Source organism: Callorhinus ursinus, unplaced genomic scaffold, assembly GCF_003265705.2.
Source record: "Callorhinus ursinus isolate GAN/ISIS: 27379988/994484 unplaced genomic scaffold, GSC_fseal_2.0 scaffold7, whole genome shotgun sequence".
In the NCBI taxonomy this organism is placed as follows: Eukaryota; Metazoa; Chordata; class Mammalia; order Carnivora; family Otariidae; genus Callorhinus; species Callorhinus ursinus.
The window spans coordinates 15,032,899-15,177,077 of NW_027397069.1; the positions used below are offsets into that span (position 1 = coordinate 15,032,899).

At 34.4% G+C, this 144,179-nt stretch overlaps 1 protein-coding gene and 1 long non-coding RNA gene across 2 annotated transcripts; both read left to right on the forward strand.

Annotated features, from left to right (window-relative positions):
• Positions 1-7,964: 7,964 nt before the first annotated feature.
• LOC112826605 (uncharacterized) lies at positions 7,965-73,695 on the forward strand. The gene is made up of 4 exons (XR_003208989.2): positions 7,965-8,008; positions 11,679-11,791; positions 60,323-60,443; positions 73,440-73,695. It is a non-coding gene; the product is annotated as an uncharacterized lncRNA (long non-coding RNA).
• On the forward strand, positions 46,794-49,263 carry LOC112826604 (52 kDa repressor of the inhibitor of the protein kinase-like). Its single transcript, XM_025874792.2, is given in 3 exon segments — positions 46,794-46,863; positions 46,866-47,011; positions 47,098-49,263. Coding segments are annotated over 3 exon segments (2,292 nt in total). The 3' UTR covers positions 49,174-49,263.
• Positions 73,696-144,179: the final 70,484 nt, after the last annotated feature.

Here is a 144,179-nt window from a genome sequence, read left to right on the forward strand (position 1 = left end):
AAACCTAAATCTTGACTCAGCATGAAATGAAGAATATTGCACAGTATTTCTGATACACAAAACCTAAATGTTGTATAATTATAGTACACCTAAGCAATAAATGGTGGTATCTGGGACTCAGATATAACTTGACTGAAAAAAATTCCCTCAATTTCTATTGCTATTCTTTTTCTCCTGGGATCTTAGACCTAATTACTGAACTTGACTGAAGGCTTTCTAGAAGCCCAGCAATTTTTTAAGAATTTCACATGTATTATTAACTACTTTAATCTTCACAAGAATGGGTATATGTGAGGAAACCGAGACAAGGGAAATCAAGGGCTGTGACAAAAATTAGAGATAATTATCAGAGTCGGGATTTGAGCAATGAATATGTAGATTCACAGGTTTGCTTAAATGCTATGCTTTACTGTTTTATAAGTGATATCTGGTAGTCTGGATGGGTTACCCAACTAACTTTTAAGGACCAGATTTTGATGTTCCTTTACAGAAATTCACTCTTTCCTCTCCTTTCCTTAAATTCATCATGCGATTTGAATTCATTTGAACCATGTTGGGAAAATCTTTTACAAACCAACCAGCAGTTACCGGCAATGAATAATATTTAAACTGTAGATTATTCTCAGATAAACTTTATATTTTTTTCAAATTCTCAGTGTCTTCCCACTCTTATTTGTCTGATCTGACATAGGTTGAAACATTTTGTTAAATTCTCCATCAAAATTACTTTTGTCAATTCCCATATAGTTTGGAAAATTTATGGTTATTAAGATTGCAAGTTATTCATTACTTAAAAGTTGAACTATTAAAGTCTTATTAAGAATTTTCCCTTTTACCTCTGCATAATGATCCTCTATTCCACAAAATGCATTTTGCTTAAATTCTTGACTGGCTGATATTAATAACACTCTTATTTGTTTGTATTTGCCTGACATGTTGTTAGCATCTTTGTAGAAGTTGTTTATTTATGAAATATTCCATACACCTCTGTGATAGTTTGATTACTGGCTCACCAAAGATGTGCACACCCTAAACCCTGATGCTACATCTGTGAATATCTTAACATCACATGGGAAAAGGGAATCAAAATTTCAGATCAAACTAAATTTGCTGACCAGCTAACCTAAAATAGAAAGATTATACTAGATTATCAAGTGGTCCCAGTGTAAACACATGGCCTCCTAAGAGTGGAAGATGAAGGCAGAGAGTGTCAGAGAGATTCAACCGAAGAAGGAGGAGAGATCACAGCATGAGAGGGGCTCAACCCACCTTTTCCAGTTTTGAAGATGAAAGAAGGGTGACAGAGACAAGAATACAGGCAGCGTAGTACTAGAAACCCTAGCCTCAGCAATCAGACAACCAAAAAAAGTAAAGGCATCCAAATCGGCAGAGAAGAAGTCCAACTTTCACTCTTTGCAGACGACATGATACTCTATATAGAAAACCTAAAAGACTCCAGCAAAAAAAAGTCCTTAGAACTGATATAGGAATTCAGCAGTCTCAGGGTATAAAATCAATGCACAGAAGTCAGTTGCATTTCTATATACTAACAAGAGAGAAGAAAAGAGAAATCAAGGAATCGATTCCATTTACTGTCACACCAAAAATCATAAAATACCTAGGAATAAAACTAATCGAAGAGGTAAAGGATCTGTACTCTGAAAACTAGAGAAAATTTATGGAAGAAATTGAGGAAGACACAAAGAAATGGGAAAACATTCCATACTCATGGATTGGAAGAACAAATATTGTTAAAATGTCTATACTACCTAAAGCAATGTACACATTCAGTGTAATCCCTATCAAAATACCATCAACATTTTTCACACAGCTGGAACATATAACCCTAAAATTTGTATGGAACCAGAAAAGACCCCCAATAGCCAAAGGAATGTTGAAAAAGAAAACCAAAGCTGGAGGCATCACAATTCCAGACTTCAAGCTGTATTAGAAAGCTGTAATCAAGACAGTATCGTTCTGACACAAAAACAGACTCATAGATCAGTGGAACAGAAAACCCAGAAATGGACCCTCGACTCTATGGTCAACTCACCTTCAACAAAGTAGGAAATAATATCCAATGGATAAAAGAGAATCTCTTCAGCAAATGGTATCGAGAAAATTGGACAGCCACATGCAAAAGAATGAAACTGGACCGTTTTCTTACACCATACACAAAAATAAACTCAAAATGGATGAAAAACCTAAATGTGAGATAAGAATCCATCAAAATCCTAGAGGAGAACACAGGCAGCAACCTCTTTGAACCTGGCTGTAGCAACTTCTTGCTAAACCTGTCTTCAAAGGCAAGGGAAACAAAAGCAAAATGAACTAGTAGGACTTCATCACAATAAAAAACTTTTGCACCTCAAAGGAAACAGTCAACAAAACTAAAAGGTAATCTACAGAATGAGAGAAGATATTTGCAAATGTCTTATCAGATAAAGGGCTAGAATCCAAATCTATGAAGAATTTATCAAAATCAATACCCCAAAAACCAAAAAATCCAGTCAAGAGATTGGCAGAAGACAGGAACAAACATTTTTCCAAAGAAGACATACAATAGACATGTGAAAAAAATGCTCAACATCACTTGTCATCAGGGAAATACAAATCAAAACCACAATGAGATACCACCTCACACACTGGGCAGAATGGCTAAAATTAGGGGTACCTGAGCAGCTCAGTTGGTTAAGCATCTGCCTTTGGCTCAGGTCATAATCCCAAGGTCCTAGGATCAAGCTCCATGTCAGTCTCCCTGCTCAGCTGGGAGTCTGCTTCTCCCTCTGCCCCTCCCCCAGCTCATGCTCTCTCTCTCTCTCTCTTTCTCTCTCTCAAATAAATAAATAAAATCTTTAAAAGGAATTGCAAAATTAACACTCAGGAAACAACAGATGTTGGCAAGGATGCAGAGAAAGGGGAACCCTCTTACACTGTTGGTGAGAATGCAAGCTATTACAGCCACTCTGGAAAACAGTATGGAGGTTTCTCAAAAAGTTAAACATAGAGCTACCCTACAACCCAACAATTGCATGTTTAGGTATTTATCCAAAGAATAAAAACATAGTGATTCAAAGGGGCACATGCACCCCGATGTTTACAGCAGCAATGTCCACAATAGCCAAACTAAGGAAAGAGCCCAGATGTCCATCGACAGATGAATGGATAAAGAAGAGGTGGTATATATATATATATAAATACAATGGAATATTACGCAGCCATCAAAAGGAATGAAGTCTTGCTATTTGTAACACCATAGCTGAAGCTAGAGTGTATTATGCTAAATGAAATAAGTCGGAGAAAGACTAATACAATATGATTTCACTTATATGTAGAATTTAAGAAACAAAACAGATGAGCATAGTGGAAGGGAAAGAAAAATAAAATAAGATGACAATAGAGAGGGAGGCAAACAATAAGAGATGCTGAACTCTAGGAAACAAACTGAGGGTTGTTGGAAGGGAGGTGGGTTGGGGGATGGGGTAACTGGGTGATGGGCATTAAGGAGGGCATGTGATGTAATGAGCACTGGGTGTTATATGCAACTGAGGAATCACTAAATTCTACCCCTGAAATTAATACAGTATATGTTAACTAAATTGAATTGAAAAAAAAAAAAAAAAGAAAAGAATGCAGGCATCATATGTAGGGAACTCAGTTTCACAGTCGGAAGGAACCAAATTCTTTCAACTATCTGAATGAGGAAGGAAATAGGTTTTCTTCTTGAGCTTCCAGAGAGGAACAGCCCTACCCACACCTTGATTTTAGTTCACTGAGATCCATGTTGCACTTTACCTTTAAGAACTATAAAATAGGGACGCCTGGGTGGCTGAGTTGGTTAAGCTTCAGCTCAGGTCATGATCCCAGGGTCCAGGGTTCGAGCCCTGCATTGAGCTCCCTGCTCAGCAGGGAGCCTGCTTCTCCCTCTGCCTGCCACTCCACCCTGCTTGTGTGCTCTCTCTCGCTCTCTCTGACAAATAAATTGCCGGGAATGACCAGCAATCCTTGTACTGACGGATGAAAGATTACCTCAAACTCTGTTGTGAAAGAGAGGAGAAGGCAAGGGGGTCAACACTCAGAGAAGAAGACCCTTTGCTCTTCTTTGCTCCCACTGTTATTGACCCTTCAGGATAATCACAAACCCTTATCACTGTTTCTCAAGCACCTGATGTGTGACAGGGGTCTTACTAAAACTGGCAGGATCTATTTACTGGAAAGATACAATATGCTAATCTGCGTGTTCTAAGAGTTCTGCTAAACATAGCCTAAGGGACAATGCGTACATCTCTTATATCACAGGGCAGCTGTTTGGGCTAAGAAAGCCTCGGGGAAGGCAACTCCAGAGTGGTCTCGCAGGCCTCGGCATTCCAAAGGCCTACGCCCTTCTCCGAAACCTTACCTCGCCCCCAGCAGCCTCCATGTTACATTTTAGCAAACCAGGTATTATGGCTGATTTCATGCTCTACATTAACCCCAATAGTAAATAAATAAAATCTTAAAAAAAAACTGTAAAATAATAGCCCTGTGTTATTAGTCACTAAATTTGTGATAATTTCTTACAATAAGAATATAACTAATATTATTTAAAAATATATTTTATAATATCGAAATATTATATGCAGTAGGATATTAAGGTGGTACCCATTTGCCTCACTTTTGAGTACAGCATGAATATAGATATAAATATCAATCACAAAAGTGGGTGTGAAAATTATCCTCATATGTAAAACTTATAGCTAAAACTGAGGAAAACTAATTTTATAATTCTTAGAGTTCTCAGAAAAGTCAAAAACATCAAAAGGAAGGCAGAGGATAGAGAATTAAATTCTGGAGTATTTCTTTGAAGAAAACCCTGCTGTGCTCCTAAATTCCTACTCCAAGGTGAGTGAGTTGTACTTAAAGTGAGAGATCCTTCAGAGACTTGCTAGAACACTTACTTAGTACATAACCCATGCATTTGGGGGGCACTAGGCTGATTTTGGACGTAAGCCAGGAAAAATCGTGGGCAAGGGGAAGAACTGGCCAGCTGCTTCCACAGGAGAAAAGGCAGATGGAGGGAAAGAGGAATAGAGATTGGAAGTATTCAGGCTTTTTCAAATAGATCTAAGAGAAATGAATCCCAAAACAGATGTAGAACTTGTAGAAGTATTTACTGAAGGTCATTTTTAAGGGAATCTTATGCTAGAGAAATTATGCTAGGGGGTGAGAGTCTCCAAAAGTTGTTCTTATAGGGTAGACATTGGTGAAAAAATAGCTGAGAGAATATTATAAAGGACAAATGCTTTGTCCACATTATGGCATTGCAGTCACCAGTGATAGGAATCTCCCCAAAAGCAAAAAAGAAAAAAAAAGAAGGAAAAAGAAAAAGTAAAAATAAAAACACAAAAAAGTTCTCTACACTCAGGAAAGTGCCACTTTATAATAAACTGTCTGGTTACCTAGAAATGATGAAATCACTCCTCCAGGTAAGGGGTAACCAGTCCCCTGAAATGAAACCTCTTTCATTTGACTGGAAAGAAACAAAATATTAAGTAGCAAATTGGGTTTGAGTCAAACTGTGAAAAAAGCCAAGCTGACCACAAACCTTTTCCAGATAAAAGGCTGTCATTAATAGACCTTAGCAGAAGAAAGAGCAGAGGAAGGCTTAACTACTCAACTACTTGTGAAGATTGAAGCATGCAGATTTTAATTTTTAATACTTAAATCATGTTGCCAACCTAAAGTTTCTTCAATGGTGTTATTATCTAAGAGCAAACAGAAAACTCCTGGAATTAGCCAAGTGTTCAACCAGAAATTTACTATTAGGGAAGAGAGGTGAAGGAGTAGAAATTTACCATGAATAAATTTAAAGGATGACAAGATAAAATAACCTTTATTATGATTAAATCAAAAGTTATGTTTGTCTGCATACTAGATACAATTCAGTAAAAAACATATTAATATATTTAAAAAAATAGAAAATGTCTTGGAGCATATTCCTCCCCAGTTGCCTGTGTCTCTCATTCCACAGGGCTAACTAGTCCTGTAGATTTTGGTGTTAGCTTTTTCTCCCCTTTGGTAGTAGTTCTGTGGATATGTATATTTCCCAATAGAGTACATTCTTACATTTTTTAGATTTTTAAAAGTTCTATGAATACCATTTTACTATCAGTTCCATAACTTTCTTTTCTTGACTCAACATTTTGTTTTTGAGAGTTACTCATCTTGGTATGTGAACTTATGATTCACTTATTTTAATATAAACAAAAATATTTTAAACATTTAGTATTTTATTGCTTAATTGCACCAGAATGTATTTAGCCAATCTGTTGTTAATGAACATTTGGGTGATTTTGTTTTTCCTGTTACAAACAAGGTTACCATGAATATTCAGATACACATTTCCTAGTGCACATATATATACTCAATTTTATCTAGAATACCTGACATAGGTTTATTCATTTTCTTTACTAAAATACTAACATATTTTAATTTAGGTTTATTTCTTCTAAGAAAGATGAGATTAGACTTTATGTTTTAGTCAATATTAATATTTTAAAGTTTTGTAAGTCTTGGAACATTTCTTTTTTCTCACATTGCTCATAATTTTTTTTGTTTATTTTCTTTGTCATTTATTCAATCCTATAAAAACAGTTTCTTGCCGTTGTGTTTTGTGTGTATGTGTGTTGAAATATACTTTTAGCCAGGTAAATTGTAGAATTTTTATATTTGGATGGCCTGCTCTATAGTAGGACAAAAATAATAAAGACAAGAAAATAAGACACTACTGACAGTTTTATTTTATTTTGTAGATTAGGAAAGCAAGGATTATCATTTGCTTATAGTCACACAGCTAATCAGGGCTAAAATTAGTAAAAAAAAATTCTCTGTGTTTTTGCCACAGATAGCAAGTTAATTATTGAACAACTACCATATAGAGAAGATGATCAATGTTAGACATATCTGGGTTCATTGCATTTATGTTTTCCTACTTAGACATGCAGATATTTTAACAAGCTCTTATTGTTGGAATAAGCATATTTAATGTTGTAATGTTATTATATGAATATTTTAGCTTACAATCAACTAGAATTTAGAGTTACAGAAAATTTGCACAACAATGAGCTCTCAATAGAAACTACAGATAGGCGGGTGCCTGGGTGGCTCAGTTGGTTAAACATCTGCCTTTGGCTCATGTCATGAGCCTGGAGTCCTGGGATCAAGTCCCACATCAGGCTCCCTGCTCAGCGGGGAGTCTGCTTCTCCCTCTCCCTCCCCCCTTGTGCTCTCTCTCTCTTTCTCTCATTCTCTCTCTCAAATAAATAAAAAATAAATAAATAAATCTTAAAAAAAAAAAGAAACTACACATAGGTGAGTCATGATCTTTTATTGCAAGTAACTGTTTGAATATATATATTTGAATTTTATTTATATTCTAATATATATGCTTATTTCATATATATGTGAACACATATGTGTATATGTATTATGAAATACAGAAAAACTGAAACCTAAACAAGAAGGCCATACAATATCAGAGTTAAAATTTTCAAAGTCTAGTTATATTTTAAAGTAAATCTTTACTGGGAAAATATCCTGGTAACACATCAGTCTGAATACATCTAAAAATTCAATGTAAATTGCTAAAGCCATATGTTATATCTAGATAAAATAGGCAGTCTATTTATCACTTGGTTTTATCAGGCTGAATTAAGATCTGTAACAATCTGTAGAAACAAATTTAAGGAAAAGGTTTTTTTCTTAAAAATTGAGGATCATTTTGCCTCTAAAAGAATGTATTATAACAGGCATTTTAATAATATAGTAGTTCCCCGCCCCCATCTGCCATTTCGCTTTGCATGGTTATGGTTACGTAGGGTCAGCTGTGTCCTGAAGCAGATGATCCTCCTCCTGACTCACTGTCAGAAGGTCAATAGTAGCCTGATGGCTATGTCACAATGCCCATGTCATTCTCCTCATTTCATCTCAGCATGTAGGCATTTTATCAACTCACATCATCACAAGAAGGGTAAGTACAGTAACAGTAAGATATTTTGAGAGAGAGAGACCACATTCACATAACTCTCATTACAATACATTGTTATGATTGTTCTATTTTATTGTTAGTTATTGTTGTTAATTTCTTACTGTGCTTAATTTATAAATTAAACTTTATTATAGGTAGGTATGTATAGAAAAAAATAATTTTATATATAGGATTCAGTACTAACCGTGGTTTCAGGCATCCACTTGGGGTGTATTCCCTGCAAATGAAGGAGATTAATGCTATCTGTTCAGAAATTTCATGAGACCATGAAGCACTTAATGACTACCTTGAGATACCAACATTGTTTCCACTCCCTTAAAAGAATTTCTACCAGTATGCAATTAGTATTTGTCAAATTATCAATCATTTTTTATTCAAATGCTTGTAAACATTTAAACATTATATCTAGTCTCACTTCATTCAATCATGAAAAACATGAAGACTGTGAAAAGACTTTATAGATATTACATTATATATGTTTGCCACCAAATACTAAAATGTTAACAACTTAATTTTTAATATGCAAAGTATGCTTTCTAAAATCACTTAACTGTTCCTTTATAAAAACTTATGTAGAAAATACCATCATTGGCTATTTCAATTTGTATTTATTTTCTTTTATTTTAAACTTAAATTACCATTAACTCTGTGAATATATTCATTCAGCAAATATTTTTAGCATCTCTCTAAGCACCAGAAAATATGGCAAACATAAAAAAGAGTGAAACATAAAATATAGGCTATACTCTTATTAAAACTTAGATAATTAGCAAAGATCAGTGCACAAAAGCCTGATTACTTTACATTCAATTTGAATAATTTTTATTTATCAGGATTGTTTATTCATTCAGCAAAATGAATGAATGAATTTGAGCATGTAAGTCCCAGGATAAAATTGTGTATTATGAAACCAATTCATTTCATTTCTCTTCAGTCTCTAACCAAAAGAATGGATTGTTCTAGTTCCAGGATGGTTCCACTAATTAAAAAATTATGCTGGAGGCCAGAAAGAATACGTATATCATTTGCAGAGAAATAGTTAACATAGTGATTCTCAATTCCCTATGACACAAACTTAATTTTACTAACATACAAAGACTATGTATTTTGCAAGGGAGAGTGAATTTATCTGAAGAATCTTCAGCGTGCTTGCAACTGCCTATACAAATTCAGTGAAAAGGTAGAGAGGGCTTCCAGCATGATCCTTCAGAGAGATACAGTAAATGGTATCCCAACAGACTGGGATATTTTTTCAAAATGATGGTAGTTTATTATGTAATCCATATTTATGGATATTCCCATTTTATTTTATTTTTTTAAAGATTTATTTATTTGCGAGAAAGTGAGCACGAGTGGGGGAGGGGCAGAGGGAAAGAATCTGCAAGGAGACTCCCCACTGAGTGCAGAGGCTGACACAGGGCTTGATCTCAAGACCCATGAGATCATGACCCATGAGATCATGACCTGAGCCAAAACCAAGAGTTGGACGCCTAACTTACTGAGCCACCCTGGCACCCCTGGATGTTCCCATTTTAAACTATGGATTCAAGCTAAAAGGAATAGTCTTTAAAATATAATTTTTAAATACAAAATTATGAGTTTTCCTGATAAATATTATTTTCCATTTAAGTGGAGCTAATGTATATAATTCTCAGAAAAATAATCACATATTTGGTTTTATTTCTAGTATATATGGTTGAAAAATTGTGATTGTAATGCATAATGAAAAATAAAAGTCACATTCTAATTTTTGAATACAAAATGGAATTCAGATTTTAAAATGCAAATTTTAATATTCAAAGCCATATTTATTTTTATTTTTATGCTTATTTTTTCAATGTGATGTGTGTCTGTGTATATGTGTATATGTGTATAGATGTGTGTATATATATATATATATAAAAATATATATACACATCTTCAATATTTTTTACCTAATTCTTCCACTGTCTTTCCTTAAATCTCGAACATATGAAAATCCAAAGTACCTATTACACAAATAAAAGTGCCTACATAGCTCTTTGGATTTTGCAAGTCACCCAAACCTATTTCAAAAATAGGTTTATATCAAGGCAAATGAAATATGGATAGACAAGTGTCTAGATAAATTATAACTCTGCCATAAACATGAAATTATTGACCAAATGTCTAAATAATTCTAGTTGGTAAATTTAGGTTCATAAAATCTATAATTTATATATGTAAAATATTCATCAGCTGATATTAGTAAATAATTGTTATTAGCAATGTTATTATGCTAGTTAATAATGACTCATGAATCCTATCTACCACAAGGAGGAACAAACAAAATGTGTTGATTCTAACTACATTTAGGGCTGTTTCATTGCATGACTTCAGTACATACCTCTCATGTCTTGGTCCATGTACACATAGTGTCTAGAGCTATAAGATACAAAGTGTGCATCTGTGCACCGTGGTTTTGTGTTTAATTCTATCCTCAAGGCTTTGTGTAGAATTCACTGGTTATATTTGCAAGTGGAAGCCACATCCACAATTTGTAAACCCCATGTTTCTATACTTAGTCCTGGTTTAATGTTCAACAATACATTTATTATCTACAGCTCAGTTTATTCATTTTCAAAATGGGAATAAAATTAGCGTAATATTAGAAAGGTATTTTTTGTAAAAGTTGCATATGCACAAACTACTGGATTCAACTCATATAAGTAATCAAAAGTGTAGCTTAATGTTACTATTGAATTGATTAAATTCTTATCAATTTAATATAGTTATTATTTAATAACACTAGCAAAACAATTTCATGGCAAAAATGAATGACTACATGGAGTCATTTTTTAGAGTGATGTCAATTTTAAAACATACTTAAAAATACTACCTATTGGGTGCTTATGAACAAGAGAAGTTTTAACTTTCAAGGGCTCAACTGATGTGCAAGCCAAAGAGAAACACATTGATTCATAAATATTATTTTCTCTACTTAGATATTAAAGATTATGCCTCCTTTGTTTGGCACAGAGAACATAAACAAATTTATGAAGAAGCATCCACAGTCATGTCAACATGATGAGAAATCAGTCTAGAGTACTTCTGAGCAGACCCATGTCTGAAGTAAAGACAGTTATTCTCTGCAGCGCTCACAGTTTACTCCAGGGAAAGCTCAATTCTTTTTTATCACAAGGGAAGATAGAATTGTGAAAAAATTAATTGTCAGAGCCAGTAAGATTACCTGAAGCTATAATAGAAGAGAGGTTAGCAAGCGGAGAAGTGGGGAGAAAAAGAAAAACACTGGTGAGAACACATTATTTATGAAATATTGCAAATGACCTACTATAAAAAGGATATAAATATCCCTAAGCTTTATTTATTTTCACTGATGAAACTGAATTTTTTATATTGAAATTTCTTTTGGTCAATTACTGTTGCAATCCAACTAATGAAAAATTCAAGGTACAAGAACAGGCATGGACGTTTTAAATTCTGAAATAATTTCATTGGTAATGCTATATGAGTCTACCTTTGGACCTACTAAATGGGATTTCTCAGTCTCAGATTTATCTATCAGGAACTCAACGTATTTCCTCCTTACTCCTGCATAGCCTAATATCCAGGCAATTAAAAATAAAATTTGTCTAATGTAGAAAATCTTCATTTTTATTCATTAATCCAACAGGTATTTACTGAGTACTCATTGGACCAGACACAAGAATATAGTGATGAAGAGAATATTTTTTTTATGACCCTTACTTTCTACTGAAGGATGTTGAAAATAATAAAGATAAACAGGTAGGATGTCCAACCCACATTGTCTAGTCATAAGAACAAATGAGAAAAATAAAGCAGGGAAAAGAGAATAGGAGATGTTGGGGAGGTGTTGCAATAGCTCCAGATTTGGAAGCTGAGCTACTAGAGGTCAGGTTTACCATTTACAAAACCATGGAAGACAGATGTGTGGAGAATATCAGGAGATCAACTCTGGGTGCATTAAGTTTTTGATGTATATTTGATTTTCATTGGGGTTCATGAGTCTGTTGTTCAAAGGAGAGAGTTAGGCTAGAAATAGAAATTTGTAAATAATTAGTATATGTATGTATATGGTATTTAAAACCAGGAAAACATATTACCAAAGGAGTAAATATAGGTAGAGACTCAGTTCAAGGGCAGAACAGACTCTAGTGTTATGATGTTGGGATATTTAGATGAGGGGGAATCCAGCAGAGTTTTCTGAGGAATATTAACTAGAGAAAGAAGGAAAATAAGTTTCACGTGGCAAACTAGAAACCAAGTGAAGAAATGAGTTCCAATGAGAATAAAAATTAAAATGACAGGAGAAATGTGATTTTATATATATATGTGTGTGTGTGTGTGTGTATAATGTGAAGTCTGATTACATGTGTATATATGATTATATGTATATATATACATATATACAGATACATGTACACACACATATAGTCAGTGTGTTAAATGCTGTTGTTAAATAAAGAAAGATGAATATACAGCAACATGGATATTGTAAGTGGAGTGGTTTCAAGGGAGCCTGGAAAGAGAAATTTGACACAATTTATACAGAAATTTTTTCAAAGACTCTTGTGTAAGGAAAAGGATAGGGCTATAAATAGATAGAAGGTGCAGTCAATGGCAAATTGTTTTTTTTTTTAATTTTTTGGTTGAGTGAGAGAAATTATAGCACATTTGTATGTTTATGGAAACAATCCAGTAAATAAAAATATTTGATGGTACTGAAGAAAGGAAGGAATGGTATTGTAAGGGTAAATACAAATTTAAAGAAAAAGTAATACTTTTCCCATGCAAAGAGGAAGATACCCAGTCTCTTGCCTTTTCTTAGAACATTTTCTTCAGACAGCATTTTCTTTAGGTATTTGTAAATTATTTCTCTACCCCTTTGATATATGTATGCAAATCATTTAAAAGCTAAATAAATCTCTTGCTGGTCTTAGAGCCCAGGAATGTTTTTCTAAAAGACCTGGGAAGCTTCCCTTTGAAAGGAATTTAGAGCTTTATTTCACCGTTTCTGAGAGAAGGTAGGGGCCTCACTTCAGTAGGTACCTCACTCCAAATTGCAAAACTACCTTCTGTCATGAAGATAGACGTTTAGTTTACCTTTGGATAAAGCCAGTTAGCTAACACAGATGATCAGAATTCCAGGTAAATTTAGGGTGAACTGTGTGTGACCAATGGTGCTGTCAAGTCCTCTTAGTTAAGAACAGTTTGTCTTAAGAACATGTATGTAATGGGTTGTATCTGCTTGATTTAAGTAAATGGGTGATTTTTTCCTGTCTTTAGTGGACTCCCTTAGATGTACATCACATTCTGGTTTAATGCTTATTCAATAATAAAACTGTTTTCTTTCTCCTCCTTTGTGAAGAGGTGTTCTGGGTTGGCAGGAAATTTTATTTTTAATTATATTTCCCCTACACCATACAGTGACTAAGTAGAGAGGTTGGCCTTAGCTAGGAGCTGAGGTGGTTCATCTTTATGGAAAGACACAAATAAGACAGGTGTTTCATATTAAAATAAGACAGCAGGCCCCAAAAGGAAATTGCCTATGCTATGCCCATATCGCCAAACTGTGACTTAGGGTAATTACAGTTTTTACTTCCCTAGAAATGGAATCTTAAACCAGTCAGTCAGGAATCACCTGATCAGCACTAGTTAGTCAATCTGCCTGATAGACCCCTGCCATTTCACAGAGGAAGGTATCCTTGCAATAACAAACCTGCTTTTTTGCCTAGTGTAAATTCCTTGTCCTGTTCCCTTCAGCCTATAAAGTCTTCCATTTTGTACAGCACCTTTGGAGCTTCTTTCTATCTGCTAGATTAGATGCTGCCTGATGTGAATCAATTTTTGCTCAAACTCTCAAAATTTTCCATATGCGTCAGTTTTCTTTTAAAAGTAAAGATGGTGTTGAGAACTTATGGAAATGCTCTTTTGATTATTTTTTCTTGGTGATAAAAGGAAGTGAGGCCAACAATGAGAGATAGGATGTGATTTTTGAAGTGCCGAAGTCTAAGATCACAAGTGATCACCTAGGAGAGTGGAGAGATAAAGGTCAAGAAATGCAGCACTTTTTTCTAGGCTTTGCTAAGGTCCATGCGAGCTAGTGTTGATTAATTTAAACTGAGTCAAGTCAGCATGGAGGTGTTTTTCTCCAAGTATCTTAAAGCACAATAATTCTTGTATGAACTTGGTGGAGAGTTATAGGATTATGTTTCAGACAAGTAAGTACGAAGAACAATGAATGGAAAGAGGGTAAAATCATTGAAGGTTTAAGCAAGAGAATGATTACAGTGATTGACTGTGGAATTCAAGCTGACCCAAACATATCAGTTACTTAAAACATATTAATTAACTATTAGAGACCAGAAACTAGAATAAAATATGAACAGAAGAGTGTCCTTTGTATTTTCTTAGAGAGAGCGTTGTAAATTCATGTAAACACATAGACATAAGTTAATTACTATCAGAATTGTTAAGTGCATGGAAGGATATCAAATAGGAAAATAGACATAGAGCATGGGAGTGGTTTTTGAGCCTGTAAATCAGGGTAGGCCTGACTGCAGAAGGTCTGAATTGAGACCTGAACCCAAAGCCAACCTGCAAAGATTTGAGGGACTCACATTAAAAAAAAAAAAAAAAAAAAAGTGGCAGCGAAGACAAAGGTAGAGAGAGCTTGACACATTTGAAAGGTCAGATATTGACAGCATAATCAATGAGGGTTAGCTGGCTGAAGGGTAGATTTGGAGGGGTAGGTAGGAGCCAAATCAGGAAAGGGACCGCAGCGTTTTATTCTGATTACAGTGGGAAGATACTGGAGGAATTTAAGCAGGAGAGAAGTCTTTTAAAAATGTACCCCTTGAAAATATAACTATGGTCATTCTGTGGAGAATGGGTGTAGAATCTAGAGGTGGAGCCTGGGAGATCTGAGCAGGATTGTTATGGGGGTGCAAGTGAGAACTGATGCTAACTTAGAATAGGACTTCGGAAGTATAGATGACTAAATGACCAGATTCTGGTATGTTCTGCAGAGTGGGCCCACAAGCATTAGTGAATGGAAATGGAGGTAAAGTAAAAAAGGGGACCCATCCCCTTTTTTATACCGATAAGTATTGCCCTCAGCAGGTGGGTATTTGTTAGTGCTGTTTTCCTGAGCCCAGCAACTCTTGAGATATGAGAGTCAATTAGGTCTCAGTAACAGTTTCATGTTACCCTTTCAGCTTAACTATATACTTTTTTGTTTTCTTTGTCAAAGCCTCACCTAGGATTTCAGTTGGAGTTTTGGGTATGCTGACCAAGTCCTACCTCAAGAATGCACATCTCTTCTCTTTTCCTCTCTGTCTCAGTATTTCTTGGAAGTTCTAGGAGCCCTTGTCCTCCATATAAGAGAATCTTGGAAATTTGGGGGAATTAAAACACTTAGAGACAGTCCTCAATCAGTAGAGGGTGGAAGCTGTGGGGAGATATCCCAAACTCCTCCCCTGCAGATAAACAGTTGTAAGAGGCAGTCTGTTCCTCTCAGAGGTCCTGATGGAATTGACTACCTAATGGCTACATCAGCATTCTCAGTAATGTACCCTACGTTGCCTTTCCCCCTTTCTGTCTCATGTTCTCTGCTTCCTTACTCCTGCTTTTTGGTCCCTGTCTTACGTTCTACATTTAGGGTAAGCCAAACTAAATCATATGTTTTTATTAAGGATAAAAATAGAGATAAAAGAAAAATTGCATTCATTAAGGATAACAATGAAACTCTAAAAGAATTTCAGAGCTTAAGAACAAAAGTAAAGAAACTCAAACTTGCCTTAATAAAGTGATAAGGTAAAAGGATTTTGAACCTAAAGTTCTATACTTAGCCTGAATGAACAACTAGTATGGAAAAATATATATATATTTTTAGACATGCAGTGCCTCAGAAAATGTATTTCTGAAAAATTAACCCATGGATTCACTCAGCAAAATAGTAACAAAAACATGAATTAAAAAGGAAAAAAAAATATTATGAATGAAAGAATCACCATGATAATTAGGGTCTGCTTGTAATTGCTCATCACTGTAGAGTAAACAAGATATCTTGGTAGCAGTTCAGTGTATGTATTTGAAGATCTACTTACAGGAAATTATCTGTATGAGTGCCTAATAGTAGTAATGCTCAATTTGTAGTCTTTGTGTTCCGTACTCTTGAGATCTGGGATAAAATGTGGTGAAAAAATAAGGTTTTAGGCTCTTGAAGATTCGTCTTTATCTTTTTAGTATTTTCTAGTAGTAAGAATAAAAAAATTGATCATGTTTCCTCAGAATACCATTCCCTCATATAATGTATATTATCATACAGGTCTTTAAAAAGACAATAAAAATGACAAGATGAAAACTAAATAGAGCGGTTTTTCTTATTAAGTGCAACATACCAATATATTATCATAATAACCCCACTTTGGATACCACTGCTACACAGTTTTAAGTTCAAAAACTAATTTCTAATGTAGGTTGGGTTCCATTGAGTTTTATAATGAACGTTGAAATATGAATTAAGATTTTTTTCCTTAATATCTTTTTTACCTGTTGGTAAACCTACTGGCAAGTTTGTGGGCACATGCAATGCAAAAAGGTACTTTAGGATACTTTCTCATCTGCCTTTTAATTCCTAATTATAAGCAGTTTATAGCAGAAAGAAGCTGAAATGAGATGGAATACAGTGATGGAATCAAGGACTATGGGAGATGGGAGGCAAAGGAAGCTAGGTGGAGGATGAAGATGAAGAGGAGGAGGAAAGGAAGGAAGAGGAAATTGAATGAGTCTGAGAGACAGTTTGAGATTTCCTCAGACCAAAAGGAAATTTCCCAGAAACCCCCCAAAACTCCACAGGACTCCCCCCTGGTGTTCAGCTGTTCTCTGAATATCTGGCAGGACCTCCGAGTGTCTTTGTGGTATGTGGGAGGGTTCTAGAGCTCTGAGCTTTGCCACACAGGTCGGTAACCCAAACATGCATAGCAGTTGACCTGAAGAGAGCACAGGGACTGCGATAAAAAGGGTATCATCAGTAACTATTAAACTGACAACTGAAGGGGACCATTAGGCACTTTGGCCCCAAGAAACCAGTTTCTACCCTCAGGGCAAAAGGAGATTATTAATAATGGTGTAGATTAAATATCCCATTCCCCTGTTAAAATAAATGCTTAAAATCAAGATTAATTTGATTTCTCAAAAATACACAGAGGAAATATATCTTGTTTTTAGGGTTTATAAACTAAAATTCAAAGCAGTTTCATGAATTGCCTCATTCCTAGGCATTCAGTCATAGAAGTGTAAAAAAAAAGTAGAATTGGGGCTATACTAGCATAAAAATGACTCCAGTTTGAATCGTATTTGGGCTGATTTGCTTCAACCTCTTCTGTGACCACGGTTAAGCATGGAATTAAAGACCTAACTGAGGGAACCACATGTGTAGGTCCTGATAGAAGGGTTTCAGTAAGGACACAGAAAGTGTTGTATGATTATGATAAAGAGGTATGTGTGTCTTATCCTGCCTTTTATAGGTTTGTGTTTATTTATTTTAATTCGAACACATTGAGACAGGTATTTTGGGTTTTCAGCTCCCCTAGAAGCATATCCTGAGGCAAATATTCGAATACAAGTAGTTTATTTGAGTGGTGATCCAAGAAACTCTGGCAAGGGATGTGGAAGTGAGGCAGAAAGCGGAAAAGAGCCCACGTCGGGTGCACTATCAAGGAAGCTCGTTCTGTGGGTAGCTGGAGCTTAATCTTGCCGGCAAATTCAGAGAGCAAGTATGCAACAAGCACCTCAGAGTTATTCCTCCCTCTGGGCAAGGGAGCCCGAATATTGGAAAACAAATTTCCATCCTTCATTGGTTGAGGGCTTTCTGGCCGTGAGTATATAAATGCAGCAAAAGAAAGCCTCAGGCAAAAGGAATCCCACTGCTGGGGGTGTGGGCAGGACTTAAGAAGAGCATACACAATACTTTGATCACAGAACTCATCTTTCTGTTTCCTAATAATCTGACTGCTTGATTTACTGATAATCATGACTGCCTAGCCTCAACAGGCTCTTGAGTTCACAATTTCTAACATCACCAACTCCTTGATACTCATGATGTCAAATTTCTTACTTACTGTCTTAAACCATGCTAGCCGTGAGTTTTTAGGAGAGTTTTGAAGGGAAAATCACACCCAAATGAACTTGTGTTAAATTAGCGTTCTGTAAAAATGTTCATGCAATCCAAAATCCACTTGGGGGCGGGGGGAGCCACAGAAATGTTCTCTGAAAGATGAATAAATGATAATTTAGAAATATATATATATTTCTTTTTCATATTCTGACATTATGAAGTTTTTGTTTAAGTAATAGAGAGCACTTATTTCTTGTTTTCCATATTCAAGCTTTCATTCCACTTACAAATTGAACTGAACTTATAGGTCATTTAGAAGGTTAATAAGAGAGATGAAGGCATAATTCAAATTTGCTAGTCTTTGCTTTGGTAGTGAATTGATTTAGAACATTGCAGAGCAATGGAAGAAGATATGGTCCTGAAGTCTTATGCTCATTTTAGTTCCACCTGATTAATTTAATATTTATATAAGCAAAGAAGTTTGGGGTCAAATCCTTTGACTTTTTTAAACTCTTGAGAAATGAACAAAAATGAATCAAACCATCAAGTTGCAATATATGGGTCAATGCTAGATCTATGGATTGTTGTGTTTTAAATATCTCTTATTTACCTTCCTTTCAAAACTCACATGCATCTACATCATAGATCTTAAGAATATTGTACACATTTGTTGTATCAATAGTGGCAAAGCCTGGTACTTTCTTTGGTCAGGCCATCTAAGTGGGAACACAGGCATTCATATTAAAAATCTCTACGATGTGACAAATGCTTTCTATAATTTAAAAGATAATAACCCTGGTTGTCTGCTTACTAATTTTTGCTAGTGCGTATATAAGTGAATACTAAAAATTTTGATGCATAAGTGATAATGAATGACCACAACGGTGGTATTTTCAGCCTTACTGCTTCCAAAAACAGCTGGAGAAGAAAGGTTTGGTTGTAATTCCTGATCTTAAACTTGATCAAAGAAGATAAAATAAATTATATTTTTAATTTCGTTATATAGTGTTCTATAACATTTACTAAAGTACGTTGAACATTGAAAGGAAGGATAACTAGAAACAAGTAACTCATTTTATAATATTAAATTTAAAGATAAAAGAAGTTACTGCATTTTAGAATTTCCATGGATTTTAGAAGTAATCTTGTTGGAATCATTCTTTTTCAATGTGAGAAAAATGACACTCAGCTTATTGGCATGCCTAAGCTGAAATAGTCAGTGGCAGCACCAACATTTGAGCACAGACATCTTTTCTCCAAAGCTTATGTACAATGTATCATTGCTTCATTAAGAGTGACAAGGGATCCAGTCTTCTGCAAACACCCGTAATTATGGTTTTCACCTGTCGTCCAGTCAGTATCTCTGTATTCCCCTAACTATGCAGCACTGGTGATCCAGCATCTACGGCCTTGATTATAGTCCTATAGTAAATGGAGCAGAATATGTTAAATGTTTATTGGGAGCACAGCAGGGATTTAAGCTGTTTGTGGATGTGTATGCTCTAGATTATAAATAAATCCTTGCCCAGCACTGCACGGCAATGTAACAATACGCGGCTCTGCCAGTGACCTTAAATAAAAAACCCCAGGCATCTTTACCCAGCCACCTACTCATTTCATTTGATAAGATTTTGGCTGATAGAAAGAAAAAAGCTCTAACTGAATGATTTTGCTGAAATGGTGTAAATGAAATGTAGGGAAAACATGGCTGTACTGAGGGAGAAATAATGGTGGATGATCCTTCCACTGAAAATAATGAAAGAATAGTTGCTTCACTGAAAGAATTATCTATTAGACTAAATTTTCAAAGATCTTAATATATTATCATATGGAGTTACATATTTCCTAAATTTAACCTACTCTCTGAATTTGTTAATCATCTCTTAAACTTAGATTAATCAATTTAGGGTTCAATTTGTTAAATCAAGACTTTGTTCTTTGAAATTTAAGTTTTTAAAGTGCTAAGCAGCAACATTTGTACTATACAATCATCATATCCATAAGGGATATAATGGTTATAAGAACCTTATCGATATAATGGTTATAAGATTTCTATACTCTTAAGTGTATTAGTATAACATTCATAAACATAAGACTTAAAAATGTAGTTACTATAAAAGCATTACATATTAACTATAGAAGTGTTCCATTTGGGTAGATTTTTAACTTTCCCCACAAAGCCATTACCTTATTTGATTTGTAAAAGTACATTGTTAGTCATAATAATCAAATACTGAGACATTGCTCAAGAAAAAATCATGTTGCATTTTTTTGTGTGTGAGAGGAGTTTCTAGTAGTTGTAAGACACACTTTTTACATAACCATCTTATTTTTTTTTGAAGATTTTATTCATTTATTTGACAGACAGTGAGAGAGCATAAGTAGAGGGAACAGCAGAGAGAGAGGGAGAAACAGGCTCCCCACTGAACAGGGGACCCTGACGTGGGGCTCGATCCCAAGACCCTGAGATCATGACCTGAGCTGAAGGCAGACGCTTAACTGACTGAGCCACCCAGGCGCCCCTACATAACCATCTTTCTCTAAACAGCCATGAATATTTTGCACAGATTCTTCTTCAGCATATCAAATTCAGCACCTGCAAAATGGAGTTAAACCTTGCTCAGTTTAACTCAGAGTATTATAATAGAATGAAATTAGATAAAATATGTGAGAACATTTTGAAAATGGAAACCAGTCTATAAATATTACCTCTAGGAAAGTGTTTGAGTCACAGATATTAAAAAGTAATTCTAACTATAGAAAACCCAATAAGCAAACCCTCATTAAGAAAGATGCTTTTTGGGTTGCCTGGGTGGCTCAGTTGGTTAAGCATCTAACTCTTAATCTCACCTCAGGTCTTGTTCTCAAGGTCATGAGTTCAAGCCCCATGTTGGGCTCCATGCTAGGTGTGGAGCCTGCTTGAAAAAAAAAAAAAAATCCTTTTCAGCAAAGTACAAGCATTGCTTTTTTCGGGGGTGGGGTGCGGCATTGATCACTTATTCTCAATGCTAGTAACACAATTGTACACCCCAGCACTAAAAATTTTTTGTCTTGTGCTTCTAAGTTCTTTTACTTCTATTAGACTCTATTTCACTGATCTTGTTAGAATTATTTGCCCGATAAATGAACATAACATACAGTTATTACTCATTTGTCAAAACTTTGATTTTAATATGATTTTGTTCAGAGCTGTAAATAAAGAAATACAAATAAATCAGTTGTCATATTAGTATTCTTCCAGAGTTTGAGAGAACTCTAGAGATCATCAACACAACTTTTTCTTTTTCATATGTGCAGGAACAATTTTAAATGATTTTCCCTCTATTACATAAATAGGTAATACAATAGCAAAAGCAGATTAACGAAGAATGATCTGAGAAATATAATGGATGCTAGAGTCAGAAAATAAGCTTGATTCAAGGATCTGCCATTTACTGGGTTTATAATAAGGAGTCTTGGTGATGTTTTGCCCTCCTCCTCAGATTCTACATGTGAGAAACTATATAAATAAAAATAGCATCAAACTTAAAGAATGGTGTTACTGATTCTGTGCTTCTAAAAAACAATCAAAATTTCCAAATTCATTTGTAAAATTACTTGAATATTTACTGGTAAATTTTTTTTTATATTTTCCAACTCAATGAAATACTTTATGAAACATATGAACATCTTATGTTTGCTTATTTAAACTAAAAACAAACAAAAAATAATACCCAAAGTTGTTTTTCTAGACACTTCACTTTCTGGAAATAAAGGTTGGTTTTGGTTGATGCCAAGACATCTCAGAAGTCTAAAATATAAAAATTCATATGAACAATGAAGAATCCCTTCACTGAGAAACCCTAGAGAATTACTAAACAGTTGATTCACCAGATGACTAGAGAGTTCTCAAAACAACTTACAAAAAATATTGCAAGGCAGATAATTTTGTTGTATGAATAAAGAGCACAGATGTTTAAACATATGCTATCCTTATTTTTAAATTACATTCAGTTTTTGAAGAATCTTAAGGGCTAAAATATTTTTCATCATTTTAATTTTTGTTTGAGTGTCAAATTTTATTGCTTGGCATACCTTAGTCCAAAGTAGGTAACATAAAATTTTAACTCTTCTAATATCTATGTGGTAGATATTAGATGGTTCAACTCTATCAGTGAAAATTACCCATTAATTCTACAACTTATGTTTTCTCAAATACGAGGGAAATGGATTACAGTAACTGTAAAGAGAGAGACAGAAAAAAAAAGGGGGGCCAGCTCTCTCAACTCTCACCAACTCTCTCTTATAGAATTCTCAGCTTCCTCCAAATTTCTCTCTACATAGTTCTGTCGGTTTCCAGAACATTCTTTCTGATATGATTTGATCCTCTCAGTCATTCTTTGAAATTTGCCATCGTAAATCTCATGCAGTTATAGTTGAGAGAGGATGTCTGTCTCAAGAGCACCTGTAACTGTGAACTTCTGTTAAATTACTCATCATGAAATAAGGCTGTGAATGTCTTTCCTCATCACAACTGAAGTCATTGTTACATAAGTATTGAATCTGCTGATAGAACTGATAAAATTTAGTCAAAAGTTCTCTTAGCCTTTATGTTTTCATTTCAGCATTCTTTCTTTTGGACATGGGTATGATCCCATGATGGCCATGTGATAAAATCAGTGACCAGTATTCTACCCAAATGGCACCCTTTCCCAGCAAGATTTACTAAGTTCCTTAAACAGATGGAGCTCTTCTATCACATACATCATTACCTACGTCATGTTATATAAAGAAAAATACTTAACTCCTTCATTTATAATTAATTCACCTCATATTTATTATGCACCCACTACAGATATTCAAGATTATATTGGACAATACATTCACAAAAGAATTAGAATATATTAAAAAAAAAAGAATTAGAATATAAAGTGATAAATGCAAAAGAGAAACCTGATTAACATTATAGAATTAGAACCAAGTGCTTGAGTTACTATCTGTATAACCATGAATAAGTTATTTAACTTTACTAAATCTCAGTTTATTAATCTGTACTAATAAGGGTAAAAATGATATTTATTTTATATGATTGAGGTAAGGACTCAATAAAATTTTGCATATATGCACCTAACACATATAATCACATAATAAATGCTATTATTGCTATTATTTTGTGCTTATTATTTCCATTAATGTTTGAATTGAGATGGTGCCATTTTATTTGAGTTTAGAAAAATATTTGTGTTTAGAAAAAAATAGATAATAAAGTGTGAGTGAAGATATATAGAGTCAGTGAAGGTAGAAAGAATAGCATTAATAAAATAGTATATAGCTAATAGAAAAAAAAATTAGAAGGGAAATTAATTTTCTGCTCTAATTTTTCCAAGTCCCTCCAGAGGTTCTTAAAGAAAAAAGAGGGGTACCTGCATGGCTTAGTCAGTTAGGCATCTGACTCTTGATTTCAGCTCAGGTCATGATCTCAATGTGGTGAGATAGAACCCTAGTCCAGCTCCATGCTCAGTGTGGAGTCTGCTTGAGATTCTCTCTCTCCCTCTCCCTCTCCTGTCTCTCAAAATAAATAAAATCTTAAAAAAAAGAGAAAGAGAGAGAGAGAAAAGTTGCAGAGCGGAAATATTGAGAATAAAAATTTAAAAAGCTATACATGATTAGAAGAAAATTATAAAACTTTAACGAAGTACTTCATCTTATAATTATGGTTTAAAATATTACCTCTAAACAATGTTCTAGAAAACAATAAAGCACACCTTTCATATTTATACAATACCACTTGGAAAAATTGGAGTATTAAATGAGATCACAGCAATTATATATGGAAAGATTATTAATAGGACAATATGGCTGTTGCCACTGATGTATCATAATTATATTCTAGGAAGCATGCCTGGCAAAATGAATGTGCCTTTCACAGAATTGGGAAATTGGGATTTTCTTGGGTTGCATAAACATCATTAGGGTTGTCAGGACAATACAAAATGAATGTGCATATGCCATGACATAAAGTTTAACATTTGGGTCAAAACTGCTTTTGGACCACCATAAGAAAATGCTGCTTTTAGTAGCAAATCAAAGGTTTTATGTGGAATTTTTTCCATGTAAAAATGCTTGATACAATATTCCTATGCTTCTGAAATCTGAGTAAATTATGGCATATTTCTATCTAGGGAATTGCACACTTAAACAATATTATATAGCTATCAGTTTAGTTTACAAAGAGCCACGGGATGGAATTTGCACTATGTTTCCCAAGCCATCCTTGTCAATTAATTCTGGCAAGCAAGTAAACAGGAAACAAGGATGGACGGTTAAGTCAAAGAAGAGAGAAATGATTTTACTTCCTCCCATGGCTTGATCCTCATCTTGGGGACTGACATAAGTAGAAAATTTTATATCAGAATGATCATAGTGTTAATGATTTCCCCACATTTAACCCACTTTCAAATTTTTTAATTGATTTTTTTATTGTTATGTTAATCACCATATATTACATAATTTGTTTTGGTGTACTGTTCCATGATTCATTGTTTGTTCATAACACCCAGTGCTCCATGCAGAATGTGCCCTCCTCAATACCCATCACCAGGCTAACCCATCCCCCCACCCTCCTCCCCTCCAGAAACCTCAGTTTGTTTTTTAGAGTCCATCATCTCTCCTCAAATTTTTAAAAACGCGGTTTGTAATATTATTTAACATAAATTACAAAAACCATAACGTTTCAAATGTATTTAAAAATACCATGATTATTGGGCACCTGGGTGGCTCAGTCAGTTAAGCATCTGCCTTGGGCTCAGGTCATGATCCTAGGGTTCTGGGATCCAGCCCCGCATTGGGCTTCCTGCTAAGTGGGGAGTCTGCTTCTCTCTCTCCCTCTGCCCCTCCCCCTGCTCATGCTCTCTCTCTCTCAAATAAATATAATCTTTAAAAAATACCTTTAATATTAATTTAAAATTTAAAATAATTTTCATCCTTTAATAAATTTATATAAATGAATAAAATTGAAAAAAAAAGTAGAGACAGTATGAAAGGTTTTCCTTTTCTACAGTTTATCCAACTAATATAAATGTATGCATAGTTTTATAGATGTTAATATACAGCTGTTTAATAAAGCATAGAAAATTGAATACTTTCCGAAGGGGTATATATTCTGGTGGGAAAAGAGAAGTGTGCCACTGTGTAGCACAAATGCGTGTATGTGTATATATATATATGTATATGCATATATATACATATATATATATACCTGCAACTTACTTTAGCCAAATCTACCTGATAAACCCCTAGTTATGGTAGAATTCCCAAAATGAATTTTTTTTTCAATTTAAATTACTTCATGAAACCTTGAATAACATATAATAACCTTTTCAAATTGTTATTAGTTCTTGGCATTCAACCTCTCAAATGAGCATTTTTAGCAATACAAAGAAATAAGGGTAATGATCCCTTATTACACATAGTATGGAAAATTCGAATCCAGTGGATTAAATTCTTGTCTTCAGAATATACATCTACATGCCTTTATTCATAATTCCACTGACATGCATCTTATTTCTAGACCAGAGTTTTTTGCTGCACAATCAGAACCTGCAGTGTATGTGAAACCTATTATATTAAAAACACATTTACATAAAAGATAGTTCCATGAAATTTAAAAATACCATGAGGAGAAAGATGAGTAAAAGATTAAGTTTAAATTCTCTTACTGAGTTTGATAGAGCTCGTATTCTTCCCTTGATTTTAATTACATATCTCTTTTTATAAATTATTTAATGAAAGAGAGATTGCTCATTGTCTTCAGCATATCATGGATTTCCAATAGAATTATTTCCTTTTTTTATGTTAGATTTGAATGATTCATACTCCCTCTGAATTTTGATTTCTGTATCCCTTAAATAAAAAACAAAACAGCAGACTTACATGATTAGGCCTCATATTTACATTAGGCATTATCATTTGCAGCATTTGAGCTCTATCTGTACTGACTGGTTTCCTTTATTTTTTTAATTCTTTTTATTTTTTCATTTATTATTTTTATTATTGTGTTTTTTATTATTATGTATTTATTATTATAACTAGCATATAGTACATCATTAATTTTTGATGTAGAATTCAGTGGTTCATTAGTTGCATGTAACACCCAGTGCTCATCACCACACGAGCCCTCCTTAATACCCATCACCCAGTTAACCCATCCCCCCAGCCCCCTCCCTTCTGTAACCCTCAGTTTGGTTCCCGGAATCCAGAGTCTTTCATGGTTTGTCACCCTCTCCGATTTCTTCCCGTTCAGTTTTCCCTCCCTTCCCCTGTGGTCCTCCACACTATTCCTTATGTTCCACACATAAGTAAAACCATATAATAATTGTCTTTCTCTGTTTGACTTATTTCACTTAGCATAATCTCCTCCAGTCCCATCCATGTTGATGTAAAAGTTGGGTATTCATCCTTTCTGATGACTGAGTAGTATTCCATTGTATAGATGGACCACATCTTCTTTTTCTATTCATCTGTTGAAGGACATCTCTGCTCCTTGCGAATATTGCCGCTATGAATATTGGGGTGCATGTGCACAGATGACATGATACTTTATGTGGAAAACCCAAAAAACCCCACCCCCAAATTACTAGAACTCATACAGCAATTCAGCAATGTGGCAGGATACAAAATCAATGCACAGAAATCAGTTGCATTTCTATACACTAACAATGTCACTGAAGAAAGAGAAATTAAGGAATCAATTCCATTTACAAAAGCACCAAAAACTGTAAGATACCTAGGAATAAACCTAACCAAAGACATAAAGGATCTATACTCTAGAAACTACAGAACACTTATGAAAGAAATTGACAAAGACAAAGAGATGGAAAAACATTCCATGCTCATGGATTGGAAGAACAAATATTGTGAAGATGTCTGTGCTGCTCAGAGCAATCTACACTTTCAATGCAATCCCGATCAAAATACCATCTACATTTTTCACAGAGCTGGAACAAAAAAATCCTAAAACTTGTATGGAACCAGAAAAGACCCCGAATAGCCAGAGGAATGTTGAAAAAGAAAACCAAAGCTGGTGGCATCACAATTCTGGACTTCAAGCTCTATTACAAAGGTGTAATCATCAAGACAGTATGGTACTGGCACAAAAACAGACACATAGATCAATGGAACAGAATAGAGAGCCCAGAAATGGACCCTCAACTCTATGGTCAACTAATTTTCAACAAAGCAGGAAAGAATATCCAATGGAAAAAAGACAGTCTCTTCAACAGATGGTGCTGGGAAAATTGGACAGCCACATGCAGAAAATTGACTGGTTTTCTTTAAAACGACCTCTGTTTTGTAAAGAACACCTAAATGTAACTGGAAGGCATCATATCACGGTGGTTAAGAGAATAGTAATTAAAGTCATACACATGCTTGACAGTTTATCCTGACACTTAAATAGAATTTTTCTTTTTTTTTTAAAGATTTATTTATTTATTTGAAAGAGAGAGAGAGAATGAGAGGGAGAGAGCGCACATGAGAGGGAGGAGAGTCAGAGGGAGAAGCAGACTCCCCGCTGAGCAGGGAGCCCGATGTGGGACTCGATCCCGGGACTCCAGGATCATGACCTGAGCCGAAGGCAGTCGCTCAACCAACGGAGCCACCCAGGCGCCCCTTAAATAGAATTTTTCAAAGTAATTGAATATGCCAAGTTTTAAGTTTCATAATCTGTCAAATGGGGATAGTAATAGCTCCTCCAGTTTGCATGAATTAAAATCATTTTTGGTCTAGCAAGTAATTAAAGAGTAACTATTAATAATTGGTATTGGAAAATATTGGTGAGAAGTATTTGTGATGGCCTATAATAGGAAGGTTTACTTAAGAAGGAAAATGGTTTCCTATCTCTACAAGACTTTTTCAGTGGGGTTTTAACAATTCACATTTAGTTTTTCCTTATCTGGCAGTTTTAAGAACTTTCATGTCATGTTAATAAAATTACTACCAGTTTTTAAAATAATTTGCAAATCTGTAATACTAACAACCTATACATTATGGCTTTTTCCACTTTTTATAATAGTTTATTATCTTTCATTTGTAATTGTCTTCATGTATTTATAGAATTGCAAGCTTCTCTATAACATAAACAGTCCCCTCATAGTTATCAAATTAAGGAATGTATAAGGAGCCAAATACCTTGGATACAGGGTTAGTATGTAACAATGGAAAAAGATACAATAATGTTAGTCACACAGGAAAGAGAATAACATAACAGAAAGTAAGACATAAGATGAAGCACCAAAACGTGTGTTTAAATTAATATGAGTTGTGGCGCCTGGGTGGCTCGGTCGTTAAGTGTCTGCCTTCAGCTCCCAGAGTCCTGGGATTGAGCCCTGTGTCGGGCTCCCTGCTCCGCGGGAGGCCTGCTTCTCCCTCTGCCACTCCCCCTGCTTGTGTTCCTGCTCTCGCTCTCTCTCTGTGGAAGAAAGAAGGAAAATCTTTAAAAAAATAAATAAATAAAAATAAATTAATATGAGCATGAAGGAAATCATTCTTCCCATGCATGTAAGTGAGAGAAAGGTATATTCAAAATTTAGTGGTGAGAGAGAAGACATGGCTCAAGTTGCGGGAAATAAACCAGAGTCAGGTATTAAATGAATATATAGGACCAGATCACTAAGAGCAAGAGAGTATATGAGGCAGAGGAAATGCCAGGGTTAAAAAATGGAAACCCAAAACAACAGAAAACAATCAGGTATTCATGTTTATTAGATACAACAGAGTATAGTGAAAATACAGTTCAGACTTTTGAGTTAGATAGATACGGACTGCATTCAAAACCCAATTCAATTATTATCTGTGGATATGTGGTTATGACTCAGTCCAATCAACTGTAACAATAGAAAAGATAATATTCTCTCTGGGTCTTAAGAAATGCTAATCATTGCAATTGATGTTTTGTAGGGATATAGGGAAAGGATGATCAAGGTTTTGAGGTACCTGAAGCTGATACAATTTGTGGAGCCCTCTTAGAAAAAGAATGTAAATTGCAATTACTAATTTACATAAGAATACGAATTTAGAATGAGAAAGTAAATCACAAATTTCAAATACCACAAACTTCAAATAACAAAACAATTTTATTAATGAACAGCTCAACACAGCTAAAGAGTATCTTTTTTCCCCCTAAAATATCACTAGCATATTTTATGATGACTTTTTCATAGTACAGTGACTTTGTAATACAATCTTGTGGAAATTATAGTTTGCTCTCTCCTCTAGCTTAATTAAAATTTATCTTAAATTATTATTATTAAAGAGAAGCAGGTTTAGAAAATAGTTCACTCAGGTTCACAACTCAATACTGGAAATATCATGCAAATATTCAGAATTATTGTTAAATTTGGATAAACCATTAACAAGATTCTTTCACTTAGACTACAAAAATACAGGGCATTGCAAGTTTTCATTTGCTATGGTGTCTTAAATATTGGCTGAACTGACGCTACAAATTAGCTAGTTTATCATGGATGATTTTACGGCATTACTTATATAATGGATTTTGTGTGTTACCCTTGTCAGTGTCAGTATTTTGTATCAAACCAACAGCAACTAGATCATGGCCAATGAGTTCATACAATGCGATGATAAGTTGTAGTATATAACATTCATCCAGTGCACACACTTAAGTACTCAATATTTGTTTTAATGCTGGAAGCACACGCCCTACAAATACAGGATTTCTGATAAATTCTACTTCACGCAATTCCAATACAAGTGAAAAATTGTTATTTTCTTACATTGTATATGCTGCAGTACTGAGCATATTCCTGGACGAACACTACTTTTTTAAATAGACATCAATGAGAACCAGTCTTCTTCATATAATTTTATATTCCTCATGATAGCATAGTTTCCCACAGAGTAGCTTCTGGCTCCAGACATTTGGAATCTTGTTATTCCTCTACTCACATCGGATGCCGGGCAGTTTGTCGTATCGCGATGATGTCATAATATCATTTCAAGTTTTACTCCTCTGGCACAATATGAAGTGAACAAGCATGGTAGGCAGTACAATTACTTCTGGAACCTAGTTCTATTCCGAGACGGATAGCAAAAAGTTTACTGTCATTGGAGGGGGCCAGTGATACACAAAAACATTTATTCCACAAAGTTCAAACTCTACTATTCAACCTTTTCTGGGCCAGATCCTAAAAATGACTGTAAGCACTCCAGTACCACACAACAGCAGAGGAGGTCAGATGAAGAACAAATAAGGGTAGAAAGAAACTGTTTTTAAGCAAATGCAGATAAAATATCCTTAAAAACAAAACAAAACAAAAAAAAACATAGGACCATATGCATTGACTAGCTCAGACTACTATAAAATTCCTCAGACTTTATTTTTTCATAGCTTTGGAATCATAAAGTCCATAATGAAAGTGCCAGCAAATTTTGTGTCTGGTGAGATCTTTTCTGCTGGCTTGGGAAACGGCCCGCTATTGGTGCATGTGCGAGTATGCAGCTAAAGTTATATGTACAGGGAAATTTATAAGGCTAAAAGCTTATATTAGAAAGGAAGAAAGATTAAATGACCAGAGGCCCTCACAGGAAGTTAAGAAAAATAGGAACAAAGCATGTCTAAAGTAAGTAGAAAGAAGAAAATAGATAAAAGCCAAAACAAACAAAAAACTGAAATATAACAGAGTAACAAAGCTAAAACCTGCTTCATTGAAAAGTTCAACAAAAATGATAAGCCTTTATGGGATACCTGGGTGGCTCAGGTGGTAAGCATTTGGCTTCAGCTCCGGTCATGATCCCAGGGTCCTGGGATCTAGTCCCATATCAGGCTCCTCTCTCAGCAGGGAGCCTGCTTCTCCTTTGCCTGCCACTCCCTGTGCTTGTGCTCTCTCTCTGATAAATCAATCAATCAATCAATCAATCTATCTTTTAAAAAATGGTCTAAAAAATGATAAGCCTTTAATTGAAGAGAGAAAACACCAATCAGTAATATAAGAAACTACATATCCTACAGACCTTAATCAGTATTAAACATACGAGAATACTAAGTCAACAAAATTAGAACCTTGGATGAAATGGGAAAATTACCTTAAGACATAAACTAAGTTCACTGAAGAAGAGATAGCCTGATTAATTCTGTATTTATCAATTAATGATAAGTAAACTAACACAAAAATGATACTTAATCTGATAATGGATATTTACAAAAATTGTATGGTGAACATCTTATTAAAATGTTAAACACTTAATTCTTTGATCCTAAAGGATCAAATTAGGAAAAAAGTGGTTTACTATCATCTTTTTCTGTTCAACATTATACTAGGGTATACAAATATTAAGGCATAAATACCAGAAAGGAGGAAATAAGGCTTTCAGTGCCAGAATATTTTTTTCCAGATAGGTAACACTTCCCTAACTCTTTATTTATTTATTTATTTATTTATTTATTTATTTATTTATTTATTTGATTAGGAGAGAGAATACTAGCGGAGAGAGATATATTGTCAGATGGGATATAAATACAACACCTAATTACATGCTTCTTATAAGAAATTACTTTAAATACTTTAAATTACTTCAAATATAAAGGCATGAAAATATTAATAATTAAAGGATGTAAAAAATATATCATGTCAATAGTTAAAAGAATTCTGGAGTGTCTCTTTTAATATCATCTAAAATAAATTTCAGAGTAAAGAATATCACCAGAGATCAAGAAGTTAATTTCATGATTTAAAAAAAAAAAAGTGGTTGATTGATCAAGAGAATTTAGCACCATAAATTTGGTAGCTTAAAACAATAAAAATTTATTCTCTCACAGTTCTGGAGGTGAGAAGTCCAAAACCAGTTTTACTGAGCTGAGATTTAGGTGTCAGCAAAGAAATGCTCCATCTGCAGTCTTTAAGGGAGAATCCATTCCTTGCTTCATTTAGATTAAGGTGGCTGCTCACAGTCCTTGACTTGTATGTAGCCTCTCTCTGTGGTCCTATTGCCTTCTCCTTCTGTGTTCTGTCTATTCTCCCTCTGTTTTTTTCTTATTAAGATAATGGTAATGGCATTTAGAGTCCACCCAAATAATACAAAATGATCTCCTCATCTCAAGATCCTTAACTTAATCATCCTTGCAAAGAGCCTTTTTCCAAATGAAGTAAAATTTACAGGTTTCAGATACTAAGATGTGGATTCATTCTGTGGATTTATTCATTTACTCATTTTTCAGGCTATTAGAATACCTTTATAGTTAGTTTTGAAAAACAGGTAATAATAGGTTTGATAGACCAAATAGATTTGATCTTTTCAAAATTGTTTTGCTCTTATAGATCTTTGTATTTTAAAGTTAATTTTAGAGTCAGTTCTTAATTTCTCCACAATAATTCACTGGAGATTTGATGGGATTATTTTATATCTATAGATTACTTAAGGACATATTGTCATCTTAAAAATGTTGAGCCTTCAAATCCATTATTTATTTAGAACTTTAATCTTTCTCAGCAATGTTTTATATTTGTCACTGAACAAGTATTACACATATAATCACGGTCTTCATCCTCAGGTATTTTATGATTCTTGCTGATATTGTAAATTATTATTAATTCTTTTTAAAGATTTGATTTTTTTTAAGTAACTTTGTTGGAGATTCCTTAGGATTTTCTTTGTATACAATCATTAATTATAAATAAGCACAAGTTGATTTTTAGTTTATTTTGTTACCTTGTTACGCTGGTTAGGAATTCCAATATAATTTTTATGAAAATTATTAAAGAGGATATCCTTACTTTATTCCTGTTCTTTATATTGTCTAGTTTTACAGTTGTTTTTAAAGATTTATTTTAGAGAGAGAAAGGGAGAGAACACAAATGAGCATGTGAGTTGGGGAAGGGGGCAGAAAGAGAGAATCTCTAGCAGAGTCTGTGCTGAGTGTGAAGCCTGACATAGGGCTTGATCCCAGGACCCATGAGATCAGGCCTCAAGCTGAAATCACAAGTCAGTCGTTTAACTGACTGAGCCACCTAGGCGCCCCTAGTTTTATAGTTTGTATTGCAGAAAGGCACAATCCAGGACCAGTTACTTCATCATGACTATTCTGATTACCATAGCTGTGTCAAAACTTATTTTGAAACTTAGTGATCTAACTCATGATGGCATTTGTCTTGCTCATGAGCCTTTAATTTGGGCAGCACTGAGTATATCTTATCTCTACTCAACTTGGATTCAGCGGGAGTAGCTCGAAGGCTAGGGCTAACATTATCTACAGGCTCTCTCACATTTTGGCAATTGATAGTGGCTTTAGGCTGATAAGGGCTATAAGTGATAAATAGGGACCTTAGCTGGACTATCTACATGTGGCTCTCTATGTTGCAGAATTTGTTATAACATGGTGAGTGCATTCTATGAGCAAATGTCCCAGGAGACATAGCCAGACTAAAGCTTCATCACATTTTATGTCCTAGTCACATAAACTACATTATTACTTTAATCAAATTCTATTTTTTGAAACATTCACAAAGTTACAGCCAATTGAAAGCTGAAGGAAAGTAGGCTTCACTTTTTGATGGGCATGGTACATTTCTGGAAGGGCAGGTAAGATCATAAATACTCCTACAAACACTTGTTTCAAAATACAACATATAGTAATGACTCAATAATTTATTTTAAGGCTTTATTCTATTTGTGTATTGCACAAAAAATGAAAAATGCTAAATGTTCATCCTAATGAATTTACAATCAAGTATTATGCAGATATTAAAAGGAGAAAGCTCTACATTTCTTCTAAAGTATAATTTCCAGGTAAATAAAACAAGTCCCCAAAAGTGTATGTGGTAGCATAAGTGATACAAAAATGAATATAAATAAATAGGTATGTGTATATATGTAGATAGCTCTGGAAGAATACATAAGAAATTAACGACATAATTGCCACAGGATAATGAACCTGGGTGATAGGAAGAGAGAGGTGGAAGGGATAAATTAGCTTTCTTAATTTTTTGTGGATTTTAAGTATTAGAATACATGTAATTTTTATATAACATGTACATAACTAGATAAATAGTATTAAGCTGAAATTATATCTCTTTTTGTATCTTATAATGTGGTAAATATTATCAAAGAGATGTTACGAAGGAACTCCTGAATAACCCAGTACCTCTGGAGAAGTTGGAGATGACTTTTCCAAGGAAATGACATTTGACTTGGATATAATTTTTTCCTAATGTTGGCTCATTTCAGTACTCATTTATTTATTTTATCATTTTATAATTAACATTTATTTTACTTTTTGTTCAAATCTTCTCACTCGCGGAATATAAATCACCTTCTTCATTTTATTTTCTAATCATTGGTGGTCAGAACTGAGTCCTGGATTCAGATGTACTGTAACTGAACCATGAACATTAGATCAACACAGGGCATCCAATCTCAAAATGGGAAAGGCGGAGTTTGATTTATACCTGTTGGCTCTCTCTAAAGAAGTATATTGAAGGCTGTGTTTATTTATTTACTCCCTCCAAAATGTTTCAACCAAAATGAAAAAAAAAAATTAAATAACTGGATAATTCTGGGGCTCCTTGGTGGCTCAGTTGGATGAGTGCCCAACTCCTGATCTCAGCTCAGGTCATGACCTCAGGGTAGTGGGATTGAGCCTGTGTGAGGCTCTGTGCTCAGCTGGGAGTCTGCTGGAGCCTCCCTCTCACCCTCTCTCTCTGCCCTCCCACATCTCAAATAAAGAAATAAATCTAAAAAAAACCCAACAAACAAACAAAACAGATAATTCAGCCAAATGCCTTGATATAGGTTCTTATCACTGAAACATGGCTGATCGGTACATTCTTTCCTTTACTTTGCCCTTCTAGATAAAGTCTACTAAGAGCATATAAATTTTTTTTCAAAATATATTTTCACCATAAAGAACATAAAATATAGACTGAAATTAGTTCATATTGATAAATAAAATACTTCTGGGGGAAAATTATGGCTACAGTGTCAAGTGGAAGTAGATCTAATACAAACTTACTAATCTATCATAACTTGATCACATCAAGAGATTGTAAGTATGCATTTTGGTAAATAAAGAAATCCTAAATCTAAAGGCCCAATATTGTAATGACAAATAACAGACCTTATATGTCTAAGCTCCACTGAGAATTCAATTGCTTTATCTTCATTACTGAAGAGTGATACTATTTTTAAAGTATTTTATTTAAACATACAATTGAGTTGTGAATTCTATAACATGGTGGTTTTGTGCAGGCTCAATTTTCAGTGGCACAATTTTAAAAACCACCCTATAATTATTCATTTCCTGTTAGTCACTATTTAGAGAATCATGACAGCCACTCTAGGAGTATGTTTGAGAAATTGTTGCTGAATTTAGCACTTAGTAATTAGATTATGTTATTAGAGGAGTGCTAAGTTTCAGGCATTGAAATTTAACAGACTCCTGAAACCTCTTGTTGAGGGTACTTGATTCTATTCCCATGGAAACTGTTCATGCCTTGACAAATAACCTGTAAGTAGTTTTTGAAAAAATGAGTGTTAGAATTTTAAGACTTTGCTGTGGTGAAAATTTTAAGCATAACTATATACTCTAGCTGATATTTCCCTTTCCTTAACTTTTTTGTATTACAACCAGAAAAACTGGGCTTCACATAAAAAATAATTCCAAAATTAATTTTTATAAATACTTGGTATTTTATACCATATGTAAAATGGCATAATACCATTTGTAGGTATGCTGTAATAAACAACTATATTATTTTTCAAAACTTAGGGAAATGAAGTAAGGATATAAAAATGAGTTTTTAAATAATAAGCCAAGAGTGTAGATAAAATGGAGTAATAATATTACAATAAGACAAAAGCGAGAAGAAAGAAAGGGAGAAGGAGAAAAAGGAAGAGATGGATTAAATAAAAAAACTGGCAAATGACAAAGTAAAACATATCAATATTCACATTAAATTAAAAATATTCTAAACACCCTAATTGTAAGATATATCGTCAGATGGGATATAAATACACCTAATTGTATGCTGCTTATAAGATATCACTTTAAATATAAAGACATGAAAATATTAATAATTAAAAGATGTAAAAAATATACCATGCGAATAGTCAAAAGAAATCTGGAGTATATTAATATCATCCAGAAAAAATTCCAGAGCCAAGAATATCACCAGGGACAAAGAAGGTAATTTCATAATTAAAAAAAAAAAGTGGTTGATTGATCAAGAGAATTTGGCACATAATAATAGAGCTTCCAATACATGAAACAAAACCTCATTAAATTATATGGAGAAATAGATAAACCCACAATCCCAGTCAAAGGTTTCAGTATCCCTCACTAAATAATTGATAGAGGAAATAGAAAATCTGCAAGAATATAGAGAATTTGAACGGTCTGAACCAACTTGACATTTTTAGTAGACTTTCCAACACCAAAAATATTTTCTGTTCCATAAAACAAATTTTATTGCATTTTAACAGAATCAAGTCATATTGAATATGTTCTCTGACCATATTGATATTGAGTTAGAAATCAGCAACAGAAAGATATCTGGAAAATTCAAAGATATGCAAAAAGTAAATAAAACACTTCTAAATTACCCATAAGTCAAAGAAGAAATTAAAAAAAAAGAAAACAGAAAGTATTTTTTTTAAGATTTTATTTATTTATTCATGAAAGAAAAAGAGAGAGAGAGAGAGGCAGAGGGAGGAGCAGGCTCCCAAGGGGCAGGGAGCCCTATACAGGACCCAAACCCAGGACGCTGGGATCATGACCTGAGCTGAAGGCAGACGCTTAACCATCTGAGGCACCCAGGCGCCCTAGAAATATTTTGAACTAATGAAAATGAAAACACAACATATCAAAATCTATGAGATTCCCCTAAAGTAGAGCTTAGAGACATATTGATAACAGTAAAATCATTGTTAGATAGCAAGAATTCTCTCAACTCAATAAATTCAGTTTTCATGTTTAAGAAACAAAAAAAAAAAAGGAAGAAACTCAAATTAAGCAGAAGAAAGAAACTGGGAGAGATTAGAGAAAAAAATCAATGAACAGAAAATGGAAAAATAATAAAGAAAATCAATAAAACCAAAAACTTTTTACTTGAAAACATAAGGAAACTGATCAGTGTCTAGCTGGAATGAACCAGAAATCAAGATAGAAAGTACAAATTGCCAATATCTGTAATACAGAATACAGATGTGAAAGAGTAATGAAGAAATATTATAAAATGGTATGCCAAAACTCTGACAAATTAGAGGAGATGGTTCCTTGAGGCAAAAATCTATCAAGAATCACTAAAAAAAATAATAATAATAACTTAAATAGCCCTATTTCTTTTAATGAAGTAGAATTGTAGTTAAATTCTCCCATTAATGGAAACTTCAGGCCCAGAAAACTTTACTGGTGAATTTTATGAAAATTCTTGCTTAGTAGTAAGGACTAACACTATCTTACACAAACTTGTTTTTTTCAGAAAAAGTAAGAGGAAAGAATATTTTTCAACTCATTTTTGAAGCTATCTTTACACTGATACCAAACGAGACCAAAAAAAATTACAAAAAAGTCAATTGTTAGATCAATATCCCTCATGAACATAGATGCAAAAATAATTTTTGAAAATCAAATAAAGTCTAACAATTTTTAAAAATGATATTATATCATGATTCAGAAAGTTTATTTCAGGAATGCAAGTTTGATTTAGTATTCAAAAATTAATGTAATTTACCATATTTAAAAAAACTAAACAACAAAATTCATATAATTATCTCACAGGATGTAGGAAAACTCACTGGATGAAATCCAACATTATTTTTTGATAACCACTGTCAAAAACTAAGAATAGAAAAGCACAATTTTACATGGTAGAAACATAAAAAAATCTATATTTAATAACAACTTAATGGTGAAACACTGAATAATTTTCTTATAAGATCAGAATGAAAGGATGTCCACTGGCACTGTTCTATCCAACATTGTACTGAGGGTTCTAGGCAGCATCATAAATTAAAAAAATGAAAAATAATAGATATCCAAAGACAAGAAAGAAATGTAGAAATCTAACGGAATCTACAAAAAAAGCTACTAAAACTAATGAGTTCAGTTAGTTTCTGAGATATAAGATGGATGTACAAGCATCATCTATGTATTCATATTCTTTGAATAAAGAATTAGAAATTGAAATTAAGAAAGCAATGCTATTTATTAGCATTAAAATTATACAGAAAAACCTGACAAAATATGTACCAAACTGTTACTCTGAAAATTACACTATTACTGATAGAAATTAAAGAAGGTCTAGATAAATGGAGAGATACATCTTATTCATAACTCAGAAGATATAAAATGTTATGGTGTCAAAGCCTTTCAAATTGTTGTAGAGATACAATGAAATCTTAAAATCCAGCAGGCTTTCTGTACATAGTGACAACAGATTCTAAAATTCATATAAAAACATAAAGATCCTAACTTGCTAAAGTAACTTTTAAAAAGAACAAAATTTGAAATTTAGCATTAATTTGAGTAGTAGTATCAAAAAAGACACACATATCAGTTGAATGGAAATAGCATCAAGAAAAAGATTCACACATTTTTGGACATCTAATTTTCGGACAGATATACTAAGGTAATTCAGGGGAGAAAGGATAGTCTTTAACAAATGGTGCTGGAGCAATTATATATCCATACAAACACACACACACACACACACAATGGACAATAGACCTAGTTCTTCATAGATTTAATTGAAGGCCATCTCAAAGCAACATGGAGACACCTATAAAGTTTTTCCTCCCAGAAGGATCCTGAATTTAAGAAACACCTTAAAAAGCCAATTGAGACTTGCTATAGTTAGAGAGGATTACACATTTCCTATAACTTTGGAATGAATTAGTGACTCAGAATTAATTATAATTTGGTTGTCATATTATGTTTCAAATTCTATCAGAGGGTGGAGTAAGCCAAGAGAGGAAAGACAGACAGTCTCTTGTTTGAAGAGCTTTTTGGAAATTATTACCTCATTAGGAAACTTGGTAAGAGAAGAAAATGTTGGAATATTTCATGAGAAGATCATCTGTTTTAAGTTCTATCCTGATGATTGACAAAGTTTGAGCCATGTAAAAATTATATGTTAATTTATTCTCCTTTATGTTTCTCCCCCAAAAAAGTTTCAAAAAAGGTATTTAACATCACATATTTATTCTCTAATATAATAGAGTGTGAATTATTCACATATATGGGCTTCTCAAATAACTACTTCTATCAACTTGGAATGGACTAGTAAGATAAAGGCAAAATTTAGGCCACTAGAATCTAAGTTATTTTTAATTATAAATCTTTAGGAGTATAAATATAGATGAAAAACAATAATGTGATGACACAAAGAATCTCATTAAAATAGATTTTCATATATAATAATAAATATCTATATTATATATATGTAACGGGCTTACTTTAGCAGCTAAAATATTTAATTCAGTCTCTTGTATTTGGTAATAATGTAACTCAGATGTAGCCCATTTCCCACAGTTATATAAACAATAATATAATTTTGGTAATTTGAAGTTGGTTGGGGGAAATTAAAAGGGGCAGAGGGAGAGAATCTTAAGCAGGCTCCACAGTGAGCTTGGAGCCCATCACTGGGTTCGATCTCACGACCCTGAGATCACAACCTGAGCCAAAACCAAGAGTCAGCTGCTTAAATGACTGAGCCATCCAGGTGCCCCTTGACTTCATAATTTAATACAATTGTTGCTTATGCCGTATGTGGAATAGTTTGGCAAAAATGAATGTAGTTTATTTATATCGTTAGTTCAATCCCTTATGTATTCAAAGTTAGAGGGCCTCTTCTGAGAAATGATACTGTTGGTTTCACACAGTCTCTAGAGCTTTATTTGTTTCTCATAAAAACACACCTGAAATTTGGTGGCTTCAGCAGCCAAAAGAAATTTAGAGGAACCTAAAATCATGGCAGTTAAAGGAGTTTAGAATCATGGTATGCAGCTTTTTATCACATTTTCTGGTATGTGTTTGTAGAGGGAAAGTGTTACTGGAGGAATTCAGTGTACAAAGATCTATATGTTTTTCAAAAATGTGATCAACTTTATTCCTTTTATGCCACCCCATCTGGACACAACTTCTAGGATTCAGGTTCACATTTCCTTGTTGTACCAGAGTTACATGATCTAGTCATATAAAGGCTAATGGATCATGCTATATAACTTAGCTTCTATTGCATTTTATTCTTTGCTGAACCACAGGTATATTTAAGGTGTCAACACAGCTATCTTTTCCATGGCCAGACAAATCATCATTTGGTTGGGGATGTTAATAGCAATAACTTAATCACAACTATTTTTTGTTATGTGAAGGTATACTGCTACCTCTGTAATCTGGACAAAAATATACAGCTGTATTCCATATTCTAAAATTTTATTAAAATTTATGAAAGAAAACTATGTTAAAAAGTCTTGCCCCAGTCTCAGTGATGGGTTTAGGTGTTCGTCTTTGCCTCTAAAGATAAATCCAGGTAGAATAATTTAGGTGAAAGCAAGGTGCAAATTGAATTCTTTTTCCCCTCCCACCTTCCCTCCATCCTTTCTACTCTCTCTGTCTTTTCTTTTTTCTTTTTATAAACAATAATTAGAAGGTATCCATTTTATTTTTATTTCTTTAACCCTGTACTTTTAACAACCAAGTCTAAAATTCTTTGTGTTTTTGGCTGTTTCAAGCTGATACGGTTTAGCATTCATTTCTTCAGCTACAATTAATAACTATTATTTTGGGAGAAGACTTGGTTCACAATTTCCAAATGATGTGTTTTTCCATAATAAATTAAATTGGTCCATGATATCATAAAAAATGCTTGGTGTTTACAAAAATAAACATAGGTAGGCATCACCAAGGTATAAGATAATCCTGGAAAATGGCACTGATCTCTTCCACAGCTACATCACTAGCTTGCTGATTGGATGAAGTATCAAGTTCTACAAAACAAATTACTTGTTTTGTTTTTTCAGTTTACCTGCATTGGTCTACTTATTGATGAAATATTTAGAGAAATCACATTTGAAAGGTGCATGCTTCCCAAAAAGACCTTGTACCTAGTAACAGAATGCTGGAGTTGTTCCTGCATTTTTTTAGTTGCAACAATACCAAAGTGATTTTAAAGCAGTAGAGTTTTGAATTAGGAAATAAACTTCTGAATTTTTCCCTGAAAATATTAAATTGTCTGCTTCCACCAAAATTCATTCCTAGTAGAGTTTGGCTCAGGTTTTTGCCTTTATCGATCTGAATTTTTGTCTATATTTTTGCTAGGTAATTGTGGGTCTTCTCTTTGTCTACCTACAGCTTCCTCTGAAGCCCATGTGGTCAGAGGCATATTGGGTTTCAGAAGCATCAGGCCATCAACAGAGTGTTGCCAGCTAAGTACCAGTGAATGGGTCTGCACAGGAGGGCTATAGTCCCACCATTTGCATTTCCTTTCACCATATTCACTCTTGGATCACCTCATGGAGGAGCTACTATCTCCTTCTTTCTCCTTCTTGAAATTTTTTCATGCACCACACCCCAGACCATGTGCCTTGGTGCCTTCAGGTCTAGCCTAGTCATAAAAATGGTCACTGAAAGAGCATGAAGTCAATGAGCGGAACATTTCCCTTTACCCAATATATGTCTTTTCTGCTTGAATAGCCTACTCCTTGCCCTGGAACTAAGAAATAATGAGCCTCCTCTGCTCTTTTCTTCTTTAAGGAGAAGCCAGGAAATGGGACTCCCAAGTTGTGGCTTGATCTTCCCTTTGCCTTTCTTATTTTAATCCCCTGGCCAAATCTCTCTAGGTTGTTTGGACTTCCTAATTGTTCCAATTTATACATTTGTCCCAGAAAAAATGCCACTGAGCTTCAGTATCATATGCACCATTAAAATAATAATGTCGTGAGTAATAAACATGCTGTCAGTTTTTAAAACCTCAGTATTCAATAAAATATAAATCATGCTTACTTCAAAAAAATATGGTCAATGCAAGCCACTATATTTTTGGTAAAGACAGAAACTACAGGGTAAATGCAAACCCTAAGGGTGAAAGAAAGCTGCATTTCATTTCAAATACTATAATATATTGTCTATCAATATGAAAGGTTTTTTCTGACATTTAAAGTCAGTTAAGCATTGACATTTTAGAAATGAACGTCAATAATGTATATAATTTATAATACAATTTGGGTATGTATATATACACTGAGATAAAATATATTCATAATGATGATCAAATTGGCATATATTAATTTTATCTGCATTAAAAATACTAGGAATCAAAAGCTTAAAAGCTGTGTTGTCAACAGTTACCCTCATAATCCTCTGGTAGAAAATCATTTTTCTTACCATGTTATACAGGTGAAGAAACTTACAGATTTAATGCCTCAGCTAATGATATACAGAAAGACAGTTAACAGCAAGGGTCAACAATCAGAATTTATTTTGGGATGTCACTTTCAAACTGCTGTTTCACATTGACCTCTGAAAGAAAATCAATTACATAGAGCTTACTGGTTTAGAGAATGTCAGTGCAATGCAGTTTAATTCATCATTAAACCCGTACTATTTTACCAGTCTGTTGTTTACCGTGAATAGTAATGTTGAATAAAAACCACATCTGGAGAATAAGGAAAGGTTTATTTATTGGGACGTCTACTAGACATTAGTCACATTCCTACTAAAGTGCTTTCCTATCACACTGAAGACATTTTTTAAAGGTTTAAATTCACTGAATGATACTGAAGCAGAAAGTAGAAGAGATCATCATTCTATCATACCAGATGTGGAGTGCTATTTCTATAATTTCTGGAATTGCATTAAAGTATGTGGGGAAATGAGTTTTCTCAATTAAAAAAAATGGATTTAAAGGATAGCTGGAGTGACACAAAGAGGTAACTCATTTTCCCAATTCCAGACAGTTTACTGTCTGAAGAAAGAAACATATATCTATTTAGGGGTGGGTGGGAAGCATTGTTATCTTCTGGAACTGCATACAGAGAAGAAGAGGGATTCATTCAAGGAATCTTCTTATAAAGAAGAAAATATGACAACAAATACAATGCATTCGACTGAAAGTATTGGCTGAAGACATACAAATTATTCTCAAATGAATACTTCTTGAATTCAGTATCAGTGAAGTAGAAAGCTTAATGCAAACTTGTAATTTAATGAAATAATTTTAATGTGAAATAACACATCTAAAAGAATGGCTAAAAATTTCTGTACATAGTTCTAAGATAAAATTCTTAATCAGGTATTTTGTAGGAGCTGGATTGAAATCTTTTCTTTCTTTTTTTAAAAGATCTTATTTGTTTATTTGAGAGAGTGTGTGAGAGAGAAAGACAGAGCATGAGAGGGGGTAGGGTCAGAGGGAGAAGCAGGCTTCCCGCTGAGCAGGGAGCCCGATGCGGGGCTCGATCCCAGGACCCCCAGGATCACGACCTGAGCCGAAGGCAGACGCGTAACCAACTGAGCCACCCAGGTGCCCCTGAAATCTTTTCCTAATTTAATCTGATAAAAGTAGTTGTGCAAATAAAATATCCTATGGATTAAAACTAGGTGATATATGTTAGAAATAATATATGAGGGAGGAAGTGGAAGAGGAGTCCTCTGCATAAGATCATTCATGTTACAGATGGCACAACTCCAGCCGGCACCATCTCTATATGCTGTAATATGAAATGTAGCCCTGGAATTGTTCATGTCATGAGCTTGGAAAGGAAGGTTACTATATTTTCCCTAGTTTATTATAAAATTGTCCTTTTAGAGGTAAGAGCTCTAGTGTTCAACTACTCTTAATTCAATTCTACAGAACCTTTTGTCCATCTTTGTGTGCTTTGTTTTAGCCACTTGCTTTAGATCTACCTTCCAGTACCTTTGGAATCTCTCCTCTGTTCTAAAGTTTGCTTAAGTTCTCCACTGAATTTTTTTTTCAAAAATTACATTAAAATATTCTAGATGTTCTATTTATATCTTTTAAAAATTTTGCCACTTAACATTTTTCCTTTGCTTTAATTATGATTGGGTTATCTGTTTATGTATTTTATGCAAATATTGTTGTAGACTTTCTGAGATTGTTTTATCATCATAAATTGTTTTGTTGTTAATGGTTCAATTTTGTTAATTCTGGTGTATCCCATCATGGATGATTACTATCTGTGTCTTTTATAATTTTAGGTAATGCAGTCATCCTCAACAGATTCAGGTGTGTTTGTTTTATTATTTTTTGCTCTTGGAATCCCTGGGTTCCCTCTAGAGCAGAGAGTGCTGCTGGGGACTTTTATTGTGGGGGGAGGGAACGACAGTGACTTTACTGTTAATAGACCAGCTTTTGCTTTATTTTCTTCCTCCCTGACTTCCTACGACATACAGACACTATGAGCTTGGCTTCCTCAATTGTACATGGAAAAAAATGGGGGATTAAATTTTTCAGAGCGGACATTTCTCCCACCTCCAGCGTTAAGGCCCAGGACAAACTTCTGATGCTTTCCTAGGTCGATATGCAGTTTTTCTCTAGTGTCATTCTTATGAGTCTTGGATTATGTTTGGTAGCACTGAATTTGGTTCTAGTTTCCGATCTCATTTAGGCCCAAGGTCACACCTCTTCCTCTCTTACAGGTATTTTATTAAACCCCATGTCTAGCAATTAGATCGTACAGCTTTTCTATCCTCTCTTCTAGTGAATTCTTGGGTTTTCTTCTCCTGCTCTGCATTTCCATACATTTTTTCTAGCATTTTCTAGGATTTATATTTAGCTTGGTAGTATATAATAAAATAAGGTTGGGTATATATCTGCATATGCTAGATTCAACATGTTTCCAATATGTAAATAACTTCATAAGTGTCTTTTGTGTCTTTAGTCTCTCTAAGTTAGTGTGCATTACTTCCTCTCTGAATCACACGTTCCTGTTCAGTCATCTGCATTTTCCTTTCCCTCTGTCATGGTCACCTGATTATGAATTTACATATACACTGGTAATTCATATTGGATATTTGGTAGAACTAAAACACTGTTATTGTAAAGGATATTAAAGATCATGTCTTTTAATTTCTTTCCGTTGCTTGGAAGTAACGGAAAGTAAAGAAACTCAGACCGAGAAAAGTCAACGCCATTCAGTATGATACCCCGGCACAATCGCACTAAAACAGCTTCTGATTCTGCAAATAAAAAACTTGTGGATCATATATTCATAGAATTTGAGAAATTTTATATTGCTCTATTGAAGTTCCAGAATTACTGTGTTCTCCAAATACAGATCTTCATTAAATCGGACTAGAGATAGTAATATGAGGCATGAAAGTGCTTTAAGTTACTAGAACAGGAACCTTGATTTCTGTACCCATTGTGGCTTTTATTAAACACTGTGAATGTTGGAAAATGGTTGTATTAATTTTTACTTTTCTGTTTCCTAAATGATTCTGGTCATATTTCCTTATAATTAACTATTTTTATTTAGGTTTTAAAATGTAAATATTATAAAGGTCTTTATAACTAAATCTTAGTTTTATCATATGGATATTCACCTCAAATCACATATCATATTATATTCATATATCAAATATGTTTTTCAACTTACAAACGTTGTTCAAAGAGTAAATTTCTAGTTTCTATCCTAGGCCAATGAATTAGAAACTTTGAAAATGTCCACTACCCATTTTCTACACATTAATCTTTTTAGTACTAGTACCCCTCAGAATGAAGCACAGAAATTCTTAGCATGTCATACATAGCTGGTTGATTACCTTTTGGCCCATGTTTGCTTATCATCTGCATCTCCTGAAATTCCAAGCTAATCCCATTTCCCCACTTCAGGGAATTTTGTGCATTTATGTATTCATAAAATTCCATTTCATCTCAAACATTCTGCCATCAGTAAAAGTTGCTTTCTTTTCTTGGAAGTACTTACAGTTCCTCTGGTGAAGTTTGACTTATGCCTGAAACATCATTTCAGATATCACCTGGTTTATAAAATTTTGTAGACACCTCTAGGTGGTGAGAAGAAGATAAAACATGTGTTGAGGCAGTAAGTTATGTAAGAATCTCCATTTAATAATCGTGAAACCGTGGGAATGTGCATGGTCAATCTTGAATGTTAGTGATAAACACTTTTTTTTTAAATTATGTAAAGGATAGGGGGCGATGCTCCCTTGTGTCTGCGTGCATCTCATCGTATGAAGTCTGCTTGGTGTGACTTGACCACTGAAGTTTAGTAGCTCGTTCACAAGACCTGAGGAGTTACACACTTCTGTAGACTATTTCTTAATCCTTCTTTTGGGAGTGTTGTGAGGCAAGGAATGTTTTACAAGTGAAGACAAGTAAATTTAAGTATAAAAAAGCCTTTTTTTTTTGCCTACTTAAGAATAAAGCAAAACATAAAATTAAAAAACAAAACATGTATCTCCTACCTTAAGGCAACTTGCTCTTAGTTTCTCACTGTTATGGGGACCAGAACCTTATGATTTCTTTAAAGATTGAATCCTGTAGTTTTCTTGCACAAAAATAAAATAAAGAGAGCTGAGCTGGCCGGCCGGCCTGGCTCCCCTCCTTGGCCCCAATGGCGGGCGGGCTGCCCTGAGGAGGTGGGGAGGGGAGGGCTGGGCCGGCGGGCGGGTGGGCGACGATGCCAAACATCTGCGCTGCCCCCAACTGCACGAGGAAGAGCACACAGTCAGACCTGGCCTTTTTCAGGTTACTGTGGATCCGGCCAGATGCCAGAAGTGGGTGGAGAATCGCAGGAGAGTGGACTTAGAAGATAAAACACCTGATCAACTAAATAAACATTATTGATTATGTGCCAAACACTTTGAGACCTCTGTGATCTGTAGAACTATACATTTTGCAGAGGCATCAGAAAACTAAAGAATGATTGGGTTATTTTATTTCTCAAAATTAATTGAAGCAGATACTTGTGAAGTCACTGGGAGAGTCCTTATAGGACAGTTCTTCGAGATAATGCAACACCAACAATATTTGATCTTATCAGTCATTTGAACAATCCACATAGTAGATACAGAAAAGGAATAAAAGAATTGAGTGAAGATGAAATCAGGACACTGAAACAGAAAAAACTTGATGAAACTTCTAAACAGGAACCAAAACATAAAGAAATAAACAACAGCAACGCTCAGAATCCCAGTGCAGGAGAAGGGGTTGGAGAACAGGATGAAGACATTTTACCTTTAACCCTTGAAGAGAAAGAAAACAAAGAATACTTAAAATCTTTATTTGAAATTTTGATTCTTATGTGAAAACAAAAACCTCTGAATGGGCATGAAACTGATGAAATCCTAGAGGGTCTCTCTACCCCGGATAACTTCCAAGCACTGCTGGAGTGCCGGATAAATTCTGGTGAAGAGGTTCTGAGAAAGCGCTTTGAGACAACAGCAGTTAACACATTGTTCTGCTCAAAAACACAGCAAAAACAGATGCTAGACATCTGTGAGAGCTGCATTCGGGAGGAGACCCTCAGGGAAGTGAGAGACTCCCACTTCTTTTCCATCATCACTGATGACGTAGTGGACATAGCGGGGGAAGAACACTTGCCTGTGTTGGTGAGGTTTGCTGATGAATCTCATAACCTGAGAGAGGAATTTGTGGGCTTCTTGCCTTATGAAGCTGATGCAGAAATTTTGGCTGTAAAATTTCACACTACGATAACTGAGAAGTGGGGGTTAAACACGGAGTATTGTCGTGGCCAGGCTTACATTGTGTCCAGTGGATTTTCTTCCAAAATGAAAGTCATTGCTTCTAGACTTTTAGAGAAATATCCCCAAGCTGTCTACACACTTTGCTCTTCCTGTGCCTTAAATATGTGATTGGCAAAATCAATGCCTGTTGTGGGAGTATCTGTTGCGTTAGAAACAATTGAGGAAGTTTGTTCTTTCTTCCATCGATCTCCACAATTGCTTTTGGAGCTTGACAGTGTAATTTCTGTCCTCTTTCAGAACAATGAGGAAAAGGGTAAAGAACTGAAGGAAATCTGCCATTCTCAGTGGACAGGCAGGCACGATGCTTTTGAAATTTTAGTAGACCTCCTACAAGTACTTGTTTTATGTTTAGATGGTATAAATAGTGACACAAATATTAGATGGAATAACTATATAGCTGGTCGAGCTTTTGTTCTCTGTAGTGCAGTAACAGATTTTGATTTCATCGTTACCATTGTTGTTCTTAAAAATGTTCTATCTTTTACAAGAGCCTTTGGGAAAAACCTTCAAGGGCAAACCTCTGATGTCTTCTTTGCAGCCAGTAGCTTGACTGCAGTGCTGCATTCACGAAATGAAGTGATGGAAAATATTGAAGTTTATCATGAATTTTGGTTCGAAGAAGCTACAAATTTGGCAACTAAGCTTGATATTCAGATGAAACTCCCTGGGAAATTCCACAGAGCCCAGCAAGGTAACCTGGAATCTCAGCTCACTTCTGAGAGTTACTATAAAGAAACTCTAAGTGTTCCAACAGTGGAACACATCATTCAGGACTTGAAAGATATATTCTCAGAACAGCACCTCAAAGCTCTTAAATGCTTATCTCTTGTACCCTCTGTCATGGGACAGTTCAAATTTAATACATCGGAGGAGCACCATGCTGACATGTACAGAAGCGACTTGCCCAATCCCGACACACTCTCAGCTGAGCTGCATTACTGGAGAATCAAGTGGAAACACAGAGGGAAAGATATAGAGCTTCAATCCACCATTTATGAAGCCCTGCATCTACCAGACATCAAGTTTTTTCCTAATGTTTATGCACTGCTGAAAGTCCTATGTATTCTTCCTGTGATGAAGATTGAGAATGAACACAATGAAAATGGGCAAAAGCGTCTCAAAGCATACCTGAGGAACACTTTGACAGACCAAAGGTCAAGTAACTTGGCTTTGCTTAACATAAATTTTGATATAAAACATGATCTGGATTTAATGATGGACACATACATCAAATTCTATACAACTAAGTCAGAGCTTCCTACAGATAACTCAGAAACCATTGAAAATACCTAAAAGAGTTAAAGTAGGCTTTCTCTTATGTTTGATATTTGGAAAAATCTGTAAGAAATTTGAAAATATCTTACAGGAAAGCTGTCAGATGTATGTAGGCCACTTAATCACTGAATATCTTGACCTGTCAACTTCTCATTGAGTACATTAGCCATTGATAATCTGCCTGTTTAAATGGCCCCTGTTTAAACTTTCATGCTTTGGAGACATACCTGTTCCAGAAGATAGCACTGAAAGTGCCACATTACACTTCTGTGGGATCTCTGCTAATGGCACTTGGGAATTGTTTTAGTTAAGTCATTTTAGATAAAACATTTATTATCACTGGATCCAATTGTCTGGTACTGAGTTACCAGTTCTTAGAAGATAAAGATTTTGAAGAGGTATGGGAGGAAGGAGTACATTTTATAAAATGTTACAATGAAGCTCAGAGTGACCTTTGAATAGTAGGAGTGTTAGTATGTTTAAAAATCTGTAATGGACAGTAAAGGGAGTTATCAGACAGAGAGAGAGAGAGAGACAAACAGGTGAGCTTGCCAGGCAAGGTTTGCAGTAGAGATTTTGTCTTTATCAAATAAACTTAAAGGAACAAGTTACAGTTCAAGTTTGAATGGGAGAGCCTGCCATTTTTGTTCCACATTGGATTGTTGCTGTTTACATTCCTTTGTTGAGCCAACATCTTCATAAGCTCTTTAGCAAGTGTATGTAGAACACCTAAGTCTTCGTAAGCATTTTAGCAGGTATATGTTGAACACCTCTGTTCATGGTCAAGACAGGATCAGAGGCCATGGATACTGACAAATGATTTGTCTGTTTTCCTCTGTCTTTTTCCATGACTATATCTACTGCCTCAATTTATAAACAAAACCTGGAAAACCTACAAAAATAAGTGTTTTGTGGTTTATCTAGGAATAATACAGAAAATATTGCTGTTATTTTTGGTGAAGAAAATCAATTTTGTATAGTTTATTTCAACCTAAATAAAATGTGAATTTTGTTTAAAAAAATAAATAAATAAAATAAAATAAATATAAATTACATTCATTTTTAAATTAAATTTTATTTTTATTGAGTTATAATTGGCACATTTCATTGTGTAAGCTTACAGTGTACATGGTATTGATTTGATACATTTATATAGTGCAATATGATTCCCACAGTAGCATTAGCTAACAACTCTATCAAGTCACATAGTTATAATTTCTTTTTATGGTGAGAACATTTAAAATCTGGTCTCTTAGGAATTGTAAAGAGTATAATACCATATTATTGACTATAATCACTAGGTTGTGCCTTAACTATTAATTATTAATCACAAAATATATGCATGTTTTAAATACAATTCAACAATACAATATTTTAAAAAGTCCTCTACAGAGTACACATTGAAATTAAAGTTTACTAAAGTACTTCTACAATTTATGATCCAGGCAATATTATCTATGAATTCATCTTTTAGAAGTACTTGCACAATTGCTCACTGATACATTATATGTAAGAGAAAAGAAATAAAGAAAAGAAAATTCAACCATCTAAAAGACCATCAATCAAGGCATTCCGAGAAAAAAAAAAGCTCTTAATCTTATTCTAATCCTACCTCCTGAAGCTAACTATTTTTAATAGTTTCACATATATTCATCCAAGATATATGTCTATGCAAATACCATCAAAAGATATTTTAACAAAAAGGAATCACGTTATAAATACTACTCTTTAACTTACTTTTTTACTTAATAATACAATAATGTGGACTATATTTTTTGCTATTCAAATGCAATTGTATTATTTTAATACCCACATAATGTTATTTAATACATTACACACTTTCAAAAGCATAATTCCATTTGTTATGGTGAATTTAAGTGATATTTTATGATACCTTACTTATTTTGTGATATTTTATGATGCCTCAAGCATATAGAAATGTTGAGTACAAAAGCAACTTTAATATATAGATAAGCTTAAAAACAAAATAGGGGATATCCAAGAGCTAACTAAAAAGAGAACTCAGGGGCGCCTGGGTGGCTCAGTCGTTAAGCATCTGCCTTCGGCTCAGGACATCGTCCCAGGGTTGGGCTCCCTGCTCAGCGGGAAGCCTGCTTCTCCCTCTCCCACTGCCCCTGCTTGTGTTCCCTCTCTCGCTGTGTCTCTCTCTGTCAAATACATAAAATAAAATCTTTGAAAAAAAAAATAAAAAGAGAACTCAAAGCCATAGTGGTAAGCTGAAATTAAAGTTGCATTAGTGATTCAGTATATTTTAACTGGATATATGTTTAGTGGCTTGGATTTTAAAATTAATATTGAGATCAAACACATGCATGGTTATAACTAAAACTGATAAAACTTCATAAAGCTGGGAGCTGGGCAAAAGCATCATATCTATGAAGAGAGAACCATTGCTAATGAGTTCACATGCTGCAATCACAAAGCATACATAGAAACTTATTACCAAAGGTCAATTAAAAAACAAATCCAGACAGGTAAGGAGAGACTTTATTTGAAAATATTATTTAAATAAAGAGAACAGTCTGACCTCAGTGTCTGCAAGTGTCTCAAAATCAAAAAGAAAAAAAGTTTTTCTTTTATAGGGAAGGATAATTGAGGTAAGCAGGAACTTTGTAGGGAAATGCAGAGCAAGCAGATGGGAGTGAATTTTCAGTATCAGTGGACCTGTTTAACAGAAAATGTACTCTCAATGGTTGGCCAATTCTGAGAATGAGTTTTTAAGGGGGATGTTCTGTACTATACTGATTCTTGAAGCTTGGAGTCAAGCCAAAAATCAGGGGTCTGTGGGGAGGAAACTTCTGAAGATTTACTAAAGTTCGGTCAAGCCAAGTTACTAAGTCAGTTATCAATTATGAGCATCTGGTTACAACTGAGATCATTCATCAATGAGTTGGCAAGTCCATACCCCAGGAACTAAAGATAATAGAGCAATCTGAAAGAGATTTAATTCATTTAAGCTTAAATGCCTTCAGAGATATTAAAAAGAAGAGAAAGAGAGAGAGAAATGAAAATATGGTGATACAAAATATCATGGCTAAAAACTAATAGATCCTAAAGTGCAAAAATTCACAATATTATAAATAAAAGCTACATTTGATAAAGTACCAAACAGAATTACTATCAAATAAAACCTACAGTCACTATAATAAAAGAACAACTTGAAGTAATTTAAACAGTAACTAAAGAAAGGATTAATGAAATGTTTTCAGAATAATAAACTGAGAAATATAATTGGAATATACATAATAGGCAAAGGAATACTATCTATATTTTACAAATTTAAAAAAGAAACAGTAAAGGAAATGGTACAAAATAAAAATGACAACTCAAAAAAGAACGTGTAAAAAGCCAACAAATATATGAAAATTATAAGAAAAATTGAAACAAAATACCTTTCTCAGTGACTATATTGGAAAAAATTTAAGACATTTTAAAGCCATTCATTAAATTTGGAGAATAGATGATGTTGTATACAATCTTTGATTTAAGGTGATTGTTGCCACACAAGGAATAATTTGGCATTATCTGTTGAAATTTTATATGTGTATCTTTGCCCTGGAATATGTGCTTCTATGAATTTATTTAATATGATTCTCTTTAAGTCTGTATAAATATACGCAAGTGTTTATGATAACAAAAACATCCAAACAATCTAAATTCCTACTCTCAGAAAAAATTTAAGAAAATATCTTTTAGGATATACTTGAACAATAAAGTTCAAAAATCTGAGGATTTTCAAGATGTGCTTTTTTTTGGCCTATAATTTGTCATCTTTTTTCTCTCTATACTTTATCAAGAAAAAAATCAGTGAGTGCGCCTGGGTGGCTCAGTCGTTAAGCGCCTGCCTTCGGCTCAGGTCATGATCCCAGGGTCCTGGGATGGAGCCCCGCACTGGGCTCCCTGCTCGGCAGGAAGCCTGGTTCTCTCTCTCCCACTCCCCCTACTTGTGTTCCCTCTCTTGCTGTGTCTCTCTCTGTCAAATAAATAAATAAAATTAAAAAAAAAGAAAAAAATCAGTGAGTTGTACTGCTATGATCCATTTTGATCCTAGAATGCATCTTAATTAGATAGCATTAATAATTGTAGTAATAAGATAGTTTATTTATTAAAGTTATCAAATAATTTTTGAGGACATTAAATATTAATGTAGTAGAAATGTTTTCTCTCCTATGGCCAATAAACTGAAACACTGTTTTTAAGATGTTTCTGTACAGTCATAGGACCTAGAGAAGACAACTCCAAACCTAAGCAGCCTTGAGAGCCCTGAAAACTGAGTTATTTGTCAACGTAACATGAAAGGTATATTTTAATAACCCACGAGTCAAACTGAAAGACTCAAAGTGATGTGAAGTCTAATAGAATGATATTTTGGAATATTATGTGAATTTTTTTTCTTGCTGGTTATGGCATTGAGAGAACTATATTATATAGAAAGAATCTTTTGCCTCAGGCAATAGATGGTAAAAACATTAAGAACAATGCTTTTGTATTGTGGGCGTTAGCAACGCTGAGGAAACTCAGCACATTGCCTGATGGATACAGTGCCACCTAAACTTTCCAAATCTGTTAATTCTTCTCCAGGTAAGTAGAGCTAGAGAATCAGAAGAGAAAAATAAAATGTCCTATGTTGGTAGGTCCCGAGATGGGACCATTCAATCTGTTAGTTTAGGGAGCGTGACAGTAGAGAATCTTTGTGCAAACTCCTCATGTTAACACATGATACATGAAAAAAAATCTCGTAAGAAAAAAAAAAGTCTACATGGCAATACAAAGTGGATGTGTCTTAAGTGCCTCAGACAGTCTCAGCAAATTTCCTGTAGACACAATGAGACCCTGGGGCAACCTGATTATCCTGGGTACCAAAATGCCCACTGAAGTATAAAGAAAAACTGACATATTTAAATAGGCAAAAATTATAAAGAGGACTTGTTTCATAGAATAAGGAATTAAATGTCAATAACCTGCCTGCAGCTATAATTTAGGACTCTGATAAAAGGTGGCCACAGCTGGTGATGGTACCACATGGATAGACAACAAGCCATATCAGTCAGTCTTCTCCCCGTACCGCCATATGCCTCAATACTACATGATATTTAAGGTAGAGTATTTGGAAAGAGAGCACCCATTCAACTATCTAACTTGTTTTTTAACTTGAACTGGGTAAGAAAAAGAGTGCACTTGTATGGGAAGGTTACTTCTTTTTTCCCCCAGAAAACATAGATAGATCAGTTTATCTATTGATCAATCTATATAAGTAAATAGATTTATAATTTATCTATCTAGGATTTAATAGATATAAAGTTTTCTCTCTATAGATGATATAGATATAGAGACAGATACAGATGCAAAGGCAGACAGAGAACAGACAACAACCAAGATCTTCCTTTTCTGAATTCAGTATATTTTCTTATTATATCACATTGCTACCAATCCAGCTACATTCCCCACAAGAAATTTGCTTTGATTGCTTTGTAAGGTAAGTGAACTAGTTTTTCACCTGCAGGCTTTGCTTATTCTTCTTAACACAATTCAGAGTTAATGATCCCAAATAATTGTTCAAGCTTGTTCAGGGACCATCTGCCAAATCAGAAGAGACATTTTTGTCTGGGAATGAAAATGCGTCTGCATATGTGTTGCTATATTTTTTGCCTTGTGAGGAAATAAATGTTGCATGGGGTCTGATAAAATTGAACTTTAGTCATATTTTATAAAAAAGGGGTCCATTTTTCTAATGATAATAATTATTGCCACCATTTTCAGAGCACATTTTATTAGGTCCTTTGCTAATGACTTTATGGGAAAGTATTAATAGCTTTCTCTTCCAGAAGAACAAATTCTATTTAAAGAGATTATGTCACTTGCCAAAGATCACCCAAATAATAGATGCCTTGGACAGAATAAAAATTGAGATGGTGTTCTTAGCCTTTATACAATATCATTTTGATTTACTCAAAGTGATATGATCCTATGTCTATATTTCTATTTAGAAAGATATATACCACTCGAAAGAGTTAATTTGTTGATGACTTCTATATTAGTTGAACAAACCTTGATCTTCTAACTGCTTTGTTGAGAATAAACTGCAGGGGAATAAGAGCAGAAGAAAAACCATTTAAGAGACTATGACAGTAATCAGAATAGAGACTATTTTTAATAGTTCAAAGTGGTGGCAGTAAAAAGGTGGTGAAAGTGGTAAGATTCTGTTGTATTTTTCAGTAGGATTTCATAATGAATTGGGAATGGAGTGTGTGGGAAAGACAGTAATCAAGGACAGTTTCAGGATTTGCGGCCTGATTGCCTGGACAGATAACGTTTCCATTGACTGAATTGGGAAACAGCTTAGAAGGAGTAGGTTTTGGAGTCAGGGGATGGGGCAGTGAAGGGCAGGAGTTAGTTATGGACATGTGAAAGTTGAGATGTTTATTTTGCTCCTGAATGGTTTTGGGCTCATTGAGGAAAACAGAAATTTGATACTGAAGTTAAAATTTATAACGTTGGATGAGATGAGAGTTAGGGTTACAATATTTAAGGAAATCACTACTGAAGATTTGGGAAGTTATCGCTAAAAGGTCAGGCAAACAAACACTAAAGCACGTAGCCCGTAATTTTCAAGGATCACTGGGAAATTTTCATGACTTACTGATAAAGCTCCTATTATCTCAGTCTGTAGCAATAAAGCAGATGAATCTCAGGTGATCACTTCTCTGGCTGTAATTCTCATGTCTGTCCATAAATTTGGATGCCACGCCCATAATTATGCTCCTTTTCTTCTACCATACAAATATTCTATGAGTTCTCAGTGGTAATCCTACCCCAGAATCATAGAGGGAAATAGATGCCAAAAAATGTAGTTCTTATCTGTTCCTCATCATGCAGAGAGGAACATAAAGGAGATATTGGTGATGCTAAGTTGGAAAAATAAATAATCTAGTACAATTCCTAACTAAAATATTTAGTAAACACTTAGAAGAGTTGATTTTTCAGAGAATGAGTTAGTATTAGAATTACAAATTTGATAGTTGTCTTTGTTTCCTAGGGCTGCCCATAACAAAGTACTACAAGTTGAGTGGCTTAAAAAAATTGTCTCACAGTTTTGGAGGATTTCCAAAATCAAGGTGTCATCAGAGCCAGGCTGCTTCTCAGACTCTGGTTAGAATCCTTCCTTGCCTCTTGCAGCTTCTGGTGGTGGCCATCAGTCCGTGGTGTTCTGTCTCTGTCATCACATGAATTCTTCCTCTGGGTCTCTGTTTTCACATGGTATTTTCTTCTCCTTATAAGGATAAGGTGTTGGGTCTACCCTAACAGTCCATCTTACGTTGATCGCGTCTGCCAAGATCTTGTTTCTAAATAAGGTAACATTCACACATTCGCTGGTACTGGGGGTTAGGACTTCAACATATTTGGGGGTGGGGAACAATTTAATCCATGACAGTAATCTTCAAAGTGCTGAGGGTATTCAAAGCCATAGGTCTGGACAAAAACACATAGGAAGCAGATTTGGGTAAGGAAAATTTATGACCCAAAGATTCTCATCTGGCACAGAGAAGAGACAAGGAATCAGCAAAGGAGATTGAGAGAGTAGTTATTAACGAGGAGGCTATATTTGTTTTCTATTGCTGTTGCTGTAACAAATGGCCACAATTTAGTGGCTAAAACAATATCATGTTATTATCTCTTGGTTCTTGAGGTCAGATGTCGAAGGTGGGTCTTACGGACTAAAATCAGTTTGTCTGCAGGACTGCATTCTTTTCTGGCAGTTTGAGGGCAGATTTTGTTTCCTTGTCTCTTACAGTTTTTAGAGGTTGAATTACTTGGCTCATAGTTTTCTTCTATTTTTAAAGCTAGTTCATTGCCCCTTACCCCCCTATCTGCAGTTTTGCTTTTCGTGGTTTCAGTTACCCACAGTCAACTGCAGTCTGGAAGGGGATGATCCTCCTGACACATCACGCATCCTAAGGTCAACAGTAGTAACTTAATGCTATGTCACAGTGCCTGCATCATTCACCTGCTTCGTCTCATCACCTACGCATTTATCATCTCACATCATCAAGAGAAGAGGAGTGAGTACAGTGCAGTAAGATATTTTGAGACAGAGAAAGAGAGAAACTACATTCCCATATATTTTACTACAGTATATTGTTGTATTTTATTATTGCTTAATCGTTGCTAATATCTTACTCTGCCTAATGTTTAAAGTATATTGTATTATGGGTATGTAAATATAGGAAAAAGCATAGCATATATAGGATTTGGAACTGTCTGTACCTGCATCCACTGGGGGTCCTAGCATATGTCTCCCACTTATAAGTGGGGACTATTGCAATAGCCAGTTAAGTTTTGACCATATATTATCACTGACTCTGACTCTTCTGTCTAACTCTTCCATATTAAAATGACCCTTGTGCTTACATTGGGCCTATCTGGGCAATGTAGGAAAATCTCTCTATTTTAAGGTTCACTTATTAGCAAACATAATTCTACTTTGCCACATGGCAAATATGTTACATAACATAACATATTTATAGATTCTGGGGATCAAGACTTGGGTGTCCTTGGGAGGCCATTATTTTGCTTACCACAGAGGAAAGCTGGAAATGTAGTATTCTTAGGTCCAAATGTTATAGAGCAGAAAATATGATTGAGCATTGCTGAATCTTGCTGATGGCCTAATTAAGGTAACTAGGTTACTTGCTGATGGTTCCATGAGGTTAAGAGATGAAAAATGAGCACGGTTTTAGCATCTGGGAAAACACTGGTAGTATGAGAAGAGCAGTTGATGTGTACTGATTAGGATGAAAGTCTGGTGTAAGTAATTCTGGCAACGATGGTAAGAGAAAATATAGATATAGCAAGTACTGACAACTCCCATGTTTACTGGGATTTATGATGTATCAGTTGTCACAGAGTATTCATGTAATCCTCACCAAAACTATATTTAATAAAGTGGACACTTGTTATTTGTATCTCTGCAACACATTATAGAATTATTCAACATGTTATGATTGATTTCCATTATTAATGTAATTTAAAAATATGTCAAAATAATGCTATAAGGAGTGTTGTATGGTGTTAAACTGTTTACAATTGTATGCTGATGGATCTAATATTATAATTCTGCATAAATCTTTGTCTACTTTATTTTAGAAATGAAAACAAGTATTAAACTCCCCTTTTATTGTGGGGGGGGGAGAAGTCCTTAAACAGAGATTATATTTCTTCTTTAGTAGCAAATTAGGAAATGACTAAAAATATGGTCATTTGTTAAAGATTACTTATTTTTAAAAGAGATTACCAACTAATGATATAGGTAGAAATAAAAGGTTTCTGAAAGCTCTATTAAACTATAACATTGTTTTAACATTTTCTGAAATTCATTATGTTGAATATCCATCTTTTTAAAATCATACTTTCTGAAAACTGTAGATTCTAAGTTCCTTTCTAACAACTGGATGCTATTTTCCTTTTATAATGTACTTAAGTAGCTTGATGCTTCAGTTTCCTGATCAGTAAAAGAACTGTAAGCCTATCAGTTTGTCATACTCTGTTGTAGTCATGTAAAACTGAACATAACTTGTATAAATTATGAAAAAGATATAAAATTGAAAACAGAAAATTAGATGACATTGACTCATACTAACTTAAAAAAAGTATTTTTTTTTTTTTGGAGGGAAGAAGCAAAATCAAATATTGCAATGTACCTGCAGAACCTCGTGATGTTTCCTACTAGGGAACTGCTAAAGGGAACATAGAGATAAATTTGTATATAGGTTTATTGTTTTCTTTTTGATATAAATAAAAATTTGGGAAAGCCAATTAATGACAGATAAAAAATAATCAGGTCTTTTAAACAAAAGTTATTTGTGAATGGTGATGATATATTTTGATAGTTATACATTATTGCTATTATGAGTACACACTTTTTCATATGGGTTGATGAATATTTAGTTATACTTGACTGTCCAACTTGGCTTAAACAGATTGAAAAGATTTAGTCCTTTAAAATAACAGAGTTAAAATTTTTTTCTGTATCAAAAATATTTACAGTGTACTCAGTATGTGCCAAGCACTATTCTAGGAGCTGTGGATATAGCAATTAAAACACGCAAGTGTGCGTGCACCACCTGCCCCACCCCCACAACCCTGCTGCTTACATTCTATGAGAGGACAGATTTTTAAGTAAAATTAAAATATGTATTTATTAATATAATAATATCTATTTAACCCATGTGGATTTTTAAATCTATATTTAATATTGAAGCTAAAAATCTGATATTTTAAGGACCTACATTATAAAACCATATTAATGCCACTTTTTAATGAACTTTTATTTTTATGCTTGACTGTCATGATTGAGCCAATTGAAAACTTGCCAAAAAAATTGTAACACAATTGTAACTATGCACACTGAGGCAGCAAGGAAATTTGAAGGAATGTTTAATTTTTATATGCATTTTCATAAAATTATTATAAAGTTGTAATCACAATACATAAATTTGTCCTGCCTTAAAGTTTATAAATAAAATAAGTATTGATTTTTAAGTGAAAGTTAATACATATGACTTTTTTATTCAAATGTCCTATACAAATTATATTCTAAGGAATTACCTGTTTGTTTAGTTTTTTCTTAGAAATATAATCACCATGTTTTCAAGATACTGTTTTCCTATGAACATGTATAAAGAGTTTTTAAAGTATTATCTAAAATGTATAGTTTTTATTTTCCCTATATTGAGTTCCTTTGAATATCAAATGAATGTTTGCTTATTATTATTTCCTAATCTTTTAATATAATGTAGAAGCAATATTATCATGAACTTTTAAACTACATCACATCATTTTATGTTCACAAATTTGTATGCTTACAGTTGTCATGAAACTAGCCAGAACTTTTCACAGAATATGCAATTAACCAATGTTCAAAATTGCTTTTTCTATCTGGACATACTAATAGGATGCAATACATTTTGCTAGAAAAATTGCATAAAGATTATTCCGCCATATTTTAGCACTAAGTAATTGGACGCATTAGGAGTCTAGTAATTTCAGGAAGAATCTGCATTAATCCCCACCAAGCTTGAGTTAGGCATAGTAGAAACCCTAAAGAATTCTGTGCTCTTAATTACTGCTCCTTTCTTTTTCGATATAGAACTCCCCTGGTGATGAAAACTGAAGAAAAATCCATCACTGAGGCACTCAAAGTTTATAATCCTTACCAGTGACCTCTCCATGAACCCAAATTTAAGGACGTTTTTAAAAGGAAAGAGTGTGTAAGTATAACATTTAAGAAACTAACTTAATTAAAACAGTAAGCATTAAGTTGGCATGAAAGCAATTTCTACTAGATCACCTGTCAACATACCAAACAATTTTTGGTTTTGTTTTTAAATTGAACCTCCTCAACAGAGACTGATTTTTTTTTCAGAGATAATTGTATTTTAGAGACATATTTTTAAAGGTCACAATAGGCTTAAATTTTCTATAGTTATAAATAAACTTTTAAAAATGTTTAAGGGGCGCCTGGGTGGCTCAGTTGGTTGGGCGACTGCCTTCTGCTGGAGTCATGATCCTGGAATCACGGGATCAAGTCCGGCGTTGGGCTTCCTGCTCAGCAGGGAGTCTGCTTCTCCCTCTGACCCTTCCCCCTCTCATGTGCTCTTTCTCTCTCACTCTCTCATTCTCGCTCTCAAATAAATAAATAAATAAATAAAATCTTTAAAAAAATAAAATAAAAATGTTTAAGAGTTTAATATGAATATTTTATTTTTAAATTCTGATATTCTTTTATAAATATTCCTATTTAAGCAATCTTCAATATGGCTGCCTTCTCTTCACTGTAGCTCCTCTTGATTTATTTCATTTCTAGAATGATTTTGAGAATTGACAATGCAGTTGTCTCAAAGAAACTCAGAAACAGGAGACTGTAACATACTTGATATTTCTCAGCCTAAAGCATCATTTAAGTAAAAAAAAAAATTTCACTGTCATTCGTTTGACCCATTTGTACATTTGTACTATTGCCTGTATTGTGCACAATGATGTTTCAGTCTTTTCTTTAAAAGATTTTATTTATCTGCAAGAGAGAGCAAGCACGCACACACAAGCAGGGGGGAGGGTCAGAGGGAGGAGCAGACTCCACTCCCCACTGAGCAGGGAGCCATTATGGGACTTAATCCCAGGACCCTGGGATCATGACATGAGTCGAAGGCAGACGCTTAAGTGACTGAGCCACCGAGGCGCCTCTATTTCAGTCTTTTGTAAACTGCTTCTAAACAGGTGTTTTCAGCTGCTATGAACACCAAATCTAACCATTTAGTGGACATTAGTTATTTCAATGTTTGTCACAGTTTCTGATATCTAAAGTGTATTTAAATTTTGTTGAGTTTGTTTGTGATCACAACTAACCTTACAGTATTGAGGAGAGTAAATAAGGGGTGGGGGAGAGGATGGTTCCTTTCCTTCCCAGTGAAAATAGAAACTTTATTTCTTCTTCTTGATTCTCAAGAGTGTCACTGAAACCCTGTTGCAAATGCCATGATTTCACCTTCCCATTCATTTTCACTGCTTTCAGCTTTCTGCTTTGGTGTCCCACACTTGCTATGTTAAACCTTGTTCAATTTGTATAATTTTCATGTGACTTTCTTTTCTGCGAGTCAGGATAATTCTTTATCAAACAGCAGAAAGTTAAATCAAGCACACGTTGATAAAACAAAAAGGAATTGGAGATGGGGTGACTGTCAGGGAACCTCAGGACCACCAGAAGTGAAGTTGTCTCTCAGGGAAACTTGCACTCAGGGATTTGAACATTGTTACACCCCATCTTTCTACAATGTTTTCAGACCTCTCAAATCCTCAGATTTGTTTTCCCAGAATAGCTTCTCTACAAAGCAACCTCTTGCTGATTATCTGATACACCTTAAGGTTGCTATTTTAAAACAGAACTTCAGAGGACCACCAAAAAGTCTATGTTTACTGTGGGCTCCCAGCTTTAATTTTGTCACTCACATAGTTGCTACAAACACTGAAACATAAAGTTCAAATTATTTATTTTGGTAAAAAGCATAATTGTAGTAACAAGTTATTGTAGTAATTGGCATGAGTGTGCTTATAAAACCACTTGAATGAGAGTTAAGTCTCTGAATTTACCTGCTTTTACCTTAGAGCAAGGTAAAATAAAACTGTGGCATGTACTCATGCCTAAATTCTTTGAAAAAAAAATGTTCTAGCTATTATTTTTTTCTTAAGACAAACACCCATATTATGACATCTTCTCTTCAACATAGCCTCTAGGGTTACACTACTTTAGATCCTTGAAGCAGCCTTGTATGGTTATGGCAAGAAACTGGATCAGGTGTGATTACTAACCGTAACTGTAGATATCAGACCTCCGAGCAGACAAGGTAAAATTCTTATCCATTATGGAACCTAGGAAAGGATATATCTTGTGACTAGATTATTTATTTTAATGGGTATCTAATTTACATATATGTTTAAAGTCATTTTTGCCTCTTACATGTTATAATTATCAATGGAAATATAATTGTGTTGTTGAAACTTAATTACTACTGTATTTCAAATAATATATTGTGATTATTAATATTTTCAGATAATTTGCAAATGCATAATTAATATTGCCCAAAAATCCCATAATATAAAAGCTATAGAGTTAATACTTTCCTGATTTTTTCAGATAAATTACAAAAGCAGAACTAATATTACAAACAAAATTCTAATATAAAAGTTATATAATTAACATTTTTCTACTCACTGTAGATACAAAAGTTAAAAAACTAGTTGAAATAAATTAAAAAATAAGTAAGTATAATCTCCAAAGATAACTTATCTAAAAGCATTGATATAAAAAATGATTTATAATGCTAAAATTTTTTATGGATAGGTTACAGATAATGTCCATCATCTTATGAAATTCTTTAACCTTCCAATATTTCTGTCAATGTAATCACTATTATTACCATAACTGGATAATATTTATATACTATATATACTCCATTATCCAAACCAACTATAATTTCCCTGAGTATAAGACCATATTTTAAAAGTGTCTGTATCTCCAATAGTATCTAGCACAAACTATATTATTGTATCAGAATCTATCAATCATTCCTCTTTCTCATTATATTTTAATATGGCACAGAATGGTTTCTTGAAATATATTTCAAATTAGCATTATTATCTAATACTCGTCATTTAAAAAACTCAAACAAATTTCTTAGTGAAAGTGTTAGAAGTGAGGTGTCATCTAAAAATATTATATTTTTAGAGGCAATAGTAATCCTTAGACTACATTTATAATTAGATGAGTCTACAAAGAACTATATTAATGCTCAAGGCTGAGAGTAGAACTGGCAGTGAGTCAGAGATTTTGAGTAATGTTTCGCAGAATACATGTGAAATAATTTTTTATCACAAAGTGTTTTAAAACCCTATTTCTGCACTGTGATTTATTCATTGACTTGTTCTTCTAAGGTGAATAATAGAGCCACTGGACAGTGCATAGCTCTTGAAGTGATCTTAGAGGTACTTCTCCTGACAGCTGAAGTGTTTGTTGTGACATTTAGTATAATTTTTCAAGTTTTGACTGTCTTTCAGAAATACTAACTTCCCCATATTTTTCCCCTTAATTTAACTTAACAGTGTGTTTCCATTTAACCTTAAGATTCTTATGGCCTGCATGACCATTCTCTTGTGATAATTTTGAAAATTCCCTTAAGTCCAGATGGAAGACACACTAAAAAAGTATCCTGTCAACAACAGGAAATGTTGAGGAATAAAGACCTAGTTTATTTTTACTCAGCTTGATCTTTTCATTCATCTAACAAACATATAAAAGTACTTGTTATGGCTAAGGTACTTGGTTGGATAGGCCTTGATGATATAAAGAAATATTAAAGCATAGACACAAAGATTTTAAGATGCCTATGTTTTAAAAGAATCGATAGCTAAGCAAATCAGTGATAAAACAATGCTTGAAGTGCAATGGGGGCTATTGCTGATCATTGAAAGAGAGAACAATCCGATATTTGAAGATTAGCTGAAGTTAGGAACATGAAATAAGGGGTTGAGACGTTTCAGGCGAAGGAAACAGCACTTAAAGAGCCTGAGACATAAAACAATGGCGTATTATGTTCTTGGAAAAACGAATAGACCAGACTTAAACTCTTCATGAGTGAGATGGGACCTGACTGATTCTTTGCAGAAAACTCCTATAAAACTTGGACATAAAACACACAACAACATTGGCGAACAAAGAAAAGTAAGCAGATTTTGGTGGAGGTACATATTCATAGGAGGGGAATTTTACAAAGTACATTCCCAGTTTTTGTGGATTTTACCCTAAGGACATGCCATCATCAGTGTCACAAATGAGGGGGCAGTGGTAGAGGGAAGTCCATAGTTTTGTGGCCCGGCAATTTGAGACCTGAATATAGAGAGACACTAATTTACAAAGAGAGGAAAAAATTGTGAAAGGAAAAGAGCCAAATAAGTCTCAAATTCTGTGCACCATATCACTGTTTGATCCCTCAATCATGCATGTCTAGACAAAAAACATAAAACACCCCAAAAAACCCTCAACTAAAAACAAAGGATCTGAAATGAGACCAGAGATATGGCCCATAAAACAGTTTTTGATTTAAGGCCAATTAAAATAATTGAAAGATAAAGCAGAAGAAACAACTCTTTTTTTTTTTAAAGGTTTTATTTATTTTTTGAGAGAGAGAGAATGAGAGAGAGAGCACGAGAGGGAAGAGGGTCAGAGGGAGAAGCAGACTCCCTGCCTAGCAGGGAGCCCGATGTGGGACTCGATCCCGGGACTCCAGGATCATGACCTGAGCCGAAGGCAGTCGCTCAACCAACTGAGCCACCCAGGTGCCCCGAGAAGAAACAACTCTTAACAGAGAAAAATAAAATGATCTCCTGTCTCCCCCAAGGTGATAGTCATAATTTCCAGGACTCAGTCTAGAATTACCTGATATATGAAAAACCAGATGAATGGAAATCCCTCTCAAAAGAAAAGGAAATGAACTGAAACCAATAACACAATGATCCTAATATTATAAGCATCAGAAAACATGGTAAAGTAGGTATTATACTCTCCCAAAGATAAGTTTAACACAATATACTCCTAATGAAGGGAAAAAGGAATTCTCAACAGACATATAGGTATGATAAGAAGGAAGCAAATGGAAATTCTAGACCTGAAAAATATGATACCACAGTAAAAGAAAAAAAAAAAGAAAAGTTCATTGGAAAAAATTAACAGCTTAAAGGAGATGGTAGGGGAAGATAAAGCAACTTTGAAAGTACTGCAATAGAAATGACCCAGTGTGAAGAACAAAAAGAAAGCATGTTGTAAACAATGAACAGAGCTATAGGACTAGTTAGATAATATCAAATAGTCAAAAGTCTGTACAATTAAAAACCCAGAGAGAAAGGAGAAAGATTGGAGCAGAAAAATATACACATGTAAATATATAAACATATGCAAAAATACATACATATGCACACAAATGTGTATGCAAGTATAAATGTGTATCATATAATTTGAAGATATAAGTCCTTTAACTTCCCCACATTTGATTAGATAAATTTTCAGATTCAGCTCATAGAATTTGATCAATTTTTTTTTAAAGATTTATTTATTTATTTTTGAGAGAGAGAGAGTACATGAAAGGGGGGGAGGGTTAGAGGGAGAAGCAGGCCCCTCGCTGAGCAGGGAGCCCGATGCGGGACTCGATCCCGGGACTCCAAGATCATGACCTGAGCCGAAGGCAGTTGCTTAACCGACTGAGCCACCCAGGCGCCCGAATTTGATCAATTTTTTATTTTGCTTTCCATTTTGTGATTTTGAAAAAAGTCTATGTGTGTGTACACTATATTTATACTTTTATAAACAAATACACATGTATATACATATATGTGTATATGTGTGTGCAGATATTTTAGTAAATATATTTCATGTGTGCATGTATACATACACACATATACATATGAGATTTAGTAGTGTTATGCGATTTAATTCTGTTATTAAACTCAACAGTATACCTTGCAACACAAATAGAGGTATAAAAGTGTGGACCAACTTCATAATTTTATGTCCAGTTTGCTATTGCTTCACCTTGAACTGCCCTCTCCTTGCTATTGATGCTTAACAGCTGAGGTTGAGTGTCTGTACCCTCCGATATTAAAGCCATAAAAGGCGATACAGAAGCTGATGCTCTGAGAGATGTTATGTGGTGGTAAAATTTCCTGCATAAGAGTATCCATTATTTAGTATGTTTGCTTATTTGAAAAAATATTATAATTTTTTCAAAATTAGAAGACTGACAGAATGGTCCCTTATTAATTGAGCAATCGTCTTTATTATTTATAGCCATTGATGATGCTAACTTTGAACCCTTGGTTGAAGTATGTCATAACTATTCATTGTATAAGTTTGTTTTTCCCTTCTGAATATAGTATTACCAATAAATTTACACTCAAATGTTTTTATATCCATTTACCATATGAACCTTAGTCAACTTTTACATTGGGATTGCAAAGTTTAGTTTTTTCTAGTTCCAGTTCTACCTTGCTTCTACATTTATTGCCTGCTTTTTTTCTACAAAGAAGCAGTTTCCATAAAGGTCAAATTTTAACTTATAAGAGATCTTGGAGAAGTGCTGAGGACATAGAAATTCAGCAGAGAGAGAATGAGACAGGAAGAAGTTGTGAACCAATGAAAAAGACTTTCTCAGAAATAGACCAGACAAAAATCATACAGCACTTTTTAAAGCTTCAGTGGCAGAATCAATATTAAGAAAACCACTCAGTACTGATATGTCTAGATTTGAGAGGATCAGCACAGACTACTTCATGCTTTATTAAGGGATTGAAAATGTATACAATTATTCTAGTTTGGGAAGAATAAATGGCAGTTTCCTTAATCCACATGCCTGGGATATTTATGGAGTTAGGATGCTTGAGGAAGGAATATGGAAGATGAGACTTACTAAAGGTGTCAGGCAGGAACAAAACACATCAGTGACTGAGTTGTATTTGGATTGATAAACCACCTTTTTATTGGGACCATACTGATGCATAAGAAGTTGTAAATGATTTAACAACTGACAATTGGGTAGATCTGGAATTTAAGTTATATTATTTATAATGAAGGGACCCCCAAGAGAGTATAAAGAAGAGCACGTTATAAAAGTAAATGATATAATTTAAAATGTAAATCCCAATTCCACTTATACCTAAGAAGTAGGAAGCCAGAAAGATTGTCACTTCTACCACTGTCAGCACAACAAAAACAAGATAATCTAAAAAAAAAAAAAAAAAACACACAAAAAACTTAAACCCACCCATCAAATATCTGAGGATATAAAGCAATGGGATAGCCTAGCATCTAAAGAAAGAGATGAATGTAAGAAGAGACAGAGCCTAAGGACTCCCTCACTTATGGCAGAGGGTAAGGAAGAGGAAGATAGTAGTGCCTCATACATGAGTAAGAAGGATTTAGTTACAATTCTTAATTCATTGCTAAAGACTGATGTGGCTTAGCATGAGAGCTGCAGAGATTTTGTAGCCACAGTTGTGTTTTTTGTCACAAAACTCAACAAGGCACACCCAAGAGAGTTTGAGGTATGAAAGGAAGGCTGGATAAAGTCACCCCTATTGTATGAGCCTAGACGGTAGAGGCAGCCATAAGGAAAAAGGCAAAAAGCCTTGCCCAAACTCTTCTCTGCTAAGGACAACAGCCTGAAATTGAAAGAGAGTAACAATCCTTGTGGACCATAAAATAAATTTTAAATGTATTGGAGATGGAAAAGGAAGAGTATTTCTTTCTTAAGGGTGTGGTCATTTGCAGGCATACCTATAATTTCCTTAGGCATGACAGTGGGTAATGAGGGTATTCTCAACCTCAGGGCATCCTTAGCTTTTAGAATACTTTTTTTTCCTGGTCCCAGAAGCCAACATTTCTCATCGATTCTGCATTTTCTCCAACAGGCTAGCATGCACTGAGTAAAGGCAAAAGCCATCTACCTCAGGGGAAGAACAGTAACACAGAAAAATTAGAAATTTTGTAGCCACAGTTTTCTTTGAGAAAAAGGTGCATGAAAAAATTGAGGGTAAATAGGAATGATGAGGGAAAACTCCAGCAAACTAGCCCCTACTCTCTAATCATAGGTAACACTAGAGGTCTTTGAGGTTGGTACTAAACTCATGCTAACTGTAACAGAAACAAAACCAAAACACAGTTCTATTGCTGACTAGAATAATTCAACGCCCTACATTAGTGGCTTAGCAGCAAGAAGAGTATTGATATTCAAAGTCATAAATATAATTTAATTTAGAATCAAGTGTTCCTCACAATGTTTAGTGTTCAGAAAACATATGACACACACAAAAATACAAGTTAAAAATCCATTATAAATGTAATGAGCAGTAAAATAAAACAGAGTAAGATGAGGTAGGGAATTTTATTTATTTATTTTAAAGGTTTTATTTATTTATTTGGCAGAAAGAGAGAGAGAACAAGCAGGAAAATGGGTAGTGGGAGAGGGAGAAGCAAGCTCCCTGCTGAGCAAGCAAGAAGCCCAATGCAGGGCTTGACCCCAGGACCCCAATATCATGATCTGGACCAAAGGCAGATGCTTAACCAAATGAGGAGGTGGAGAATTTTAAAGAACAAAAACTAATATGTTAAAACAAAAATAAAAACTATTGGAGGGGACTTCCTGTTTCTAGTTTTCAAGATAAGGAGCTTGAAAGTTGTCCCTCCATCCTAACAACAAATAAAAAGCTGAAGAGACTGAAAAATCAACAACTCTTCAAGTGAGGACACAAGACAAAGTACTACCCCCATGATTGGACAGGCAAATACAGAGAATAACAACTTAAAGGAGTGTAAACTGTTGCAGTAGTGAGGAGTAGAAAAGCCTAAATTATATTTGATGAATTACTGGAGGCTCAGTTTAGACAACTCTGAGAGGTAAAGACTCCAGGGGAACCCTATAATTTTCTAAGACTTAACTCATAGTATAAATATGGGAGAAAAATGCTCTCCTGCTTCCAGCAGGGGAAGAGGAAAAGGAACCATTTTGAAATATGCCAGAACACTCTTTTCTTACTAACAAGGCCCAATCTCAGGAGAAAAAACTTAGTTAGAGCCTAACCTTCTGGGGTATTATCAGAGCCCAACTGACTCGAAGGGAAAGAAACCAACCCCATCCATTTCTAGTCTTCCATGTGAAAGAAGAAAAATATCCAACATCAGCTCAGTCTAGCTATCCTCTTCCAATCGAAGAGTAAAACAAAACAAAACAAAACAAAAAAACAAAAAAAAACCACCCTGAAAACACTTGTCAGACATGTCACAATCTTGAGGCATAGGATCACTAAAGACTGATACATACTTATAGAACTATAGAATGCTTTCTCTCCTTGTACGTCTTAGCAGCACATTACTTAAAGTCTATTTATTTTACGTGGTACATCATGACCAACTATAAAAAGCAAAAATTGCAAACTGTACCATAAAGCAAACAACATGATTTAAAGAGACAATATAAGCATCAGAACCAGGTGTGGTAGGGATGTTGGAATTATCAGATTGGGAATTTAAAACACCTATGATTAATATGCAAAGAGTTCTAATGAATAAAGTAGGCAGCATGCAAGAACAGATGGGTATTGTAAGCAGAGAGATGGAAGCCTAAGAAAGAACCAGAAAGACCAGCTAGAGAAAAAACATACTGTAATAGAAATAAAGAGTAACTTTGATGGGCTTATTAGTAGATGACATGGCTGAGGAAATAATCTCCAAGTTTAATAGAAATTTCCAAAACTGAAAGCAAAGAGATCAAAGACTGAAAAAAAAAATCAGAATATCCAAGGGCTATGGGACAACTATGAAAGGCATAATATGAGTAATGTGAATACCAGAAGGAAAAGAGAAAGATAAAGGAACAGAAGAAATATTTGAAAATATAATCACTGAGAATTTCCCAAAATTAATGTTAGACAACAAACAGCAGATTCAGAAAACTGAGAGAATGTTAAGCAGGATAAATGCCAAAAGATTTAGTCCCACATATAATTTGCAAATATAGAAAAATCAAGTATAAAGAAAAAAATCCTGAAAGAAACCAGAGAATCAAAGATACCTTACTAATACAAGAACAAAGAATTACATTTGACTTTTCAGAAGCCATATAAACAAGAAGAAAGTGGAGAGAAGTATTCAGTGCTGAGAGAAGACAAAAAAAAACAAACTACCAACCTAGAATTATATACCTGGTAAAATATTCTTCAAAAGTGAAGGCAAAATAAATACTTTCTCAGACAAATAAAACTTGAGGGAATATGTTATCAGTAGACTGGCCTTGCAAGAAATGTTAAGAGAAGTTTTTTTAGACAGAAGGAAAATAATGTACATTAGAAACTAGGATCTAAATAAAGAAAGGAAGAGCACTAAATAAGTGAAAGTAAAATAAAAAAACTTTTGTTTTTCTTATTTTTAAAGATTTATTTATTTATTTTAGAGAGAGAAAAAGAGAGGAAGAGCACAATTGGGAGGAGGAGAGGGAGAGGAATAGAGAATCTCAGGCAGACTCCATGTTGACCGAGGAGCTTGATGCGGGTCTCAATCTCACAACCCTGAGATCCCAAACTGAGCTGAAACCAAGAGTCAGACACTTAACCAACACGCCACCCAGGCACTGCTTATTTTTCTTATTCTTAATTGATGTAACAGATAATAGTTCTTTCAAAATAGTATGAACAATATGAATTATTTATGGTTACGTATATATCTTAAAATATAAAATATTATATAATATAACATTATATATATTCTTTTTATGCTAAATATAAGTAAATAATATATAATATATAAGTAAATAATAGATATAATAATGTATAAGTAAATACATAATGTATTTACTTACATATAAATATATCTAAAATAAATATATATAATATATAAAATAAATATAATAAATATATTATATATAATTATATATAATGCATGTATGTAAATAATATATAATAATGTATAAGTAAATATATATGATATATAAGTAATATATGTCTAATAATATATAAGTATAAAATAATATATGAGTAAATAAATGACATCAATGATATAAGGGATGAAAGGGAGGAATTTGGATTATTTTGTTATTAAAATGTACTCACAGTACCTGTGAAGTAGTATAGTGTTATCTGAAAATAGACTCTGATTAACTATAAATGTATATTGCAAACTCTACAACAACACTAAAAAAGTTAAAAAAAAACGGAAAGAAAAAGGAAAAAAATGTCATACAGTATTCTCAGTTAAAAGCACATACACAAAAAGAGAAAGACTGGAAGACAAAAATAGAAATGAAGAATAAGGGCAGAAGACAGTAACAATTGTGGTAAATATTAATCCAACTATATTAATAAGTTTGAATGCTGATGGCTAAATGTACCAATGAAAAGACACAGATTGTCAGAATGGAACAAAAATCACAAACAACTATCTGTTTTTTACAAGAAACCTATTTTAAATATAAAGACATATAAATTAAGGGTAAATGGGTGGAGGAAATATACTATACTAATGCTAATTTAAAAAGAAATAAAAATAGCTATATTAATTTTAAACAAAGTAGACTTCAAAGCAAGGAAAGCTATCAGGGATAGAGAAAAGCATTACATAATGATATAGGGGTCAACTTTCTAAGAGCATAACAATCTTTACTTTGTAAGTGCCTGACAATAGAGTGTTAAACTACATGAGGTAAAAACTAATAAGACTGCAAGGAGAAAGAGATTAATTCACTATCATAGTTTAAAACTTTACTAGCCCTCAGTTAGAAATGGACAAACTCAGCAAGTAGAAAATCAGTAAGGGCATAGTTGAGCTTAACAACACCATCAATCAACTGGATATAACTGATGTTTGTAGATCACTTCATTCAACAGTAGCAGAATACATACTCTTCTCACACTTACATGGAACATTTGTCAAGGTAAGCCACATTCTGAGCCATAAAATACACATAAAAAAATTTAAAAGAGGGAGACTTGGGTGGTGCAGTCGGTTAAGCAGCCAACTCTTGAATTCAGCTCAGGTCGTGATCTCAGGGTCGTGAGACTGAGCCCCACGTTGGGCTCCACGCTGAGCATGAAGTCTGCTTGAGTTTTTCTCCTTCTCCCTCTGCTCCTCCTGCTTGTGAGTGCTCTCTCTCTCAAATAAATAAATAAATTTTATTAAAAAAAAGAAATTTAAAAGAATAGAAATCATAATTTTATTTGTCTCTTCTTAGACCACAAAGAAATCAAACAGAAAGATAACTGGAAAATTCCAAAATTGTGGAGATTAAACAACATACTTCTAAATAACATATGAATCAGAGAAGAAATCTCAAGAGAAATTTAAAAATATTTTGAACCAAATCAAAATGAAAATACAACTTATCAAAATTTGTAGGATGCCGTGAAATGTAATGCTTAGAGGGTAATTAATAGCATTGAATGTATATATTAGACAAGAAGTAAGATCCAAAAATAATATTCTGTTTCTACCTTGGGGAACTAGAAAAAGACAAAAGAACAAGTATTTGATAAAAGCCAACACCCATTGATTTTAAAAAACTTTCAGTAAGAAATTGAGGAGAATTTCCTCAACTGACAAAGCATAGCTAAAAACCCCCTACAGGTAACATTATACTTAATAGTGAGAAACCTGTAGTTTTCCAACCGAGATCAGCTACAAGTCAAGGATGTTCCCTCTTTTCACTCCTTTTCAATATACTAGAATTTCTAGCTAATGAAATGAGATAAGAAAAGGAAATAAAAGTAGATAGATAGGGATGGAAGAAATAAAACTGTCCAGGAATGACATGATCATCTATTTGGAAAATTCAAAAAAACTGAAAAAGAAGCAGAAAATGGAATGTCATCATTAAAATTCTGAGAACACAAAACAAAATCCTTAAATCCAGTGCACTATACTCAGTGAAAAAACATTCAATTATAAAGGTAAAATTATTTTTTAGAGAAATAAATGTTTTTCTTTCCATCAGACTTTCACTATGGGAAATGTTAGAAAGATTCCCCATGCAGAAAGATGATAATTCCAATAAATAAATGATTTTCTCCATAAATAAATTAATTCTATGGAAATTGGGAAAGGATAAACATAAAAGATATACTTACGTTTTATTTATTTAAATGATAGTTGACTTTCTAAAGCTTTTAAACATTTTCAGCAAAATCTGCCCAGAGCGCTGTCCAGCCCTGGGACAACTCCTGGTGAGGCAGAAGAAAGGGAAACCCTCCTGCTGGTCTTTGAAGAAGCCGCTGGACAGACTGAGCCACAACCACAGTCCTTTGAGAAGAGTCCACTTCCTCTGGCACCAGCGAATGAACCAGGACTTCAGGCTGCCATACACACCGTCCTCACTGTTCCTGCCGATCTTGTGTTTGGGGGATGACCAGCCATTTAAAACACACAGTGCATTCTTATCACGGAGCATCAGCTTCTTTCTTCAAGTCTTCCCCTGCCCGTTGCAAGTTTTGAATAGATTCCAGTGTTCTCAAATTCAATTCTAACACTTTTTGCCAGCCCATTAATTATTGTTGGGGAGGAACAGAGCTCTAGAATTACTCTTCTTCTCTACCTGCAAATATACTAATTATGTATTGATCTGTTTATTTATTGCATACCTTATCCATCCAAAAATGCAACACAAGTGTACTGATCTTATTTTGCTCATCATCTGGCCGTGGTAGTATAATCATGAAGATCCAGAATAGAACAAAGCAAGAAAGTAAACAACAGAAGATGACCATTAAAAATCTAGCACTAAACTTGGAGTAGTAGTCCAGGGGGAATATTCTTGTTAGGATATCGCTCTCCTCTATGTTGCAACCAGGTTTTCAAGCAGTTTTAAAATTCTTTGGTGACTTACTATTACATAAGTTCTGGGAGAGGGAAAAAAAAAGAGAGAGAGAGAGAGAGAGAGAGCTGTAGGAGGTAGACTACTTCTTATTTTTTTAAAAAAGATTTTATTTATTTATTCATAAGAGACAGAGAGAGAGAGAGAGGCAGAGGGAGAAGCAGGCTGCCTGCTGAGCAGGGAGCCCGATGCGGGACTCGATCCCAGGACTCTGGGATCACGACCTGAGCCGAAGGCAGATGCTTAACGACGAGCCACCCAGGCGCCCTAGACTACTTCTTGAAGTCTTGTTCCCACAGTGGCTCACATCACTTCTGCCCCCACCTCACTTGCTTACATGTCTGAGTAATGCAGTTCAGAAGCAGAGTGAATGGATTTTGGTGAGCTGCAAGCAATTTCTTCTGTGAAATAGAATCGTTTTCCTTCCAGGTCATTACTAAAGAATGGTGGCTAGTTTTCTTAAGGGAGAGTAGGTTGAATTGAAACCCAGGAAGAGAAGTTGCATATGGTAAGTCTGGAGGCAGGTAAGAGTTTGGAATGTTTCATGTCTGAAATATGGCGTGCCCAAAAGGAAGAGTAGTGAAAACAGACGTGGAAAAGTATGCAAGGAGCAGACCAAATAGGACATATGTGTAATATTTATATTACATATTTATATAATATATTTTATGTACAAAATGTTTAAAATTGTATTTGTGTTGCAATGAGAAGCTGCTTAATAGATATTAAACAAACAGAAAATGAATTGATTTTGTATATTTTAGGCATCACTAACCCTGTACATTCAGAATTAGCATGAAGCTTAATATATGCATAGTCAATTAGGAAGCTTTGGCTAACAGAATGGCAGTGAAGATAAAAATAAATATATAATGTTTATGAGGTAAAGCCAATAGAAAATGGTTGACACAGACTTGCAATTTTAGCCTGAAAAAAAGGCATATGTTTCCAAATACTTGAAAAGATGTCATGTAGTACTGTTCTGTGTTACTATTTGGAGTTGTTCTTTATAGAGTACCTTGCAGAGAGTACATCCTTGATACATACATTTTAAAATAATGAGTGCTTTTAAATACAGAAAAAGTACAACACTAGGGGCAGAAAAGAGAAGAATAGCTCCTGTGTATGGAAGACATTTAGCTCAATATAAAAAAGGAATGATCTGAAAATAAGAAAGCATCTTAATATGAAACCAGATGTCTTAGAAGCCAGTGGCCTTTTCATAAAAGAGGTTGGATTATCTGAGGTTAGACACTGAATCACAGAGAAAGAACTACCCACTTAGCAGAAGACTGAAAAGCTGTGTTCAAATTTAATGGATAAGGAAATTTTGTGCCAAAATAAAAGATTTGAAAACAATGTAGACAAAACCAAAGTCCAACAGGGAGGCACATGTTGGCAGGTGGTCTTCCCCTCACCTAGCTGTTCACAGTGGCAGTGAATTAGTTATTAGCCAAAAAGATCGCATGTGTCCTAGCAGGTGATGTGCCCATGGCAAAGATAAAGAACCTTCAAACCTACATTCTATACATGTCATTCATAATTTTCCCTAAAGCTATAATAAATATGTAAATATTTTTATTTAAAAGAGGCAGTGTTTAGACTCCTCTAATATGACTTACCTGATGAACAATACATTTTATACTTTAAAATCAGACATTTTTGTGGCTAAATCAACCTGAAAATTGATACTTGGTATAAAAACATATTTGTATTTTAATATTTTTGAAAGAATTATTAGAGTCTTGATTGAACCTATTATCTACTGTGAAAATGAGATTTTTAATTAGCTTTACTGAAGCTGTGCAGATAGTGATAAATGATGAAAATCTTTTTTTAATTTTTGCTTGTTTTTGTTATTAATATTTGTATAATGGAATTCAGTATATAACCAGTTCACCTCAGTTGTTTAATTTTCAAAGTACATTTTAATGAAATACCTTTCATTAGAAAAATTCAACTTTCAAAATGGAAAATCCCTTCAACTCCAAATGGCAGTTAAATAAAATAGTTCAGGTTGATCCTCTCCTCAAGAGAAACAAAGAGTGGGTCTGAGTCAAAATACAATGGGAAAAGAAAGAATGTGACATAAAATGAGGCAGAATAATGTGACATGTGTTCATAGAGGTTTCATTAAAAACTCAAAAGTCAGTTTCTTTAAATTGGCACTCAGATATGAGCATTTGTTCAAACAGCAGAATTCACACTGTAATAGTTGCATAATCAGCAAAAATGCCAAACATTTTCTACGTTAATCCTTTTCCCCTCTCTGTTGCAATGACAGAAGTAAATTCTCTGTGGAGATCAATAGTGTGTGTATGTGTGACAACTACCAAATCATAGAGTCCAGGGGTCTAATGTTTTATGAAAGAGAAGGATTGGCCAGCAAACTGAGACAGGGACCCTCAGAAGTAGTGTTTTTGTACCTGCTGATAATGGATTTTAAGGAAAACTATTTTATTCTAAATCTGTAACTCTAGTCAGCCACCACCATCATCTTCCTCCCAGTACACTTTCCCTTAGGTACAAGAAATCATAGATTTGTAAGGATTCTTCTCTCCCTAGAACATTTAGAGAAAAGGGATTTTGACTCACAGTGGTTTTTTAAGTCAGAACATTGTAACAGTTAGTTCTTTATTGTCTGATTCTGGTCAATCTGTTTGGTCCACTTTTGACTTAGTTGCCTAATGTGATCTGTATGTTATAGTTACTTTTCTCCATAGTTCTGATGCTGCCACCCATCTATTAGCCACACTGAGAGAGCCACATGTTCTAGCTTCCCTAGAACACCACCACCTTTGGTCCACTCTAGGTAGTAGGCTTCTAGAGAAAGGTTGAGCACAGCAGATGATAATTTCAGCATCATCCAGAATGTGGTGCTCTCCTCTTCTTTCCTAATTTTTTGAGCATGCCTAGCTCTGCCATCCCTAGACTGTTGGCCTGCAATTGCATATCTTCAAAATGCTCCGTTAACTTACTGAAACCTAAACAAGAAAATATGGAAATTTTGAATTACAACTTTTCTGAACTGCCAATGTCATCAACCTATGTGGTATACCCACTTTAACTCATAGCCAGAGAAATTATATATTTTTATGTAATTAACAGTTCAAGCTTTGAGAATAATAGCTGTGGATTTTCCTGTAACTAGGATTACTATGCTTGGCCTTCCTTCACATTAATTCATTGAAATGTATACCTTTTTCCTTCCTTTCAGCCTTTGGGTTCCATTTTACTTTTAGGTGCATTTCTTGTAAATACTAAAAATATAAATTTAGCTTTGTTCAATTTGATTCTCCAGCAAGGGTAATGAAGGCATTCATGTTTAAGGTGTTGACTAATATTTACATTTTTGTTACTACTATCTCAAAAAATGGTTTATTCCTGCTAGTCTTTCTTCCTTCCTTTCTTTCTTCTTTCTTTCTTTCTTTCTTTCTTTCTTTCTTTCTTTCTTTCTTTCTTTCTTTCTTTCTTTCTTTTTCTTTCTTTCTTTCTTTCCTTCTTTCTTTCTTTAATTTTTTATAGTAATTATATCATATTATAATTATATTATATTTTTAGATACCCATAAAATTGTATATGGACATATTTAAAATATATTCTTATCAACATCAAGACACAGCTTTTTGATAGACCAGTGTCAGAACAGGAATCCATCAAAATCTTAGAGGAGAACACAGGCAGCAACCTATGTTGCTGCAACAACTTCTTTTTTTTTTTTAAAGATTTTATTTATTTATTTGAGAGAGAGAGAATGAGAGATAGAGAGCATGAGAGGGAAGAAGGTCAGAGGGAGAAGCAGACTCCCTGCTGAGCAGGGAGCCCAATGTGGGACTCGATCCCAGGACTCCAGGATCATGACCTGAGCCGAAGGCAGTCGCTTAACCAACTGAGCCACCCAGGTGCCCGCTGCAGCAACTTCTTGTTAGACACGTCTCCAAAAGCAAGGAAAGCAAGGGCAAAAATGAACTATTGGGACTTCATCAAGATAAAAAGCTTTTGCACAGCAAAGGAAATAGTCTACAAAACCAAAAGGCAACTGACAGAATGGGAAAAGATATTTGCAAAGGTCTTATCAGATAGAGGGCTGGTATCCAAAATCTATAAAAAACATATCAAACTCAACACCCAAAGAATGAATAATCCAGTTAAAACATGGGCAGAAGGCATGAACAGACATTTCTCCAAAGAAAACATACAAATGGTCAATAGATACATAGGCATATAAAAAAATGCTCAACATCACTTGGCATCAGGGAAATAGAAATCAAAACCACAATGAGATTCCACCTAACACCAGTCAGAATGGCTAAAATTAACAAGTCAAGAAACAACAAATGTTGGCAAGGATGCAGAGAAAAGGGAACCCTCCTACACTGTTGGTGGGAATGCAAGCTGGTGCAGCCACTCTGGAAAACAGTATGGAGGTTCCTGAAAAAGTTGAAAATAGAGCTACCCTATGACCCAGCAATTGCACGACTGGGTATTTACCCCAAAGATACAAATGTAGTGAAAAGAAGGGGCATCTGCACCCTGATGTTTATAGCAACAATGTCCACAATAGCCAAACTTTGGAAAAAGCCCAGATGTCCACTGACAGATGAATGGATAAAGAAGAGGTGGTGTGTGTGTGTGTGTGTGTATGGAATACTACTCAGTCATCAAAAAATGAAATCTTTCCAATTGCAATGACATGGATGGAACTAGAGAGTATTATGCTAAGCAAAATAACTCAATCAGAGAAAGACAAGTATATGATCTCACTCATATGTGGAATTTAAGAAACAAAACAGAATCATAGGGGAAGCAAGGGAAAAATAAAACAAGACAAAATCAGAGAGGAAGACAAACTGTAAGAGACTCCTAATTATAGGAAACAAATGGAGGGTTGCTGGAGGGCAGGGGGTGGGGGATGGGTTAACTGGGTGATGGACATTAAGGAGGACACTTGATGTAATGAGCCCTGGTTATTATATAAGACTGATGAATCACTGAACTCTACCTCTGAAACTAATAATACACTATATGTTAATTAATTAAATTTTAAAAAAATAAAGTACTTATGGACAAAATGCAAAAAAAAAAAAAAGAACAGTTAATGCCATAGAGACTGAACTCAAGGGAATAAGAGTAAATAGATTATCCCCAGATCCTATTGCAATGATCTTCAACTCTTCTTCTTTTTTTAAAAGTTTGTTTATTTATTTATTTATTTATTTATTTATTTATTTATTTATTTATCTTCAACTCTTCTTAAGGGTTATATCTGCTTCAGTACCCATCTTTTGCTCAGCAATGCAAGCCTTTCCATTTTAGTGGATCATGCTACGAAATAAATCTACACAATTGTTCATTTCTTTCCCAAGTAGTCTTCATTGTTTCTATAATATTTCCCTATTCCTGCATATATTTGAATTACACTCTGCCTTTCATTTAGTTTGTAGCTGGGCTGTGTTTACCCATGGTCTAAGGACTCCCTTCCTTTTTCGAATCTCTCTCAATCCACATCTCTTCAGAATTTAATTAATGGTTAACTTTTCATTCCCAATCATATGTGTATGTAAACGTGGACATTTCAAAACTGCATTCAGGAATTATCAAGTACTTGTTACTAAGTAATAAGAATAGAGGATTTGAACAATAGTTTTATTTGCATTCAAAGTTTAGAATTACCCATAATGAAACTAAACATATGCTTGGGCTATTACAAAAATGCATTTTCACATTGAACAAAATTAATTAAAATATCATGTCCATTCCAAGGATATAAGGTCTCACCTGACCCAGGATTAAATTCTACAGCTTGAGTTGTGTGTTTATTTATGGGGGCTGAATCCTAGATGATCATTGATAAAACCAAGGAACTAGAGGCATGTGTTTTCAGAATTAATTGAAGAAACTGGTAATGTTTAATCTGGAAAAGAGAACTACTGTCAGGCCTGTAATAATTATACTCAAGTGTATGAATAAGTTTCCTTGAAAAATTAAACCACTTGCTTCAATGAGAGGAACTCATAATCATTTTTATTTTATTATTTTTTAAAAGATTTTATTTATTTGAGAGAGAGAATGAGATAGAGAGAGAGAGAGCATGAGAGTGGAGAGGATCAGAGGGAGAAGCAGGCTGCCCGCTGAGCAGGGAGCCTGATGTGGGACTCGATCCCAGGACTCCAGGATCTTGACCCGAGCCGAAGGCAGTCGCTCAACCAACTGAGCCACCCAGGCGCCCCGGAACTCATAATCATAATCATAATTGAAGGAAATAGAAATTAATTCATTATATGAAAGGACTGTTAGATGTCCATAAATGAAATTGGACAGTTTGGAAATTTTTAGATCTTCTGTCAGTGGAAACATTGAGAGGCTGGATAGCCATTTACTGAGATAATTCAGGAAAAAAGGGGTAGTGAGGGACTGTGTGATTGATCCTCTCATATCTGTTCCAATCCTAAATTATTAAGTCTGTGAAATATCTTTTGTCTTCTCTTATTCCTAGTATTCTCATTTTACTTTTGAAATGTTTATAGATTTATAATAGAATTATTGCAGCCTAATAGGATTATTTCCTCAGAAAACAAATGAGTAAACTGAAGGCAGCAATACACAGTGATTTCTATAAAGACCCATACGGAGTTCCAATAATGGAAAATATGGTGGGTTGGAAATTTAAACCTACTCTAGAATGATTAAATTCATTAGAGGTATAGACATAAATATAAATCTGATACAGTTACTTGTCTTACTGAATTAGTAGAAATTTCAATATATGGAAAAGAAGATAATTACTGCAGGAGAAAATATTTGCTATTATTTAAGGAGCTAGCTAAGGGACCACCATGCCTTGGCACCTAGTGAGATTCTTTTTGTAGATTAGTTTGTTGCTGTTTTTTAAAAAAAGTAGGGTTACGGTTAGGTTTGGAGTTATTTTAAATTGACAAATCAAATAATTGAGTGGATAAACACTTTTTGATATCCTACTCAAAGTATGACATTGATAACATGGTACATTGTTTATTTTAATAATGCACTGAGGAAAGAATTATCATCCTTCTGAAAATAGGTAAAACTTTTATCTGTCAGAAATGGTCCATGAATATTTTTATAAGGAAAGCAATATATGCAAGAACATATGATATAAGAAAACAGGATGATAGGAGAAAAATTGCCTTTGGGTCACTTAGATCAGACAGCATGTAGGAAAGAACTTAATCCCAGTATCTGGACAGTCATGTGAAATGGGAAGCTAAAGGAAGTGGTAAAGGGGAGAGAGGTATAAATGAAAGAAGCATGTGGGTAGGAGAGATCAGAGCATGATAAATACTTTCAAAATTGTAGGATTTAAGAAGGAGACAAGGATGTCTGGAGAGGAATTCTAAGAAGCTTTCTGAGTAATGAGCTCAAAAAACCCATGAAGGTCCTCTTAGGGAAGACTTAATTTAAAAAAAAATATATTCTTTGGGGTGCCTGGGTGCTCAGTTGGTTGAGCATCTGACTCTTGGTTTCAGCTCAGGTCATGATCTCAGGGTCATGAGATCCAGACCTGCGTCTGGCTCCACACTCAGTGGGGTCCGCTTGAGATTCTCTCTCTGCCCCTCCCTGACTCATGCTGTCGCTCTTTCTCTCTCACTTGCTCAAATAAATCTTCAAAAAATAAAGAAAAATATATCACTCTTTATTGTTTCTGGAGTCAGATTTGTGTTTGTATTAAATTATATTAAATGTATATAAATTTGTATAATATAACAACATGCAGAGGCTGAACCAAGAAGAATCTAATATTTTATAAATGATTTTCTTCATATATAATTCTAATTTCAAAATCCAAGTTATTTCCAAAGACTTTATTTTATAATTTATTTTCACCTGGATGTTTCCACACAAAATTGTTCCAAATAATTATCTTCTGAAAATAATTGGGAATTTTGTACCTTTGTGCCAGCATAAACATAGGTTATACTCTACAACACACAAAAATGCATAATGATTTTATACTTGGTCACCAGATAAAATGATTAAAAATCTATTATAATAAGCACTAAAATGTAACTGAGAATCATGACCTATTATTTAAACTTAAAAAGCAACATAACTTGAAGCAATTGCAGATTATCAACCTCTATTTGAGAATTGTCCCCTTCCTCACACAAAAATAAATGTGCAGAATTTAAAATAGCATCTTTGTTTTTTGGTAGTTCACTGACTCCCCGCTGTATATCTTCACCTAAAGTAGCATTTTAGAACAATTAGTGACTGTAGAGATGATTATAATGTCACAAATGTGGGATTATGACTTTAGCTAAAGAATAAACAGCAGGATGTAATACCCTCTTTCCAGAGAAGTATGGTTTGCAATTAGAAAGAAATGGGAGCAAGAGAGAACAAAAAGACTCAGTTATAAACACTTATGAATTTTTATATTGTTGTTAGTTTTTACCAGAAAAATATTCCGATTAAGTAAAGAATCCACTGATAATAAAAAAAATTAGAACACTGTAATTTTGAGATGTTATTTTTTCTCTAGGGAAAGAGAATCAAATGTTTTTAGAATGGCAAAAATGATGAAGACCAAAGGAGTAAAACATTACTAAAAAAGTTTGAAACATGCTAAGTATATATGTAACTATTAACTTTAAATGGCTAAACATAATAATTTGAATGAAAAGCTCAGCTAAACTACATGGAAAGCAAGTAGACAGCAAGAATCTTGAAATATTCACCTCACCCATATATCATATATATGATACCATATATTATATATATACCATATATCATATGTATGATACCATATATTATATATATACCATATATCGTATGTATGATACCATATATTATATATATGATATAAACCAGATTAAACAAAAAATTAGTAGATTCAAGACCCAGACCATGCAAATATTTATTTAACTTATATCATTATTATTTTTCAAATAATGTTAAAAAAAAGAGAGAAGATAGAATGATGATAGATAGATAGATGCTAGATAATAGACACAAAAAGATGGTGGGAGTCAATTGAGGTCACAGATCAAGTTTTTGAGGAAATTTCTTCCAAACGAAATTTCCTTCTAAAATCTTTTATCTTCAATTCCCTAACTAAAATATATATTTACAGCAACTGAAAGGAAAGTATTAATATATCTGAAGGACAGGTAGAATTTTTTAATTAAAAAAAAAGAAAATCTTAGACTCCTAACTCCATGTCATAATAATAAGTAAGTTCCACATGAAATAAGATTTTTGGCTGACAGTTTTCAGGAAAAAATAGTTGGAATTCTAATGACCGAATTAGGAACCTGAACACCAGAGGGGGAAAAAAAACAAAAGTTCTAATTCAAGAATGTTAAGTCCAAGTTAGTTGTCCCTGTAGTAGACTAGGTAATGGAGAGAGTGGGAAATGAATTTGGAGAGAGGACCCAGCTAGATCATTGTATTAGTCAGTGTTCTCCAGAGAAACAGAACCAACAGAATAGCATGTGTGTGTGTGTATGCACATACACATACATACAGGTACACATACATATGCACACATAGACACATGGCTGATTTTAAGGAATTGGCTCATGCAGTTGTGGAAACTGGCAGGGTTAAATCTGTAGGGCTGGTCAGCAGGCTAGAAATTCAGGTAGTTGATGCTATAACTGTGAGGCAGAATCTCTTCTCCAGGAAATCTCAGTTTTTGCTTCAGTGGATTTTTAACTAATTAGATGAAGTCCATCCACATAAATGAGGGTAATTACCTTTGCTTAATGCTAACTTATTGTAAATGTTAACCATCTAAGTTAACCGCAACACCTACATTAGTGTTTGGTTAAATAACTAGGTACTATATATCCTAATAGAGTCTTCTGGACTATGTCAAAAGATTGGCGTTTAGTTTAAATGCAGTGAGAGCCTTTGATGGGTAGTGGACAGATGGAAGGGAATGCCCAGACTGTAAACCTGGGGCCTAACAGCCAGACGTTTATATTGTCTGCTTATTTATGATGGTGGTTTGGAACACTAATAGACATATTTTGAGGATGATGATCAAGTGGAATATGAACTCATTTACTTAAGAAAACTTCCCAAGCATCCCAAGAAAATTCTCAGTAACAATAGCAACGCTCCCAAGAAGGATAAAGAGTTCATTTCTATAAGTGTTTATAGAGATAATTTACCAAAATATTCAAGGAAAATTACAAAGATATTTCCTTAGACTGATTTTTGCTTTGTTTGCTTTTCAAATTTCCAAATGTTCCCTTAAAAAAAAAGAAATCCAGATAAATATAGCATATTCCAATTAAAAAGGATAAATTTGTATTGATTTTTTTTGTAAAAACAGATTTATTATAGCATTTAATCAGTGAGAAGATGCTGCATATATATTTTTAATAGCTGAAACATATATTGAAGTTTACTGATATAAGGAGAATATCAATTATATTCTAAGTCAATTTACATGATGGATCATCAACACTGGGAAATTAGACTTAACAATTATGGAACACAGAGATAAAATAACAGTGTAGGTGTATTAAAATATATTATGCTTTTATGACTTTTCTATCCTATATTGTTTTTCTTAGCCTAAAAATATTATTTCCAACTCTTTTCTAATAAGCACAATTAATTTTTTCTCCATTTCCTAGTTATGCTAAAATTATGTACTAGTACCACCACTATAATTTTAAAACTCATAAAATATGGTTTAATTCACAGAAGTTGTTTTCTTAATATGAGTTATCTAGCTTATAAAAATTATAACTCTCTGCATTCATGCTGAACTCTTTCTTTAAGAACTCAAATAAATTTAGTCATTAGCTAATTGAACCACCATAAGTACATCCTTGTAATTTATAAAGCACTTAATGTTTTCCTTCCTTCCCTTCTAGGATATTAATTTTTTTTTAAGATTTTATTTATTTATTTGACAGAGAGAGACACAGCGAGAGAGGGAACAGAAGCAGCGGGAGCAGGAGAGGGAGAAGCAGGCTTCCCGCGGAGCAGGGAGCCCGATGCGGGGCTCGATCCTGGGACCCTGGGATCACGACCTGAGCCGGAGGCAGACGCTTAACGACTGAGCCACCCAGGCACCCCAGATATTAATCTTTATTTGGATTGGAAATATGATACTTTGAAAGCATCTGTTTTTATTATTTGGAATGGCTTAGGTAAAAGTAACTCATTTCATAACAATTGTAAAAATAGCAAAAAAAATTATAAAGAAAATATAAGGCTTGTTTCTATATTCAGGCAGTTCATTCAATAGTAGAATTTCATTTTTTATTCACAATCATGATTCTTTGGTAGGCAATTTCATAGACTGGAAAGATGTATGGAAATATGAAATACAGAGTATATAGAAGTTGGAGTGTGATCCCTTGTAAAGTTATGTTGTAATTTCATCATAACTAATATACTTTCTTTTGGAATAGATTTTAATTATAGAAATGGACTCAATCATTTTGAGGAACGCATACTTGACTACTTTAATGAGAACATGCATCACTGCTGAAGTTGCAGGGAACTTGGTTTGTATGGATAGTTCTTTGACATTAACACTGTACTCCAACCTGACCCAGAGACTGTATCTTCAAACACAGCTCCTGTGGTACATTTCACTCATCCTGTGTGGTTGGTTCCCTATTGAGTTCATCTATAGCTTCTATCTTTGCTTTCGGAGACCTTTGACTTCAGAAGTTACTCTGAAGAAAAAATCACAAAGGTTCTAAGAGTTATAGATGCCTCATAACCTCTACTTAAAAAAAAGTAAAGTTCTTGTGATAGTATTACTAAGATAGGACTCATTAGTAATATAGACTAAAGTAAGAAAAATCTACCCAGAATGTCATAATAAATAATAATCAATAAAATTCTGTTATTTTTATATTTTATATAAATTTTATATTCATATTCTGCTATATTCTGTTTTTTATTTATATTCCACTATATTTTATATTTTTTGAAACATAATTGTAGATCAAGTTGTAAAAATGTGTAAGAGTAACTTAACTTGCTAATTATTTTTGTACTTAGTATAATATTTCAGGATAATTTAGAAGCCATAATATTCGAAAAATGCTCACAAAATCCATAGTAAACTATTTTAATCTTTTTATTTTCATTTCTTTTGATTTGGACAATGCAATTATCTCAATTTTATAGAAATGATACCTTCCTAATTCATCCAGAGATTTGCAATAAGAAGTTAAGGAAACTTTGCAGATGTTTTAAATTGTTTTCATAAACAATTTAAGCGGAGGCAGACTTATCTATTCACTCATGCATTTAACAAATACTATGAGATTTCCTACTATGTGTGAGGAATACTGCTAGATACTGGGAATGAAACAGTGAGCCAAAAGAAATACAGTCCCTGCTACTATGGAAATTTTGGTCTAATGGATATACCAGCATTGGGGAAAAACAAATAATGAATACACTGCTACAGATTGAGGTATGTTCTAAAGGGAGGCAAAGGGGTTCTGTGAAAAATAAGTCAGAAAAATATCCTGATTTTGAGTGGGGTGTTGGGGCTGAGGAAAAGCATCTGAGGGAAATTTATAGCTGCCTTAAATTCTGATGTTTGAGTGAAGTTAACGTAATGTTATCAAAAATTTGGCTTAAAGGAAGAACTAGTACAGAAAAGAGGGAAACAATGTTAAAGAACCTGTGGTTCAAGAAAACATGGAACCTTGGTGGAACTGAAGCAGGGTCAGTGTGATCTGTGCAGACGGAACCCAGAGCAGATTCGTAATCAATCAGGATAGAGAGGTAGGCGGTGATCACATTTGCACCTTTAAACCTTTTGAAGAAATGATTTCTTTATCCAAATAGCAATGGGAAGCTGATAGAAATGCTAAAAAAAGTGAGTAAAATCACTAGTTTAAAAATGTTTTCGGCTTTTATGTGTAAAATGGATCAGAGAAGACCAGAGTATATGTACAGAGACCAGCATGAGGAGCACAATAGGTCGGCAGTTGAGATGGCAAAGAAAGTCTGACTTTGGACTTGATACGTTGACTATGTGAGTAAGGGGAATGGAGGAAGGACTTCACATTGTCTGGCTTGTACTTCAGCACTTATTTCCAATATTTTTGGGGAGGTGGTACTTTCATAGGATAATTGGATTTTAGTTTTAGAAATCATTTGAGATGTCGAGACATTCAAATGGATATGCTGGTAGCTAGTTAGGTATATGAGCTGGTAGCCCAGGAAGAGGTGTTGGCAAGTATACAAATGTGGATGTCATCCAATGATAAGGACCACTGGAGCTCTAGGGATAAGTGAGTTTCCTAAAATGAAAGTAGAAGACAATTTGATAAGAGAGCCTGGGATGATACCATTAAATATCAGGGCTTCAGTAATAAAAAGGCAGCCTTGGGGAAACAAGGTTTTCAAATTTGGGAACAGTTTGCAGGGAGGAACAAAGGTTTCAGTTTATGTTGCCGAAAAGAAGCAGCGTTTTCAAAGTGAAGTCTCTGCTCTGGAAGGGATAGGCTCATTAATTCCCCTTTAGGGTTAAATGTTTATAGAAAAATGTTTTTCTCAACATGCTCATTCTTGGAACTCCTCACATGATCTTACTAGTTTTATTTTACTCTTACTATTTGTCACCCTTTAATATACAGTACAATTTGCTTATTTATAATAATCAACTTTCTATTTTCTCTGACAGCAGTGCAAGCTGCAAAAACGAAATTTTATCTTTACTCTTTTTTCTTTGACGGTACCTTGCACATAGTTGATTCTCCATGAATATCTATTGAGTGAATGAATAAGTAAATGAATGAGTGAATTGTAGAACAGTGATATGTTTGAAATCATTGAGGGTACAAGATACTGGGATTTTTTTTTGGAAAAGAGGCTGGAAATGGTATCTGCGTTCAGGTTATCATAGGACCTTGAAGACTCTTATATTTCGGAGCTTTATTGTTTAGGTTATGGGAAGCTATTAAAATTTTTTATAAAAGAAATGACACAATAAAAGTAATATTCTAGAATGGTATTTCTTGTGACAGTAGCAAAACTTTATTGGATTATAGTAAAACATTTATAAATATGACTTAGAGATCTGTCCAATTCCACAGAAACTTGGAAATGTTAATAGCAGTTTTGGAAAGAATGTAAGTTTTATCATTGCAATCTTGGTAAAGCAAGTGATAAATGAATAGCAAACCTAGAATTAGGAAGTAACTTAGTACAATGGACACCCTAGGGGGGTGGTGTGTGTGTGTGTAGTATGTGTGTGTGTGTGTGTGTGTGTGTGTGTGTGTTAAAATGTGTCACAGAGACGAGACTTAGGAATTAGAATCTGTTGTTCAATTTTTTTTTTTTTGGCATGGATTTCTTGTGCAAAATTCTAGCTGTTCCTAACTAGCCTAGCTCTTTTCTGTCTCTCTTAGCTGGTGAGTGCGGGACATCTTTGTGTCATGCCCTTATATATTATATGGGTATATAAGAAATTATTGTCAACTTTTGTCCCCTGGTCAGTCTTTGGGTATTTCTATCCTGTAAGCTGATGCTCAAAACATCTGGATCCTTGTGTTATGTTGAGTCCACTTTCCATTTTCATATTAAAATGACAAGAAAGAGAGGAAGAAAATTGTGCTCCCTTTCTTTAACCACTAATAGTGATTTTGGCATTCACCTGATTTCATAGGAAAACATAACCTCATTCACTGGGGGAATAGTTCTTATAATCATTTAAAACTTTCTTCCTGAGTTCTGAATTAAAATGTGCCCCCACCCACTACCCCGAAAGAGATAGTATGACTGATTCATCAGTATAGTGAGCCCTGAGTATGTAATGGGAAAAGGGAAAGAGCAATATAAATTTCCATCCATAGTTAACTAGTGGCTTAGTGATAAAATAATGCTAATAAAACCAGGCACTGAAAACTGGAAAACAGCTATTGTATGAATAATACTCTTTCTTATGCCAAGGACAGATAAAACCTCTGAGATACCCTAAGTAAAACTGAGTGGGATGATGCTTCCAACCTACCACTCTGGTCCCCTCCCCCACCCCTTCAACAACTCTGGAATCCAAGTTAGCAAGGAGCACACAAAATAAATTTGATTGCTGTAATTTGGCATATCTTATGTTCGTGTGTCTCATCATATATTTATTTGATAATTTCTAGTGAGCACTAAACAAATTCCAATGATTGTGTAGGATTTTTTTTTTAAGTTAGCAAAACCATTCCCCTCTGTCACAATCCCCATGCACATTTTCCATATGTTGCACTGCACCTTACCTTAGGGCAATGTTGCAGACCTATATGTAGATACACAGTGAGGGTTTGGAGTCACAATGAATATATTTTAACCCTATCCCGGTCACTTTTTATATACCCTCAGTTTTCTCACTCAAAATAAAGATATCATCTATTGAGTAGAGTGCTTTTGAGGAGTCAGCGACATAATCCGTGTAAGGCACATAAACACGATGCCTAATTTGTAGAAAGCCCTCAAAATGGCGTGTTACTATGACCATTAGCATAGCCAGTGATTATTTTCAAGAATACTGCATCACAAATGTATCACTAAATAGGAGTAAATGTGTAATCACCAACTGTGATTCAGTCAGAGAAGGGTTCAGATTACATATTTTATTGTTGTTTATTCACTAATTTTAGAAAATCTGCTGCTGTCACATGTGGTATATATCTATGTATATTTATGTCTTGCCATAATATATATTCTGTATTTGCTTTTCCGTATTTTCTGACACTCCTACCTCTTTAGATGTATACATTCTCTCCAGGACCCTCTGAAAATACAATTGCAACACATTCTATGTATTAGATACAAGATCTTAAAAATAATTTTGTTAATTGATTTCCGAGCAAAAATCAGAGAACTAAGGGAGTGAGGGACAGGAACAGTCAGCTTTACCATAAGGAAGGGAGCAATAAGAAGAAGATGACCTTGAGCAGTGACTTGTGAGAAAATACCTTAATTGACACCCTAATCATAGAGCACAAAGACTCTACAAATAAAGGTATGAAGAACAAGCTCAGAGCCCCACAGGTTATACCCAGACCAGAACATCCACCTGTCTGTCTACAGTGCCACATTCAATGACAGTGAATAAAAACAAACAAATAGCATTTAGAGTAGAAATATAGATTATATCTTTATTAATATTTCATAACTCAGTTTTACTCTATCAATGAGGATCTTAATAATTTTTGAATGATTGCTAAATGGTCTCTGTTATGAAATATTGGTGGATTATTATTCATGCAACAAAGATTTATTTTGAAAATTTTTATATTATTACATGTAGAATTATTAACAAAACAATCTGTTTGAATCACTTCATTTAAAGAAGTGTTTATAAGTAAGGAATACATAGTTTTATCTGTAGGAAGGACAAAATTTAATGAAGAGTAAATTCATTGTATATCCAAGTATGGGAATTGTAACATTTTTCTCTATTTACCTGGATAGAAGAAAGCACAGACTCTATAACATACATATTACTAATCTGTTTCCAGTCAAAAATAGTTTATTATAAACAAAACAACATTAAGAAGACAGAGAATCTGAAGATCACTGAATGCAAACTTTTGTTTTACATATAAACAACTTGAAGTGCAAATATGTGTGTCATTTGGTTGAAATCATCTAGAAATAAATATTTTTATATTTGCATTTTAATTTATGTTTATATCTGTATTTGTATTAATATTATTAGTCCTATTAATATTAATTTATGATATTAACTTTTAAACATTGCTTCACCCATTTTAATGCACAGTAGTCAGTATAATACTGTTTTATTTTCAAAATATCCTTTTTTTTAAGATTTGTTCATTTGAGAGAGAGAGAGAGAGAGAGAGAGCAAACACAAGTTGGGGGCGGAAGGAGAGGAAGAAGCAGGCTCCCTGCTGAGCAGGGAACCCTACAAAGGGCTCAATCCCAGGACCCTAACTAAGATCACGACCAGAGCTGAAGGCAGTTGCTTAACCAACTGAGCCACACAGGCGCCCTTCATAATATCCTTTAAAACATTCCACGTTCTTTTGCTTTCTTTTTATTCCATGTTATCACTTTTTTTCTCAACAGCTTTTATATCATATTGCTTCCTTCTATATTTATTTTCTTCACTTTTCCTAAGAAAATGTTTTACTCTCTGCCTCATGATTCATTTCTTCATTTATAGATTAAAAGAGGAATGTAACACTAATATTAAAGGTGCAGAACTATTCATCCATGTGACTGTAGCGTCAGTTCTTCTGGAAAAATTTCCACTAACCCCATCTAAAGTGGCATCTCTCATCATTCTTTATCCTTACGTGATTAAATATTCCTCTTAATTCTTATCATGTTTTAACATTTATACACACAATACATATATATTTTGGGTTAGTTCATTAATTTACATAATACTAATACTTACAAACTAGATAAATTGCTTTAGTCTCTTTTTTTACTACAAGATATTTATATTTTGTTTATCAGCTTGAAAAGCTATCAGCTGCAAGTAACAAAAATCTAATTAAGAGGGGCTTAAACTATACAGAGATTTATTATCCCACTTAATAAGAAGGCTAGATGGAGGTGGTTGCTGGCATCAATTTGTCTGCTCAACAAAATCGTACAGAATCCGTTCTTTTCCTTTTATTCCTCTCTATAATCTCCTAGCCTTTGGGTTTTTTTTCCCTCCTTTTATCACCTCATGGTTACAGTAGGACTGCCTCAATCTTTAGCATCAAATCTATACTTCGAGTCGATGACATAAAGGATAAAGTTAGCAACATAAAGCTCCTGTCTTGCACTTTTGTAAGAAAGTAAAAGTTTTGCCAAAAGTTTCCCAGCCAACTTGCCTTTACGTTTTACTAGCTGAAGTTGGGCATATTGTTGTTTTGAACCAATTGGAGAAAGGGGAGTTGTAAACCTGTTTTGGCCAAATAATGGACTGTGCCTGCTATGGTATCTTCTATGTATACTTTACAATTTCTAGCTCCTGGACACTGTGAGGACATTAGCACTGTAACGAACCTACCTTTATGTGATTGTGCCTAGTACTATTGAATTGTTTAGGGCGCCTGGGTGGCTCAGTTGGTTAAGCGACTGCCTTCGGCTCAGGTCATGATCCTGGAGTCCCGGGATCGAGTCCCGCATCGGGCTCCCCGCTCAGTGGGGAGTCTGCTTCTCCCTCTGACCCTCTTCCCTCTCATGCTCTCTATCTCTCATTCTCTCTCTTTCTCTCTCTCTCAAATAAATAAATAAATTTAAAAAACAAAAAAAGAATTGTTTATAAACTGGATCACTTTTTCTGTTCTTTATCTTAAAAATCGCCCTCCTGTTCTGGTCTTAGGCATAAACAATGATTGATTTAAAACAAAGGAACAGGGAGGGAGACAATGTCATCAGTCCTTCTTAGCAGTGGTTCTGAATCGTTTGTTGAGTTAAACGATATCTAACAATCTGCTATCTACTTGTCAGGTTTCTCTTCCAAATGTAGACACTGATAGCAAAGTTCTTTTTTTTTTTTCATTTTTACCAGTGAATTCATATAGGTTTTTAATATTGCCAAAGACCCTAAATAAATTTTTTGCCATATTTTTAAAAAAGTGTTAAAAGTGATGAAGTGCATTAAACCAAATTCTTTTGCAAACACAATGATTATAGCACATCTGGCCTCATTTCTGCTGGCCCTGCCCTGCTGTTTTTCCTCAGTGGGCACGTGGGCTGCAGATGTTGCCGATGCAGCTGGATAGTCACCCACATTCTATCACCCTAAGGCGCAAGAGCCAGAGCCAAAACCAACTCAAAATTCCTGCTGCCAAAAACCTTCAGAACAGCAGAAGTGCCTTGAAAATAAATAGGTCTTGAATCATCAAAAGTCAGCTTCATAGAAATTGTTTTATTTATCAAAATAGGCAAAGAAGTATAAATTGTTTTATTTTTCCTATAAAATATATATAAAGTTTTGTTATGAAATTCTTTAATCATTATAAACTACATCACAAATATCATCTATTTTGTCCTTTGGATCAAACAGAAAATTATTTTATTTAGAAAAGAACTAGTGTCTATTCTCCTGATACATGTGTATATCTAGAAAGTAAGATTGCTTAGGATGCTGTGAAAAATATGTTTTTCCTCTGAATTGAGAGTTACATTTTAAGAAATAAAATATATGTAAAATATTTATATATATTATATATTAATATATGTGATGTGAATGAAGCTACTTTCACTGTATTGTGCTCCCTCTTCTCTCACAGCTAAAGAAAATTTAATAAATAATTTCTTCTAGAAAAGCCAAAGTTTAGGTTTGCTAGTAGTCTTTTCTTTGCCTCACCAAAATATCATTATATTCCCCATTTTCTTTTCTTGAAATCAGATCCTTAAGTACCGTATTTCCCTTTCACTCACTTTCTTCTAGATTTTTAAACTTCCTGCTAATTACTTTCCATGGTATTAGTGATAAAAATGAATTAATGCAATGATTAATTCAATTACTTACTTGCCATAATGAAAGGGTATGATTAAAAGTGAAATAATTTTCTAACACATTTATGTATAATGATTAATTTCATATTTAACCTACTCACAACTTCTGTATTATTTTCCCTTTGCTGCTGTGACAAATTACCACAAATTTAGAGACTTAAACTAACACAAGTTTATTATTTCGCTTTTCTGCAGGTCAGAAGACTTAAAATCAATTAGTCAACATAGCTGTGTTTCTTCTGGAGGCTCTAGGGGAGAAACCATTTCCTCGCCTTTTCCAGTTTCTGGATGTTTCCTCCTTTCCTTGGCTCATGGCCCTTCCTTCATCTTTAAAGCCAGCAACATCTTCAGACCTCTCTCTTTCTCTCTCTCTTATACTTCCATCATCATATGTTCTCTGACTCTAACCTTCTTGTCTGTTTCCCTTTTATAAGGACCCTTGTGACTAGATTGGACTCACCGGATAATCTCCCCATTTCAAGATTATTAACTCAATTACATTTGGATTCCTTTACTAAGAAAAGTTACATATTTACAGATTTGGGAGATTAGCATGTGGACATCTTTCCATTATTCTACCTACTCAACCTTCCCTTTCAATTATTACATAAAATTTTACATAAAAAGGACTGCCTCACTTAACTAGCTATCACTCATTCACTATCTAGATGGGAACTGTCTAGAAGTGAGCTGAAAACATACCTAGAGGAAAAAAAGTATGTGTTGTTAATTCTACATTCTTTATTCATGGAAGAAGTATTGATCCTTCTTTATTAATAATTTGTCATGGTTTGATTTCCTTAACCACGGAAATTTAGATGGAGAAGATTATCTGGAGAAGAGTGCTGATGTAGAAGCAGTTATAAGTAGAGACCAAGAGCCTGATAGTCTTCCTTGGGCCATGGATCAAATTCCAAAGAGTCAGTAAACTCAGGTTGTATTTAAATTTGAGTACATATGTAGAAACCTTAAAGTATGTTACCATATTCATAAAGTTATGGGTTTCCAAAACAAACAGTACTTACGTGAAACAAAGAAAGATAAAGTTATTATAACAGTTCAAATTTATCCCATCTAAGAAACTCAGCAGGATGATTTACATTTGGGAAATATTTCTAAAGAAGATTCTTCAAGTAATTATTTTTGTTTGAAACAGGAAGCACTTGCTCTCTGAAATATTTACTTACAGAAAATATGGTACTAGTGATACCAGATGCTTGCAGATTTTGTTACTAAACAGAACATCTTTCAGAGTCACTGATCATTTTGCTAACAATCTTATAATTTTATTCCTAAAAGAACAATTATATAGACTGTAGGCATTATGGAAAAATATATTCAAAATATGTTGATATGTTGAATCTTCAACTTTGAAGCCTGAATGGGGTTTCTAGTTATACATTAGGCTGAAGTGAATCCTTTGTTTGGGCACACATTTGACTAATGCACACATTTGACTAAGACAATACAGAAATTCTGTTGTACTAATCAACTAGTTATCTTTCTTGTCTCAAAATATGTAAGTATACTTTAATTAAGCTTCTAATTGCGTGCTGATTTTAATGTAGAAATAAATTAAGAATATGGAAGTATTAAATAAAATGGTAAGTTTTCAGCAGCTCTAGAATTTATAGAACTTCCTTCTCTTGCCAAATAGAGATAGAGATAGTCAGTTGTGAACATTACCTTAACTCTTGACCATTTTATGTTTATACAGCACAAGGTATAATTTTTCTATTGGCTCTTTCATGGATCTCTAGTTATTTTTATTTACTTTTGTTATGAAAAATTTAATTTGACCATATATTTTTCTTTCTTAGAAATTTGGGATATATGCAATCAATCTTTACACTCCATCGTGTTGCTGTCAATTAAATTAGTTGTCAAGTGAGAGGACTATCAGTTCAAATGCTTCATTGTGCAATATGCACATTATAATAGAAGAATTACCTTACTTGCTACTCATCTATCATTTTCAAACAGTCTTTTAAAAAGACATAAGCAGATGTCAGACATCTGGAAGTTTTAGGTGACAGATCATTTTGAAAGAAATAATTTAAACTTTGAAGGTAAAAATGGAAATGTATAGTTACCTTATGGTATCATGGAATTCTAAAAAAAATAAGAATCTCCCTTCTTAAGGTTTTTATATGTTTTTAATATACAGCTCTATGTCTTATAGGCTTTATATATATGACAAGGAGAGGGAATGAATGAGAGAGAAAAGAAGGGTGAACGATATGAGTTTTACCATGTATAATATCCTCAATGATTTTTAAACATTTTTTAAAGTGTTTATTTTAAATTCTAGTTAGTTAACATACAGTGTACTATTAATTTCAGGTGTATAATACAGTGATTCAATACTTCCATTAACACTTGGTGCTCGTCACAATAAGTGCACTCCTTAATCCTCATTTTAAATTCCCCAAGACTAGATTAATAGATCAGAATGCACTGATTTTGGAAGAAAAAATTACACATAAGAAACTGGAATATTCTCTTTTTAATGCTAAGTAAAGATAACATTAAGCATGTTTGGAGTAGGAGGTAGGAGTCCAGAAAGATAGGATAAAGCTAGCATTTATTAACTAAACCAAATGCTTTATATTAACTGAGCTGAGTGGTTTATCTTATCTTATATATATTATCTTATATAATCCTTTTTCCAATCCTCTGATATTAAGCTTTATTACTATCTAAATTTCAGACATAATAATGACTAGGGCTATACATGTTAAGTAACATGTAAACAATAATATAGCTAGTAAGTTCTTAAGATTTGGGATTTGAATATATTCATTTACTCAACAAATGAGTTAAACAGGTGCCAGAACACTGAGGATGCCAAGTCTTACCCTCATCGATTATACATTCTACCTTCTACAGGAAGAATCATACAGTAAACTGGTAAATAGTTAATAGAGCAAGTGATGACAGGTAATAAGAAGAAAAAAGTAGAGGAGATAAGAAATTAAGTGAACAAACCTTACAAATATGAGGGGAAAGAACATTCCCTGCAGAGAAGCTAACAAGTATAAAGCATGTGGGTCAAGAAAATGAAAATGCAAGAAGCCAGTATTAAGACTCTGATGGTGATTGATTAGATGGTACACCAGATAATGTGTGGCCTGGTCTTACAGATCATAGTAGGGACTTGAAGTGTAGTCTGATATAGGAAGACATTACATAGTTTTGATCAGAGAAAGGATGTGCCACACCTTACATTTTAAAACTTTTTTTTTTTTAAAGATTTTATTTATTTTATTTGAGAGAGAGAGAATGAGAGATAGCACGAGAGGGAAGAGGGTCAGAGGGAGAAGCAGACTCCCTGCCGAGCAGGGAGCCCGATGCGGGACTCGATCCCGGGGACTCCAGGATCACGACCTGAGCCAAAGGCAGTTGCTTAACCAACTGAGCCACCCAGGCGCCCCCACACCTTACATTTTAAAAGGATCCCTACTGGCTACTGGTGGAATTGGGATGGATGAAGGGGTGAGATAAGTAGAGAGGCCAGAAAGAGGATAACTAATGGTCTGGGAGACAAAATACATTTGCATGTACAAAAATAGTAGTGATGGAAGTATTTAAAACTTTGCAACCATTTTGAAAATAATCTCTCGAAATTTTGGACATTGATGAGAGATGCCAAATAAGTTTATGTTGAAGTCTGGAGGACTACCACATAAAAATCTTGATAAGGATAGAGATTTTAATTGGAAAGACCTCAGCCCTGGGTTTGGATGATATTGCCTGGGGAAAGATTGTAGTTATAGAATAGAACCAATGACAAAACATTATAGAATGATTATAGAATGATTTAGGATCAAGCAGAAAAGGAAAGAATTGGAAAAGGAAGTTAAGGTTAAGTGGGCAGTGAATTCAAATGAAAGCAAGTAGAAAGTGCTATCGTAAAATGAAAGAAATCCGATTTCTTCCTGATTGGCTAAGAGTAGGAAGTAGTAGGAAGTGCTATCTTAAAAATCAAAGAAAACTGATTTCCTCTTCATTGGCTAAGTAAGATGACATGTTAGTTTATGTTAGTTGAATATCATGAAATAAATGGTGACTACATTAAGAGTATCAGCAGAAAAGGGGGGACATAAGCCAGTTTGAGGTGAGTTAAAGAGTGGAAATTTTTAAAAACCATCTTTAAATAAAAATAACATAAACAAGACTGATGCAACAGTAGACTAACTACAGGTTTTCACTCCAAATGTCTGGCACCAAACCTACAGGAAGACCAAATGACTAGGTTTAAAAAAAAAAAAAAAAGGATTGAATGCAAATATATTATAGAGGCAGTAGCTGATGTGGGGTATGTGAGTGAGTTTGTTTGTTGGTGTTGGCTTACTGTGGGGCGATGGTTATTTTTATACCCAATATTGTGAGTAGTGAACTAATTCTCAGTAGAACAGTGATTGGTGTTATAAAGAAAGCAAGAGTAAATTAAGGAGTAATGCTCTTCTGAAACGTAAAGGAAATGAAAATTCAAAGGACAGAACATAAGTGGAGCGATTTTTTTTTTTGATAAATGAAGGGACTTATTTTTCTATTATAATAGAAGAGAAGAAGGAGAATGGATGAACATGTAGGTAGGATCATAGGTATGGTAGGATGAGTAATGTCCCCACTAAATTCCTATGAGCCAATCTCTGACACCTGTGAATATGTTACCTGCCGTAACAAAAGGAATTTTGAAGGTCTGATTAAGTTCAAATTCTTGAGATGAGGTGATTAACCTGGATTGTCCTGGTGAGCCAAAATGTCACCACAGCGTCCTTGGAGGCAGGAGGGTCAGAATAAAGAGGGAAATACGAAGATGGAAGCAGAGACCAGAGGAATGTATTGTTGGAAGAAGCCCATGAACCGGGCAATGCAAGCCATCTCTAGAAGCTTAAAACCAATTCTCTTCCAGTGCCTTCAGCAAGAATGTAGTACTGCTGACACTCTAATTTTAGTCCCTTAAGACACACTTTTGGAATGCTGACCTCAAGAACCATAGGAGAGTAAATGTGTGTTCTTTCAAGCCACCTAGCAGTGAGTTGTTAACAATAGGAAATTAATGCATTAGGTTTGATCGTGGAAAGATAAGGAGATTGCAACTAAGCACTTCTTTCTTACAGAAGAAAGTATCTCCTGAGGTGTACATAGAGCATTCAAGAGTGGGAGGTAATGGGACAGAAAAGCATGTCTAAAATTTCATACAAAAGATGGAAAATTTAGCCAAAAATGAGAAGCAATGGACTTTCTCATGAAATAGAAGAGAAAACCGTCTCATCATGTGTATAGGTTTTACTAACCAATATGCATGATCTTGGATGCAGAATAGAGAGCCATTTATCATGACTAATCCAGAAATGTTTTCAATGTAGTAAAATGAACTGAGAGATGCACAGTGATTTGAGAACATTGGCTGGAGAGTGAGCTTTATGATGAGCCATGAATCATGACAAGAAGTTCTGAAGCCAGAAAAGGGCTGATGAATAGTGCTCCAAAAGGTGCAGTCAGAGGGTTTAGAACTGAATAGGTTGATGGCTTTTACGAGGTTGGCGGGGAGTGGGGGGGCAACTGGATGCACAATTATAGAATACAGTAATCAGAGTGGGTAGCAGTGAGAGACAGAGCCCAGGATTTTGGCTGATTTATCATGTTCGTTTTACTTAGTGTAAAATCACTAATAATGGTACAGAAGAGTAATTAAAAAAAAAAGAAACAAATTTAAGTCAGGAACAAAAGTCTTCATTCAGGGAGAGTAAATCACCAAGAGGTCGACAAGAAAGAGGTGGAGAAGATGCTGTAAATGGCATTTTCTAGATGGAGCTGACATTTTTCTACAGCAGTAAATTTTTCAGAAAGGAGGAATCGATGCTTGGAAATTCAGTGAGAAACAAGGATGATATTATTGCGACCTATTTAGTTGAGAATACACATGTAGATTTGAGAAATGTGTACAAACCAGCTGTTAAAAATAATCATTAGTGAGGTAATGAACGATTTTAAAAACCTCTTTTCATAAACAGTACATACCACAACAATAAAGCACAACAAGGTAACATCACGCAGATTTCCTTAATGTACCAAACACTTATTTTTACTAGAAGTTTCTAAGGAGAGATATGAGAAAATTATCGTTCCTAATAACCTGACAAGGATCTGCTTTAATCTATTATAAATATGTAAAAATTTCTTAAGGTATGACTGCAAATAGATGCCATAGGTTTGATCATCTGTTTTGATTTATATAATATCTCATAAAGGACCTCTGATTACGTCTACAAATTGCAACACAGAAATTGATACTAGGGTAATAAAACACACTCTGGGAAACCAATCCAAGCCTGCAGTAGAGTTATTTTTTGTTTGTTTGTTTGTTTGTTTTGTTTTGTTTTGTTTTTTTAATCACACTTTTAGGTACAACAGCTTTGGACAGATACAGACCCCAAAGAACTAAAGGAATCTTCAGATAGGGCCTCCAACAACAAAAATAATTCATTTCTATTAAATTTTGGCAGACCATGATTTGAAACTTGGGGATTTTTAGTAGACCATAAAACTCCCAATTAATTACATTAATTAAAGCATTTTAATTAAAGCAATCCTTGATTAAACATAAATCAATATCTCATTTCTAAATTCAGGTTATTTACAATAAGAAAGGGGATAAAATTCATCAAATAAAAATGAGACAAATTTTAACATTAGCTCTGATTTTGTTCTACAACTAAAATGCAGCTACTGTAAGTGCTGCAACTTCTGTAATCATGTCAGTAGGCATTCTTTTATGATTCATATAACTACGCATTTTTTTCCTATCATGTTGTTGCTTTAGTCTACACTGGAAATTAGTTATGTTATAATCATTCTGTTTAAATTGCATGTTTATTTCTGAGGATACATAGTGGATTACATTGATGCTATGTCAGGAAAGACAATTTCCAAAGTAATTTTCAGAATGACATATTAAAATGGATTCCTTTCAATTTAAGAGATATTTGTTAAAATGGTTACAAATTTTATTTAGTGATTTTAAGGAAAAAAATGGCTCAAGGCTATTTATGCTTCTGAGGGGCATATGTTTATTTAGCAAAAATACTACTGTCTTTATTTGGAGTTTGGTTAAGCAGAGACATTATCATGAAATTCTAAATAAGAAATGCAAAAGCTATAAGAAATTCAAAACAAAATGAACTAGATAATAGATTTGCAAGATTAGTTGAAGAGAACAAAATGGCAGCAAGACTCAAGTGTATCCATGTGTTACTTTATTCACTTCCCCTAATCAGACTAGTCTCTCTCTAGTTTCCCTGAGCCTTTTTTTTAATGATTTTATTTATTTGACAGAGAGAGAGAGAGAGACACAGCAAGAGGGGGAACACAAGCAGGGGGAGTGGGAGAGAGAGAGGGAGAAGCAGGCTTCCTGCTGAGCGGGGAGCCTGATGCGGGGCTCAATCCCAGGACCCTGGGATCATCTCCTGAGCCAAAGGCAGACGCCTAACTGACTGAGCCACCCAGGTGCCCTCCCTGAAGCCTTTTAACATCACTCTACATATGAGTTTATTCCATAGCTGTATAAGGATAAAATGAAGGTCAATGTGAGGCTGTATGTGACATATCACCTTATCTCTCTGAACTTTATGTATAAAATTCTAAGTTTAAAAAGCTATATTTTTCTTAGTTTGGGTACTGGCATTACACACATCTATGAAGAATCCTTCTTACAGAATATTGACAGAGGAACAGAGGGTTGGGTTTGTTTGTTTGTTTTTTACAGTGGCTGCCTCTCAACAATCAAGATGACCACATACCCTAACAACTGGCAGAATGAGAAAAAAGGAGGGATTTATTCATGACATTTCTATGCATTTGGGAACAGGATTCCATGGGTTGCTTTTTACCTGAGTTTTGATTTTGAAATTTTTACTTGTTTAACTGAAGAACTGTGATTTTTGGTTGGTATGACACTTTGCTACCTGTAAATTTCCCTATGCCTTTGCAATCTTATCTCATCTTAAAGCTGTTTTTTTTTTTTTTTTTTTTTTTTTCCCTGCAGTCTACTCAATAGGAAATTCCCCAAATCCCTAGCCCTAAAGCTTCTGTAGTTGTGGAGGCTATGGACTCCATGGCCTCCCATCTTCTACAAACATGTCAGCTTCTCTGGGGCCAGTACCACTGGCTCTGTAGATAAAACTACTTTTATCTATTGAGCTCTGGCTCCTCACCCCCCACCTTCTTGTATTGACAATTTCAGCTGCTCTATTCAAAATCCTTCAGTGGCTTCCCATTATATCTCGAATAAAACTAAACTCCAGTGCTGGTATGATCAAGTCCCTGCCTACCTTTGCAACCTGAACTTCCTCTTGGTCACCAAGCTTTCAACATACAGGTTGTTTTCCAGAACCTCAAATAAGCCCATTTTGTCCCACCTCTGAGTTGTAATGCACACTTTTTCTTCTTCTCATCACAGACAAGATGCTTCTCTTCCTTTAGAACTCAGTCTAAATGTCTTTCTCTCAGAATTGAGGTGTAAAGGAGTCCATTTGTTCACTACAATAAGACTACCCTCTCCTTAAGTTAGAATAATTTCACTAACACTGAGAAGTTAGGGGATCTTCACTTCTTGCGGGAAAGCTGAGCTTCTGTTATGAAGTCTAGTACAAAATGCTCCAGGGTCCAATTACTTGTAGCCAATCTACTTAAACGATACTATATTCAAAAGAAATTTTATATGTTGTTTGTTGCAAAATATATCTAATTTCAACATATGTGTTTTCTCCTAAGTGTTGGTTCATGATTAAAAAATTGACTTATGCCTTTCCATAGTAGAGAAGATCCATTTGACTTTTACGAGATAGTCCGCCAGGACTCCGAGCCATTGGCAACCTTGAAACAACATTTAACTACTATTGTCAGGCCCAGAAACTGTTTATCAATCTCTTTCTTCTATTTGCCTTCAGGGGTGAGAGTCGTTTGTTTACTGTTGTATGTTGAACCGCAATATAAAACTCTCCTCCCCTTCCCTGACACTGCACTTTCCAAGACTGTTGCTAGTTTCTGATGTATTATATATAGCCTCTGGAGAAGGAGCAGTGCTGGTATAATCACAAATCACACAGTGAGAATCCAGGATTCCAGGTGGTTTTTATCTTCGCAGCTCAGCATCTATGATATATACTTCATTTTTCTTCAATACAATGTTGAAAATGTATATTTAGACACATACCTGAATCATAAATATTATCCATGTTCATCCTATATTAGGCATTCTTGGCTTTTGTCCAGAACAAACCCTCTACCAGTGCTAGTCACACACATGTACTAGTGCAGGGTACAGGAACACTTACCCGCCCCCCAAGACAATTAAACTGAACCAAAAAAAAACTTTAAAAATTTCTACAGACCTAGCAGGTTTAAAGGGTAGTCCAGATCAAGTTAGCATTAATCTCTGCTTCCATGAAGAATTCTAGGGTTTTGATTTAATTTGACATGTAACCAGTAACTGCACCTTAGTTCATGGGAACCACGATGAGCCAAGGAAATTTATAACCCAGATATACACTGGGCCCAGAAATACAAAGTAAAATTAAATTGAATAACATACGATTTCACAGTGTCTGAGAGTCCAGAGTTTGGGAGAATTCCCGAGGAGCATCTCTATTTTCTCTGGCTTTTAAGCAGATCTTTCCATTGTGCTGTCTGATATCGACCCCCCAGGCTTTCTTCAGAACTTCAAAAGTGTCTGTCTTTCTCCAGGCCTGGTAGTTCTATACATATGCAATCTTTCAAAGTTTTGTCTTGTATCCCAAGTAATTTAATAATTATTTTCCCCCAAACAGTACTATTTTACTCCCTAAAGAGCAATTTAGCATCACCTTTTTACATAATAAAGTGTCTCCTGCTTAACTTTTAATATAATAGTTATATTAAAATCAAAGCCTGTTTATTATTGTGACATGACTAGATCTTTTGCATAAGTCATATGTTATCAGATTTGATTAATCACTCAATTTGTTATCATGTTTAATTCAGTGGCATCTTATATAGGATATTAACATATTTATTTGTGAGATAGGTTCATGACTGTAAGATTGTGTTTATATGTGCTTTCAGTTCCTGATTTTTTTTTTAAAGATTTTATTTATTTATTCATGAGAGACAGAGAGAGAGAGAGAGAGAGGGAGAAGCAGGCTCCCAAGGAGCAGGGAGCCCGATGCAGGACTCGATCCCAGAACTCCGGGATCATGACCTGAGCCGAAGGCAGACGCTTAACCATCTGAGCAACCCAGATGCCCTCGGCTCCTGTTATTTATAAGCACATGGTCCCTTATCAGAGCAAGAAGCAAGCAAGAAAGCATGATTTCTCCCTTTCTTTTTCGGTCTCCGTAAATGTCTCCCATAGGCAGAACTTAACTAGAAACTAACTGTAGGATATGGATGAATGTGAATCTGAGCAAGTGAGAAAATATGGATAGCTAATACTGCCATTGTTTCTTTATCTTGTCACTAGATTGTAGTTAAAATGACCTAAGACCTTCCTCCATTACTCTTCCCACATTTATATTTTTCTGTTCTTATATTCCTTTTGTGCTCAGCTATTCTGGTTAATTACCTTGAGGCGGCTTGGGTGGTCAGTGCCTTATCACTGCAGCATGGCTCAAGTCTTCATTCTGAGGTAAATTTAGCCTTCAGCAGCCTTGCTTGCACGAGGTTGCTATAGTTTTTCATTAACATGGTGACTGGAATGGTAGTACTATGAGACAGAGCGGAATACACCACAGGTTCCTGGCAAAATCTTCCTCATATGCATAATGTAGCAAATTTGAATAAGAAAAATAACCACTTCAGTCTACACTGTACTTCTTCTTTTTGCCTATTACTCTTATGGTTTGATAAGACTAAAATGACAAAGAGTATAGGCTTCTATATCAGTGGAAGGATTGTTGAGTACCCTGTCAAAGCAACAACTGTACTCAACCAAGTTAAAAAGCAAGGGAGACTTTATTCAAAGCTATTGCAATAGGGGAGAGAAATTAGAATCCAGCCTAAGCTTAACTCCACTAAATTAAAAATAAAATAAAATTAAATTAAATTAAAAAATGGAAAGGTCAAAGGAATTTTAAAAGTTGGAGTAGGAGGAATCATAAGCCATTTGCATTTGCTGACTGGCTTCACTCAAAGGTAAACTTTCTGCTCTTTTCATGACAGGAGGGAGTTTTACAAACTGGCCTGTCATAGTTAGGCCACTACATTCCCACAGAAACCTGGATCCAAGGGGCCCTAGCTCCCTTGATAATTGCATTTCAAAGAGATTGTTCCCAGGTCCTTCAGAAAGACATTCCTGGATTGTAAATCTGGCAAGAGTCTTTACAAAGGCTTTATATTGCAGAAGTTTAAGAATGAACAATTACAGATTTTCTAAAGTAAATGCTCTAAAAAAAAAAGGTGGAGGGGATTTTAGAGCGTAGAGTCAGGAAAAAGCCGGTGTAAAGTTCAGTCTAGCTGAAAGGAAGTTAATGAAATAAAATTTGTGTGCCTCTCCTACTCCCTACTCCTTGATCCCTGAACTAAACATCATTGGTATGGAAATGGGAGAAGCAGAATTATTTGTCCATGACTGGTTTAGAAAAAATGCTGCATCCTCGACCACAGCCCACAATCAATCAGTGACTCTCACTGCACCTTGCCATCCATTCCAGCACCTGAACAAACTGGAGGTTCTCATTCCTACTGAAGACTCAGGGCAAATTCAGTGGCTACAACCGCTCACCTGTACTAAGGGATTCTAAAGTACATTCTTTTACGCTCTTTTCAAGGATGTTGGCCTTCTCCTTTAAATAAATTGCCTAGTATTGGCAAACACCCCTGGGCCCTCTTGAGGATCTTAGTTAATAGTTAGTTCGCCAGACACACATGACAAAATGATTTCAATGCCAACATCTCTCTAACTCTTTAGATTCTTTCTTCTGGAAATATAATATCAACTATATATTTAGTGTTAGCCACATATATAATTTTAAATTTTGTAGTAGCCACATTAAAAGGAATATTTAAAAATACTTTAATAATGTATTTTATTTAATTCACTATATTCAAAAATTATTACTTCAACATGTAACCCAATAGCACATCTATTAATGATATTTTACTTTTGTTTTGCACTAGATCTTCAAAATCTGATGTGTATTTTAAACTTAAGCCACATCTTGATTTGGATGAGCACAGTTGCTTGATAAACATATTTAGTTAATGGATACTGTATCGGACACAACAGTATTTGACTATACCCAGAAATTTCTGGTAATTTAATCTCCTGCTGAGTATACTACCCCTAAATCTGTTCCAGAGATTTAGCTGAGAGAGAGAGAGAGAGAGAGAGAGAGAGAGGGAGACATTGCTAGTTGCTAGACATAATTCTTTGAACATAACACATTTTTCCTCCACTCTTAGTTTAGCAAACTCTTTCACAAATTACCCGTGGTTTGATGATACGAAATTGAAAACCATGGAAAACTTTTGACATCTCAGGTTCAACTTCTTAACTGGCACCCTGGGATAGGCTGGCGTCTGAATATAATTATAGATCAAGACTCATTGCTGAGTAGTAGGAATGAAGCAAATTGGCAGGCACTTGAAAGATAAGTACCTAAATTAAGGTCTTAATGGACTTCCAATTAATGCAAGACAGATTTCATCCGACAGTGTAAGAGGAACTATCTTTGCTGACTAGAAAGGCTCGGTGGAACGTGGAGTTTGTGATCCTTGGAATTATTTAAATGTCAACGAGTCCAACTTTCAGGGGCCTTTGTTGGTTTGCTTGGTTGGTTTTGGTTTTGGTTTTGTTTTTTTTTTCAATGAGTAACTTTACTAAAGAAATCTGGAAAGTCTGTGAATTCAAACTACGTAACAATTTACTGTGCACTAGTAATAAATTCATTGTATGGTTTTTGGCAATCTGATATATTTTTATGAGAGTCATAGAAACTTACTAGTTTTCTTTCTGTACCTTCAGTATTGAAGTGAAAAAAGCCTGTTGTCTTATCTCTTTGATTTTCCAGTGCTGTGAGAAGCAAGGGTTTCCGAACCCTTGTCTTTTGCATGCCCGGTACAAGTGTTCTGTCAGCCAGTGCTTGGTCCTCTATAGCTGTGCCTTCCCTTTGGTAGGCATTTTATTCTAAGCAAACCACAGGTAATGATTTAAGTGACCATTCTGACATCATGTGCCCAAGGTTACTACAGTCCCATTCTCTAATGTCAGTCTCATCCTCATTCCCTTTAAACGTATAGCAGGTAAGAGAACCCTTATCCGAAAATCTTATCCTTGAGGGTTAGCTGTTTGCCACCATGTTTGGTACTGATTACTTGAGTCACTCAAGTTTCAGCTGCAATTCAGTGCTTTGAAAATGAAATTTAATACAATGGCATCTTCAAAACAACAACACAGAAACCCGAAAGAAATTGGAATCTAAAATATTTGAGCTACTCAAGAGAGAACATACAGCATAGTACAATTGTGAGATAAGTAGATTTCCAGTGATATTTAATGTTTTTTCTTATCTTATTATAAGTGATAAATTTTATTGTAAATTAATGTAATGATATTTATTGAGCATTGTCAGTGTGCCATGAATCTTGAAATTGAGATGTGTTTTATTTGTATTATTGCATTGATCATAGAGGAACCATACAAGATTAGTACCGGTACAATAACTTCTTTGCCAATAAAAACATGAGGCATATGGTAGTAAAGCGACCTGGCCAAGGTCATACAACTGTTAGGGCCAGAACCAGGGCTTGAAGCTGAGTTTCCTTTTCTGACTGAAAACCCCATGTTTTCAATGATTATGTAATACAGCATCTCAAAATATAAAATTACCAGCAGTATCCCAGAGGCCACTAAATTTTGATAGACCAGCCAGCGCTTGTCAAGCTGATATAGACAGATATTTAACGTTTATCTCTTCTCGTACCATGCATAGGTTAATCTAGGAAGAAAAATGAAGTTCAGAACACTGTATGAGTATTTGACATAGAGCCTACTCATTATTTCACTGTTACCATTGCAGATAACATTTAAAGGAAACTTCTAATGTCCGTTCCTTTACTTGCAGGGTATGCAGCAGCCATAGAATATTATTTTCTTGGTTGTATTCTTTCTTGTAAGGAGGGAAATGAAGAAAGTGACCATATGTGTTCTTTCTGGATGCTTTGAATTTATTTCTAATTAATATTTTAAAACTGTGAAACCCACATACAGAAAAGTGCAGATATCATAAGCATACCTCTCAATGCATTTTTGTAAATCGAACCTTTATAAACTTAATCCATGTGGACCAGAATATTACCTGCACCTCAGAAACCTCCCTCATGTCACCTCCCAAAACCACTTCCATTTTTTCCAAGGTACCCTTTCGCTAACTTCTAATTCCGTAATACATTTTGCATGATTTAAAACTGTATATAAAGGAATTGTATAATGTGTATTCATTTGAATTTGGCTTCATTGATTAAGCATTATCTTATTTATGTTGTTTACATTTGTAGTTAGCTGATTTACTTGGATGTGTAGTATTCTACAGCACAAATATCTCTATCCATTCTACCATTGGTGAAAATTTGGGTTACTTTCCATTTCTGGTAATTATTGATAGTGTTTTAATTAAAATTCTCATTCATAATTTTGATGAATGTTAACACACATTTTCATTGGTTATAAACATGTTCAACTTAACCAAAATATTCCTAAGAACTTTACCAACTGGGAGATTTTGACTCCCATAAACAATGTATGAGAGTTCCTGTAGATCCCTATCTTCTTTGACACTTGGCTTTGCCAGTCTTTTCCTCATAACTACTTAAGTGAGTGTGTGGCTATGTCTCATTGTTCTTTTTGAGCATGCATTTGCATGATTGTTAATATAGTTGAGCACCTTTTTACATACGTTTTTGGCTAAGTATCTCTTGAAGTGTCTTGCCCATTTTTCAATTTAGGTTGTCTTTCTTGATTTACACAATCTTTAGATATGTTTTGGACATTAGCCTTTTATAGTTATATGTTTTTCAAGTATTATCTCACATTTGGTGGCTTGCATTTCCATTCTTATAATTGTGTGTTTTGAAGAAAGAAATTCTAATAACATTTGGAGTTATATTATCCTAGTGAGAGTGTAAATGTGGTTTCTAAAGAGCAGTATTCATGAATGATTTGCCTAATAAGTATTCTGAATTTGACATTTCTCTTTTATATAAGAAAATTATCTACTAACTCCCCAAACTGGCTCAGTTTCTTGACCGTAACTGATAAGTCTCAACGCTTTAAGTTGCAACACTTATAAAATCCAAACTGAAAAGAAATCCCTTCAAATGAATTCCTATATCTACTAATTCTCCTTCCCTTTGAAAATTATAATTGTTCATATATTAGTAGTTCAAGCTGAATTTTTGTTAAAAAAAGTCCCTCACGCCCAAGAGGAATTTGTTCCCATAGCAACAGCATAATATATTTTGTTTATTCTTCTAGGCTGATAGCATTGCAGACTTTAGGTTTTGACTGATACTGATCTATTTTATTCTTCTTTGTAAGCTGAGGAATATGCAATGCTCAATTTCACAGGAGACTAGACTCTATCAATTTCCACTACTTTCGAAATTTCTAACACTTCCATGTGATATTTTGAAAAGTGTGTCCCATTTCAGATTACTTCTGAGGAGTTGAGACTTTCTGTTTTCTTATAGACTAAAAATCTTTGTGGTCCTGGTGTTGTGAAATGTATTTCATCTTATTCTTTCCTCTACAGAAAACAAGTGAAAAGCAACTTCTTGGTCACTTAATCCACTCTAATGCAGGTCCTACTAATATGGATTTTATGCTTTTCCTGAACATAGTATTTTATCTTTTTAAATTTAATATTATAAGGAGTTTTGTGTGTGTGAATTAGAAGCTAATTCTAAGGCTATTCTCTGACACCAGAAGTGAAGAGACATCTTACAGTTTTTTAGGATGACATCAGAAAATCTGAGCACATTACAGAATTTCCTCATAGGAAGGATTTCCTTTCAATTCAGTCACTTGAAACAGCCAATATTATAACAATAATTAACCAAATCATAATAGAAGAGACAGAAACACAATACAAAGCAAGTATCAATCATGCCATAGTTATTTCATTCCCTGCCAGAGTTCTCAGTTTCTAGAATGGTAAATCAATCATAGATGTCTGAAATGGATTATGAAGGAGGAAGAAGATTATTGAAGTGTATTGCATATTTTGACAGCAATTCCACTGTTAACCCTTAATTTGACAAATAAGCCTCACTTCAATGCGATCATTGTGCAATGTTACACAACACATAGGATGAGAATTTAGAATTCAGATACAGTCTTGTAAGACAACAGATCCCACACATGCTGTCATCAGTCCCCTATAGGCCCTTGGAGGTGATCTTGAAAATAGTGGTATTTGACCGGTTTCTAGGAATTCTGTGGAGGATGTAGTTGATCCTCACTCACCATGACCCCAGTATCTGATATTTCTACATACTATTGCTGGAACACTCACACAAAAGTAAGTGTTTTCTTTAATATAATACAGTTTTGTTTGGGGGGGAATTAATAATACATCAAAATTACACCAGTTTGTTTGATATTAAGAATAAGCTTGATATTAGGACTAGGCAGAGGCAGGTCATGAATGCCCTTTTTTGTTGTTGTTTAAGACTTAAATTTTTTTTGGAGCAATTTTAAAGAATTAAGAGGAAGGGAGATACAGAAATTTTCTATAAATCTCCTGGCCCCACACCTACATAGCCTCCCCCATTATCCACATCCCCCACCAGAGTGGTACGTTTGTTAAGATTGATGAACCTACACTGATACATCATAATCACCCAAAGTCCTTAATTTACATTACTGTTTACTCCTAGGTGCTATATATTCTGTGGTTTTGGACAAATGTATGATGACATGTATCCATGATTATACCACAGAGAGTACTTTTACTGCCTTAAAAATCCTCTCTGCTCTGCTTCTTTACTTCACCCACTCCAGCAACTACTGATCTTCTAGTCTCCATAGGTTTGTCATTCCCAGAATGTTCTATAGTTGGAATCATACAGTATTCAGACTTTTCAGTTTGGCCTCTTTCATTTAGTAATATGTATTTGAAGTTAAGCCCTATGTTTTCATGATTTGATAGCGCGTTTATTGTTAGTGCTAAATAATATTCCATTGTTTGGATGTTTCACAGTTTATTTATCCATTCACTTATTGAAGGACATTTTGGTTACTTCCAAGTTTTGTCAGTTATGGATAAAACTGCTGTAAACATCTGTGGGCAGGCTTTTGTGTGGACTTACGAACTTCTTTTTAAAATAGTTGCGGTAGCCTCCATTTTAACTTAAAAGGTAATTTCTAATAAGTACTTTTGTGGGAGGGCTGGGTCATTGGGTTAGAGAAGTGTTAGTATGTAATACTAGGTGAAGCAAAGAAATATTGGAGAAACTGAAGATTGGTGAATAAGAACCAATTGATAATGAAATTAATCCTGCAATCATCTAATCAGGTAGGCATCAAGATCAACTGTCCTAAAATTTTACCTTTAATAAAGTTTAAGTTATTTTTTCTAAGATGTGGTCACACGTCTTAGAGGCTTGGAGAAATTATCTCATCCATTTTTGTGGAAAGCATAACTTAACAAACGATTAGCTTGGGTTTTCAGCTGAGAGATTTCCAAGCAATATATTGTAGATGTGGTCTGGTTTCTTCCTGTGGCTTGGAATAAAAGGTGAGATGGGAGGGAGGAATTGACAGAAGAACTGTTAAAAGCCAAAACAAATAAACAAAAAAACAACCAAAGGGGGACTTGACAATTTGGGAAATTCTCAGCCTGCCCAGATCGTAAAGCATGATAAAACTATGAAACCATTTCCAAATAAATCAAGTGTCTTCCTGTGCAAACTGAAACCACTGAAAGATCGAATGGTCAGAGTCTATTCACAAGAGATGAAGGATGTGCGTCTCAGATCTTCTCACTCAAACCAGAGGGTTTCTAGGAAGCTGGAATATGCTGTCTCTCCTCCCTCCAGCAGAAGGAGCCAAAAATAGAGGTGTTGTTTTGGTTAACATCTTTCGGTAAGATTTTTTTTTTCCTCCAGAATGGAGTAAACCCACATGAACTTTATGCAAATCTCACAAGATTCTTGTGGAAATTATATCACCATAGGCTAGTTTGATCTGAAGAGGCCAGAGTATAAAATAAAAGAAGGCTTCCAAGCTCTCACCTTTCAAATGTATGGGCAGGATGCAAAGAGTATATGTTCTTATTTCTTCTGTAACCACTACCACAAGCTTAGTGGCTTAAAACAACACAATTTTTTACCTGACAGTTGTGGGTATCAGAAACTATAAAGTCAAGGTGTGGTGTAGGAGCAAGATGGAGTCACTCATGTCAAGCGGTGGCTTAAGCAGCCAACGGCATTGTAGGTAAGACCAGATATCACCAAGACCAGCACAGACAGGCAGTACTAAGGACTAATAACAGGTAAGACCACAGGAACCTGGAAGAACCAGAGCTGATAATTATTAGAACCAGAAGAAGCCTGCAAAGACCCAAGACTGACTAAAATCCCTTAAAAAGTTTGGACTTCTGTAGCCAACTCTCAAGACTCTCCAGACGCTGACTCTTTCACATCCAACTGCATTAGAAAGGCAACTGCCATTGAAAGCTCTGCCCAACTGATCTCTAAACCTATTAGAGATCCTCTACTGCGTGAACATAGTAAGCAGTAAGGGTGACAGCTGGCCTAGACCCAACCGAGTCCTTATTTGCACTGTAGCCTCAGAGAACTTAAAGTTTGGGTTGTTAACTGCTGGCCCTTTGTTGTATCTTGTTTGTTGTGTGACTTTGTATTGTACTTTGTTTTGTGTTACGTGTATGAAGCCAAGTTAAATGTGTAGTGAAATACCATTGAGCTTGGAATCCCGAACATGCTTTACAAGTGTGGTAACCTTGCTTTATGATTGAAAAAGCGGACATTGTGGAAAGACGCAGCTCGTGTACATGCCTTTATAGGGTGCTCGTGACAGGTAGATAAGGCTATTCTCTTTCTGGAGGCTCTAGGGGTTAATCTGATCCCCAGCTTTTTTTAGTCTAGAAACCATGTACACTCTAGCCTGGGGCTCCTCCCTCTCTCTTCAAAGCCAGTAGCATAACACCCTCAAATGACACTTTGTCTCTGACCTCTGCTTCTGAGATCACATTACCTTCTCTCTAACTCTGACCCTCTCGCCGCTTTTATATAAAGACTCTTATGATTACATTGGGCCCATCTCGATTATCCAGGATAATCTTCCCATCAAAAAACCTTTAACAATCAAATTTGCACAGTCCTTTTTTCCATGTAAGCTAACATATTCAGTTTCCAGGGATTAGACCATGAACATATTTTGTGGATGGGAGACATTATTCAACCTATAGCAATACATCTTCTGGACCTTAAAGATTCACATCCATCCACATACAAAGTACATTCAATCCATCTCAATATCCTCAAAATTCTCAACACATCACACCATCAATCATCACAAGGTCCTAATCTCATCTAAATCCCATCAGCTCCAAAGTCCCAAATTTCATTATCTAAACAAATTAATTCTGATTTAGAGAAAGTTCTGGATACAATCCATCCTGAGGCACAATTCTTCCATATCTGTTGACCTGTGAATCTAGAAAACAAGTCATTAACTTTAAAAATACAATGTTGGAACAAGGATAAGACATAATTATAGAAATACCCATTCAAAATTGGAGAAAACTAAAGGAAAAAAAGGAGACATGAGTCCTAAGCAGTTTTGAAACCCAGCCTGGCAAAATCTATTAGGACTCTCATTTTTTTTTAGCTTTATTGAGGTATGATTGACAAACAAAATTCTTGCAGTGAGATCCCAGAATAGAGGCCAGCCTTGTGACATCTTGACTTTAACCCTGTGAGATCCTGAGCAAAATACTCAGCAAAGCTCAGCAGAATTCTCATCTGGATTCTGGAGCATTTTTCTTGGTAGACATATGGTGACTTTTAGTAAGAATCTTTTTTTTTTTCTTTCTGGTAAATGCTTACAATCATCTATTTAATAATCTGTCTCAGAGTTTAATTAGGTTTACTATTTATAGCTCACAGAATATGTTTTCTTATTTCTGAAATAAAATTTTAAAAGAAACTGTTAGGTTTGTCTGATTTTATTCTTCCCTTCCTTCCCCTATGATCCTCTGTCTTGTTTCTTAACTTCCAGATATAAATGAAATCATATGATAATTGTCTTTCTCTGATTGACTTATTTTGCTTAGTGTAATACCCTCCAGTTCTATCCACATCACTGCAAATCATAAAGATTTCATTTTCTTGATAGCTGAATAATATTCCATTATATGTATATATATATATATGTGTGTGTGTGTACCTCCTCTTTATCCATTCATCTGTCCATGGACATCTGGGCTCTTTCCATAGTTTGGCTATTGTGGACATGGCTGCTTTAAACATTGGGGTGCAGGTCCCCCCTTTGATCACTACATTTTAGTCTTTGGGGTAAATACCTAGTAGTGCAGTTGCTGGAACTTAGGGTAGCTCTATTTTTAACTTTCTGAGAAACTTCCATACTGTTTTCCAGAGTGGCTGCACCAACTTGCATTCCCACCAACAGTGTAGGAGGGTTCCACATTCTCCACATCCTCACCAACACTTGTTGTTTCCTGACTTGTTTATTTTAGCCATTCTGAATGGTGTGTGGTATTTCACTGTGGTTTTGATTTGTATATCCCAGATGCTGAGTGATGTTGAGCATTTTTTCATGTGCATATGTATCTGTTGGCCATTTGTATGTCTTCTTTGGTGAAATGTCGTTTCATGTCTTCTGCCCATGTCTTGACTGGATTATTTGTTTTTTGGTGTTGAGTTTGATAAGTTCTTTATAGATTTTTGAATTCTAGCCCTTTATCTGATAAGACATTTGAAAATATCTTTTTTTTTAAAGATTTTATTTGTTTATTTGACAGAGAGACACAGCGAGAGAAGGAACACAAGCAGGGGGAGTGGGAGAGGGAGAAGTAGGCTTCCCGCGGAGCAGGGAGCCCAATGTGGGACTCCATCCCAGGACCCTGGGATCATGACCTGAGCCAAAGGCAGGCTCTTATCCCATTCTGTAGGTTGTCTTTTGGTTTTGTTGACTATTTCCTTCACTGTGCAGAAGTTTTTATCTTGATGAAGTCCCAATAGTTCATTTTTGCCCTTGCTTCCCTTGTCTTTGGAGCCATAACTAGCAAGAAGTTGCTGCGGCCGAGGTCACAGAGGTTGCTGCCTGTGTTTTCCTCTAGAATTTTGATGGATTTCTATCTCACATTGAGGTCTTTCACTCATTTTGAGTTTATTTTTGTATATGGTGTAAGAAAATGGTCCAGTTTCATTCTTCTGCATGTGGCTGTCCAATTTTCCCAACACCATTTGATGAAGAAACTGTCTTTTTTCCATTCGATATTCTTTCCTGCTTTGTTGAAGATTAGTTGACCACAAACCATAAGAGACTCTTAACTCTAGGAAACAAACTGAGGGTTGCTGGAGGGGAGTTGGGTGGAGAGATGGGGTAACTGGGTGATGGGCATTAAGAGGGCACTTGATGTAATGAGCACTGGGTGTTATATGCAACTGATGAATCACTAAACTTTACCTCTGAAACATTTAATAATACACTGTATGTTAATTAAGTTTAAAATTTAAAAAATGCTTCTGTCTCTATTAATAAAGTTGTTAGCTGGAAAAAATGAACTGTTAGGATATTTAAATTATCTGGAAGAGTACATGATTCTTAGCGTCTTTAAATATTAGATTTGTTAAATTTTCTTTCTTTAAAAATAAAAAAAAAATCCATTGTATTCCATTTTATTATGGACAATCCAGTTAGGTAATTCATCTTTGGATAGAATAGGCACATTTTCACACCACCCTCTCTCTCATCTCTGCATCTACCTCTATGTCTGTCTGTCACTGTCTTTCTTTCTCTTCTTATTCTTAAAGGAAAGCGACAAAAACTACTTTTTTAATTTCAAAAATCAATTCTAGTAAGCTGGTACTAATTATAATAATAACTTATGATAATGGGAAGTTCATATGAGAATTAATAGCAATAAATTATCATTGTTTATATACCAGTCAAGTACAAAATAAAATTTATTGGAACAAGAATATTTTCTATGCACAAAATTTTATCATGTTCAATAATTAATTAAATCATACATGCTGATCTAATTAAAACTGTGAGATTTTACATATATATGATAAATACATGCCAAAATGTAAGTGCTGAAAGAGAAAAAGCAAATTAATCTTTCATAAAAACAAAAGTGTTTAATATGTTGTATAATAATAATGGAATATATTATTAATATAAAAAGACATGCATATATTTTCTATGATGAAATTATTAACTTTCATTAAGTAACTTGTTTACTATAAATTGTTTAAGGTAATGGATTATATTATTTCCACGGAAAATGTAGTGTTTACTATTACCTCTCACCTTGACTTGAAGGAGAAAAACTCTTTGCTTACCTTGAGTTAGAATATATTAGCCTGAACTATTGTGGTTTGGAAGAGAATAGAAAGTAACTTTCATATATAAAACTATTTTATTTTATTTTATTTAATTTATTTATTTTAAAGATTTTATTTGTTTGTTTGACAGAGAGAGAGAGACAGTGAGAGAGGGCACACAAGCAGGGGGAGTGGGAAAGGGAGAAGCAGCCTTCCCGCCAAACAGGGAGCCTGATGCGGGGCTCGATCCCAGGACCCTGAGATCATGACCTGAGCCGAAGGCAGTTGCTTAACCAACTGAGCCACCCAGGCGCCCCTATAAAACTATTTTATAAGTATGTTGAAACTGATGGCATTAAATTTTAATCTTATATTAAGTATATGCTTATAAAATGGAAATGACAAGTGTTTGTTCTAGGTCAAGAACTTTTCTCATTTAACTCATTTTTACCTAGATCTTCTATCATATGGTGGGAAGAAGAAGCGTTATAGCTTAATAAATCTAGGCACAAGTTCCAGTCAGAAATTACCTGAGTTCAAATCTCACCTCCTCCACCAAGTGGCTGTGTGATCTGAGACAGTTCTTAATATCTCTTCAGAGGGGTCTGTTTAAACATCTGCTGTTGCTATCTTGAAATTCTTAACATTTTTTAAACAAAGAGATTTGCATTTCCATTTGGCAGTGGATGCCACAAATTTTGTTGCTGATCCTGTTCATAAGTTAGTATGTATGAAAAAATCATCCTTAGAACTATGCCTGGCATGAAGTGGCAATTAATTCAACTCTTAAATTCCTAAAGTTCTGAATATCTTTTCCAGGAAGTCAGTTACATATATTGCTATTATGAGGTATTTTTTATTCTGAAGTACCATGTACTTCCAATCTCCTATTTTGCTCATCAACATCCACTTTTAGTAGTTACTGTGTTCATGAAAGTAATCAATATGTTAATGTGAATAATTCTGGATCACAAGAAACAAATTTTAATTGAATTTTTTATTTGTCAAACTATACTCTTCACCTAAATATTCTTCTATTTTTTTTAACTTAAAGGCAAAGTAAATCTAGGAGAGTAATTTAAGTTGATAGCCTGCAAGTTCTTTCCCAGTGAATGATGAAAATGTTAGTATACCATTATTAGGATTCTCACTTGACCTCTTAATCTTTTAATCAGCTTCAAATTTTTAAACTAATAGTTCTAGGAAATTTTTTGTTATGACAGTAGAGGAAAAATGAACTTAGTTTCTCTCATTTGTGTGTATAATTGTTAATTTTTCTTTTTTAAATTTAAGGTCCACCAGAGCAAGAGATATGTTAATTTTACCATTGCTAAAATATTTATTTTTATTTACTATGGGAATTGGTTACATTAATGTTGGAAGAAAATGTTTATTCATGGAGCCAAAGGAGAAAGGGGATTATGAGAGACTAAAATGGAGAGGAGCTCCCTCTGTACGTTGGCTCAAACACATGACTTGTGTCCCTGATATGCTGGATACTGAGCCACTTTCAATGGTTGAGTTGGAATAGCACTCCTATAGAGTAAGAAACAAAAAGGCTGATGCTGCTGAAGGCCACTGCAGCCTCTGCCCGCTATTATTGTTCCTGGAAGATCAACCAGAAGGAGAAATTGAAAAGAAATGAAATCAAACAACAAATTCTTTCTCTGATTAAGAAAAAACTAAACCAAACCAAACCAAAAAAACTTCTTTGTCCTGTACCTGCTAATCTGTCATTTTCTCTCTCCTTACATTCACATATTCTCCTTCACTTCACAGAATGCTTTTTACTCAACAATCTGTAAATGTCTCACATGTTTTATTAATAATTAGGTGTCTTTTACATAATAATCACATCTCTAGTCTTTGGGAATATAGATTCCATAAAATAGATCATTCCTGTCATTTTATGAAGTCCCTTTGTATGCCATTAGAAAAGTCATCAAATAATCAATTATAAAGTAGAGGAAAAAAATATCTTGTGGTAGTAAGAGCTATATGGAGAATTAAAATGATGGTACAATATATAGTAACATGTTAGCTATTCTAGATGAGGTGAAGAGGAAAGCCTCTCTGAGAAGCTAATATTATATCTACTGTTTGGGTGACAGGAAGGACCCAGACATCTGAAGATAGAGGCAGAGATTATCTTAGGACAAGAAAAGAACTAATGGAAATATCATAAAGCAAGAAAAAAAGTGGCATTCTCAGGTAACTGAAAGAAAGTAGAGTTTGGTTGACCTTAGGACTTTAACCAGTCTAAAGAATCACATTTTAATTTAAGTATGATGACAAGTCATTGTTTTTTTTTTTTTTAAGCAGAGGAGTAACTTAATAAAAAAATAGACATGAATTTCCACTGATTTAGAATACAGTAGAAATAATGAGATATCACTTCCTTTATTGGTTATAAGAAGACTATGGCTTTTTCTTGTAAGCTCCTTCTCTTTTGCTTGTAGGAAAGATGTCTGTCATGTTGTGAGCTATCCTCTGGAAAGTCCTACATTGGATGCGATAGAGAGAGCTCACTGGCCAATAGTGATGAACTGAGGAGAGGCCTTTAGTACAACAACCTGAACTGCATTCTAACAATAATTATGTAAATGATCTTGGAATTGAATTCAGTGGAGCCTTAGACTTGAGCTCAGTTAATTTCCCCTGTTAAAAATTCAAATGACCCTGCAGTTCTGTCTGAAAGCTTGACTGTCATATCATGAGACACCCTGATCCAGAGGAACCAAACTACGCCAGACCTGAGTTCCTGATTCATAGAAACTAGGACATAGTACATTTCTTAAACCACAATGTTTTGATTTGATCACTTCATTAATTAAAGCATGCGTACCAATAGTGTGTATGTGCAAAGACTGTAGATTTAATATAGTATCATATTGGGATAAAACACATAAAGTCTATATAAATATATTGTGTCTAAATTTTTCAAGCTATGTGTAAAACTATGAGTGCAATATCACTAGCTATATAGTTAAGTCAAACAAGGTTACCAAAATTCTCATGAAATCTTCATTTATTGGGTGGCCAGGAACTTTTGATGCCCTCCTAGTTAGAAGACATTGCTATATCAGTCAGTTTCAAGTTTCTTTTCTGGATAGTTGAAATAAAAAAAAATAAGTATTTGAAAATTGTCAATAAGTTCAGATGTTAAGGTAAAAAAAAGATTATGATTTTATTTATGCATAAAAATATAATGAGAGGAGTGCTATGTGAATGCAGAAACCAAAAGGGAGAGGAAAACTTTGGAAGATGGAGACAAGTTATAGCAGCAGTTTGACAAAGAAGCAGACAGATAGCAGTGGGCAGAGTCATGTTAATAGTGGAACATTAAGGGAAAGATTTATTAACTGCTGCAGTTACTTATTGGGTTAGAATAGCCTTAAATCTTCCACAGCCCATGACTTGTATGTACTGTCTGTGGACTTTGAAAATGTTATCCCCTAAAGGAAATTTTGGACTGAAATACAATGCAAGTCATGTAATATAATTTTTCTAATAGCCACATTAAATAGAGCAAGTGAAAACAAGTAAAATTGATTTTAATATATTTTAATTAACTTATTTATCCAAAATATTATCACATCAATATTTAATCAACATAAAATTTATTAATTGAGTTATTTTACACTCCTTTTCCCCCAAGAAACTAATGTGTATTACGTATAGCACACCTCAAATCAGACTAGCCATATATGAAGTACTTGAAATTTACATGTGGCTAGTGGCTACCACAGCTTAGCTCCTTATACCATTCCATGTTTATTCTTTTAATAAAATCACACAACCATCATGTATTATGACTGTCTCTCGAAAACAAAAGAGCTTTACTAAAATAAAATTATAGCTAATTGAATTCATATGGATTATTAAAAAAAACAGTTATGTGAAGGAAAATCACAATGTCCCTGGGTTGTATTTTAGGACCCGTGTTTTTCAATATCTTTGTAAATTACTTGATTAAAGATGAAACATAATGAACTGGTAAGAAAATTTTCCATGAAAATGACAATGTGAGGATGGTTCAGAATCAGATTTCCTAAGGGCTCAACAAGATGACACTTACCAAGTCCATATTTGATAGAAACAACTGTAAAACAGCAAATTAATGTTTAAATTGAGCTTTACTGTACAAGATAGGAAAGGCATAGCTTTTGAACATCATTTCGAGCAAACTTGGAATTGTTAGTTGATGTAAAATTATGATAATCCAGCAGTTTTATATTACAGTTCCCTTGGTAACAGTAAGAATAGCTGGAGAGAGATCATGGTAATACCTCTGGCTGATCTATCTAGACAGACCGTATATGGAAGGAGGTTCTCAGTTTTCACTGAGAGACATTAAGAAAGATTTGAAAGCTGGATAGTGGGATATCTAGTATAAACTAGGACTCTAACCTCATTCAGAGATAAATGAATACAGAGATTACAGATGTTCTACCTGAAAAAGAGTAGGCAGTGTGTGTGTGTGCTTTGGGTGATGGCAGAAAGGGGGTCCAGCAGTACGGGAATGAACTGGAAAAAGATTAAGAATTTCTGCTCTCTTTAGATAGTTGAAAGAATTATATTTGAAAGAAGGGCTAAATGTACTACAACTCAGAAGAGATAACTGGGACCATTGGTACAAATATCTGCAAGACTTTGCCCATACTTATCTTAAAGCTACTCCCATAGGAATTAGGTCTTACTTTCTTTCTTTCTTTTTTTTTAAGATTTTATTTATTTATTTGACAGAGAGAGAGAGACAGTGTGAGAGGGAACACAAGCAGGGGGAGTGGGAGAGGGAGAAGCAGGCTCCCGGCTGAGCAGGGAGCCCGATGCGGGCCTCTATCCCAGGACCCTGGGATCATGACCTGAGCCGAAGGCAGACGCTTAACAACTGAGCCACTCAGATGCCCAGGAATCAGGTCTTTCAAAGCAGTGATTATCTAAGTGCTGTAATTGTTATAGCAAAAAAAAAAGATGATTCTTGGCTAGACTTACATAGGATCTCTTTTATTTCTGAAAATCTTGCTTTTGTGTTATTTTTTTGAAATGCATATATTTTATTTTATTTATTTTTTTTAAGATTTTATTTATTTATTTGAGAGAGAGAGTGAGACAGAGCACATGAGAGGGGGGAGGGTCAGAGGGAGAAGCAGACTCCCCGCTGAGCGGGGAGCCCGATGCGGGACTCGATCCCGGGACTCCAGGATCATGACCTGAGCCGAAGGCAGTCGCTTAACCAACTGAGCCACCCAGGCGCCCCTGAAATGCATATATTTTAGCCTTCTGATAATTAACAGGAGAAATTTAAACAAAACAATTTAAGTATTTATAAAGTAAACATTCAATACCCAGAATTAAAAGTTGACATGATTTTTGTGTCTATGTATTCATTTCTAGTATTCACAACTAGAAATGCATTTAAAAATGTATGTAAATGGGGGCACCCCGGTGGCTCAGTCAGTTAAGTGGCTGCCTTTGGCCCAGGTCGTGGTTCCAGGGTCTGGGATTGAGCCCTGCGTTGGGCTCCCTGCTGAGCAGGGAGCCTGCTTCTTTTCCCTCTCCCCCTGCTTGTGCTCTCTCTCTCTCTCTCTCTTTCTCTCTAATAAAAAAAAAAAAAAACTTTTTAAAAAAGTATGTAAATGTGAATGTATTTATATACAATCTCTTATTACAAAAGAAAATTACACTATATGTATTTCTTATGTTACCCTTTTTAGTTTGACAAGATTTGTTACTTCTCTCCAGATCAGTAACTATAGGTCTAACACATTTTAACAGGTAAATCATATTCAAAAATACAGAAGTACTGCACTATATTTAATCATTTCACTATCAATAGATGTTTATACTTACTTAGTTTTCATAAGCTGTAAGTGAACATCTTTTTATACCTGAGAAAAATTGTTAGAAGTGGAATTGTCCTGTCAAAAATTAAAATTTCAATATTATTGATGTGATGTATTTACTTAAAAATGCAAAATAATACATCCACAAAATAGCTTTCATACAGGGACATACATAAAAAAGGAACATACAAGCAACAGATAAATCCTAAACTGTTAGATTTCAGAGGACCTGAATTTTGTTAATATTTCGTTTTGTTAATTGAAAGATTATGGCTTACCAAACACACACAAACACACAAACTCTTACACCCTAATTTCAAACAAAAAATATTCAGGGATATCTTGAAACTTTATTCAAAATTAAAACTCTGTATTAAACATGTTGGTTTATGCTATTACATTTCTTTATGATGAAAAATTCAGGTTTATAAAACTAGTTTCAGAAGAAAAATCTCCTCTCTTTAAAACATGTCTTTAACTTTTTTCCGACTGTAAAATACAATATCACTTTAGATTGACCATGAATATATCAAATGTTACAACTTAAAGCATAAAATTGGATATTTTCCCTTGACATACATTTAATAAACAAATCATTTAATAGAATTTGAAATCAATGTTTAAATATGTATTTTTTTCTAGTATCTTATATTCATGCTATGCTTATTTTTATTTTTATGACCTTATAAGGTACTTTTTGATATAAAAAAATTGCTGTTCTCTTATGTTTTATTCTATTCAGATTTTAGTACAAGTCAATTCCAATCAGGAATGCTCCATAATCCCTTGGCTCCCATACACTATTGAATTATCTTTCTAAGTAGTCTCTGCTGCCTCATTCAGAAGCATTTTAAATTATGTAAGACCTGGTTCAATTACTCAGAACATTTTACAAGTGATTTCTGGACCCAATTTTATGATATTATTAAAATGCAAGGCATTTCTATTTGAACAGTTTAAATTCCATATCTTCCTGTTGAAATAGTGAACATACATGTTAATAGACAAAATTTTGATATACAAAACTGCCAATCCTTTGAATGTGCAGCTTAATTTGTCATGTCAAAAAATAAATATATCTTGATAGTCTGCAAAGATTGTGCTTGAGCTTGTTTTAGCACAATTTATGTACAGAGTTTGGCATAAATTTCATCTGTAAAATATAAGCAATATATATCTAAAATATCCAGAAAATTGTGATATCCTCCATTCACATAATTATTAATTTATTTAAATGTTTCTGTAACCTGTGCTATGCCTAGGAAAATTATTGTTACAAAACAAGATCTTAAGACTTTAAGTTTATATAATTAAGGTATATTTCTTAAGATTTAATAAGAAACAGTGAGAAAACAATCCAATTAAAAAACAGGCAAAAGATGTGAATAAACATCTTACCAATGAAGTTATCCAGAGGCAAAAAAGTATATGAAAAGGTGTTCAACATCATATATCAGGAGTTACAAATTAAAGCAATGAGTTACCACTATGTCCCTAGAATGATTAAAATTCAAAAAAACTGGTAACACTAAATGCTGGCAAGGATGTGATTAACAGAAACTGCCATTCATTGCTGATGGGAATACAGTAGCTACTTGGCTGTGTAGTCTGAAACTAAACTTAGCCTTACCATATGATATACCAGTCACATCCCTAGATGTTTCTAGGAATTGCTAACAAATGAGTTACAAAGTTATGTCCACACAAAACCTTTACAAGCATGTTTATGTCGGTCTTATTCATAACTGCCCCAAACTTTAAGCAACAAATAGGTGAATGGATAAACAAACTGTAATGTATTCATACAATGGAATATTATTCAGCCATAAAAGGAAATGAGCTATCAAGCCACAAAAACTCATGAAACAACAGTTTCATACATACATATTGCTAAGTGAAAGAATCCACTATGAAAAGGTTACGTATTGTATGATTTCAACTACATGACATTCTGGATAAAGTAAAACTAGGGAGACAATAAAAAATAATCATTGGTTGTCAGAATTTTGGGGGGAAGGCAAAAGTGATAAACAGGTGGAAGACAGAACTTACTCAGGGAAGTGAAACCACTTTGTATGATACTGTAAGGGTGAATGCACGACATTATGCTTTTGTCATAACCCAAAGAAAATAACACAAAATGTAAATGCTAACATAAACATATGGACTTCAGTTAATAATAATGTATCAATATTGTGTCATCAATTTTAACAAATATACCACATTAATGCAAGATGTTAAAAATAACTATTTGAGGGCGCCTGGGTGGCTCAGTTGGTTAAGCGACTGCCTTCGGCTCAGGTCATGATCCTGGAGTCCCGGGATCGAGTCCCACATCGGGCTCCCTGCTCGGCGGGGAGTCTGCTTCTCCCTCTGACCCTCTTCCCTCTTGTGCTCTCTATCTCTCATTCTCTCTCTCTAATAAATAAATAAAATCTTTAAAAAAAAATAACTATTTGAGGTTGATACAGAGGGAGAGGTTATATGGGAACTCTGTGCTTTCTGCCATTATTTCTGTGAATCTGTTCTGAAAAATAAAGTGTATTAATTTTTTTAAATGTTATGCACCATAATACAGATTTGACCATGTTATTGTGGATGTTCACAGGAGAGGAAGTAAAATTTACTAATTTACTTACAGAAAAGAATTTTCTTTCTTCCTTTTTTTTTAAGAAAATAACTTTCTTATTTAAAAATGAAAAATGAGTGAAGGATAATATTTCACACCAGATTTTGTGATATCTTCTGAAAAATACATGAGAGTAAAAATAGGAAAATCCTGAACAAGATTACCTTTTGGATTAGGAAAAGGTTGTTGGAAAAAAAAAATCTCATTATTAAGCTCTTTGCTGATGCCTCACCAAAATTCTAGGGACCTGGGGATAGTTAATCAGCCAAATAAGAGAAAATGTTTATTTCATTTTATCTTAGGAATCATCTTAATGATTCCTAAAATCATGGCTACCTCATTTTCTCTGAAGAAGCAGACTGTATTTTATCTGCTGTAACCTAGGAAAAATTAGAAATTTCAGAATACCCAGAAATAGAAGTCAAGAACATATTTTCACATGTTCTTTATAATCTACCAAATGTTCAAACCACATGCAGTATAAAGTCCAACCATAATGTTCAGTGCTCTCCCTGAGGATGAGATCTTCACCTACGTAGGCAGCCCTAGGCCCCAGTGTCAGTATTACTCTGTGGGTGCCTGGGAGTGGTGGGAGATGCGTCTGCCTGCAGACTAATAGCCACTTTGGGGAGTACGGGACAAGACTTAGTAAGGAGAGATCCTCAGACACTTTTATGTCTTTCCTTGGTCGACATGGTAAAACAATGACAACCTCTCGTTTTCTTACCTGGGTAAAATAGGGGCATGTTTCTTCCTAAACTATGAAACTGATAAAGACGCTAGTGGGATTCCTGCCAAACAAGGGAAGGGTAGCTATTTTAAGCAATGGAAGTATGCATTCACCTTCATTATGATGCTGAGTAAATTTGGAAAAATACATAAGTATTAATAATTTCACTATGCAAAGCTAAAATATCCAAAAGTATCTACTAAAGAAGGTGAATGCATTACATTTACAATAGAAAAATACAAAATACACTAAACACAGATATTCCCTTTTTTCTGCCTGATATATGGCTCAGTTTTCTGCCGAATATATGGCTTTATTTTTTTTAATTTGTGGGTATTTTTATATTTAAGAAGATTAGATCACTGGAAATAGGACAGAATAGGAGTATTTTGTTACTTTCCAAAAAGGCAGAAAAATAATATTTAATCATTAATCAGTTTTCATTTTTATACCATTAAATTAATGTAATTAATCTTTAATTTGGGGATCAAAATGGAATAATTATAATCTAGATTAAAGTGTTGGTTAGGCTCTTTGATTTTCACCTAAGGATATGGACTTTATGAATTAGTTGAACAATAGAAAGTCTATCCATTCTTGAGAGTATGGGATTAATTATTCAATAATGACATGAGAAACTTTTACTCAGAGCAAATTATCTTGAGGTACCAAAGAATTGGTTTAAGAATTGATTTGAGGCATGCCTGGGTGATTCAGTTGGTTAAGCATGTGTGCATGCACATGTGTGCTCTCTTTGTCTCTCAAATAAATAGTAAAATCTTTAAAAATTTTTTTAAAAGGAACTGATTCAAGGCCATTTTCTTAGAGCTCGTTGATGTAACTCTTACTATAAGAAATAACTTTCTGAAAACTACTTTGCTTTTTACTATAGAGATACATTGCCAATATCAATTCTTTTTTTTTAAATTTAAGTTCAATTAGCCAACATATAGTACATGATTAGTTTCAGATGTAGAGTTCAGTAATTCATCAGTTGCATATCACACTGTGCTCATCACATCACGTGCCCTCCTTAATGCCCGGCAGCCAGTTACTGCATCCCCCACCCATCTCCTCTCCAGCAACCCTCAGTTTCTTTCCCATAATTAAGAGTCTCTCTTCTAATACTCAATGAACTCAGTATGAAGTATGAATGCTCAAGAAATCATTTACACAGCTAAAGATCAGTTTAACTATATTTCGTTTAAGGTGATATGATATATGTTGTCAGGTTTTGATGGTTAACTTGTGAGCAAAGTGTCAGGAGCTTACAGGATATGGAGCAAATTAGATAGAAATATATATATATATATATATATATAAACATTTCACAGTGTTATCCAACATAGAGAATGTTTTGTGTAACTCTCTCTGTGAAAGAAGCATCCTGAAATTTGAAGTTAACTTTTTGCTTCCTGACTTAGAATAATTGAAAGAAAATCTCCTGAATATTCCACATAAAGTTATTCTTGTTAACATAACTTTTTTGGGTGGATTCCAAATATTATAATATTCTCTCCTTTTCTCCCATGATTACTGTGGAAGACTGGACCAGTACAGACAGAGGTCCTTTGATGGCTTAGGGCTGATAGAAATTAGTTTTCACACTTACGAAGACAAGATGCAGTTTGCAAACTGAGCTGTACTGGAATGTTGAGGTCAGAAAGCCAACAATTCCGAGTGCAATATTTAAAGCTGAGAGATGATTGTTTCCTTTGCTGTGCAGAAGCTTTTTAACTTGATGTATTCCCACTTGTCTATTTTTGCTTTTGTTATCTGTGCTTTTTGTGTCATATCCAAGAAATCATTGGCAAGGCTAATATCAAGAAGCTTTTCTTCTGTTTTGTTCTAGTGGATTTATAGTTTCATGTCTTATGTTTGAGTTTTTAATCTGTCTTGAACTGATTTTTGCATATAGTTTAAGACAGGGGACCAGTTTCATTTTTTTCCCCACATGTATATGCGGTTTTCCCAACATCATCTGTTGAAAAGGTTCTCCTTTTGACCTTGTATATTCTTGGCCTCCTTGTTAAAGATCAGTTGACTATATATATTAATAAATATATATGGACATGTCCTTATTTCTGGGCTCCCTATTCTGTTCCATTGGTCTACATGTCTATCTTTATGCCAATGCCCTACTGTTTTAATTATTATAGCTTTATAAACACATTTTGAAATCAAGAAGTGTGCTATTTGCAGCTTTGTTCTTTCTCAAGATCACTTTGCCAATTTGGAATCTTTTGTAATTCTGTGTGAATATTAAGATTTTTTCTCCCTCTTTCCTTACAAAATGCCATCAGGATTTTGATGGGGATAACATTAAATCTGTAGATCACTTTGGGTAGTGGGGACATTTTAATAATATTAAGTTTTCTGATCCATGAACATGGGGTGTCTTTCCAGCGATCTGTGTCTTCTTTCATCAGTATTTTGTAGTGTTCAATGCACAAGTTTTCACCTTTTTGGTTAAGCTTATTTCTATGTATTTTATTATTTTTGATGCTGCTATAAATGGTATTGTTTTCATAATTTGTTTATTGCTTGTTGTTAGTGTATAGAAATGCAACTGATTTTATAGGTTGACGTTATATCCTGCAACTTCAGTAAATATTAGGCCTAACAGTTTTTTTGTGGAGTCTAAGGATTACTACATATAAGAGAGATCATGTCATCTGCAACAGAGATAGTTTTACATCTTACTTTCTGATTTGGATGCCATTTATTTCTGTTTCTTCCCTAATTGCTTTGGCTAGAACCTTCAGTACCATGTTGAACAGAAATGGCAAGAGTGGGCACCCTTGTCTTATTCTGATATTAGAGAAAAAGCTTTCAGTTTTCATCTAGTACTCTGTCAGCTGTAGGTTTGTTACACATGTCTTTATTATGTTGAGGTACATTCCTTTTATACGTAATTTGTTGAGGATTTTTACTGTAAAAGTGTGTTGAATTCTGTCAAATGCTTTTCTGTATCTTTTGAGATAATCGTGATTTTAGGAAACAATCAACAGAATAAAAGGTAACCTACAAAACAAGATAAAATATTTGCAAATCATATATCTGGTAAGGGGCTAATGTCCAAAATATATAACAAATTCCTGCAACTCAATAGCAAAATGTCAAATAACCTGATTAAAAAAAAATAGGCCCAGGACCTGATTAGATATTTCTCCAAAGAAGATATAAAAATTGCCAACAGGTATAAAGAAAGTACTCAAAATCACTAATTATCAGGGGAAATGTAAAACAAAACTATGAGCTGTCACCTAACACCAGTTAGGTTGGCTATTATTTAAAAAAAAAAAAAAAAAGAACAAATGTTGGTGAGGATCCGGAGAAATTGAAACCTTGTAACCCATTGGTGGGTATGTAAAATAGTGAAGCTGCTGTGCAAACACAGCAGTATGGAGGTGCCTCAAAATATTAAAAATAGAACTATTATAGGGGCGCCTGGGTGGCTCAGTTGGTTAAGCGACTGCCTTCGGCTCAGGTCATGATCCTGGAGTCCTGGGATCGAGTCCCACATCGGGCTCCCTGCTCAGCAGGAAGTCTGCTTCTCCCTCCGACCCTCTTCCCTCTTGTGCTCTCTGTCTCTCATTCTCTCCCTCTCAAATAAATAAATAAAATCTTTAAAAAAAAAAAAAAATAGAACTATTATATGATCCAGCCATTCCACTTCTGGGTATATATCCAAAAAAAATCGAAATCAAGATCTTGAAGAAGATATGTGCCCTTTCATATTCATTGCAAGAGTAGTCACAATAGCCAAGAAATGGAAAACAATCTAAGTTTTCATTGATGGATTAAGGGATTTCAAAAATAAGATATATTCCTACAATGGTATATTATTCAGCCAAAAAGAAGAAGGAGGAGGAGAAGGAGAAGAAGAAAAAGAAGGAAGGAAAGAAGGAAGGAAGGAAGGAAGGAGGGAAGGAAGGAAAAGAAAGAAAGAAAGAAAAAAAGAAAACACTGCTGTTTGTGACAACAGAGATGAACTCAGAGCATATTATGCTAAGCAAAATAAGTCAATCACAGAAGGGCATATCCTGCATGATTCTACTTCTATATCTTAAATAGTCAATCTTAGAGATAATGTACAGGATGGTTGCCTGGGACAGGGGTTGAAGAGAATGAGGAGCTGTTGTTCAATGGGTTTACAATGTTTTAGTTCTAGAAGATGAGTAAGTTCTAGAGATCTACTGTATAAACATATGCTTATAGTTAACAATGCTGTGCTCTCAAACATTTGTTAAGAGGGTAGATCTCATGTTAGGTGTTCCTGCCAAAACAAATAACAACAAAATAAAATGAAATAAATGAAATTTAAAAACCCAAAAAATAAAGGGACACAAGGAAAAATTTGAAAGTGGTTATGTATATATGCCTTGATTTTGGTTATGGTTTCACAAGTGTATGCATGTATCCTAACTCATTAAATTAAATACATTAAATATGTACAATTTTTTGTATATCAATTATACCTCAATAAAACTGTTTTTAAAGGTTAAAAAAAAAAAAAAAACTGAGGGAGATGATAATCATGGAGCGAAGTGATTGTGCCAAACTAGGAATTCTAAGGAGAATCAAATAGGACAAGTTGAGGGTAAGAGAAGTTATGGATAAGAATTCTTTGCTTTTGGTCTAGCAGTGATCAACATGGCACCCTACCTTGGTCTTTTTTTTTTTTTAAAGATTTTATTTATTTATTTGACAGGGAGAGAGACAGCGAGAGAGGGAACACAAGCAGGGGGAGTGGGAGAGGGAGAAGCAGGCTTCCTGCCGAGCAGGGAGCCCAGGGCTCGATCCCAGGACCCTGGGATCATGACCTGAGCCAAAGGCAGACACTTAACGACTGAGCCACCCAGGAGCCCCTACCTTGGTCTTGTTTTGCTTTAGTCAGAAGTTTGATTTGATTTAGTCAATGCAAAATATTCTTGTTTTAGGTTTTTGAAGAATGCATTGATTTGTTTCTTAATATCAATATTTTTATGAAGGGCATATACTCCCCTTTAGCAGAGCCCTTAAGCATACTCCATGCACCATAAATACCTTCACACATTTAACCGATCTGCATGGATCTTAGAAGCATCTGAAGAATAATCTAGTGACCCAGGACTTGAATTAACATTTTGGGGGGAGCCAAATGGCCATGATGTTTTAGCATGAATTAAAATTTGAATCACATAAGACCAGTACTTTTATTTTGAAGGCTCTATATCAACAAAGCCTAGTAAATGTTCAGTCTTTCAAATGCTGTGGTCACCTAATTACCATTTATACTGGTGACATTTACCACCTGTAGCAGCTTCCAGTATGGCTTGCTACCCAACAGAAGTGGATATTGTTCCCAGCCAGAGAGGAGCTAAGTCTGCTGTCTGTAGTCTCTGAATGAATATTTTTTTAAAGTATGTACATTCTATAAAATTGTATGTAATATATACTGTATATAATAAATGTGTATGCATTAAATTCATAATTCATGGGCAAGAGAGTACCATCCTGACAATATTCCATTTGGAAAAGAAAGATAATCATTACTTAATCAACATTATTGTCTTCCAGTCTGCATACCTATCGGAACTACCATTCCATTCACTCATTTAGTCAATCAGTTGCTGGTGATTGAATAATATTTATGGAACATCTTGTGTATAACAACATCTGTTAATAGAGGATAGATTGCTGAATAAAATACAGTTTCTGTCTTTAAGGAGCTTAAATGTAGGATGACAGCCATATAAATATATAAATTAATTAAACCATTTTATAGATATGGATATATATTTATTTATTTACATTTATATATTATATAAATTAATTTATAAAAACTTTTATTAATTTTATTATATATGTAAAACTAGAAGAATAGGCAAAATATAAAATGGGTGTATTGAATTGGAAACTGTTAACAACAAAGCTCTATAGAAAACATAATTTCTGAGCTAAGATTAGAACCTAAATGGAAAGTCCTTGGGTTCAAAAAAGTAAGAAGGGCCTCTGGTTAAGTGGCAAAAATAACTGTATGTCCAGAAAGATATGAAATGTCAGAATGCCTTTGAGAAAGTATTAACAATCTGATAATCCAAGAATGCAAGTATATGCAAGTAAGGATAAGTGGAAGGTGGTAAAATGCCACAAAATAAGAAGCCAAATAATAGGCAGAGCCACATCATGATTATCCCATCCCACATTTTTTAAATCAGGCATAATTGTTTTAGACAATAAAGGCACGATGAACTCTGGTCACTCAGCTATTTCTTCTTTTTAAAAAACTATAGGAATAGCTTGACCTTAATTGGTGATGCCCTAACTCTTTGCAGACTTTCCAGATCTACCCTGAAACAGGCTCCTACCCAATACATGGACACACATTATATAGTTCAGTCAGAGATTCTTTTTACACTTATTAAATAAAGCAGATTAAAGGATAAAGAGAGAAGAGAAATGGAACTGGTAAATGTGGGGGGGAAAACCTTTTAGTTACATATTCCTATAAACACAAAATATTTTATATTTCTAACAGGGTTTACAAAAGGTAATATGAATAATTCAAAAGAATAATTTTTAAAAATGGATCATAGGTGTCTTATTCTCTTTTGCTTAGAATGATCCCCTCCAGAATGCCAACCAGGAAGTAGAATTGGGGTTAGGACCAGGGTGATGATTGCTTGAGCATTATAGACCAATGAGGACCTGACACCAATCTGGCTTCTTAGTCAAAATAAAAGCAAGGAAGAGGTGCTGCACTAGGCTCTAGGTCAAATGCATGTGATTTTATGCACAGGTGACTATGGAAAATAATTGGATGCTAAAGATATCAGAAAGGAATTACAAAATACAGTAAGATGTAGGACAAGTTTATAGAGTTTAGTTTTCACATTGAAAAACACCAGTATACTCTTTTTTGATGCTAATTGTTATATGGGACAGATTTAAAGATCAATTATTGCCAGGTAGATTTAAGAAGCATTGGGGAAATTCATTGAATTGTAAGTTTCACTAGCAGGGATTCTGCTTTATATTTCATTTTAATTATTTTTGTATCATGATGTCTAGCATGACTATTTGCACATGGTAACAATATATATTAACTAATTAGATTATCAGTAAAGCAGTGCGTTTCAAGCCTAGAAATATAAATAATAGGTTTTCCATCAAATACAAACAACAATTTCTACAAGGTCCAAACAACTTCCAGTAGGAGAAAATAGAAAAGATATATTGAAACCTATGGATAATAACCTATGGTAATTACTCTTACAAATGGGAATTCTATTACATAAAATGAGTTATTTAAGTGATATATGGCACCTTATCTTCAAGAAGAAGCCTTTTCTTACCTAGCCAAATATCTACTCACCTGCCAAATATGATGTATCACCTGTATTCACTGTAATTTAAGGGTCTTGGCCTTGAACTAAAATGAATACTCATTGAGGAACCACTTGTAATGGACATCCATATTAGAAGATTTACCTGAGTATATTTTGGAACTCTGGAAAAATATCAACTATTTTTATTTTCCAGGGTTGCATCTGACAACATCTCATGGTTGACAGGTCAGTCCTAATAAAACTATATATCTGGCAATCTAGATGGTAGGCAGAGGATAGAGATCAATCTTACCTAGAAAAGTTGATGGAATATGTCATAAAAAAGAGGACACAATAATACTGTGACCTTGTATTTAATAAGTAAATGACTCTTAAATTTTCGTAACTCAAATCATTTCCGTGATATTGGATATATTCTTCTGTATGCTGAATGAAATTATATGGTAGTATTTAAATGTACCAGACAAAAAAGCCCAGAAAATATGAATATTCTGTTTCAAGGAAAAGAAAAACAGCAAAGGATTATTTATATTATATATATTATACTTAATATATGCAATTATCAAGGGGTCTCAAGGAATTTTTATGTCTTTTTAAAACTTAAACACCCAACACATTAAACGGTTATACTTACATAAACTTACAATTAAAGCCATTTTCTGTGGAATTAAAATAACAGTTTAGGTAGGATTTTTTGCTCTTTTTGCTTTGTTTTCAGGGAAGCCACATTTCACTGACCTCTTATTATAGAGTGTAGCTCAGCTAATTATTCCCTGGTAATAGTAGAAAATAGCCAGTGCTTTTCCATATCAACATTAATGCTTTGTTTGCATTTGCCCCATCAGATGTCATTAAAATATTGATGCTGATAATCAAGTGCTCATATCTTGCCATCTGCAGTGCTTCATAGATTTAGTCAAGTCTTGCAGTAGTATCTTTCATTTGAAAAATGAAGAAAGCTTGTATAAAAATGAGGGAATCGTAAAGCAAATGTTTTAATTGTTTATAAATATACAATGGTTGCTATGTTTGTAAATATTAATTAGAAAATGATTGTTAAAACTTTCTATTTATATAATGTTTTTCAAACTACCCTTCTTTTTTATTTAAAAAAAAGTTTTTTTAAAGTAATCTCTATACTCAACATGGGGCTTGAACCATGACCCTGAGATAAAGAGTCCACGTGCTCTTTCCTTTTTTCCTAAGAAATAATAGTATGACTAAAAAGCTTAGATTTATATCTATTTTTCCAGTGTTTACGGGAATTTGCATTATTTGATTTTTTTCAAAGAATTTATATTATGTAGATGAAATAAAATTTACATTTCAGGAAGGGTTTTTTATTCCAATAATGGCAGAGTAACTTATATTGAATTAATACTCTTTCAGATAACAATTATAAACTTTTAGGGAGGAGCAAGACGGCAGAGGAGTAGGAGACCTAAATTTCATCTGGTCCCAAGAATTCAGCTAGATAGTTACCAAACCATTCAGAACACCTACAAACTTAAAGGAGATTGAAGAAAAGAATAGCAGCAACTCTCCGAAGAGAAAAGAGACCACTTTCTGGAAGGTAGGGCGTGCGGAGAAGTGAATCAGGTGATATTCAGGAAGATAGACCGTGGTGGGGAGGGAGCTTCCATTAGCCCAGCACCAAATCAGAACTTTTAGAAGTCTGCTCCGCTGAGGGATGTCGTTCTGGTAGCTAAACAGGGGGACAGTGTGGTCTCAGGACCCTTGGGGTCAGAGAAAGACCGGGGGTGCCTGAGTGCGGCAGAGCTTCCAGGTATTGGAGCAGGGAAACTGGCTGCAGAGATGGAGCCGAGGAGCAGGCTCACAGCTTGGCGTTTCCATAAGCCGTGATCTGTGGCACAGTTTGGCCACTGCTCTTCCAGCAGGGACCTAACAAGCGGCATCTTTGGACACCCCTTCCTCCCCTTGGAGGAGCAGTGCAGGAGTGCACTGCAGGAATCTGCTGGGTTTGGAGACTCCAGGAGGGGTGGTGTGCCAGAGATAGAAATGCTCGGTCACAGGCCGGGTAGGAACGGAGTGTGGCCGGAGACTAGGGAGACAGGAGTGATTGACTGCTTTTCTCTAGGGGCTCACTGGGGAGTAGGGCCCCGAGTTCTCGGCTCCTCTGAGAAGAGATTGGGAGGCCGCCATTTTCACTCTTGTCCTACAAAGCTGTACGGAAAGTGTTCAGGGAACAAAAGCTATGGAGAGCAAACCCCAGCAGATAACAGCCTGACCCCTGGCAAGGGTGGGGCAATTCTGCCTCAGACAAAGACATTTGAGAATCTCTGCAAAAGCCCCCCCCCCCGCCAGAAGATCAGCAAGAACATCCAGCCAAGACCAAGTTTACGGATCAATAAGAATGGCAAAACCCCAGCAGTAGGGGAATACAACACATAGAATTCATGGCTTTTCCCCTCTGATTCTTCAGTCTTTCAAAAGTTAATTTTTTTAATTTTCTTTTTTTTCTTTTTCTATTTTTTTTGAATTTTTCTTTTTCCCTTTTTCAACCAACATCTTATCAATTCCTTTTTTAAAATCTTTTTTAATTTTTCATTTTTACAGTCATAGTCTATTCATTGTATTTGACCTTATTTTTTGTATATATATATATAAGTTTTTCTTTTTTAAAAAATATGGGATACAGTTTCTTCTAACAGACCAAAATACACCCTAAATCTAGTGTATGACGTTGTCTTAGTCTCCTGCCTGATCACATTATCTCTTTTATAAATTATTTTTTCATTCTTTTTCGAAACAACTTATCTTATCAATTCCTTTTTTAAAATATTTTTAATTTTCATCTTTACAGTCATAGTCCATCTCTTCATTGTATTTACCCTTATTTTTGTATATATATAAGTTTTTCTTTGTTTAAAATTTTGGGAGGCAATTTCTTCTAACAGACCAAAATACACCCAAATTCTAGTGTGTGGCTCTGTTATATTCACAAGCCTGACCATATTCTTTTTTTTTTTCCCTTTCTTTTCCCCTCGGTTTTGGGTCTCTTCTGATATGTTTAGTGTATATTTTTCTGGGGTCATTTTTACACTTTTAGCATTTTTTTAGCATTTTGTTCTCCCATTCATCTATTCTCCTGTGGACAAAATGACAAGACACAAAAATTCACCTCAAAAAAAGAACAAGAGGCTGTACTGATTGCCATGGACCTAATCAATAGAGGTATTACTAAGATGTTGGAACTAGAGCTCAGAATGACGGTTATAAACATACTAGCTGGTCTTGAAAAAAGTATAGACGGTACTAGAGAATTCCTTTTGGAGAAATAAAAGAACTAAAATCTAACCAAGTCGAAATCAAAAAGACTATTAATGAGGTGAAGTAAAAAATGGAGGTTCTAACTCCGAGGATAAATGAGGCAGAAGAGAGAATTAGTGATATAGAAGACCAAATGATGGAAATAAAGAAGCTGAGAAAAAGTTAAACAACTACTGGATCACGAGGGGAGAATTCGAGAGATAAGTGATACCAAAAAGTGAAACAACACTAGAATAACTGGGACCCCAGAAGAAGAAAGAGAGAGAGAGGCAGAAAGTATATTGGAGCAAATTATAGCAGAGAACTTCCCTAATTTGGGGAAGGAAACAGGCATAAAAATCCAGGAGGCAAAGAGAACCCACATCGAAATCAATAAAAATACGTCAACACCCCGAAATCTAATAGTAAAACTCACAAGTCTCAGAGACAAAGAGAAAATCCTTAAATGCAGTTCGGGAAAAGAAGTCTGTAACCTACAACAGTAGAAATATTAGATTGGCAGCAGACTTATCCACAGAGACCTGGCAGGCCAGAAAGGACTGCCATGATATATTCAGAACACTAAATGAGAAAAATATGAGGCCAAGAATACTATATCCAGCTAAGCTGTCATTGAAAATAGAAGGAGAGATAAAAAGCTTCCAGGACAATCAAAAACTAAAAGAATCTGTGAACACCAAACCAGCTGTACAAGAAATATTGAATGGAATCCTCTAAGCAAAGAAAGAGCCTAAAACTAACAGGAAACAGAAAGGAACAGAGACAATATACAGTAATAGTCACCTTACAGGCAATACAATGGCACTAAATTCATATCTTTCAATAGTTACCCTAAAGGTAAATGGGCTAAATGCCCCAATCAAAAGACACAAGGTATCAGATTGGTTAAAAAAAACAAGACCCATCGATATGCTGTCTGTAAGAGACTCATTTTTGACCCAAAGACAACTCCAGATTGAACGTGAGGGGGTGGAAAACAATTTACCATGCTAATGGACATCAAAAGAAAGCTGGGGTGGCAATCCTTATATCAGACAAATCAGATCTTAAGCCAAAGACTATAACAAGAGATGAGGAAAGACACTATATCCTCCTTAAAGGGTCTATCCAATAAGAAGATCTAACAATTTGAAAAACTATGCTCCAAACATGGGAGCAGCCAATTATATAAGCCAATTAATAACAAAAGCAAAGAAACACATTGAGAACAGTACAATAATAATATGGAACTTTAACACCCCCATCACTGAAATGGACAGATCATCGAAGCAAAAGATCAACAAGGAAATAAAGGCTTTATGACACACTGGACCAAATGGACTTCACAGATATATTCAGAACATTCCATCCCAAAGCAACAGAATACACATTCTTCTCGAGTGCACATGGAACAATATACAGAATAGATCACATCCTGGGTCACAAATCAGGTCTCAGGCAGTACCAAAAGATTGGGATCATTCCCTGTATATTTTTGGACAACAATGCTTTGAAACTAGAACTCAATCACAAGAAGGAAATTGGAAAGAACTCAAATATATGGAGGCTTAAGAGCATCTTACTAAAGAATGAATGGGTCAACCAGGAATTTAAAGAAGAATTTTAAAAAATCATGGAAACAAATGAAAATGAAAACACAACTGTTCCAAATCTTTAGGATGCCACAAAGGCGGTCCTAAGAGGAAAGTATATAGCAATACAAGCCTTTCTAAAGAAACAATAAAGGTCTCAAATACACAACCTAACCCTACACCTAAAGGAGCTGGAGAAAGAACAGCAAATAAAGCCTAGACCCAGCAGGAGAATAGAAATAATAAAGATCAGAGCAGAAATTAATGAAATAGAAACCCAAAGAACAGTAGAACACATCAACAAAACTAGGAGCTGGTTCTTTAAAAGAATTAACAAGATTGATAAACCCCTGGCCAGACTTATCAAAAAGAAAAGAGAAAGGACCCAAATAAATAAAATCATGAATGAAAGAGGAGAGATCACCACCAACACCAAAGAAATACAAACAATCATAAGAACATATTATGAGCAACTATATGCCAGCGAATTAGACAATCTGGAAGAAACGGATGCATTCCTAGAGACGTATAAACTATCAAAACTGAACCAGGAAGAAATAAAAAACCTAGAGAAACCCATAACCACTAAGGACATTGATGCCATAATCAAAACTCTCCCAACAAACAAGATCCCAGGGCCAGATGGCTTCCCAGGTGAATTCCACCAAACATTTAAAGAATTAATACCTATTCTTCTGAAACTGTTCCAAAAAATAGAAAAGGAAGGAAAACATCCAAACTCATTTTATGAGGCCACCATTACCTTGATCCCAAAACCAGGCAAAGACCCCCATCAAAAAGGAGAATTGCAGACCAATATCCCTGATGAACATGGATGCAAAAATTCTCACCAAAATACTAGCCAATAGGATCCAACAGTACATTAAAAGGATTATTCACCATGACCCAGTGGGATTTATCCCTGGGCTGCAAGGTTGGTTCAACATCCTTGGATTGATCCAAATCATTCAATGTGATAAAATACATTAATAAAAGAAAAAACAAGAACCATATGATCCTCTCAATAGATGCAGAAAAAGCATTTGACAAAGTACAGCATCCTTTCTTGATTAAAACTCTTCATAGTGTAGGGATAGAAGGTACATACCTCAGTATCATAAAAGCCATCTATGAAAAACCCACAGCAAATATCATACTCAATGGGGAAGAACTGAGAACTTTTCCCCTAAGGTCAGGAACACAGGAGGGATGTCCATTCTCACCACTGCTGTTCAACATAGTACTAGAAGTCCTAGCCTCAGCAATCAACAACAAAAAAAAAATAAAAGGCATCTGAATTGGCAAAGAATAAGTGAAAATCTCACTTTTTGCAGATGATATGATACTTTATGTGGAAAACCCAAAAGACTCCACCCCAAAACTGCTAGAACTCATACAGGAATTGAGTAATGTGGCAGGATATAAAACCAATGCACAGAAATCAGTTGCATTTCCATACACCAACAACAAGACAGAAGAAAAAGAAATTAAGGAGTTGATCCCATTTATAATTACACCCCAAACCATAAGATACCTAGGAAAAAATTTAACCAAAGAGGCAAAGAAACTCTACTCAGAAAACTATAGAATACTCGTAAAAGAAATTGAGGAAGACACAAAGAAATAGAAAAACGTTCCATGCTCATGGATTGGAAGAACAAATATTGTGCAAATATCTAGAGCAATCTACACATTTAATGCAATCCCTATCAAAATATGATCAACTTTTTTCAAAGAGGTGGAACAAGCAATCCTAAAGTTTGTATGGAACCAGAAAAGACCCCGAATAGCCAGAGGAATATTGAAAAAGCAAAGCAAAGCTGGTGGCATCACAATTCTGGACTTCAAGCTCTATTACAAAGCTGTAATCAAGACAGTATGGTACTGGCACAAAAAGACACATAGACCAGTGGAACAGAATAGAGAGCCCAGAAATGGATCCTCAACTCTATGGTCAACTAATCCTTGGCAAAGCAGGAAAGAATGTCCAATGGAAAAAAGACAGTCTCTTCAACAAATGGTGTTGGGAAAATTGGACAGCCACATGCAGAAGAATGAAACTGGACCATTTCCTTACACCACACACAAAAATAGACTCAAAATCGATGAGAAACCTAAATGTGAGACAGGAGTCCCATCAAAATCCTATAGGAGAACACAGGCAGCAACCTCTTCGACCTCAGCCGCAACAAGTTCTTGCTAGACACATCGCCAAAGGCAAGGGAAGCAAGGGCAAAAATGAAATATTGGGACATCATCAAGATAAAAAACTTTTGCACAGCAAAGGAAGCAGTCAACAAAACCAAAGATAACCGACAAAATGGGAGAAGATATTTGCAAATGACATATCAGGTAAAGGGTTAGTATCCCAAATCTATAAAGAACTTATCAAACTTAACACCCAAAGAACAAATAATCCCATCAAGAAAGGGGCAGAAGACATGAACAGACATTTTTCCAAAGAAGACATCCAAATGGCCAACAGACACATAAAAAAGTGCTCAAAATCATTTGGCATCAGGGAAATCCAAATCAAAACCTCAATGAGATACCACCTCACACCAGTCAGAATGGCTAAAATTAACAAGTCAGGAAACAACAGATGTTGGCGGGGATGCGGAGAAAGGGGAACCCTCCTACACTGTGGTGAGAATGCAAGCTGGTGCAACCACTCTGGAAAACAGTATGGAGGTTCCTCAAAAAGTTGAAACTAGAGCTACCCTATGACCCAGCAATTGCACTACTGGGTATTTACCCCAAAGATACAAATGCAGTGACCCGAAGGGGCACTTGCACCCCAATGTTTATAGCACCAATGTCCACAATACCCAAACTATGGAAAGAGCCTAGATGTCCATCAACAGATGAATGGATAAAGAAGATGTGTTTATATTCAATGGAATATTATGCAGCCATCTAAAAATGAAATCTTGCCATTTGCAATGATGTGGATGGAACTAGAGGGTATTATGTTAAGCGAAACAAGTCAATCAGAGAAAGACAAGTATCATATGATCTCACTGATATGAGGAATTTGAGAAACAAGACAGAGGATTATAGGGGAAGTGAGGGGAAAATGAAACAGGATGAAACCAGAGAGGGAGACAAGCCATAAGAGACTTTTAATCTCAGGAAACAAACTGAGGTTTGCTGGAGTGGAGGGGGCTGGGAGGGATGGGGTGGCTGGGTGATGGACACTGGGGAGAGTATGTGCTATGGTGAGCGCTGTGAATTGTGTAAGACTGATGAATCACAGATCTGTACCCCTGAAACTAATAATACATTATATGTTAATTAAAAAAAACAATTAAAAACTTTTAGAGAATAACATAAAAAAAAAAAGAAAAGAAAAAAGCTATTTGAAGACCCTGCAGTGCAACTCCAAACAGGCAGAATCTAGAGGAGCTGAGAAGTAATTCACTCTTTTCTCACCTGTTGGAGAAACATCAGCAATGCCTTTGTAGTAGAAATAATAAACCTTCATTTACCTATAGTAAAAGTAACTAGTCAGAGCTCTTTAAAACTTTACTTTTTTATCTTTAGATAGTCTCTAAAGTGTTGTCTTATTAGCATGATATCCAATCAGTACTCAAGAAGATTAATTCTTGGTCATTCTCTAGAAATATTTTAAAATAGTTGCATGAAGACAGAAGAGGTTTAAATAAAAATTGTATGTTATGTGGGTATTTTGCTGAACACCCACTAAGTAGAAAAACTGTTTGATTTTGATTTTCTAACAGAATCTAAAAACTGCAGGGAAGTACTTGTCACTAGGCATTAATACCAGAGAAAGATAGCTGTGGGAAGTAACGTTTAGCTGAAATGAGAGAATCTGATCCGTTGTAATTTTCTATCCCTGAGAAGTTAGGGAATGTAATATTGAAATTACTTTATTGGTTTGCTTCTGAACCCCCAAATGAACCCTTTGGCCTAAGAGAAGGAAAATAAATACTTGACCTCTTAGATTTCAGGAGCGCCCAAGGGGAAAACAAGTAAAGACTTTAGGAAGAAAAAAATTTAAATATCAGTGACATTTCAGGTAAAGCACAGTTATACCACCCATGATCAAAAACATTTTAAAGATTATGTATTTAGCTGTGTCTGATTCTGGAAGCCGAATTACTCATACTATGATTGAGAAGATCTAGTGGGGAAAAAAGTGAATTTATACTACTAGTGGTCATATCATGAGAGAATATAGAAAAGTGTCTAAAAAAATGAGGTAGCTATAATTAGCTTAGAATATCCACGACAAGAAAGAATGAACTATAATGAAACACTACAATATAGGCACATCTACTATATTTAATGTTGCATGAAAAAACAATTTGCGTGAATATTAAAAAGTTTATGCAAAGTTTAGAACAACCAAAGCTAAACATTATATCGTGTGGGGATGCATGCATGAGTGATAAATGTATACAATATAAAGTGAAGGCAATGATAAATACAAAATTCAATATCATGGCTACCTCCTGAGTCAGGAGAAAGGACTGAATGAAGTGCATTATGAACACATCATTAAATACCAGAATTTTGATGATATAATTTTTAAGCTGAACAGTGGTTTCATTCATGACTGGTGGTTTCATGGTTTCATTTTGTTATTATGCTTCATAACATATATATATATACAAACATATATATCGCATATATACTTTTGTATGCATTTTGTACAATGCAAATATTTTTTAATGTGCAGTTAATTTATAATGTATAAGATTTTTATGATCTGGTTGGCAATGAAAATTTAAAATATTCAATTGGTTAAAGGTTGTGAGCAATTTTATATGGGCAGAATGTATAAAGATAATCAGACAACGAAAAGTAGATTAGTGTGCAGTTGTATGTTTAGTTTTTGAAAAGAGCATAGAAGAAAATTGAGACATGCATTTTATGCCAATCATATTTCTGGCAGCAGTTGTCTCTTTCGTGCTGTAATTAATGCACAGAGTGTTGTCATCTTTCCTGACATTCAAATTCAGTAGGAGCAATGATATAAATTCTGTTTTCTACCTTTACAAATTTTAAATTTTAATGCTCAGCAAGAATGACTCTGGTAAATACTGTTTTACTTAAAAATCCTAAAATAGGTCTGATTATATCTTAGAGAAAATGTCTCTTTCAAGAAAATGAATTAATAAAGAGCACTATTCAAACAAACTTTCATTTATTTAGTTTTCCATTTCACTTCTTAATGAATGCCAAAAGCAATAATCACTTTAGTAATGATTTTGATAGAACACTTTAAAATCTTTATCTCAACTTTTGATTTGATTGAGCAGCTTTTATCAATTTTAATTGAATTAGATAAATAAGATTAAAGGAGAAAATTTGTTTAGCCACTGATAATTTTCTTACTACATTGTTTACTTTTATTTATATAGCTTATCATTTACTCAGTGAAAAATGATAAAGTTCGATCCCTTTGCCTGGAATTGTAACAAAATTAGAATTGGGACAGAAAACTACTAAACTGCTTCTGGGTTGATTAAAAGCCCCAGACACAAGAAAAATTAGTTTAAATTATGTTAGATTTCTGATAATTTGGGACCACAGAAAGTATTCGATATTAAAAATATTTTAAAATATTTTCATCTAGATTTGAAGACAATAGCATTGTCCATTGTATCTTAATGCATGACTCCAAAAGACTTCTGAATGCATAGAACTAAAAAGAGGCCAAATATCAAAGGGATATCAAATAAGATGGCAGCTCTCTGCAATTGCTAACAATGACTTCCAAATCTTTTCAGCTCTAAGGCTTTAGAGATCAAAGAGCGTCATAAAGGCTCCTGACATGTAAGTGGGATCACTTTAAACATTATACTAATCCAGGCAAGAAATATGTGTTTCTGTAATCTATGTTTTTATACTCAATGTTTTCAGTAGGTATGCCTGTTTATTTAACTTGCATCAGTGAATAGTTGTCAAATATTCACATCACTATTTAACTTATTTATATCACGTTTTCTCGAGAGGAAAATTACATGATTGTTTTCAAGCATCTTATACAGAAAATCACTTTCACATCTTTTCGTCATTTGATTGCATTTTGGTAAATATAATATGGAGTTAATAATCACACTATTATTAATGGCTTAATGGTATACATTTCTTAAATAATATTTTGTTATATAAGTTAATTTTACTTCTAAATTTATAAATACAACTATAATTATGAATTACTACTGAAAATAGAATAAAATACCATTTAGATAGATAATGTACTAAGGACAAAAGTATTTAAAGAATATTAGGGCATCTAGTTTAGGCCAAATAAGTTTTTGAAAAAGCTTTACATAGTAAGCAGATATATATACATTTCTGTATATGTGTCTATGTAGAGTTAGAAAATAAAGCAGGCAAAAAAGTAAAGAGGAGAAAGACATAGAGAAAGATGGAGTTATTATAGCAACTGATCAAAGAGACATCCTTATTTGTACTTATAATTCTGCCATCATACACTCTTCCCCATTAACTTTTGCATTTTGAGATTTTCCACATATGTAAAATGATGAGATATTTTTATAAGAATCTTAAAAATCCCATAGTGTTGTTTTTAGTTTCAACAATATTTGAATATTTTAGGGAATTTCAAAATGTTGATTTATACATA